Here is a 144,179-nt window from a genome sequence, read left to right on the forward strand (position 1 = left end):
CAGCTCATAAAGGAAACCCCATATGCACAAATGCACTGATACTTTTTTTTTTTTTTTTTTACCATTCAGTCTTTCAGCAATCTAGAAAAGCAGAATGAGGCAGCTGAACAAATAAAAAACATTACTGACTCTAAAAATGTCACATATGCTTTACCCCCACTGCTAGTTTGCTTTGTATCTCTCATTAAGACTTTTGTCCAAAGGGTGTGCCTCGCATCAAGCCCTGTTAAATTGAGTGAAATGACTGTTCAGTGACAATTACAATATTTACTGATATTTCCCCAAAAGAGAAGGTGCTATCATAACACGTGTGCAGAGCTTGCAGATACACTGATGAAAAGAGAGCATATGATCAACTGGGGCAACATTAACAGTGTTAAGAGGCACTATATCTTTCATTAACGATTTGCAGGTGCATATTCCAATAAACGAAGCCAAGAAGGCAGTATCTTGACTTGATTTCACTATTTGAATGGAATATGTAGATAGAAAGATGACAGATGATTTCGGAAAAGAGCAATTGAATCAATATTGAAAGAAGAGAACGTTGATAGAAGAACAAAGAATTGCATGGAAATTAATCATCCCAAGGTTGTAAAATCAGCTGTAAACTCTTTGCAGTGAAAGATTAAATGAGGAAGTCAATGTTTTAAATAAATTTAAATTCTCAAATAGAGAACTTGATAGTTTCACCAGACTTTAGCCTCTAAGTATATTTACTACAGTTCTAGGCAAGACTACTCACACATGATGAAAAAGTCATCAAATTAAAAAAAAAATAATAATGTTAAGCCTCATTATGCAAAAGGTTAAAGGTACCAAATAGAAAAAACAAAAAACAAAACACCACAAAAAGAACAGAAATTCATAACCCTAAAACCAGAGATCTTTCTTTATAGCTATTGCTGTTGCTGGTATGGATCATGCTGCTTTATAATAATCAAATAAACAGTGGCTCTCTTATATTCATTAGCAGATCTCCAGTATTTGAAATCACGAAGTACCAGAAAGCATATGATGGATGCATTCATGCATTCAATATCTGCAAATTTTTTACCTTTTTTTTCCCCCCCATGATTATGCCTGAAAGCTCTGGGAGTCATAACTTTTGAAGATGCACTTTTCATTTTTCCAAGGAAGCTTGAGCTATAATTTAGCTATCCTACATTTCTCAGGCATGATACATCAGGTCTCAACAGACCTTTGTAGGCACACATGCTCTGAAGGGCTTTTTCTACAGAATCTGGTACTGGCCACTGCTGTAAGAAGGATAACAAATTAAATGGCTCATTGATCTGTTCCAGCACAGAAAAATCCTAGGTTTCTCTGTATTTTTTGTACCTGGTACTCCTTAATACCTAAAGGCTTAATTTAACACCCTCAACAATTTCACATGAGGACCTGAAAGAATCCTTTGAAATGAGGACATTCCTTTAAGAGGGTAACGTCTGCCAGAGTCATGCATTGTATTTGATTTCTGAAATTCAAACTTACAGAAATTCTTGTTCATGTTTGTACTAATACTCAAGGTTTCAAAATTAGTTCTAGGGTTGGTTCAGAACTGATGGCCCCAGCACAAATAAAATGCTTTATATACACATTTACATCAATACTATGGCATAACCTCAATTTAGTATTAGACTCAGTTTTACTACTTGATTGGAATATGCAGATAGAAAGATGACAGACGAGTTTGGAAAAAAGCAATTGAATCAATATTGAAAGAAGAGAACGCTGATAGAAGAACAAAGAATTGCATGGAAGTAAGATTAACAGTGCATCAAATCAGATCTTTCAAGTGGGATACTAGAGGAGAATCTCGTATTCCACTTAAATTCCATTTCCATCTTCCAGTTTTAGCAAACTTACACTTCAGTCTCATCTTAGTTCTCTGTGTGAGATAAACATGAACACAATTTGTTGCTAATGTCTCATTCTGTGTCATCTGCATAAAAGTCTCTACTTGGTTAGTGTGAGCTTATTAAAGCAGAGGCTTTATGTGGAAAAATAAAGGACCATGACAAATTTTTAAAGCAGAATTCCCAAAAGAATATATGCTGATAATTGTTTTCAAGAATCAAGCAAATCTCCACTGCTAAAACAGTAAAAACTATTACAGATTAAAGCCATATCCTTTACCCAGTTACTAGATTGAATGGGGCAGCAGTGGACATGAACAGTATATCTGGCATTTCACTGACTGCAAAATTATGCTTGACATAAAACTCTATTGACTAAGAAAACTCCTTAAACCCTGCAAATACAGTTGAAGAAAAACAGTCACTAACTAGTTAACTGTTAACAATGTTCAAAAAAATCCTGATTTTTCTGTAGAATACATAATGGTAGAGATTTTAGTATTTATCATTCTATGATATATAAGCATTAATAGTGAATACAATCTCAATTTTAGGATTCATATGCCCAGTTTAAAATTAATCTTTCTCTGAGTAGTTGCGTATATTTAAATGAAAAGAATCTAACCTATGAAAAATCTGAACTCTTCTCCTGACAGAGTCTAAGACATGTACTGAAAAATCTCAACAGACTATGTAAGAGGTAGTGAATCCTTCTTCAGCTGGTACCTTTAATCATACTATATCCTCTGTTGAAAAGGATCCATAAGAATCATCACATCCAACTCCTGGCTCCACAAAGGACCACCCAAAAATCAGACCATATGACTGAGCATACCGTCCAGATGCTTCTTGAACTCCACATCAAGCTCAGTGTTGTGACCACTTCCCCAGGTAGCTTCTTCAAGGGCCTAACCGCCCTCTCAGTGAAGAAGCTTCTCCTTGATGTCCAACCAGAACACAGTGCGTGGCCACTGGTTATTCATCTGCTTTAGTATGACCTTTATGATCTAAGGTATTGCTTTCTTCAAAACTGTTTCTTATATCACCAATAATATCACCACTAACACAGAAGCTGTATGTTTTGCAGAACGGTAATTGGAATATTTAGTCTGAATTAAATGTTCCCACTGGGATAGCTTTGCCTCTGGTGTAACCATGCAGAAATCAACAGAATAAAATTTAAAATAAATAAATAAATAAATAAATAAATTGTTCTGTTGACCTTATTAATTAAATTTTATACATATAAATCACAAGTAGTATTCTACTGTTGAATACACAGATTCAACATATTACACCTACCGAAACCCAATGATGCACATCCATTACCAGAATATGGCTCAAAAAATTGTAACTCATTATCTTAATGTAACCATAATTGTCCCTGGTGTATAAACACAGCAGTGTCCTGAACACTAATCTTGGAAAGAACCACTGACCCTTTGTTTTTGAGTTCAGTAACTCACTTGGTCTCCTGTGCTTCAGTAAAACCCTGCCAAAATCTGTGAGCATGGAATCTACAGGAAAAAGAACAGATCACTATCAGTAAATGCATCTTTTCTTTATAAATAATGCTTACTACTGGTATAAATATATCACATTATACCTGAATTATACCTGAAGTGGAGCTACAGAGAGAACTGAGAAGATGCTAAAAATAGCTGACATTTCCAGGCAGGTGCATTAAGAAAAGGTTTGAGGTATATACTCATATTTGTTTGCTTCTAATGTGATAATACAAAGGAGAGCTTGGCAGTTTAGGGGCTATTAACATCTGGTCTTCTGTTACATGCTGCTTAGGTTATTCTGATGAATTCTAGAGATCATTCCTGACAAAGTAAGTTCTCTGCAAAGAAACAAAGCATCTTCCATAGCTCAGAGAGACAAAAATCTCAGACAAAAAAAAAAAAAAAAAATTATCCTCTGGAGAAACATAAAATGTCTAAAAACATGAACTACAAAGAAAAGAATGATTAGGCTGCTTGTTATTGAGGTGCAAAGCTAATAAAATCAAGGTATTTTGGGAAGGAATCTTCCAAATAGTTCTAGCATATAGAAAACACATAGAAAATAAAGACGAACAGAGACCTTCCCCTGAGACTGAACGCATACAAGTAGATGGGGTCAGACAACACACATTTCAAGGTCCTGAAGAAATTGACTGATACGGTTGCCAAATAACTCTCCATCATATTTGATGGGAAACATCACTCCCATTATTAAGAAAAAGAGGAAGAAAGGAAGACTTGAAGAACTACAGGCTGGTAAGTCTCACCTCTGAGATGATCGTGGAACATAGCTTCAGGAAGAATCTGTTATGGCCCTTGCAAGATAAGGAGGTTATCTGAGACAGCCAGTATGGCTTCACCAAGGGAAGATCATGCCTGACCAATCCAGCAGCTTTCTATGTTGGAATGATAGCACTGGTGAATGAATGAAGGGCAATTGATGATGTTTACAGGATTTGTGCCTGGCCTTTGACATGGTGCCACATCACATTCGTATCACTAAATTGGAGAGTGATGAATTTGAAGGCTGGACTATTTGGTGGACACATAACTGGTTGGACGGTCACAACCAGAGGCTTATGGTCAATGGCTCAGTGTCTGCAGACACCAGTCATGATTGGCATCTCCAGGAGTCAGTTTCTGGACTGGTGGTCTTCATTATTATCAATATCATTTGTTGACAACACAAAACCGAGTGGTGCAGTCAGTACAATAAGAAGGGAGAGATGCCATCCAAAGGGACCTGGACAAGCTTGAGAAGTGGGCCCATGGGAATCTAAAGAGATTCAATAAGGCTAAGTACAAGGTGTTGCATTCGGGTCAGTGCAGTCCCAGATATGCACATGGGCTGGAAGAAGTAATCACTATGAACTGCTCTACAGAGAAGTACTGGGGGGATGAAAAGTTTGATGCAAGCCATCTGCGTGTGTTCACAGCTCAAAAGTCAACCGTATCCTGGGCTGCCTCAAAAGAAACATGGCCAGCAGAGAGAGGGAGGACCTCATTTGCCCTGCTGGTCATGCTTCTTTTGACAGAGTCAGGTTATAGTTGGCTTTCTGGGTTGCAGGAGCACAGTGCTGGGTCACGATGAATTTTTCCATCAATCAACAACCCTAAGTCCTTCTCTTCAGGTTGCTCTGAATCCATTCATCTTTGAGCCTGTGTTTGTTCCTGGGACCTTTTGTGCTTGAGATTTCCCAGACTAAGGAAAGTGCATGACCTTGCACTTGGTTGTGAACTCCATGAAATGCCTGCCCTTATTGAAGAAACTCAGAAAAAAACACTTGATATTGAGCTAAGGAAACAGCAGTATTGGTGTAACATTCGTTATCATCTCAAGTGTTAAATCTACTTCTCTGGAAGCAATAGAAATAATAAATCTTCAAGCCTCAGTGAAAGGTCAGATTCCTAAGAATCATTGTTAAATGCAACCAAAATGGTCAGTCTATTTTTATAATACAAGAAATAACCACACCAGGATTAAGTACTTAAGTGTACTCCTCACATGCATATCCTGACATTTCTCATAATATTGCTCTCTATTCAGAGCAGATGTGAATTCTTTCCAACTTGAGAACTGAACTGCCTAGCTTCTCTCTTCCTCCAAAGAATATAGGTTGGAAGTTACAGTCTCAAGGGGAAGGCACTTGGTGATTTCTGGTACTTGGAATCACCCATATATCTCCTATTTGCATTAATGGGAGCTTCCCACAGGAACATAAGGAACAGTGTATGACATAGACTTTAATATCAAAAGTTGCGTGAGCTGAATACTAGCAACGGAAATAACACAGTTTATGACCTGGTTCTTAATACTCTGTGCTTTACATTCTTTAAATGCTGTCAGTACCTTACTAAACTGAAGTCACATCTAGACAAATATAGGAGTCTTGCTTAGTCCTACAATCTACTGCAACATTCACTACAACTGTCCACAACCGTGACTGAACCTAACACATATGAACTGTTGTGTTTTGCTATATTAAAACATTAACATAGGAGAATTTTTCTCTTCAGTAGATCTGCATAAGTTGAATTCATGTTTTTCTGTTTAATATTCTTACATTCCTTCCTTCACTGAACCATATCCCATAACAAAGAGATGCATACCGTAAAAAAGGGAATGATATATTATTTTTTATGAAACAAAACTGCTTGCAGAATTCTTGCTGATTCCTATCTTCAAGAACCCAATAACAAGGAACTGAATAAGCATTTTTAAAGATTCTCTTTAATGAAGTGATGAATGTTGTAAAGAAGAGCACAGAATTCCTTAGTGAGTGTTGTGAAAGTAAATAAGAAAGAAAATATCAACTTCAAACCAAAACAAAAATAACTCTAGAGACGAAAAGAAATTAATTTCAAGAACAACATAATGCCATGCAGGCCTGCTCTTACAGCAAACCATCAAGTTAATTTAATTCCACAAACCCCACTGCTCCAACAAAGTGTTGTTTAAATCAATTCACTCTTTCATTATGCTGCTTAAGAGCACCATGAAGTGATGAGAAATTACTGAGATGGCTTTCATGTATCAGAATCCCCTCAGTTTCACTTCATTTTCCATCCTGACATGCGATTAATGTGCTACATTTGCATGCAAAAATAGTATATTTAATTGTAAAAGTGGTGGTGTTAAATTACCTTGCAATGAGTTTATTTTAAACGGTTCATTAAAGTTTTTTAAATAGCTTGCTGCACGATTGCATCTCTGCTCTGCTTTGATGTATTACATTTTCAACCAATTGCCACAATGTAGAAAATCTTTACTTGCTACGCTATTTGCCCTTTCAACAACAGACTTTGAGCTAAATGCAGTTGCAGGCTCACAGGATCACATCCTGCTGATTACAGCATTTGAATGGAAGTTCAGCCCTCTCAAGAACTGCACAGAGGTTAAGGAAATCTACTGCATATGTAAGTATCCTATCACTAGGAATGAAAGTCATCTATGATGCTCTTATGTGACTCTCCATCCACACAATCAAGTCACTAGTGCAACATGTGATCTTATTAATATTACTCATACATAGTTCTTCCTTTCTTTCTTTGGAAAGATTAAAGTACATGCACATATTTTTGCAGGAAATATAGCATTCTGGGATTCTTCAGTTTGCCAATTGGCACAGAACTGGTTGGAGAGTATTTTTCTCCTCTTAGAATGCAACTTAATAATATTTATCCTTGGTCACAATTGTGTGTGTGTGTTTGTGCATGTGTGTGAAAGAGAAAGGGAATAATTCAATTGCATCTCTTCACTACCACTGATATTTTCTATCTTTGTTTCTCTTTAAAAGATACACATACGTAGGTATATATAATTATATTCACAGAACCACAGAATCATGTAGAACCTCTTGAAATAGTCTCATCCAACGCTCCGCTACATCATGCAGGATCAGTAACAGGAGGTTGCTCAGGATCCTGTTCCATCAGATTTTCTCAAAGGACAGAGACTCCACAGGCTTTCTAGGTGATTCATGCAAGGTTTTGACCACATGTAATAAATAAAAAATAAATAAATAAATAAATAAATAAAAAGCATTTCCATGCATTCATATGTAATGCCCCTGTTTTAAAGCTTCTGCCTGCTGACTCTTGTTTTGTCACTGGCACAGGTTGCCCAGAGAGGCAGAGGATGCCCCACCCCCTGGAGATGTTCAAGGTCAGGTTGGACCAGGCTGTGAACACCTGATCTAACAGTAGGTGTCCCTGTTCACTGCAGGGAGGTTGGCATGGATGACCTTTAAGTATCTCTCACAATTCAAATGATTCTACGATAATAGCCCTATTTTAAATCCTTGCTGTGTCTTTTTAAGAAGTATTTCAGAAATGTGAATGAACAGTTGTCTACCTATATGCTACATGGTCAGCTATATGCACACACACTGAAATGTTCTTCCCTATCACCATTACAGAAAAGCAACATAATCCCTTAGGGAGGAATACTGTATCACCAAACCAATCCCATGCTATCACATCTCTGTTACTGGTTCTGCATATATGCATTTTAAAATTAAAAACAACACATAGAAATGATACATGTTTAAACAATCAGTATTTTCAGTGCTAATATCTACTTATATTGGTATCCACTGTACACTTGTTCCAAGCCATTTCTTGGGATATGCTGAATAACATGCACCAAGTACAGAGAAGAAAGGAAATCTTCCCTGGTCTGTACCAAAATTCAGGATCACTGGTAATGGATCTGGGTTATCTAGCAAGACTTAGTGTTACACTTGAGGTACTCTCTCAGGTCCCATGCATATGTGTATGGTCCACATTCAGGTTACACTCTTCTGCTGCATGTTTTACATTTGTGAGCAAACAGATCTGTGTACTACTATTTAGCAGATGAAGGAAAATACAAAACATATGCAAAAAAACCCTCATTTGCTAGACTTGTATAATAACAGAGACGATCTCAGAGTTCAACTTAGGCTTTCACTCTTTTGTACTTTGGGTTGCAATAAATACTTCTGTTATTAAAGCTAACATCAATAAGAAGTGTTTAGACTCCTTTTAACTCATTCTTTGTATTCTACATTTCCGAGATGCACATTTGAAGTCAGACAACAAGAACTACCTTAGTTTTGCAAATGATGATTCCAGCTTTAAGTCATACATAAGCTCTATATAGCTACTTGAATGAGAAAGCTGAACTATGCTATTAATATCTGCACACAGATACTTATCAGCAAAAAGATATTGTTTCATTTTAATCTGTTGATCTTGAAATTATCCTGTAGGTGTTTTCTTTTTCAGTTTTACTCAAAAGCAGGCACAAGTCTCAAGTTTGTCATCAGTTTATATAGGCTTAACTGCAGAGTCTTCCAGCAGTCAGAGAAGACAAGTCACTTATGCTCCAACAAGTTGAAAGGCCTTCTTTTAATATAACTTGAGACTTCAGAATGAAGTCATCATAAACAGCACAAAATATTTAACAGACTTTTCCATTTGTTTTCAAGTACAGGTTTAGTTGCTTATTTCTGTGATAGCTGGCAAGTAAAGTCTTAAATTGTATATATGCACATCATAAATGTTCTTTTTTTTCCTTGCTGCAGCAGCTCTCAAGTATCACTGTCTGATATATAAAATATACACCAGTCTTCAGAAACAGTAACTGTGGACAAGTGAAGGTAAACAGAGAATGCCTCTCCTAACATTTTCCTAATGTTTTCCTTTCCGAAGGCTATAAACCAAAATCCATTTCCCCTAGGTAAAAATAATATCAGACTTCTTTCAGCTCTGCTGCTTAAATTATTTGTTGCAGTTATGATTAGACTGCAAATCTATGGTTTTCATTCTGTATTCCTGGTGGCTACAGCATCCTTTGCTCTAGCCCGTGCCTTGAGAAAAACCACTAAATGAACTGATGCAAGTCTCCCTCTCGGTGGAACACAAATCACACCAATGCCACATTTTAACTCCTAGTCATGAGAATATCATTTTCAAATGTTTATTTCCTGGTAAAAATAAGCAGTTCACTCTCCATTAAACAGGGCTGGAATTAACCTATAAAATTCTATAGACTGTTTCAATCCAGCTAGGAATGTGTCATGGCATTATGCTGATACACAGCTTCAGATTCATTCTATTCCTAGACTACAACACTCTGTTTCACTAGTAATTGGAGGATAAGCTTCCTGGGCAGCTATTTTTTTCCCAGTGGAGACTCACCAATTGTGCTATTTTAATTGCACTTACTAGTAGTCCTCAAGCTACTAACCACTGTGAATGCCACAACTCCCTTGCATCCTTCTGCATCACCTTTACATTTAGATCAGTGTAGAACAGGTTAGTTTTAGAAGCTTTATTACATCCCTGAGACTTGGTAGAAGAACAGCTATCTTCATCTTACATTAGATCTTGAGACCAGGGATGGGACTGGACAGCCACAGCTTTCTACCTCCTACTAGGCAGCTGAGAATACCAGAAATGGGATTTCAGGAATAAAAATAAAAATAAATTAAAAAAAAAAAAAAAAAAAAGAAGAAGAAGAAATAAAAGAGCAGAAAAAAAGCCAAAACAAAAAGAAGAGAACTTTTTATAGAATATTCTTAAATGTGAAAAATTAGAATCGATAACACAGAAAAGATGGAGCCTCTTGCAACCTGGCCAGAGAGAAAGCAAATGCTGAGTTGACAGGAATGCCCTCCCTCCCCCAAACACAAACCAGACAACCTATTGAAACTAAATCTCCCAAATTTGCTGTCAGCCTCTTCAGCTAGAGCTAGCTTATTTCTCCGCTCCTTCTGTTAACCAGCAACACATACTCACAGGTTTCTCTTATGAGCCCTTCATCTCTAGAAGACTTAAGAATTGGGATCATTCTGTTCCCAAAGCCCACTCTACCCCTTGAGCCTTTTCACAGAGAGCCCAGGCTGCTCACTTTTATCTCTTGCAAATGGTGGGCTCCCAGTGCTTACTCCCACCAGCACAGTTCTTCTGCCTTCATAATCTCTCCCCAGCTCCATACAACTCAACAGCCATTCCAGCAATTTCACAGACTAAATTCCTGCCACATGAGATGTTTGTTCCTTCCTTGCTCATTCTTCCCACCTTGGGAGGTGAACTAATTGCAGCACAGCTGCAGCTCAACAGCATCCCTTAACAAAATAGATCTATTTTGCAAAATAAGTTTTCTTAATAATGCAGCCAAAGCTGTCCACAAACATTTCTGCTTGCTATTTACCAGACTGACAGTGTCTGGGACTCTGGCATTTGCCAGTAGAGCCACAGAGTCAGGGTGATTTATTCCAACAAAAACACAGTAACTCTTTGGCTCAGCTTTTCTGGTCAGTTGTTCCTGCTCCCTTTCCCCTCACTGCTCCCACCTTGCTGGGGCATGAAGACAAAAACAAAAAAAAACCAAAACACTTCTAAGGCACAATAAATATTATGTAATTCCAAAAGTCTTGTTTCATGGTATTAATATCAAAACTTGACAGATGGCAGGCAGTGAGACTGTCAGTAACTGTTAGGGATACAGCACAGAGCTGTTCTTTCTATTAATTCACTGATTTGACAACAGTGCTTCAAATCATTACAGGAATGTCACTGTAACTATACAGTATCAAAGTAAATAGGCCATGGCATCTTTTACACATATTTGTGGTTCTCTAAAGAATCACCACTTAGCAAATGGCTTGTTTGGACAGCTTTACAAGGTACTAGAAACGTTCTCTTGAAGTTCACAGTCAGATTCATGACAGCATCTATGAATAGCTTAGTCAGGTTCAATTTGGCTTGGTAAAGTTCCTGCACACATTCAGTGTTTGTCAAATGAGAAGCAAAACCCCGCCTTGTAATTCCACATACTTCAGACTGCAAAAGCATTCCCATGTCCAAGATATCCTTGGAAGCAAACTTTAGCCCTCTAACTTAAGGAGGATGAGAGGAGAAATCTGCTTGTTCAAATTTGGGGTGAAAATAAAGATAATGCTGAAGTACATATAGAGAAATAGAGAGAGATGGTTCACTGCTCCCATCTCAGCTGACTCAAGCTGCATTTTGTAGAGGCTTTCAGTACAGAAAATCCTAGACAACAGGGTTTATGTTTTGTTACACTGAAGCCATCCAGTATTTCAAAGTTTTTCCCTGTGAAAGCAAAATAAAATTTGCAATGTAAATGGTTTTTTCCCCCAACACACGAACATTTAACAACTGAATTAATTTTCCCCTATTAAATTAATCAGGTCTGTGTTAGAATCACAGCTGTTCTGCTTGTGTTATATGTGCACAGCTACTTAAACAAGCTTTCACATTTTGCGTCATCTCAGACTACAGAGATGGATGATGTGGAACCTATGGTATACCACTGCCATCAGTGACTTGAGCAATGATACACAAACAATTGCAAATACTTGAAAAATGTTTTCTCATTTCTGGGTTTGAAGAATCCCTTGTATTCTTATGTTATTGTTTTTTAAACTTTCTGCCTCATATCCCCACAGCACAAGAAATGGACAGAATTGCTTTTGGGCCAAAACACTTATTATCATGCAGTGAAAGAAAGGAAGGGGAGAGGGATGCAGAGAATGGACCATATGGCTTACGTACGCGGGCGGCACTGAGAATGACAGCTTAGTTAACTACATTCTCAGGATGATTACTATTTTTTGCTGCAGAAAGACAGCCTTGCAACTGAGAATGGATGCAAAGAGGAAGCTCGAGGTTTTCCTGCCCACCCACAGTTGCCCACCAACTAATAGCAGCAGCTTCCTCTCCAGGTCATGTGCAGGGATACAAATCAAATGAAGGGAGGCTTTCCTAGGATGAAAGATTTCTATCATCTGGGATTTAGCTGGTAGGCTGTAAAGTGCTTTCAGATCCTTTAGATCTATATACATGAAGGTGGATATCAGTAAAGTTGAACTGCACAAACACCATCAAGAGCACAGATAAGTCACAAAGCTGATGAATTTAGGAGGAACCTTTCGTACTAGAGTCTATGAATTAGAGACAGGAAGAAAAGATTTTTAAAAAGCAAAAGAAAGTTAAAGCAGTGGGAGGAAGTGAGGACAGGGAGCTTGCATTTCTCACTTAGTATTTTATACCTTGGAAGTTCAAACATATGAATTTCATTTAATATGGAACTCCAGTACATGGCACCAAAGGGAGAGATATGGGGAATCATCCAATGCAAATGCAGAGCTTTACAGAAGGCAGTAAGCACACATCAACTTCTTGTCTTGTTCAACTAGAAGTAGATTGCATTCATATCTGATTAACAACATAATCTGGGCTAACACAACAGAAGTTGCAATATTTTCTCCTGGGTTGTGATTTTGGTTCTGATTTCTCTTCTGTGACTACATGAATTAAGTAACATCGCACAGTTACAGTTATGAAGACACTGTAGTTATAACTGGAGAAAAAACAGGTTTTTTTGTTTGTTTGTTTGTTTTAATTTCACCATAGCCCATACCAGCATAAGCTCTGTTCCTTGCTTTTACCCGAGTGTGCTTGTGTTTTGATTATATCTCCAAAATGGAAAAAAGAGCTATCCCTGAGCAACTTCCAAGAACAAAGCAGGCAAGCCTTGTGATTACATGTAGCAGAAAAAAAATCCCATATATAAAATCAGTTATTGCCTTTGTTAAGAATAACAGATACAACAACAGATACACGATGAACACATCTATTACGCACCTACCGAATCACCAAAAACACCTTCTAGCTTGCTGAGCAGGCAATAGATTAATTTTTTTGTCCTACTTATTCAAGCTAGACCAGGAGCAGACTCCTCTGGGTGAAAGGTTCAGACTCCACTACTCTTTTACCCCCACACAGACTCTTCTAGGGCAGTAATGAGTCTAGTCTTGAGGCTGACCACAAGCTACATTTGATGAAAAATAGCTTAAAGTGTTGAGGTTTACTGAAATCAGATGGGAACACCAGCAGCAGAACAACTCTGAAAGTCATCTCTAGTGATAGACAACATCACAGTAAATGACAATATATATTCGTTAGAGTCAGGCATCCATCTGTTCATTATGAAAAACACTTCTCGTGAATGAGTGTTTTTGGCATTTCCACAGATAAATCTGTGGTCTGCTGTCTTTTCTCATATGGAAAGTTGAGGTAGTGTTTAGCTGTCACTTCCATGATGCTGTGTTATGTTATACCACCCACAAGATGATGTAAGAACCTAAAAAGTCACCATAAGGAAAAGGCAGCGAGAAAGGCAAAGTCAAAGCGTAATGTTAAAGAACATACTTCTCCCCACTGGATGATACTGGGTGATGATCGATGTCTTTGCTACACAGCTAGCATAGAAGATTTGATCATTTATAGTATTCCTTTTGAAAAATCTGATCTGCATCCTCAGCTGACTTACCTGGAGCTAGAAAAATCCTAACTGCAGTAACCAGGCTTCTGACAATACTCAAGAGTAACAATGCTGACAACCAGAACTTAAGAAATCCTCAGCTTCTATACCCAGCAGTTCTGGTGCCTGGTACCCACTGCTGGTTGTGCAATGCTTGGCACACTGCGCACACAGTGCAGCAGAGGCAATCTCCAAATCAACCCCAGCACTTAAACAAGACTTTCCTCTGCTGCATGTATTTCTCTGTGTGTCTCAGTTCCTTCATACAGATTGATGTGGAAACGCTATTCCTAGAACTGCTTCTAAAAATAAAGCTTTGTGTATTATTACAGATCCTGTAAACCGCATGGCTAATGCCAAACCCAGGCAATCTCTTCCTCACACTTGCAGCAGGTTCTGTCTTCCAAGTGGCACCTAGAGATGCTGCAGAGTTGACACAGAGCACAACATTCAGTTTCCCACTCTGATCACCAGCAATGCAACTACGTGATACATCTGACCTATCTAATATGTAAAGCTGTGATTAGAGAACACAAATCCCACAAAGAAATGCAGACTGTGTTTATCTGTTATTCTCTCAGGACTTCGAGGCACTACTCCACAGAATAATTTTTACTTTACATATCTTATTTTCTCAAAGGATGACAAAGACTGAGACATATAGCACTTATCCCAGAATGAAGATTCTGGAACAGAGATAATCACATGGAGTTTACTGTTGATCTGGAGATATTGCCTCAGTCTCTGACTTGGACAAAACCCTGACAATTTTAGCAAAATCTGTGAAGTAAAAACTTGCCTATCAAATCCTAGGAGGATAGAAGCAAGGAAATAAAATCATTTCTTAGTTCTCAATGGTTATTAGATTAAAGTATTTTACAGCTGCCACTGCATGGAATTAGACCAGCTTTCTGAAAGGACTAGAGTTAGAAGCCTCTGCTTGCATCACAAATTTTGTTAAGTCGTTTACCCTTAAGAGCAGCAATGGATTTGCTTTCTCAGATATATGGACTCTTGGATAATTAGCACAGCCCTGGATAATTAGCTTAGCTTGGAGAAAAACATGATTTATTGATGGTTTGTGTATACATAAGTGTCTTACTCAATTGACATATTTCTCTTGCAGTCAGGTTTCATACAGAAATAACGCAATGCCTTTTGTAGTTTCTACTTTGGGAATGTCTGCTTTCCTGAGCTTTAAAAACTAACACTGAAAAAAAAAATCCAGTCTAGCTTCGCAGAACAGCACAAGCTTGTTGTAGGGTAAATTACCATTTGTCCCTTTTATATACAGTATGCTCTAACCCAAAAAATTTGTATGTTAAAATTGAGAAATGGGCAAAAATAAGATGATTTCTCTTTACTGACAGAAAGGCATTAGCATGTACAGCCATTTTCAGTACAGAAATTTGTTCTTTAAAGAAAGGGTAATTGCAAAACAGCTCACCAGAAAGAAAAATACGTTCTAAAATTTCACATCTGATTGATGTACTTGACAAGCGGGAAATAAAATTAGGGTCTACTCAGAATGATTTGAAATAACTGATTTGGTTTAAGACTGACCAAAACATGCAAAAATGGAACATTCTTTCATAGTGTCACTGTAACTATTCATACTCCTGAGAAAATATGAAAGGGAAAAAATGGCTATTAGAGTTTTGTTATGAAAATAGCTAATTATAGATTCTGAATAGGATATTTGAAAAAACACAGTGTCCACAGGCTCTGTGCAGTGCATATCAAATACATGCACTGCTAGTGACTAGCAGACCTAATTGTGCATAGAGTTTTACCCAAGCCTCTGACTTTAAACTCTGCAGCCATAGTAGCTACAAATGACGCGACTGAAATGCTCAATTTCCTCTCCTACGCTTCTCCAAAGCAGCTGGGACCAAATGATATGCTTGATTTGACAATTTATAGGTTCTGTGCCTAGAGGAAGATTGTAATCAGCAGAAAAGGTCCTTAACTCCATGGTTCACATCTTGTAAGTTAAGAGCAAAATTAGTTGACTGGCAAAACCAGACAGGGCTGACCATCCTCAGCTGAGGATTTCATGCTCTCAACAGGGCACAAACACTGCCTGCTACCCTGACACAGCATATAAGTCACTTCAAGCCTCCTCAGGAGTGATAAGACAGGGAGCAGCCCAGGGAATGCCTACGCAATACTCACCTTGTACGAATATACAAGTCTATAAGCACAAAACAGCCTGAAGAGGAGCATAATTAACCTCTTAGCAGCAAGGCTTAGTGACAGCATGCAGCAGGGTTTGAAGGCATTGTTGGACACAGAGGAGTATAAGTGTTTCTTGCAGTGAAAAAACAGCATAAGAATCAGAAAATGTGAACACCTGAGTTTAGTCAGCTAATTTAAAATGCTGCTTTGGGGCCTGGAGCAAATCATTAGCTGCAGCCCAAAGCCTTCCCAGTAAGTCTCAGGAACAAATGAATGATTTCATATTATAAAAAGCTTGCTACAATAAGTGAGCATTTTAAGTGCCAGGAAAATTTAAAGAACTCTACCTTGTAGCAAAATCCTGCAAGGACATGCAATTCCTATGAAGTGCTGTTGTGACCACTTCTGCATGTACTCAGTTGCTTAATGCTATATTGTATGCTTATTATCTCAGCAGGAGAGCTCAATTTGCTGGAGAAGCATTTGCTTAATTAGGTAAAGTAAGAGCTAGAGAAACACCAAGATGTTTTTAGGATATGTTGGAAGTGATAAAATGTGGGAAAAAATACAATCTGTAAGTCTTATTTATTCTGCAAGACAAAAGGCAGAGCTTTGGAAATCCTCTCCTACCTCCCTGCCACAAGTAGCTTGGGCAAAAAGAATTCTATGAACTATTTTTTGTGGAAGCTGTTAACAGGATAATTTATTCTGCATAAACGTTTGGATAGAATCAGATCTACTGAAATATAGCACTGCTCCAGAAGAGTGCATTGTTTTGTTTCAATTAATTGAAAAACAAAACAAACAAACAAAAACACCAATAAACAGCTATTTCGATACATCATCTTTCAACCAGGAACTTGCCAGGTGTTCATTAAATAACAGTTTTATTTATTTATTATCCTTCACAGGTTAAAAATTAGTTCCTCTGAAGAAACCTTAAAACTGGGTTTATAAACACAAGCAGCATAAGCCAATTATTCCTTCAGAAAGCTCAGTTAATTTGCATAAAGAATTGAAGAATGCTGGAAAACATGAGATATTTTGGTATGGACTCAATTGCCACTCTTTACTTTGGCATAATGGCTAACAACTTTGTTGAAATGCCTCTAAATAAAAACTGGAAGGTACTGAGTTGTGAGTCAACAAGAAATGCAAGTTTCTCAACAGGTCACCACATTTTCTCTTTCCAAGTTCAAGTACGTTTGATTCTGAAGCATCTGTCCCTTATCAGGTAAAGATACTGTAAGACTCTTCACAAAAAGGAAATACCTCCAATAAAATGTTTTGGCTCTCCACTGCTTTGGGCTTAGTTGTGTTCTCAAATAGATCCTCACAAGGATTTATATCCTCTCCCCAGCCTGCATCTCTAATCTCCTAAATCCAATACAGACATTTAAAATCCTGGGTCAGCACCTCATCTTTTTGGAGTGTGCAGCAAAGGAATACAGGACTTCTCCCAGCACCTGGTCTTAGCCATACCAGGTCCAGAGGAAACAAACTGAGGAAGAACAAGGTGAAGCAACAGCTCCGTCCCTGCCATTTCCTGTGCCATCTGCCACCAAAGGGCAGTCAAACCTTAAGGCATTCTCTCCCCTTCTGCTTTATGCTTCTGATGGCCTGTGCTCAGGCTGGGCATCCTGCTCCCAGATGGCCAGCTTCCCTTAGGAGTTGAACAAGATCCTTGTTTGCCTTTCTGGATTCCCTTGAGGCAGCAGGATGGCTACAAGTCAGGCAGTCCTTCCACCTTTCCCACTGAAAACCACAGTAATTTAAAATTTTCATACATTTAAAAAAAAAGTCACCCAGAACCAAGAAATAAAGGAACTTATCTTTTCTGCTGTTACATATAAGTTTTGTCTTGTTGCTTGCTCCCTGAGGAGAGTGAAATACCTGAGTGTTCAAAGGGTTTAAGTTACTTTCTGTTTATTAAAAGTATAGTCATGGAGCAGAGGCTTTTCTGAGTGTTGTTAAGGCTCTGATCCAGAAATACAGGAGCTTAACTTTACACATGTACATAGTCAGTTCAGTTGATGGCCACAAAACAAATTGTATCTCTAAATGTGCTGATGCGCTTTTCTGGCTTTCAGTGTAAATCCCTGATTGAACAGCTGTGGCAGTCTATCTTATCAGATGAAGGAAAAGACTCTTGAAGAATTTAGTTGCATACAGAACCAACAGACATTCAGAGGAAAAAGAACTTGCCACAAAGAATTCACTGTGCAGATGCCAGGCACCGTGTTCTGACCTTAACATCTATTCACACACAGCAGATTAATGATTTTATTAGCTCACTATTCTTTCTAAAAGACAGAAAAAGTATTCTACAAACCATGCTAATCTTTCAACTTAATTAAACCATTAGAACAGTAAGTGTTCACTCTGAGCTCTTCTTATAGAGAACTGTTGAAAGAATTCACATCATGTTTCCTCTGGAATTTACAACACCATGAAGTTATCTTTTGGAGCATGCTTCTTATGGCACATTTTTGCTCACAGAGACAAATGCACCCAGTTACTTTATACAAGACAGACACACTGTCCACAAGGATTCATTCTACTCATACTGAAAAAAGCAAAACTCTGACTCAGATGGTAACAGGATCTGCTAAGGAGCTGCACAAGAATTTCAGAAGCTTGTTCCCAATCATGTGGTTGCAGATTTAATAAAATGGTGCCGTGAAGCCGATAGACTATGGCTGGGTGGGTGGGAACAACCTTCAGCAAGTAGTTAATGGTTGGTTTTGTTCATGTAAAATAAATGGAATTCTGGTCCATGATGACACTTTGATTAAAAGCTGTTTACAGTTATGCAGAAATATGGATATCAGCACATTTTCTTTGAAAACTGAGGGTATAAGAAACAGCAGGAGCACAGCAAGAAGATTAGAAAAACTGAAGTGGACTATTTAATAGTTAATTAGAGTCAAATGAGCACTTTTGGTTTGCATAACTGGAGGCATTATGCCATTGAACAGGAGTGTGCATGGAATATCTCATTAGCTCCTGGGAATCCCAGTGCTGGAAAGTTATTGACAAATACATTAAAAGGCTCAACAAAAATTACTGGCGGTCAGGGATCAACTCCACAGAGTAGACAGATGTACACAAAAACCCCACAAATGTCTTGGCTAAACATTAATTAAAATAGAGATGTTACTAGTCTAGCAGTTAGAAATGAAGTTAAACTGCCTAATTTTGCATACAATGCTGAAATCAAAATTTCTATTTAAACTAATTTGTCCTCCCTCTTCTAAGTTTTATTTTCATAATCTTAGTTAAGTAGTTCTTCTATCCTTAGCAAACTCAGGAGTCCTTTAATTGCAAATCCACAAATAGACATTGCTTCTAAACATCTGAGCTAGACAAATCAGAGTAATCATTTATTTCCTTCTTGAAGTAGAGCAACATATTAAAGCTAGATCTAGGCTCTAAGTTTTCTGTGGATGTAAAAATCTACAAAAGATGGAACACCCTTCCAAAGGTTATTATTGCAAATATAAAAAACCAAAAAGAATAATTCATCTGAACTTTTCCAGCCTCAGTGAAAGCCTTTCATTACTTAGGGCAGAAAGCTCTATGGTATTCATTTTTACCTCCCACAAGGTATACTGTCATCAACTCTTTAAGAATTACTCTTTCCAGACTATCAATGCAGTTCTGTAGCAAGACCACTGCTGTCAGCACAGAAATGAACCCCACTACCAGCAAGTCCAGGAATTAGAGTAGCCCTTCCACTTCCAGCCACAGCATCTCAGAGAAGTTTGTCTTCCAGCCAATTACCTCCTGGAGGCCTGCCCTGCTTCTCATTGTCACTGCTGCCCAGAACAGTCTATACTGCATTTTCCTTTTGTTGTTGTTTGTTTAATCCTGGACACACATTTAGGTTTGACCATGTTGAAGAATTGCATATTTGCCAGTCCCTAGCTTAACAAGCCATCCATATCTTCATATTTGAGAGATCTGCTGTGTTATTTATAGACTTTATCAATCATCACCTCTTCCCTCAGGAGATTGTCCACAGTGACAAATTGCATATGGGCAAAAACAAAAAACAACAACAAAAACTAAACTGAGTGTCAGAAGCTTACTTCATTTTGCAGTTATTAAGGAAGATTTTATGTACACATAGAGTTTTTAAACCATCCAGTTTTCCTCTTCAGATACCCATTCAGATCTCTTTCATGTATCTACCAAGCTCTCCTCTTAAATGCACCTACAGTATGGCTTCATTAATTCTTTAAGGAAAACAGAAAAACAAAGCGTGCAGCATAACAGAAGACAGATACCATTCACCTACACTGCACAGGAAACTTGATTTAACATTACTTGAATGCTGAGCAGAACTCTGGAAATCTCTTCTGATTTTCACTATAACCTTTCCATGAGCCAGATTGGGAATAATGGCCCCAAGCCAGATGCACTGAGTGCACTGCTCACTATATTTTCAATTATTATTCATTGGGATTTCAGTAGTAATGAGGGGTAAACTGAGCAAGGCTTAGATTATGACCTGGTGCTGCCAGTCTAACGCTTTTCATCAGCAATAAATTAACTTAAACCATCAACAATAGTGCCCCTTTAAATATAAGTTATAACAATACTTTCTGGTGTTACATTCTGACAGCAAGGCAGATTACAATAATAAAATGACAAAAATACAATTTCTGCCTTTCAAGCACGAGGAAAGCATTGATCAAATATAATACACACAGCAGCACAAAGTGCAAGGTTCCTTTAAAAAAAATAAAGATCAGATAAAAACATTTAAAAGGCTTTACACGCAGAATACCCCTACAGGGTGGGCTTTCTGAATAACGATTCAAAACATTACCATAGAAGAATGCAATCCATTATTTTTATTTAGATGACTTCTCACACAGCCCTCCAATTGAGTTTAACCTTGGGAGCTAAGCCTCCCACAAGTTAGTTTGTGCTATTTGGACCTCAGAATCTGAAGTCTGAACAATGAAGTCTGGATAAAGGCATGGTTAAATCTAGGCCTGCTTTGCTCCTGACAGCTCTGTTGATGTTGCCACTCAGAGTGCCAGGCAAACAATTTTAAGTATCTTTCCAAATCTTTTGCAAGTTACCCTTCATATTACCTGAGAGGTTAGACCTGAACATGGAGAAATCAGGCTAAATATTAAATTAAAGAAGATTTGAGGTCTCTTAATTATTGAATTATCTATGATTACACAATTTTGTATTATTTGCAATTAAATTTACCAATGAAATACTTTAAGATTTCTTTTTCCTAAAGACTGTCAACTCTAATACCCAATAAAGCTCTAAATCTGTTCTTTGGTTAGGAACCACAGTTAAAAGCTTTGAGAGTATTTTTTGGGTCTGTGGCATCACCTGAACATCAAATGAAGCTAGTTCCATCAACTAGGAAAATAACCACACTGCAAAATAGTACTGGGGCTACTGACAATGCCTGATTAGTAACAGACAGTTGGCAGTCACTAGATCTATACGCTGAACCCAAGGATTTTCATGCACAGTGAGGATTCAAGTGAGAAGTAACACCCAGGTAATGATCAAACATTACTTGCAGTGAAAACAAGCCTCTGTCTCATTCTCTTGATCCATGCCACTGAGATGAAAATCTTGGAAGACAGACATCTCAGATCTGATGGACATTGTCCACTTGGTTTTGCAGTCCCCTCTCCTAATTTTCATACTGTAGTTTCTAGCAGGATCTGTAAAGCAAAGGCTAGGAGAAAACACTTTGTGTGGGTAGAAATAACCTAAGGAATTTTCTCCTGCTTCATCCCTTCTCAAGTTATTGCATGGCTAACTCTTCAGGCACAACCTCACTGGAAAGTCCAGCAGAGTGACCCAATGTTCTGTATACACATTTTCAAATTCTATGTTTTTCCTCATTAGGAAAACATTTTCTGTACTAAGCTGTAAAATAATGCTAGCAAATGCATACAGATAGAAAGAACATTCCTTATTTATAGATGTATATTGTAACCTTTCTTCATAACCCAGCTCTAAGGAATAAGGAAAGAAACTCATACCAGCGATAGTTCTTATAGGACAAAGTTGGTCTGTATTAAGGCTTACAGTGGAAGACTCATTTTCTCTTATATAAAAATTCTCAGTCTTTACAGTTTTCAGCTCTCTGGTGTATTATTGCTCTTGCCTTTTTGTGTTTGTTTCTCTCTAAACTACATGCAACTTATGGGCTTACAGGGACAGAAGAGGACAGCACTGTCATTCAAGGTTTTAGTTCTCCTGACTCGCATTAATAATGTGTGAAAATACCAGCACTGAACCTTAAGTGTAAGCATGAAGTATATAGCTCTCTGCACACCTTAGGGTAGAGATACAGCGTTCTTGTAGGAGCTCAGCTATGTGCACAAATCACAGTACAGAGACATTGTTCTGGAGAAATTATTCAAGGAAAACCTTGCAGGGACAGAAAGACAAAGGGAAATTTCTCTTGTATCCTATACAACTCTGAGCTTTGTGCATGCCATGAATTCTGCAAAAGGGAAAATACTTTCTTTACAGCGTTGTTTAATCTTCTCCAACCAAGGAATGGTGTAATGTGTGCAACCTAATTGCAACAGTTCTCAAATCCAGCTATAAACCAACTATGAAATCACCACATCTAACCTGAGACAGATACACTGTATAGGAAAAGACAAATGCAAAAGTATACTTTCCAGAGACTACACAACAAAAAGTACCTAGACAGACTGAGTGGTATATATGCAGGAAAAACACTATAGATGCAATTTTACACCGACCAAAATCCTCAATTTCTGCACTATTCAGCAGATGATTCCTTGGTTTATAATACTATACTGCAGGTCCTTCCTTTCTTTGCCAAGGACTCAGTTCTTCAAGAGTTTTGCATAACCCATCTGCAGGAGCAAGGCAGGGGCTGGGCTCAGTGCCCACTTGCAGTAATTCCCATCTCCCGAAGCTGGGAAATGAAGTGCTCAACAGTGATGGTTTTTCATAGTAGCCTAGGAACTAAACTTCAGTGACTGCACAGGGAGCTCACATCACTCATTTCAGACAGATGGTCATACAGTTGTCAAAATGCAATTCTCATAACTGAGTAGGACTAGGTTTGAAATGGTGAAGGTCACATTCCCTTAATAAATTTGTATTATTTGAGCTCTGAGTATGCATGTGATTCACTGTTGTAACTAGTATTTACATCCTTGCATCGAGCAAAGGCTGGAGTAATATTGATTCAGGTTACAAATCTTATCAGCAAGTAAACAAATGCATTGTTTGTGAAAGGCAATTTACAAGAGAAAAAGTTATATTTAAGAGGCTTAGCCACACAGTCATACTCTCTCATTTCAGATCAGAATTAACATTTCTGATCTGTCAGCACAGCAAGCTCATTCATTTTGGTAGTTATAAATCAAGCTGTACTCTTCCTTTGTCATTATCAGGTTATCATCCACTACAGAGGATGCAGGATCATAACCCAATTGACAATTTAAGTTCTGATTCGTGAGTCTCAGGGGATTCCAGCTTGCTCTTCTGCAATGATATTGATTCTGAAGTGCTGACGGTAATAAAGTTTGGTTTAGTCAGTGCACTGCAGCATACAAGATTTGGAAGACAAAAAGAGCAGAGAGCACAGTATCAAGATACCATAAAAACATTAAGCTAGATTTTATTTTATTTTTTTTTAATGCACCTACCTGTAATTCTAACCAAGGACATGCCCAAGTCCTTAGTGGGCCTCTTTTGAACTTTCTCCATTGGTCATGTAGGCATGAGGAAGTGATCCAAGACAATTCCATGTCTGAGGCACTTAACTCCGGGGCTAGCGATCTCCCCCTGCTAGGACCACTGCAACACAGACACCTATTTGGGGATGCAGCAAATGGCGTTTATTGCAGCGCAATTAGCACCTTAAATACTCTAATTACTTCATCTACGCCCCTTGAGCATACATGTGAACTGTGCACCTAATTGACATCACAGAGCAGGGGACGGAGTCCCCCCACTAACGCCTACAACAGGGAGAGAATCTTCATCTCCCTCCAGCTGTTACAAGACAAATTCCAAGCTGAGACATCCTTTTTATCTTTTAATATTTCAGAAGTTCTTGCAACCCCTAACTTTGAGGTATACCAAGCATGCCCAAAACACAGGGACTTCAGTAACAACACACATTTCAGTCATCTTCTCATTCAAGCGAATAGTATTTATTGCAGCCGATTTTTTTCCTTTTGATTATCCCAGCAGAACCATGTAATACTCAGGAATGAATACTGAAGGAGGCAATGAAGAAAATACTGAAACACCAGACTGAGTCTGAAGAATTGAGTGCTGTTCTTTTCCTCTTATGTATTTTAAGCAGCTCTTAAAATCTACACGAGCATACCAGATTCCACAAGTTGTGAACCAAGTGGTTTAAGCCTTGCAATAGGAAGCAACGCAGATGCACCAGCACGGCATTGTGCCCAAGCCAACAAGCATAGCTAGATAACTAACACAGCAGTACTACTTAAGGATCCCAACAAAGTTTAACTCTCACATCCATATAGCAGCAGACAGCACTCCTGAAAAGGGAAACAAAGGAGTAATATATTCAAATCATTAACTCATTCTTTAAAGTTAATGAGAACTTGTGTGCCACCAACCAGTGCCAATTCATTGCTTCACAAATTATATTCAGCCTACAGTTTTTCTCTGCTCCACCTAGCCCAAGCCCAGCTTTAGTGCTGTTGAAGAGGTCATCAAGACTCCTGCTTCAGTAAACCCAGAACTCAAGGAGTTGACAGCTGCTTTCTACACTTTGTTGCTTAAGAACAATTATTTAAACAGATATTTCCTGAAATACCTAACAGTCTCCAGAATCTGTGAGGAATTAGGAAATTAAAGCAATTAGAATACATTTTCTGAACCCAGAACCATTAAGCCAAGTCATGACTACTTAAGATTTCTATCAATAAACCACAATAATCAGATTTCTCAAGTCATAGCCCAGCTTTCTGTGTGTTTTACTGCAATAAAAGGGACACCATAATAAATGAAAATGCAATAAAATTTGAGCTTGAACACAGACAATCAGAGGATGAGGTCACAGCTTCTTTCTGTACAATTATTGTGAACCTTACTCTGATGCTCACACATTTCTTGCTTTACCCAGCAGAAATGGCTGCAAGTGGCATATAGAAGCTTGTTAAAGTTCCCCTGCTGGGCAGACCTTCCCAGAACTACTTCTGCCAAGGAGGATGAGAGCACCACAGCAGTGCTTCCTTTCTGCTTCAAGCTCTACCTTGGAGTTTGGGGGTAGGGAGAAGTTTTACTCACATTAGACCAGTGTCTCCCTTTACAAAACAACTCCAGATGTATTTAGCTGAAATTGTATGCGTCATTTGAGAGAAGAAAGGGCCAATGTGGTCTAGTAGGTTCAGCTACAGAAGCAAGAGATGAAAGGAAAGAACTCGCACACTAAGTAATCCTAACAGGCATGCTCAGTGATAAATCATTAAAAAGGGATCCCTATATACCCTGCTGGCACTGCTTCATACAGACTCATTGCCTTACTTCCTTGCAAGTGGAATAAGATAGTAATGCCTGCAATAAGAGATTATTAATATCTGTTGAATTTTCTGTTAGTCACTGCTCTTGGGTGTGTTGTCATGGCTCTTGCCCTGAAATATCCTGTAGGGATTATCTTGTTCAGTTATGATTGCGGAGAATCAAATCCATTGCAAATCTTTTTTGAAACAGGCATTTTCTACTGGTAAAGACACTAGAACCCTCCCCTAAGGAAATGAACTTGGAAATAGCAATATATTTTAAGAGCCGAAGCCTGAAGTCCCATGAAACCTGTGTTAACAGGATTTCTCATATTCTTCTAACAGTTCAGCTTTGGCCTTTTGCCAGAGGGACTGCCTAATGTTTGGTTTATGTTGAGTTTATTATTATTATTATTATTATTATTTTTAAATAAAGGATTAAGATCTGGCTAGGAAAGCTTATGGCCTCATCGTGTCTGAAGAGACATCATTTTTCAAGTTCTGTACTTTGGGTTCCAATATCTTCCTTTCTGTCACTATTAAAACAAACTGTTCTGACTCATCACCAGTGTTTCCTGTTCACCAATAATAAATGTAAAAAACAACTAGATAAAGAATCCTAATATTTGTCAGAGAAGTGTTTAGTCTGTTGAATATATACTCCTAATATGCATGCTGTTGATTTCATTTCTGTTTTACTTGTGTAATTACTCAGAGACATTAAGGACCTGAAAGTTACTTGGAGAGGTAAAGCTGGAACCTCCATTGAAGCTGCCAAGTATTATTTTGGATGACTGCATCCTAACTATACACTATTAGTGGAAAAACATACTAACAAGAATTTACAATGAAATAAACTCCGTAAGAAAAACAAGTAACAGCAATAGCCATACAGTAGTCACTGATGGCTTTGCTAAATCACAGCCTTATGGATAGGGTAACAGCATTTGGGAGTTCACATCAGTACAGTTCCTATAGTTAAAAGCACAAATATTTTCACACAGTAAGGTTTTAGTTTAAAAACAGCTTTTTTCTTCTAAGAAGCCAATCCTGTAAGACTCACAGTAGACACGTAATAAACAGCAGCTGCTTGGTCTTCTAATTCTGACCTGCCTCTTACCTGCTGCTTCCAACCACAGACCCAAGTTGACAAGCATCATGGTTGATAAGTAGACTAAGTTATGGAAGGTTCTGAAAACATATCAGTATTTATTAGTAACAAAAACGACAGACTGTGATACTGTCATGCCAGAAGACAAATGAATCAAGGATTCATTCTGTAAGATACATTATAAGCATACAAAACCATGTAAGTAAAAGGGATGCCTTATGGGAAACACAGACTGTTAAATTTGGAAAAAAGTCAGTTGGTTTTCAACATATGATCATGACAACCACATCACTGCATCTAATTTAGCCCCAGTACCTATGACCTTTATCAAACATGAGTAAAGCTGAAAATAGGAGATGTTTGTTTACTGACTCTGCTCACACAATACTAGGCATTAAATTCTCAAGCTATTTCATAATTTTATGGACACTTATAAAATATATTCAATTATTCATAAAATTAAAGCATAGTTATGTTAAGTAATAACTTGTTCCAATGTTTGCTCTAGCAATAGGTCATGCAGCAACAGCAGAACGATATTGATGAGGAACAATTAATACTTCAATGTAAAAATGTATGATGTGAATCCATGCACTGAAATACAAAAGATTAATCATTTAGCTATCTGGAAAAAAATGTCCAGACAAATTAATTACTAGAATCTGAAAGTCAGGAGACTAATCCAATTAAACATGTAAACGTGGTACCTATGGTGTTCATTTGCAGTGTCCTTCAAGCTAATAATTAAATGATGGATTTTAAAACTAATCATTAAGAAAAGTATCAGCTATTTGCCAAAAAATTCAGAGTACATTTAAACTTGTGCTGCCACATTAATCCTTGAGAAAGCAATCTCACCTCCCAGCCCTCACCTATATCCATCTCAGGGTACTTGGAGAAAAACCCTGTTTTCTAGTGTCAAAGTATAGAAGGTTAGATTCATTTGGGGACATATATTGTCACAAACATGTTCAAAACCCTGAACATCTGGCAACCTAATCACATGAAGGGCGCTGAATATAGCCTTCATATGTCACTGTCCAGAGTGGTTTTACGCAAACCACCTCACCTGAAGAGCTGTCACAATCCAAGAAGAGATGAACAGTTCCTACTGCCATCTCTAATTTTTACTGCCACAGACAGGAGCAGTCATGATGAGCACAAAGGCACACAGTGACCACTAGCCACATTCTTCTATTATCTTATGACAAATGAATATTATTTGTATTGTTAACTTAGATAGTTCTGGAGAAGAGCATCAACATACACAAATTGTATCAACATCAATACACAAATACTACTTCACTGAAGCCAAGGAACAGCTGCTCATCTAAAGCTGTTTTCCTCCAACAGCACTTCTGGTCAAGTGTGTCTATCACATAATCTAAAGCTGTTTTCTTCCAACAGCACTTCTGGTCAAGTGTGCCTATCACATATGCACACTGGAAAGAATAAGAAAAGCCAATGAGACTCATACAACATAAGATGAAGAGGTGATCAAGCAGCTTTTCTACCAGAGGTGATACAAACAAGAAGGAAAACAGGAAAGCACCCTTTTCTAAATTTCAACTTTGCCAAAGGTGTAACATTTGAATAAAATATTGCTTAAATTTTTAACTCATATCTTACAAAGTGTATGAAAGATTTATAACGCAGAATGAGTAGTTTTATCTTTTGACATCAAGAATCTAGAATCAAGATCTATTAATCATTTATGATCAGCCTTCAAACAGTCCACATCTTGCATTGGAGACGAATGCTGTCCACAGGATTTTCTTCCATATGCATGGTATCCTAATCCACCCAACATGGAAATCTTCCTAGCCTTCACTTTTGTTTTTCCAATACATCAAAATGATACTACAACATGGGAATATTGTTGGTGCCCAATCTCATGGTTATTTTGTGTGGGTTTAACTCCATTGACTAGATAGAATCTGACACAAGTCAGTCTAAATATAGAGCAACAACAGTATCTGAAAGCACTTATAACAGTGACAACTAGGAGAGCAACCCAGAAGTCTGTATAGTGCGTTCACAAGCAGTTATTTTCCAGATGAGTAAGTATTGCCTAGGAAACAGTGTGAAACAGCCTTGTAAGTCACTGTCTCAGCTAGCAATTGCTTGTGGTCTTAGATAGTTACTTGCAGAATCAAGGCAGTTTGCAGTATTCTGATTGTCTTTACTTCAAGTTTACGTTCAGCATTTGCTCCCCCTGTTTTTTTGTGGTCAGATTCATATTTGATACACAATTGTGACAAAAAATCAAAATGAGCAGGATTTAACCAGAAACAGGACTCTGTTTCTCAGTGACCTAAAATATCACCACTAGCTGTTGCATTATCCAGGCTCCTGGCACCTACAACTCTTAACCTCAGGTTTGGAATATTCATTAAGTTAACATTCTTGGACTATAAAAGCATTTACAGAACTCTATTTCAGATTCTGAAGTATGAAAAACAGAGTGTATGCAAGACAAGTTTCCGCAATTCATATCTTCTGTAGTCTGTTTTATTATAGAAATACTTTGAGTTTTATTCTTCTTACCCTGTGTCTGAAGGTGCATATAACCATACAATAAAGAAATTATATCACAGCACTCTCAGTACATCCAAGGAAAGCACTGCTATAAATACATTTCATTGAAAACAGTGCAGCTAGAACATCTGACATCAGTAGGGTATTTAGAAGGCAATGCAAAGCTTGGCTGTACAGGGTCAAGAAGGTGGAGAGCAGCAGTTGCCTGGACTAGAAACTATCCTCAAAATTATATCAAAAACTATTATGATGTTTGATCTAAATTAAGTGTTTCCACTTCACAAGCCTTAGCATGTTTGGAAGGAGGGATATGGTTAATACTTCAACAGGGAATAAGAACTAGTACTACTGAAATAGGTGCTGATATTCTGAAGAATACCAGACCCTGCAAAAAAGTAGAAAGAAAGCTATTTTGTCTGTGAAGACACACAATTGATACAGTTTGTGTAGCCAACATCCACAGACAGACATTTCCTATTCATTTAAATAAGGACCCTACAACCATCCAGACCTAATCCAATTTGACATTATTTAAACAGCCCTGGCTTTCAGTAAAGGACTTCTGCATTAGCTTTGTAGTGCAAGCATCTGTAAGGAAAACTGCTTGGCACTACAGTTAATAGCTCCAGTGATTCAAATTCTATTCTGACATCTTCCAAATAGTATTTGCAAATGCTTGCATAATTAGAGCAATACTTTCTCTTCTAGTAACAACAAACAAATCTCAACTGTTTCCTTCCATGTCAAAGTCCTGGCTTTTATGCTGCTCTAGCTTGCACGCAAACCACATCATGAAAAACACTGCCCAGACTGCTGTCTCCCCTATATCTCTCTTTTTTTTTTTTTTTTTTTTTACTAAAAGCTAAGTCTATAAAGTGTGCTCAGAACTCTTCACTTTCCCAACTGTTTTTTTGGCCAAGCAACTTGAAGTTGTCTGAATACCGCTCCTGAGTGCTACTGGACTGAACTTGTAAACTTCTTCCCTCTAGTTGTATGAACAAATCTGGTGCTTTTTAAAGAAAAATTAAATCAGTTCCGTAGTCTAGCAATCTGTCAATACCATTGACTTTTCTTCATGGTTTTCCTCCCCTCAAAAGGACAATATTGCCACAGAAATGATATCTCTTGAAACCTTTTGTGCTTCAATTGCCAGGACTCAACACCAGCAAATAACATTGAGCACTGCATCTATACATATAGTTTCAATCAATTCTTTGCAAGGTTAGCCTTTTTTTCTATGTCTGCATTAAGGCCTTATGAGGCAAAGTTAACAGATGTGGAGTTCAAATGATATCTGGCAATGTTTTCATTTTTCACAGGTACTACAGAACAAAAAGCAAATGTTCTATTCAAATAAAACCCAGTCTTATGAGATTCATCCAATTCTGGAAATAAATTGAAAGAACAATTCTACAGCTACATTTATACATACACACTGTAGGTATCCACACAGCTTGTGGGCTAAAGCCTAGTCCACTGCCTTCCGCAGCTTAGCACACTTGCAGTGCCAGAATAAGGCAGCCTGCAGTTTAGTACAGCTTCTGGATGTAGGTGTTTCAATTCAGGCTGCTTTGCAGATAGGGTCCTCTTCATTACACTGCAGCAATGTTTGGTAGGATGGAATAACATGGCAGAACACATCCACACAGCCATTTAGCATAGCTTCAAGTGTGGCTTATAAAAAAAACCTAATGCAAAACTGTTTTCCTTCAGCATTCCCCAAAAGCTGGTATCATTCAAGCACAATGATGCTGTTTGGACACAGAAAAGCTGGCCTTTCACATAAGTAATATTCTACTACTTTTCAAAACATACTACCTAAAAACTATGGGGATATTTAATGAAATTGACACCATAATCTGATCTGTTCATATGCCTACTACCATAACTACTCAACACAGTTAGGAAAACCACAAGTCTAGCTAGGTCACTTAGAGATCAGTTACAGGTATCCCAATGCTTTTTGCTAAATACCCAATGTAAACAGCAGAATTGCTACTGTCATGAATTCTCAGCAGAACACTTCAGTTGAGTTGTTCTCAAAAAACACCACTTTAGTGTCTTAAACAGCACAGAGAAGCTAAGAGAGCTGCAATCAAGCCATACATTCCTGAGACTAGTCCTGAATATATGCTATAGCTGAAGTATAGCAGAGCACCTTTGGTGTGCTGTATTTTGTAATCCGCAGCATACTATGCTCAACATTGCATGTCTATAATTCAAAATTAAGAGAAACAAGTATCATTCTCCCCTCTCCAAATTTCTCAACTAAAGAGCCAGAAGCAAGTGCCTTGCTGAGCTGGCTGATCTTCTCACAGAATGGTTTAAGACAATCTGCACGATCCCAACAGGGGCAGTGAGCATCAAAGAACTCTGCACTTGTCTCAGCCTTTCAGTTCCCCTGTTCACCTGCTGACTTAATGGCCATCCCTTGCATTATACTGGGCAAATACTGAGTGACTGATGCTGATCTTCCCATGCCCTATAGACTCTTTGATGGGCAGGCGTTACCCTTATGCTTTTTTATTCACTTGTTGTTTGACACTGCTTGCCTGTTTGCACTTTCTTCCTTACTTATTTTCTTGTTTGAAATTCAGCCTCCAAATCCACTCTTATGTTGATTTGAAAATAAAGCTGATTTTTCTTCTCCAAGCTGCTCCTTGGAAAAAACTGAAGGTTTTAAGTGGGTGGACATTATCACAACACATTAGCTGATGACTTGTATAACTTGAAATACAGTGGCAAACTAGCATTGCTGAGATCTACACCCAGCTCTTGTTCTGTCACTTGAAACAGTTATTTTTCTTCCCCAAGTTTTTTACTTTTATAATATACTTACATATTCCATTGATTATTACACGTTTTAATTAATTCCATTTATAAACAACTAGGGGATGACTTAGTAAGATGCATTCAGTAAATTAGAGAACTATTAGAAAAGCTATCTGAAAGCTGTGGGCTAGACTTCAAGCCTGGCTTCTTTTTCAAGTTGCTGCAAACAAAAAAAAAAGTAATCCCTCAGAGAAAGACAAGTCCCAAACAGTCATTATGGATGTATTCCTAGGGGGTTTGTTTGTCCTGGGCAGAACATTACTTCAAGTTTTCCTAATGTACTACCACTTACCATTGGTAAGAATCAATTTGAACAAAGCTAAGACAGCTGAAACAGGTTTGTAATGTATGAATTCCTACAGTCACTCCCTCCTGTGCCCAGAGCACCAGCACACAGCAGAAGACAGCCTGCCCTCCATTTTCCCTATATCCTCCCAGTGCAGGCAGCATGGGCTGCTGCCCTACCTCAGATCTAGCCTGGACCCCTAAAGAGCCCCCCAGTCTTTTCAGGCAGGAACTCACTTGCCTTTATCTACCACCCCGTCAACAGATGGATCTACCAAAAAGACACTGCTTTGAAATGTGGTGCTCCAGCTGGATTTAATTAAACTATACTTCAGCACTATACATCTCATAGATAACCATTCCTGCCTCCGTTACACAGTTCTTAGGGGAAGGATATTTTCAGGGACAGAAGAATAGCTGGAGAGCACCACAGATTAAATCACATGTTCAAGGTGAAGGAAAAATACATCCTAGCTGCTATTTATATTCCCACACTAAGTCTACATTCAAGTGCCCTAGCCTCATTGTCAAGAATGAACGAATGGTGGAACTTTTCGCCATGTATAAAAACACTTTTCCACAGTCTGTAGGAGTAAGTCCCATGGGTTAAAATGTATCTAGCATTTTCTGAAGCTAAAAACCAACTATGAGATGAAAAAAACATTCTATATGTACTCTGCTTGAAAAGACTCCCTTTATAGTCAAAACTAGCATTTCACAAAAACTTTTGCAGTCATATTTAACCACACAAAAGATTGAAAATTTACAGCAAATAATGAACAAACCCCTCTTAAAAATCATAGTGGGACAGAAACCAAAGGGGAGGAGCAGGGCAGGCCTCACCAGTAGGTAATACTTCTAAGCAAATTTACTCAGCTGAGCAAATTGCACTTTAAACAATCATTCTTCTGGGAAAGCAAACCTACTAAAGTTTCAGAAAAATAAAGCGCCTTAGGATTATAATTAAACTGGAAATCGTGGAAGATGACCATTTAAGAAAAAACACCGCACCCCAGTATCCACAGTAAATACTTTAAAAACACTCTCAAAACTGAGACAAGCCATACAAAAAATACTTTTAAAATCTTTGCAACAGGACTTTAAACAAACTAAATTAAGGCTATATCAACAAACTGCTGAAAAAAATCTGATGTTAATCTGAAGCTTAAGAACAGTCACATTCCCAGTTAACCGCAGCAGCAACAGAAACAAGTGATAACACCTACCTCACAGTCCCTCAGGTCTCCACACACTTGGGCCCCCAGGGAGCCCAAACCAGTCCCATTCCCTTCCTTCATATGTAGCATCACCAGAATCAAACCAAAAAAAACTTCTCTGGATCTTGTAGATGACTTCTTACCTGCCTGTGCCTTGCTCCCTTCTGTATGGTGCCACCTCTGCTGATACTGCTGCACTAAAGGGAGAAGTGAAGGTCTGAGCTGAGCTTAAATGGCCTGCAGGTGCAGAGCCCAGCTGGGGCTGCACAGGGTCATCAAGGCAATCTGTGGTCTCGGTTTGACAAATGGCCTCCATCACTTTCTGCTGTTCTCGGCCTGAAGTTCCTCTCTCTTCTCGTGTTTCTCCTTAAATACAAATTCTAGACCAGAGCAAAATCTAATCAGGAATGACTGAGGCCACAGCAAAATCTACTTTTAGCTGGGTATGTCCAGTGTGGTGATCACAATTCCTTCTCACTGTAGAATAAATCTGGAGTGCTTATCAGTAATGTCTGGAAACACCTGAGTCCCACCAGCCCTATTGGTTAGTCCCTGCAGCCTGTCTGACGAGGTCAGCTGAGAACAGCTTCTCAGTGAGCTGGAGGTACAGCTGTGTTGCTGCATGTAGTTGCTGCTGGAAAAGGGTGTAGTGCCTCCCAGCAGTAACCATGAGGTGTAATCAAAGGTTTGTGAGGTAACTTGCACTGAGAAATGTCACCGGAAGTGTGCTGCAACATGACAGAAGGAAACCCTTAGGTCAAACCTGGGAGCTTTTGGCTGGACTCTGGAAATTTGTGGGTTTGACTGAAGAACAAGATGAGGAAGAAATCAGAAACCAATGGCCAAAAGAGAAAATTATGAAGAGAAACTTTGCTTGCTAGCAGGCCCACCCAGGTCCCTGCTTTGCTGTGGGGTTAATTGTGTGGTGAGACCTACTGCAGGAGGAGACCTCTGCCTGCACCATGGCCACTAGGCCCTGTGCTGCTTCACCTGCACAGGGTGAGCTTTTCTTCCTGCCCTGCCTGACTCTGGCAAGGTGACAAGGTGGCACTTTCACTTCCAGTTTGTGCATAAGTGGTTGCTGGAGGAGGACCTGACCTGGGCATTACTCCTCTTGGGACACCTGAAGCCATCATCCGGGTGCCAGCAACAACCCCTTGTGACAGTACTGCTACGGGCAAATAGTGGATACAAATCACCATTTCCCCACCATTCGTTATCCATTCTTGCCTTTATTTTGAGCTTGCTAGCTTTGGTGGAAGCACCAACTTTTCTCAGAGAGCTCAATCAGGAATTTAGACAAAATAAACCCTCCTTTCTCCTGAGGAGAGTTGTGTGATTGAATGAACCTACCGGCAAATATCCATATTCAATTGGAAAAGAGTAGTTGCATTTGATTGAGGCTATCTCGTGAAACACTCATTTTTAAAATTCAGTGTTTGTTAATTTTCTTCTCGTGCATCAAAATCGATACAAGTACAGAAATCTTGTAGTTTGTCTATCACTAAACTACACACGTTTCCATTTATACTTCAAAGACTCATTGAACTGTTTAGTGTTCCAGATGGTTGGGGGTATGTTTGCCTCTTTGATTTTTTGGACATACCTGTTTAATCAAAACTGTTAAAAAAAACCACACCTCAAAAGTCAGTATATGACCAACATTCCTTTATGTGGATTGCATTAACTGTCCTTAGATATCTGCTATGCCAGTGAAGAGACTCAGTCACATGTCAGATGATATCAGTAAGATCATCTGTCAGAAAAGTCTGGATGCTCAATTAAAGTTAGAATAAAATAGCCCTGATTTTCCATACTGTGAATTTCCACGAGGGTATACCTTCCCTCAAGGGTACTCCAGGCATGGAATATCTATGGCATCCAAACATGGAGGTGCCTGCTGCTTCTGAAACACAGAACTTTTGAAATTCATTGCTCCTCGGTGTTTTATTCAAGTCTTCCTTATCTGGTTGAGGGAGTTGGTTGTAGTGTTGAGGTGTCTGCTAAGCTGCAGTAATGCTTCTGCTCTGCTCGCAGATTTCAAACAGAAGTAAATAAATATTAATTGTAATTTGTTTTGCCTCCCTGTGCTTTGTAAAGTACATGCATGCAAAGATTAATTTTGTTAAACTGAACAGGCAGGAAGCTGGATCCCTTAAGTGCCAAATCCAAGCTCCTTGACTGTGTGTCAAAAGAATACACTTGGCTTTCAGACATCTCTCCATTAAAGAGCCCGTGCACTGAAAGAAATGTCAGCTTGCAGATTTTGTTTCCTAATCTCAGAAAAATGTGAAGTGGTGCCTTCATAAGCCCTGGCAAGTCAGACACTTTGGACACCTACTTGCACCAGCTCTGGCAGTGTATGTCCTTAAGGTGGCAGCAACTGTCAAAAAAGTGTTCTGCATTTTTTTTCCCCATGTAGGTAAAGTGGGAGAGGATACACTAAAGAAGGAGCCTTGAAATAGGAAAGAACGAGAGAAATTTTTCTACAGAGCTTCTTCTTTAATCTTCAATTTTCTGCTCAGCAGAATCATATTCATATCCAGATAGTTCATTATTAAGAGCTTATTTCAGATCAAAACCTGTATGTCAGTGGATTAGGACACTGAGGAAGATTAGCTTCTCACTGTAGGTGGTGGGAGTAAGTTCTTTATCTTATCATTAGCATGGACTTTCATGGGTTTTGATCATAATTATTAATTCTGCCAGAAGACTTTCAAACAAGGATTAAAATGCAGATAGATGTCATTTAAATAGCATAATCGAACTGGAAGTTAGGTTTTGTGGCAGGCAAATCCTCAGTTTTATGACAGTCAGTTTCATTTTTCGGATTTTCTAAAACTATTTTGTTGCTTAAAAAATGGGTTTGTTTACTTTCATGCGCTTGTAATAGGTTTTTATTAGCTATTTCTCTTCCTGAAGAAAGACACTGTTAGTATTCGGGTGAACTTCAATTCTGATTAGTATAAATGGCATGTAAAATTCTTAAGGAATGTTTCTGCACATCCTTGCATTGTTGTAAGAAGAAGCCAAGCATATAGATGAAGAATTACTGAATGGATTCAAATTAAACATCTCCCTCCCCTTTTCTCTCTCTCACTCTATTTTCTTTCTTTTTTTTTTTTTTTTTTTTTTTTTTTTTTTTTTTTTTTTTTTTTTTTTAATTTTTGTAATGTTTTTGGTCTTTATTCTCTCCATGAATACGGATTAGTGTCATGGCTCTGAATATATAAGAACGTAAGACCTTGTCGTACCGTCAAGGTGAACATTCTTAGAACATCAGGAGTTTAAGCCTGCCACATTTCTAAATGTTATGAGCAAAGCAGCAAAGAAAGAGAAGACCGTATTTCATTGGAAAAAACCTCTCGGTTAGAATCAAAATCAAAATCGCAGCAAAGTATGTGTCTGTATCATTTGCTAATTTATGCAAATATTTGTTTGCATAATGAATCTGAATGGTAATGTTGTGTATCATTCTGTTCACAGAACTCTTATTTTGGAAAATGTAAAATGCAGGAGGATAAGGAACAGACAAAACACTGCAAAGTATATGTAGCAGCAGCTTTTACACACAACTGCAGTGAATGTGGTTAGCTGGCAGCTGTTTCTGTTCTAAATTTAATCATGAAGCTGGTATGATAAACCACTTACAACACAGGTAGTGATTACACTTTTACCTGGAGATTTATTTCCTGTCACTTCTTTTTCTTTTTGCTTATACCTTGTATTTCACCTCACATCGCATGTTCTCTGGGGAATATTTGGGTTTTTGTCACATTTTTGTACAGCATTTAGCCTGGCAGGTCAGGCTTTTTTGGATAGCTCTGCAATTAACTGTGGAGATGCATATTTAAGCTGCATATGAAAGGAGGCAGAGCTGAATGTTTGGTCCCTTGCCTCTAGTTATGCAAGGATTTTGAAGGTGACAGTGTTCTGGATCCTACGGTACAACAGTATTGATTAAGTGCTGCTATACAAATGGACAAAATATCATCAGTGGAAGTATTTTAAAATGTTAATTTGGGTAAACACTAACAAATCCATGCAGTTTGTCCAGTGTCAATCAGGAAGTTGTTATTACAAGGAGGGCCTAGAGTCCTCCAGGCACAGGTTTCTAATACTGAAATAAGAACTGGAGAATAACCTGGAGGCATCTACCCATTTTTTCATATTTGTCTAATTCAGATTGTAAAAATCATAAGTACTTCCCAATTCTCTTTGCATATTTAAATACATAGCAATGCTCACACTGTACCCTCCTTTTTGCTCCACATCTCCTGAAAGCCATTGCTCGGCATTTTTTTGCTGACATAAAGAATACTGCCTTGGGCAAACAGCACATGCAGGGCTCATAGAGCCATCAGGGAGCACCTGACATGTTTTTCTCCCATCAATTGAGAACATGCTGCTTGGCAGGTGCATGCAGACCAGGAGACTTTTGTACCAGGAAGAAAAAAACAATGCAAAAAAACCCCAGATTAGTTAATTAATTAGTTAATGTAAGATTAGTTGAGTTTATTTTCATTAATGTCTATACCTGATGAGTATAAAAATGCCCCCCCCCACACCACCACCACCACCTCTGTTTATGTAATAGCAACTATTAAAATTTACATCATCCTTTAATACAACCTTATCTGAGGCATGTTGAGACTCTAGACAAGAAGCGCATCATGGACTGAAGTATGTTGAAAACAAAATTTCTTGCTGTTTTCCAGTTAGCTTAGAATTAATTGAAAATCAGTGCAGTTACTCTTTTGTCTATTTTCAGCAGCAAAATAATTTGAGATTTTTCTTCTGTGACAAGGCAGCAGCAAATCAATTCTGATCAGTAGATTTACCTTCTTGCTCAGGAGGGTACCATAAAACCTCATGATTTAAGAGCACTAGCTGCTGTCGTGCATGCGTGAGAAATCCAGCTGTATCTCCAAGGTCTGCTATGCTGAAAATTTTTCTGTGCTGATCACTCATCTCAAGATTCAGGACATATCTTATCCCTCTGTTAACAATATGATTTTATGGTGACAAATTCAAGATGAATTAAAACTTGCTTGCACTCACTGGAACCAAAGTCTGCTGCCATTTATAACTGATTGAGTTCAGAATGATTCTTGGAAATCTTCCACGTGTGTCAACAGAAGCATAATTTTTTCAAAGGGAACTCAGTCTGAGCCAGAGACTAAGGGAGGGCTTTTGGAAGCTAGACCTTATCACGTGCTATTCAACTGCAGCTCTGCAGCATGTCCTTAAAAAAAATAACAAATATGCAAAAAGGAGACCTAGCTCCATTCTTGTGCCTGTTCTGCTGTCTGAGAAGAATAACACTCTGTGGAGCTGACAGGATTGTGTTTGATCTCGGTCACTGAAATTGCAGAAGGATACTGCTTGACAATAAATTGCTTGGAGCAAAAAATTGCAAAAAATTGCTTGGAGAAGGTAAAATTCAGTGCCATATGAGGTGATCAGTAGAAGGCTTGGAAATAAGAGTGAGGAAAGACAAAAACCTATTAGCTTTGATAGAAATGAGAGGAGTGAAGGAAGGTGAAGGAACAGCGGGAACATGGGGAGAAAAGGGAGCTGAGAAAGTCGAGGATTTGGAACTTAATAGGACAGAAAAAAGCAGAGTCTGTGTGATTTTACTGAGGATGATCTTAAAACGGACTTTCAGCAGATACAAGGTAGAAAGCAAGGAGAAGGATGTGGCTAACATCATAGTAATGTATAGTAAATTTAAAAACCTTTCACTTTGAAAAGTTAATTCATTTTTAACTATTTACTTGATGCAAGTCTACAAATGCTTTACTATTTACTATTCTATATGTTGTGATAATTTATTTTTTTTTTCCCCTTAAATGCTTCCCTTGGGCTGGAGTGTGCATTCAGGATATTTTCAGAGCTTCCCATCTGTTTATGGAACGATTTTCAATTGAAACTTAGAAGTAAAAGATAATTAGCATTAATATTACTATGTGTGCATTCTGTCCTCACCCTTTCCATATGCAGCAAGTAAGCTATTGCAGAGAAGGAGGCCTGGCTAAGATTGCAAATTCAGACTGTGAACATATGCATACAGATGAGCAAACACATGCCGTTACTTAAATATACACATAGGAAAATAATATATACTCACTAATATACTCCTATATGTTCCTCAGTTTATAAGGAAATGGATACAATATGAGCACATAAAGAGAAAAATAATGATAATTTTTGTCCCTGAGACATCCAAATTGGTGTATCTGTTTGCAGAGGTACAAGTAACTGACTATAAAGTACTTTTACCAGGCAGTTTAACCGAGTTTTTTAAGCTCCCCTGTGATCTTACAGTAGCCCATAGAAACTGACTGGATACAATGAGCAAGACTTTCTTCCGAGTCACGGCAACAGTCTACCAAAGAACAAGTTATTAGCTTTTTATTGTTCGATGATTATTTCATGCTGGGATAATTTGGCAGGTTGATTAGTCTGGTTTCCTGCACCCTTCTTGACATCAGTCCTCTGGAAAATGCGTAGAACGGAGGCCAGGTCTCTGTTATGTGTAGGAGTCCCCCTGAATTCATTGACATCTCAGAGGATGAGTTTTGGGCAGGTAGCCAACTAAGGTTTATTTGTACATCCAATATGCTTTTGTCATTTGTTCCTTAATTAACCTATCTCCATGGTTATATGAGTTTTGACTATCTCTGAACAGTTTTAAATTATAAGGAAGGCTCACCAAAGAGAAATGAAGTGACAAAAATGAGCTATTTTGCTGCAGCAAAAGGCAAAAAAAATGCCTTTAAAGAGAAGGAATCCACATAGACAACAAATGAATGAGTACATAGGCAGTACAAAATAGATCTCAATTTTCTTTCACCTGAGGTGTTATAATCTTGTAATCTGGTGAGGTAAGGTCAAGGGATCTGTCTATAAGAATCAGCATTCCAGAAGATTGGAGCCTCAGTGTTATTGTTGACACTGTGACAGAGAAATGGATGAGACTGTCATGAAGATGAAAAAGATCTTAACCTGAAGAGGCAGGGCATAGAAGAAATAAGAAATCTAAAATCAGAGCTAAAGGAAAGAAAAAAAAATTAAAAGTCAAATAATTAATATTTTATTCCAGGCATGAGTAAGGACTTGAAGATAAGGGCATCATGCGGTTGTAACAACATTGGACCTTCCACTCTCTGTGTGAAAAGGCAAACCTATACACAGACAGACGGAAAATATGCTTTTTAGGCATTTTTTTCTTATTTAAGAAATTAATATCTGAGGTACTCCTTAATCCTCTAAGGCTGCTCAGGAAGTAAGAAAACGTCTATCAGTGATTTAATAAAATGATATGTTTTTCATTTTCATTAACATGATTGTCAAGATTGTCAACACTGTTCAGTCAGAGCACTCGGTAAAGATTTAACAGCGATTACTGCAAAATGAAGGTGAAAAATCCCAACCCTCAAACAGAACTTCAGTGAAATAAGAAATATTTTCTCTATGGTAGCTGAGATGTGAATAAATAAATAAATAAATCCCTCTTGCCCTCACTGCTCTCCTCAAAAACTTTGAAGCTTCCCATAAATGGGTAGGAATCAAAATGGTATCAATTACGTTAATTTCATTAGCAAAGGATCAAGGTCACAACAACAGTAATTACCTGCAATTTCCCATCCCTGCAATTATATTATTATGAAAATGAACACTTGCTAACTACAGTAAAGCTTTCAGGGGCACTAAAGTGAATTCTTTTTCATTTCAGCATGTTTGCTAATTGTGTCAGGACTTTAGTGTTATGTGATTACCATCACTTTGGTCTCATCAGAACAAAAAAAAGCCAGTAAGGTGGTAGCGCTTGATTCTTCTAGGCCTTATCTACAGATACAATTCATACCAGTATAACCATTTAGATTAGGAATTCTGTATTTTACTGAAATACTTACATCACAACAAACCCTATTAGAATGAACCTTGTGGGAACGAACTGTATTAGCATAGATGTGCTAAACCAATATAATTGGGTCCAAAATAAGCAGTTGTACAGTGCTGCAGAACTGTATAACAAGATAGGGAAAAATATCCTGTTTCAGATTCACCTGTGTTGGTGGAGGAAATTACCACATCTTGCTGCTAGTCACTGGGATCCGCAAGGAAAGTGTATTTCAGGGGAAGCCCCTGGATTGCTTCAGGCAAAATCAGGCAGCACTTGTCAGTACAAGACTATACAAGAAGTGAAGTGGCCTGGCTGATTTTGCCTGAGATAGGCCAGGGGGTGCCCATGCTTTTCTGCCTGCTCAGTGGGGGTGAGAGCTTCAACACAGGCGCTTGAAGGTTGCCAGAAACAGTTGCCTCTTAGGCAAGGATGAATTTGTCCTTATCCTTACAGCTGTGTGGCACTGCAGCGTAGATTAAGCTTTACCCATACTGGTTTTTGCTAACAGACACACAAATGCATGTGGATTCCCCACTATGGATAGGCACGGTCTCAAAAGCCATCCAAAACATTTTCCAATTTTATCTGACAGCAAAATACTTCTGCCACTATCAGTAAAGTTATTTTATAGAGTAAAACTCTATTCCAGAGTTTTACTCTTCTACTGGCTAGAAATGTTCTTGCTTGTTTTTGTTTTATCCAAGCCAATCTAGTCAGAATCATAAGCTCTCCAGCCATCTCTTCCCTCTCCTAGTCTTTCGTGATTTGCTTCAGATTGAGATTGTCTTTTTTAACTTCAGTGTCCAAATCTACATTTAATAAATGCGACTCTTGGTGCTTTTACTGCAAAAAATTTCTGTGCTCCTACTGGAAATACTTGTCCTAAAGCAGTCTTGATAGCTTTTACTTTTATTATGGATGAATCAGTTTTGTGTCTCATTGTCACTCAATTATCTATAGACAACGCATTACTAGCATATAGCAGAAAGCATATAGCAGAAATCCTTTTTTTTGTTTCTACATGCATGACTTTGTACTGTCCTTTTATCTCATACTTGGGTCCCATAGGTCTTCCAGTTCTTTTGCAATATTCCAATTTTTCTCTGTATTGACATTATCTCCCAAGCAGTACTGGCAGTGAATTTAATTAGCACATTTTTTGTTCTAATATAATTAATGAAAATATTCTTTTAAAATGGTTATGACTTATACTTGTCCCTTTTCTCCAGAATGATTACTTGTTATCTCTTTATTAGACAGTTCTGAACAGAAACGTTTTTTAGCTTAAATTTTGGCAATCTACTGTGATATTACAAGCACTGCTCAAAAAGTAGTGCCTCCTACTTTATCATGCTGGCCCACATCAGAGGTGGATGTCAGTGGTATAGCAGTATAGGTTGAACCTCACCAATACTCCATTACATTCTTTTGCTGTGCAACACATGGCAGCGGAGGGGCAGTCTGACAAAATGGTATGTATGAAGCTAAAGGTGTAGAAATGAATACCTTCATGTAAAAAAAAAATAAATAAATAAAAAATGGACACACTGACATTCATCGACAGTTGCTGAATGTTTACAGATACCAAGGAGTGGATGTGAGCACAGTGAGGCAGTGGGCGGCGCATTTCAGAATTGGTGACAGGGACATGAAAGAGAAGCTACATTCCTCATGGTAATGCACAGCTGTCACATCATGAAATGATGAGCAGTTTGATCAGCTTATCTTCAAGAATTGAGAAATTATGACAAGGGAACTGTGTACAGAGCTGAATATTAGCTTCAATGAGTTGGAAATAATGGCTGCAGCATTGGAATATCATATTGTGCCAGGTAGGTCCTACAGACATACAGACAGGAACAGAAAGAATACTGTATGCAAGTGTGTCATGACCTACTGAACAATTATGAGGCTGAAAGTTTCATGGATCACATCATTACTGGTGACAAAATGTGTTGTTACCACTGGGAGCTGGAATCACAATGGCTGTCTATGGAGAGGCGACATGTGAATTCCGAATCAAAGAAAACGTTCAAGACATAGCCCTCAGTAGGTAAAGAGATGTACACTGCCTTTGAGATAGGAAAGATGTGATCCTGTTGGATTTGCTGGAACCCGAACCAAATCTTTAGCTCTGGTCACTACATTGTAACACTGACTAAATTGAAGGCTCAAACTTCCAGAGTTGTGCCATAGAAGAAGAGACATTTTCTCTTACAACACAATAACTCCAGACCCCAAAACAGTTTGAAGACCATGGAGGACATTGCCAGTCTTGACTGGACTGTCCCACCACACCCACCACATAGTCTGGATGTGACGCCATCTGACTTTCATCTGTTTGAGCTGATGAAAGATAGATAGCACGAGCACCATTTTCCTTGCATTGATGCCAACTTAACAGCTCCAAAACTGTGCATCACCTCTGCTAGTGCAGATTTTTATGAGTGCGGCATGTGGGCTGGTGAAATTGCATAGCTAATGATGGTGACAAATATAACTGAGATTAGCTCTATCAAGCAGCATTATTGTGCTCTTTGTGTCTCCTGTAGTTTCCATGAAAACAAAACTACTTCCAGGGCAACTGAAGTAGTTTACACTAACTATAGGGGTGATGAACACTGTAGGAGAAGAGTAAGGAAAAAAACCTGAATTGTTTCAAATAGTATGTCCTCTGATTGTAGGGTTACTAAATGCATAAAATGGCTTTGGTCCCAGATAATTTATGTATTACCTTTGATACTTAATGACATCTGAATGTTGAGTTGCAACTCTTCTGTACTATATTAGACAAATGTATACGTTATTTTTTTCCTGAACAGTTTTTTTTTTCTTTTTTTCGTTTTTCTCCACTAGTTCTTTCATATCATTACGTATTTTCTTTTGAAAAGAGAAGGGAAAGATATGAGAAAAGATACTATGATGTTGCTTTTAATTATCATGGCAACACAGCATTAGAGAATTTTTCGGTTACTGAGTTAGAGAGGTTACAGGCATTAGAAAGATTTTAGAAAAATATGATTCCAATTATTTTCACATTTGTGGTAGGACAGGTTGATCATCCATTTGAGATGTTTAATGATATTCATCATGGCCTAGTAACAGCAACAGCAACAACAGCTAAAGCCCTGTCTCTGCAGGAGAAAAGTAAAAACTTACCTTTGCATCAAACTTTTTACATGTTTTCCTACATCAAAATAGTGAACTATAAAAATCCTGGCTGAAGGAAGGAACTGTAGTTTCTTACACTGATATAGGTGCTCAAAGGCTACTAAAAGTAAAAGGTACCTATGTTTTGTTTCCAATTGGTTTCTATATCAAGATAATTATCTCAGTGCTAGAAACACATCTTTATTGTAGGAAAGATGAATCCCAAGAGGGGCTGAATGGTTTAAGAGGTTTTTAAAGTGTGGTTGCAAGTCAAAATCTCATCATTCTTCAAAACTACCTTCCAGTGAAACTGTCAGTGGGTAGGCTATGACTCATGGCAGCACTGCCTTTGATTATGGAAGAAGAGAATAGTTTCAGTCTATGTACACTGACTGGAGTCAGTTTGTAGCCCACTTGGAGTTTGCTCAATAGAAAGGTTTCCAAATGCAATTGGTACAAATCTTTGCACCAGAAAAAAGCAATTAATAACGACCACTTGTTTGTCTATGGCAATTTTCATCTGAAATCTCCTTTTTATGTCTGTCTGCAGACATCATTTCAACTCCCTTTAAGGCATACTCTTATTTGAGCACTGAAGAACCTGGGGAATGGTTAGTCAGGTAGACCTAATTATAAGTGTAGGTACAAAGCCCCTTATGTTGTAATTAATATTTTGCTCAAGAATTTTGGACATTTGAATTTCCTGTCAGGTAGCTTAGTTGAATTTAATAATGTAAACTTTCCACCAAGTCTGGACTCAGTGAGGAAAATTTACTGTGACCGTGGTGGAGAGCTTGTTAAGCGTGAGGCAGTTTGGATTTCCCACTATCAAATTAATTCAAAAATTTAAATTTAACTGACAAGAACCGCATTTTATGAATTACAGAATCTTCATAAATATTTAATATTACAGCTGTGAGCGGACATGGGTGCCATGTGGATTTGTGGCTGGAAGGAAATCCCTCCATTGTAAGAATATTCAAATCAGAGAATCATTTTGGTAATAAATTCTATTATAAATCCTAACACAATGAAAATCACATTTAAATCCTTAAAAATCCTGTAATTTTCACCCTCATCTTGTGCACACAACTTGAGGGAAATAGTCTTGAACCAAACACATGGTAAAATACAACAATTCTGTAAATTATCTGTATGCCAAATTACCTCTGTACTGGCCCTTCATGACCATCTGTGGTGACTTCATGTGTGGCTTTGATTACCACTGCACGTAAACTGTATCAGAAATCTGTAATGCTTTTCAATTCTGGATTTGTTAAAGGAGACTTAGACTCATTTTCTTCACTGCAGTAACCTGAAAGCTAAAAACTAGGAAACACATATTGCCTCCAGTAAACTGTGCTGTGAAATAAAGTACTGTCTTTGCTGTGGCTCAAAAGATGTTTTTAAGGGCATTTTTGCTAGTATTGATAGTATAAAAGTTAAATAGAAATGATGTTTTACACTGAAAAGTGTTAATGGTTAATGCCTGGGCTGCTGATTTATAAGCATTCAGACCTTGGTGGAAGATGCTGCTCAGATTAAAGCATTCTTCTTGTTCTGGCATCTAAAGTTTCAAGGTTTCTTTGTGTTGTAAAGAAACAGAGCAGAAGGTGAATGGTCACCTTTTTTTAAAGAACACGGTGTTTCAAAGGGAAGTACTGAGAACTAAAGCTGAAAGCTTGAAGCTACAAGGCAGTACCAAGAATGTTAGACCAGTCTGAAATTAGAGTGAAGGGAAGTAATGCCCCAAATGAGATAAAGGTCCTTGGCCAGGTTGGTGCCATATGGCCCTGCTGCGCTCCTTTTTGTTTTCTCTTTTGCAGATGGGAATGGGTTAGTACACAGAAAAGACCTATAATTAAACACCTAGCTGACTGACACTATTTCTGTTGGATAGCAAACCTAAATGCTAGGCAGCTTCTAAACTCCTAGCAAGGAGATAGTTTAAAGTCTGGAGGGGCAAAAGCACTTACAGTGTTTCCCAAATTACAGCTTATAATTTGCTAGTTTATCAAGAAAACCAAGATGTACAGAAATAGTAGCCCAAAAGAGGGGATGATGATAGAAAGGATATAAGGAAGTCTTCAGGTTTCTTAGAATATAATTATTCTTTTACAATTTACATAAGTGAATCCGCAAAAGTAATCTGGCTCAAAAATATACACACAATCAGGTGCTGTATGTGCTACAGGTAGAAGAAATCACATGCAGAAATGCCTTTCATCCCTTGTAATTTATTGCTAGCTAGGTAACACACTGTACAGTGGTATCCTTTCTTATACCTTTAAAGGCCATCTACCCCCAGCACTGCTGCTGATAAAGTCACATCAGCGTAAAAAGAGACATCAGCATGCATGATGAGTAAATTTGGATAAATAACCCTTTTAGGTTGAAAGCTTTTTTTCCTGCAATGTTGAGTTATCATTGTTTTCAGTTTGCAACACTAATCAACACTAGATAGACAGGAAATCAAACTGCTTAGTGCTCAGGGGGTAAACATGAGGATTTGTATCAAACTGCAGCACTTACTTCCTAGCAAAGCCAGATTGTCCCCCTTGAGCTATTTTCAAAAAGCATCAGCAAGAAAGAGGTTATGTAAAAAGGCCTTAAACCATATGTTACCAGGTTGTACCCACTCACATCAAATACATTAAGACTGATTGTAGATGTCTGTACGCTGCGCACAACACTTGCATTAAATGAATTTTTACCAAATAGGGCAGGATAACCTGTCACTACCTACTAATAACAAAAGCTAATCTATAATGTATGCTGCCTTTGCATTTTGCTAATTGAATTATCAGGAAAAAGAATACCTGTACAACAGGAGAACAACAGTTCAGCGAAATTTCCCCAAATATATTCAGTAGACAGCATATAGAGAAATGAAAAAACTAATTTCCAGGATCAAATATTAATCCAAATGACAAAATCAGTGTTTAGCAGGGCAAGCAAGGACAAGGTTGTGCAGTGCTGGAGGTCAAACTATCTGCTATTTATTTCCTCTTGGTAATTAATATAAGACATTAGCTAAGGAGTGATAGTTTCTGTTTTGGCTGTAGTCACCAATGATCAAATTGAAATGGACATAGTTTACTCATACTGCTGGTAAATGTTCTATAGTATTCAGCCAAGCCAAGCTTACTTTTATAACCTTCATGTCATTCTGAGCATCCTTATTTCTGCTACGTGACACTGAATTTTCAGCTGTACCTTAACGTTATTTTTCTAAAGTTTCAGTTGATATATTTTTTTTAGTAAATTACATGAGTTTGATTTTTTTTTTTTTTTCCTAATCTATTCTAACAGGAAACACTAACTTCCACAGCTTAGCTGTTTTGGGATAAAATAGTGCCAAATTGCATATTACATGTGTAGTACAGATTGCCATGACACAAAGGCAATCCATTCCTAAGGTACCACCTTTGTTTCTGTGGTCTTACAGGCAGAGAGAAAAAGTGAGCAGCTTTCCCCAGTCTTTTTTTTTTTCTTTTACTGTCTCTCTTCACGTTATTCATTTTTGAGTGCTGTCCTTCAAGTGAACTGTAGTTATTGCCCAGACACATTTCAAAACTTGCAGCATATTATAAGCCTTGGAGTGTGTGTGAAACAAAGCATCTTTGGTTTTATTTGGAGCAAATCCATTCCATTCAATTTGCATTAAGTCTGTGATTGCATTAGTGTGCTGAAATGGCATGTGTTTTGCAGCTTGTACATTATGCAGTAGTACCTGTAAGGTCAACAGATGTCTGCTTAGCCGCTGTGAGCAGAACACCTTTTGGCCTTCATTTCAGACAGATATGTGGTCTCTTCTTAATTAATTAAAATGTAGCATCTTTGTCTAGCCAATAAGCTAATTAGGTAATGGTATAATTAAAGGGTGGACATTGCATTATTCATCATAAAAATAATTGAATCATATTAAATGGGAGATAAAATAAATCATAAATTGGATTAAAGGGAAAAAACATGGGGTTATTATATTTAGGCTAGATTCTGGTACATTTTATATGTAACCTCTGTCTGCATACAGACAGTCCATCACAGGCTTCAGAATGGCTGATGGTGAAAAGAAAGACAACAGGCAATACGAGGCTGTTGCATACAGTTAGATACAGAGGTATCCAATACCCTTGAAAGCCATTTGTGTTGTCTGGATTGAACTTGACACCTAAAAGCCACTGAAAAAACAGAGTGCTGCTTGGCACAAAGACTTCCCTACACCTCCCAAAAATCACCTCTGCTGTCAAAAGTGGGGAAAAACCCAATAGAAGATATATCTATTTTCCAAAGGGAAACGACAGTCATAAGGGAGGTAAAATATAGACTTGCAGGAATTAATGTTTGGAATTAAGTTTCATTTTAGTTTTGGGTTTTGTGTTTTAATTCAGATGAAGACTACTTACAAGACTGTATTTTCTAGCGGGTTTTGCAATGAAACTTTTTCAGAAATGAAGAGAGGAAGTTTTTTTGCTGGAAGTGGTGGCTACTGCACACCATGCTAGTATAACACACAGGACTGCTCAATGTTACCGACTGTGTCAGTTTTGCTGTCAGAAAGAATATGCACATGACATGAAAATTCCTGTCTGACATGAACTGACCTTCCAGCCTCTAGACTCATCTTTGGAGACAGTTTTAATGAGATTCAGTGGTGATTAGCAGAAGGTTTTTAATTGGCTGCTCAGCGGAGACATTCAAGCCCCCATGGAATATATGGATATTCTTTGAAAGGGTTTCTCAAATCTGGAATTAATTCTGATGCTTAACTGAATGTAACGTGGAGCTTTCGATGATCAGCACATGAGGCCAAATATTTCTGCTAATGCCTTCATGAGATGGATTGAATGCAGGCTGATTTAAGATAGAAACTGTAGCAGGAGGGAGAAAACTCTGGTGGGAGCAGTGGACAATCTTAACTAGTGAATTCACCTTCATTCTTATGGGAAAGAGATGACACTTTTTGAGTCATTTACCTCATCAAAATAAAATCTGCCTGTCTATCATTCTAGAGCCTGGGAAAGATAATCATGAACTGGAATATGCTAGTTTCAGGTCTATCACAGAACAAAAAGCTGGAAAGATGCTTGTTAACAGGACCAAGGATGATTCTACATGTGGAGCAAAAAACTGATAAAAAAAAGAAATGCCAACAATATGTAAAATGTGTCAACTTTCTTTAACAGCAGCTTAAAAGGTAGCATTTACATTCTGGAATGCATTGAAAATAATTTATTGAGCCAAGTAATAGACAACTCCACTAGGGGAGACACGATGCTGGATTTGTTGCTCACCAGCGTGAGCGATCTGATTAGTGCCAACAGGATTGAAGGCTGCTTAGGCTGCAGAGATCATACAAAGGTGGAGTGCCTGTGAGATACCAAACAGATAGAGAGTAAAATCAGAGTGCTAAATTTTAAGAAAGCCAAATTTCAGCTCTTCAGGGCGTCAGTCAACAAAAACCCCTGGGAAATTATTCTCAGGGCTGAGGGAGTGGAGCAGAGCTGGGAGATCTGTAAAAAACCTTTCCTTAGGGCATAAGAGCTCTCCATCTCCAGGTATAGCTAATCAGGAAAGAAAGGCAAGACTTTGTTCCAGACTAATATCTGAATGGGGATCTTCTGGTCAAACAGAAGACCAAGAAGAAAATTAATGGACAGTGGAAGCAGGAACAGGTGCCCTATAAGAAATATAGGGATGCTGCTAGGCTATGTAGGGATGGATTCAGGAAGGCAAAGGCCCAACTGGAACTGGCAATAGCAAGGGGTGCAAAAAAGAACAAGAAAGGCTTCTAAAAGTACATCAACTGGAAAAATCCAGGAGGGCGTACCCTTCTAGTGAGCAATATAGACAGGCTATTAACAATATGGCAATATAGACAAGAGGAAGGCTGAGGTACTCAACAACTTTTTGCCTCAAACTTCACTAGTAACAGCTCTTCATACATCCTTTGAGAGAATGGGTGAGAAGGTGGGGACTGGGGGGATCAATGTCCCTTTTACTACAAATGAAAATCAGGCTTGAGACCACCTGAGGAACCTGAACATCAGTAAGTCTGTGGATCCTGTAGATAAGCATCCCAGAGTCCTGAGGGAACTGGCCGATGTAGTTACCAAGCCACTCTCAATATTTGTCTTTCTTATTCTATTACATATATTTGACAGTTGCTATAGTACCCTCTGTTTTGGAAATGTACCCCACATGCAAAGGAACTATAGAATAATGAGAACCAAACCACTCATAATCTTGCTTTCTGATATAAACTGTGTTGCACAAACCCTGGCTGAAATAAACTTGCATTCAACATTCCTTTTTCTATAGTAGGTGACTTTTCATACAGTAGTCTTCTTAAATGGCCAGATGTGGTTGTAACTTATCATGCAGAATGGCAGGTAAATTTTACAGTAAGAAAATAAAAAATAAAAATCAATTTCCTTCCTTCAGTATTTTTCTAATAATTTTGAACATCATATATCTTTAGCAAGAAATGTTCTCAGCCATCGTGATTAACATGCAAAGCTGTTTCTTAACAGTATTCATTCTTATTTTAAAAATGACACCGAGAGCTTAAGACCCTTGTTCTTAATTTTTAAACCTACTAATTTCATTGTGTCTGACACAAAGCAGAACATCTTTGCCATAATTACTGTATAACTTATTTTTTTTCCACAAAGTTGTAATTTTCCTAAAATAAGCTGGACTGCTTCAATTATGTAAATCAAATATCTAGAGAATATAATGACTGCATTGGAGAAATACAATAGAACTTAACAGGAAGCTAGCAGAGAGGGAGAGAGTGATGGGGAAGGCAAAAGCCCAAATGAGGCTGTTTTTTTCAATTAGAACTGCAGCAAATTCTCTGCCCTGCTGGTAAACTGGCTCCTACAGCTTCTTGCTCTGCCAGGTTTGCTCTTCCCTTGATGCCAGAGTGCGGCCATTAAGATTGGCAGGAAGTATAGGCTAAAATGAAAGCTAGAGTGCAGAGACCAAGAGTGGCTGAGAAAAACCTATGGTTTGCTTCTGTTGCTATTAGTGTGCACTTTTATTCAAGTTAATATAAAGGCAGTTGCGGCTAAAACAGGCAAAAAACTTTCAATTCAAAATTTCACATGACACAATCAACATACAGGGAAATAATAACTAGGAGATAGAAAAGGGCCATAATAATGGCTAAAAGTGTGTAAATACTGAAAGCTGGGAACATGTGTAGTGTGGCTAGGTCTAGGTGGCCTTAATTATGAAAGTCTTGAGAACAACCAACTCTTTCATGCATAATCCTCCTATGTGACTGCTCCTATAAATCTATATAAATCCTATAAATCTCCTATAAAATTTACTAATTCAAGACCTTCTCAGTGACTTAAATCACACTATTTGTTCTTGGGATGCACCTATTTTTAAGTTTTTGCTCCAGGTAGAATAATCAGACACAGTGAAGTCACTGCTGCTTTATTTTCAGTCCTAATCCTTTTATTTTAAATTAGTATTATTGGTGTTGTTATTTTTTTAGCAGCACAATCAGCAGAGACTCACTATTCTTCACTGATCCCTTTTTTTTCTAAGTAGACGTAGTTAATGTAGAAACTATTCAAGTTCAAGATGCATTCCGACAGTCCTTTCCAAAATGTTTCTTTTTCTATTGATTGGCACTGACTTTTGATGTGGCATAGAGGTTGACTATGTTCTCCTGATCATTTAATGTGTTGATTAGAGTTCAACTGAAGTTCTCACAATTTTTTATAGTTCTTGTCTAACATAAGTGTAAAAAATATTGTGTATGTTAAACATTGTTGTAGTGTGAACTTTCCATTGTTAAAAATCAGTTGTGTTATTCTAATTATAACAATTTTCTGTGTCATATTGATTCTTCACTTGTCATCCTCAAACTATTTTGTTTTGTAATTTCTAGGCAGAATGCATCTGATCTGATTTAGCACTGGTGATTTTTGTGTTGAAGTCACTCCATGTCTTACAAAGGACTTAATAAAAGACTACAGTGAATTCCAAATAAATGCTATTACTTGATTTACTTGTAGCCACTTTTGTTGTTGTTGACATACTCGCTGAAGTAATGTACAGCTTTACCTTTAGCTGACATTTCAACTAACTAAACTGGTGTAATTTAATTGCTTTCTTCTGTGTAGCTTCCCCTACAACCCCATTTGCCCGCTGGGCAAGTTGTGTAAATATCCCTGTATTCTAATGTAGATCTGACTGATTCATATACTCTTATACATCTTGATAACAGTTTCCTCAAGCTTAGGTTTCCTTTAGTTCCCAGTCCTGAGATTTTATTGTTTTCAAAGTCTTTTCTCCTGTAGTGACGCTTTTGTCCCAGTCTCTGATACAACTGAGACACAAAATCCTCAAAGCATCTATGTCCCAAAATGTAATTAAAAGAAATCAACCCTGACCACCACTAGAGTGCTTTTTTTTTTTTTTTTTTCTTTTCCTTGGTCTAGCAATCCTACTTTTGCTCATTTTTTTCTTTTGTCACAAAATCACATAATTCTAATTTATTTTTAATACCATTGCTTCTCTAATTACCACTTGCAAAACAACACTGTTATTTACTAAAGCACAACATACTTTCACTCTGGCCAAAACAGCCAAAGAAAGAAAGCACAATACTTCTCGCAGGGAGATGCAGTACCTAAGTCTGGATTAGAGGCTTTTCCATATAAAAGCAAATATTTTGTAGACAAAGAACTGTGAGATGGTATTATTTGCCTTAGACATGCTTGTGGGTCAAATGTGTTCCACTTGATCTGGTTTTGGAAGAAATTTTAGATGTTTTGACTTGAAATATTCCTCAAACATTCTCTTACCTTGGAGACTGTGCTGAAATACTGAATTGCTTATCACACCTACTGAAATCAAACACATTTATGTCATTTCTGGTTCTAGCAACACAGTGGAGAATAAGATTCAGAATCAGATTGTAATTGCTGACAAAGTCATCATTCTTACCTTACCATTGTAAACCATTACAGGTTGGTGGCAGATCACTTTTATGGAGATTGAAATGGAAGGCATAGTTGAAGTTGTACATAACAGAAGTCTGAAAGAAAGAAAAGGATGAAGGTTAATAAATTAAACAAAATAAATACTTATGCTTTATGTGCATACATGAAGCACTCTCTCAAGTTGTGGAGAGAATAGCATTAATGTATATCACAGAGTTGTAGGGGTTAAAAAGAACCTCTAGAGATCATCAAATGCAACCCCCCTGACAAAGCAGACTTCCTACAGCAGGCTGCACAGGTAGGCATCCAGGCAGATCTTGAATATCTCCAGAGAAGGAGACTTTACCTCACTGGGCAGCCCATTCCAGTGCTATGTCACCCTTACCATGGCAAAGTTCCTTTGCATATTGGTGTGGAATTTCCTGTGCTCAAGTTTTTGGCCATTTCCCCTTCTCCTGTCCTCACAGACCTCTGAAAAGAGGTTGGCCACATCCCTTTCACTCCCACACTTAAGATATATATAAACATTAATAAGATCCCCAAACATAATTACATGTTTATTCATTTTATTTTTATATTGTCCAAAGGTGTTAACCTAATGGGAAGATACTATCACTTTCTAATCCACAACACATTTTCTGGGGTTTGCTTCTAAGATGACATTATTTTATCACTAGTTTAAAACTGTACAAGAAAGTGTTCTAGGGAAATGCATTAGTAATAACACAAGAACATAAAAGAAAAGTAGTGATGTTCATAATGACACTCAGCAGAATGTTTTGCAGCTATTTTTTGGGAGGAAGTGTCAACAAAGATGAGTTATTGTCATTAGAGGAAATATTAGTCCCAAGTTTTCTCAATGTGTAGTAGAATACTGTATGCACAAACCCTATCTGAAATAATAGGTATAATTCTTGAGGAAAAAATAGACTGAGTTTTGCCTTTACTATTGCTGCAGGACAACTACTAGATAAAAAGAACTATTTTTTTTTCTTTGCTATCAAATGAAGCCTTAGAAAATATATTATTGCCTTTGAACTCCTTTAAACTCTATCAAAACAAGACTGAGCTAAGCAGACCATAATTACTTCATTTACCACACACAGTTTCATCTGATTTGCTATGAACATCTGTAGGGGGACCTTCAATTACAGCACAGATAACAAGGTTCAATGTATTATAACCGAATCTAAGTACCAAAGGACATCTAATAAAAATCGAGGAAAATTCAGAAGAAGATGCTGTCTGCTGATTTATTTACCTTAGTACATCTTGTCTCTGCTGTGTTTTGCTGCTAACCAGGCTTCAAATCATTAGAAAAGTGAGAAAACATGTTTTTAAAGACCTATCTTTAATGTAAGAATGGTAAAAATTGATTTTTTTTTAATTTTTTTTATATATATTTTTTTTTAATAATACCATGACAGAAATGGAAGTGAACGAATCAGCACAAAGTAACAGAGAAATGAGAAATTATGATGCAAAACTCTGGATGTTCAGAACTGCAAACGCCATTGCTCATTTCAAGAGGAGCCATGAATTACAAATAAGGAAATAATATTTCAGCTCAGAGAGAACTTGGGAAAAGATAACTCAGGTTTATTGAGCCTGGTATAATGACAAAAGATGAGTGGAAATGTGGCATCATTTGCAATTTTTCTTGTTATCACTTGGGAAATTAAAAAAATTGAGTTTACAGGATTAAGTGAGCTCATAGTAGCAGTCCACTTTATGAGGAAACAGGCAAAACCTCTCAGTGGTATTTGGTGTAACTGAATGGAATTTTATGCACTGTTAAACAGCACAGAATGTTTTCAGAAAGCTGTGAAAGTAATTTATCCACCATAAGTGACACTTTAAACATCTGTAGGTAGCTTTAGTGGTTGGTTTAAAAAGCCTGAAGAGTGAGGGCTCAAAAACATTGGTCTGGGGACTGAGAAGTAACACAGTGGAAAACATGCTGGACTCAAATATATACATATTTAATTTCATTGTGAAAGTCTGAAAAGAAGATGTGGCTTAGCCCTGTCTTTTCACACTTATTCTGCCTTTTCTGCAGGCTGGGCTTTTAGACATGACAGAATTACAAGGGGTTACTGCTAATCCTTCTTGTTTCTTCAAATCTGTATAAAAAGTATTCCCAATTGTTCCACCTGCTAGAAATATTAAGACTGGCAGCTAGAGCAAAGTGCGAGTCATGTAATCACAATTAAGCCATCTTTCTAGTTCCATTTGTTTCAAGTTTACAGTTGTACTTAAAGTCTACATTCCCCATACTTTTCTACAGCTCTCATATTCTCAGGTTTGTAGTTTACATGGCGTAATGGGATTCCTACACAAAGGATTCTTAATTTGCACTAAGGAACAAAGTTGGACAATAAAATAAACTTCTGCAGAACATTTTCTATAATATCTACCCATTTTTCCCTTATTTTCATACGTGTGCACGCAGAAATAAAAAGAGCTGTTACTTTTTTTGCTATATAGACTTCTTCTCTAGAATAAATTCAGAAAGAGAGAATATGGTTTTATCTGGATCCTGCAGAGAGATCTTCCAAAAATGAAAACAAAACAAAACAAAACAAAACAAAAAAACCCGGCACAGATATTTAATCCATTTTACATTCTTTGGGCTTCTATCAATGCTAAATACTGATGAAAATTTGTGTTTACTGTCATAGCCTAAGGAGATGTGCATATTGTTTCCAAGAATATCCTGTGGGACAGCTACCATATAAGCCCATATAAGCATCCTTCAGTGCAGTGTAAACAATGTAATGCAAGAGTTTTATTACAGAACAGCAACATTAAACTGTTGTGGTTCGAATCTTTTATACAGTTCCGAGGTTTTCCAAGGCCACATGTCACACAACGTTTAATGTTGTTTGCAATAAAATGTGGAGCCAGGGACTATCCAAGCCACACTACTATTTTCTGTATATTAAAATGCCAGTGCTTTCAAACAGATGCTGCTCTCAGATGAGGTGTTTCTTAAATGTGAGTGTGGAATCAAAAAGTTTTCTTTTAGGTAGGCAGTGGAGGTCGCTTAAGTCAGAGGGACGTTCCTTGCGTGGCATAGTAAGCATGTGCTGGTGGGACACAGCTGTGCTCCTGCAGCCAGCGCAGTGGGCATGTATGTAGGGCTTATTCCAGGAAAAGGTGGGACACATTTTAGCATCTATCCCTTCTTTTTAGTGTAATACTGAGAAAGAAATTATGACAAAAAGGAGAAATGAAACGTGCTTTCTTCCTTCTCCTTGAACAAGTGATTAATACGTTCATACTTCACAGAGGACCTCTCTCCTTCAGCTCACAGATATGAACAGCTTCAGAGTCAAATGTCCCTGTCTGGAGATACTTTATAATAGTCCATAAAGAACTTGAGAATCTGTGAAAACTGTGTCCTTCTGAAGCCTCTTTCTCCCTGTGGCATGGGTTCCTCTGATGCTTTAGCCCTTTACTCTGTCGCTTATGCACAGAAGATAATAAAAAATCAAGTTGCCTTTCTAGAAAAGTCATGGCTCACTGATCTCCTTAGGAACATACCCTATTCTTTCTCAGCAGATCCTTTGGCTCTGACATTTGAAGTTGTTTGAAATTCTCTGGCAGCTCAGGAGGGAGGCTGAATAGCGCGATATTTGTTCGCTCCTCATTGCCAGTCTGACAAGTGAACAGCAGTTCACCAGAGTTCAAACATCTGGCAAACAGCTCACTGCAGCTCTAAGCTGTCACACATTAATAAAGACCAATTGTTCCGTCAAGAACATGTTGAGAAGTTTAAAGGAGAAGAGACAAGGGGAAATGGGCTAATTAAAAGTATCTATATGGAGTTGTAATGAATAATAGATGATTAATTTAAATTTCTTAAAGGTAAATCTTTGTTACAGGATCAGACAGGAACTTCGTTTATGCTAATTGAAGAGAAGAGGTGTCTGCCACCCTTAAATGACACTTATTTGCTGGATAGTTCCATTGGATACCACTCAACACTGAGATGTGATTCTGCTGCTGATGGAAGGGCACATTTTCACATCAATTCCTCTTATAATTTTAAAATACACCGAAGTGCTTCTGTAAGGGGACAGAAATGTTTAGATTCTCTTTGTTCATGTGTTCAAACTCTTGTTGATTATTATCTGTCAATGCAATATGCATTATACATTACATATAGCATTGGTTTTAAAATATGCCATGAAAACATGAGTGGAGAAGGTAATGAGAAAAGTGTTATTTGTATTTCACGGACCATTCATACATTTTCTATGTCAAGCTATGTAACATTTGCCCCACAACTTGCAAATATTAGTTTCTCTGCTATTTTCAAATATATGGTTCTTGTATGCAATGCAACATAAATTTTTAAAGAAAAATCCATAGCTTTTATAGAAGCAGACACAGTATTTTAGCTTTTAATTCCATGTCTCCAAACACTTCTCTCCATAATAGCTAGTAAAAGAAGAAAAGTCACCAAAAGAAACATTCTTCTGTCTTTCCTTCAAAGAGGATGAATTCAGAAACATATTTTCATTCTGAATAATCTTGTACAACATGCTCTTAGGAGCACTACTAGGCACAACCCACTCAAAAATTTCCTTGACTTTTGCCTTTTGAGAATGAAGGACAGTGTCTCTCACCCAGAGTGTGACTGGACAGGAGGGAGAAGACCTTATTTTACTGCTTTTGTGGAAAAGATGTGAGAAGCAGAGAAATAGCTTCTGTGTGGCCAACTGTAACGCTCACCCAACATGTCCCTAGATATGTCTTGTCAGGAGTAGGTGCTGGCAGGGATCTGGCAAAAGACAATGGGATCAGGATCATTTTGTACCCTGCTGGGCTGGGTGAGTGCCTACGGCCCTGCACAAAGAGCTAGTATAGGTGTTGGAAACAACTCTCGATCAATATGGTTGAATAATTGGAAGATTTCTTGTGGAAAATGAATGCCTTTTGGACACGAGAAATATGGAATATATCTCTAATCCTTTGGATCATGATCTCAGTTTGTAACAACTGAAAGGAACTGACATTTTAACAGTTAATGGTATATCTGCAAACAGTTTTTTTGGGGAGAAATTTGCTAATCTTACAAGTATCATCATAAGTCAGTGCTACAGACAACTAGAAAAGGCTAGAAAAACATGCATTAATGAAAGACTTAGAAATCTCTTAAGAAGCATAATATGGAAACTTACATAGAATGCCTTAGTTTAGAGCTGACCTTAAAGATGATCTAGTTCCAACCTCCCTGCTGACGGCAGGGTTGCCATCACCACATCAGACTGCCCAGAGTGCCATCCAACCCAGCCACCTTTAGGGATGGGGCATCCGTAGCTCCTCTGGTCAGCTGTGCCAGGGCCTCACCATCCTTTCAGTTCGTCTTAGTGCTGATAATACAGATCATCTTCAATATCATTTCCAAAGATTTTTTAAAATAGTAATTTTATATAAATACGCAGAATAACTTTTGCAATATTTTTAATGCATTTGAATGTATTTTTCTCTGTCTAATCTAAGCCATGCCATTCTGCCTTATGAGTGCTTTTTAAAATCCTTATCCAGATTCCTTTATGCTGTGTTTCATGCTACATAACAGCTCACAGAATCATGTCTTGTAAGCATAAGGGCAGTATGAATATAAGGAATCTGCCTTTGAAACTGCCAACGAAATAGATGCTAAATGCTTAGCAGAATTCTGCCGTTCTTCTAGCATTTTATTTATTTATTTATTTTTTAATCTTCATGCCATTTTTTTTAAGGCTGATGAGGTCTGTTAGTAGAAGCATTAGTGTTAAAATGATATAGGATATGCACACAAGAAGTAGTTTGTGTTGTTGTGGACCATGTTGGACTGGACTCCCTTTTTCAGACCTAAAACAACTCAGGCACCAGGATCTCAGTGCTGGCTAGAAATGAGCATGGAAAGCTGTATCAGGTCAGAGCACTGGCACTGCAGAGTTGCACTGCAGCTTTTATTCTTGAATCTTAGTTACGGGCTGACGTTACTTGGACAAGACTTTATGCTGCCACTGACAAAAACAATCATTGGCAATGCACAATAGCAATGCATCATTACTGTACACCTTCATAGCTGAATGGCGTCTTTGCCATCAGAGAAAAAGTCTTTTGACAAAACACAACTGTGCTGCCCCAGCTTCAGTTCTGCATGGTTCTGTAGAGGATGACACAATGTGGTCTTATCTTCCAAAATTTGGTGATGTGATGAGGTCAGTCAGAGCCCAGACACTGCTGTGGAAGTTGCCAGACCGAAGCCCTTGCACTGACAAGTCTGGGTTCTGATGGGCTGAAAATGCAGCATAGAAGGCATGCAAACAAATGCAGTGCTTAGAATTGGAGAGGACAGAAGCCTGGTGGTGCTGACTCTATAAGTGGTGGGAAATCCAGTTCTCATCACTAATATAAGCAGAATTCAGAGGCCTTGAGAACCACAGGCTTGTTTGTGATCAGATCTAATCTCCTCCAACACTGTGAGCAGCCACACATTTTACAGCTGTTCACCTGCCAAGAAATTACTGCAGCCAAGACTCAACAGAGGTGACTCTTGGCACTGTGTTCATCATCCTTGGCCTTGTGGAAATTAATCCACCTGGTGATGGCTGCAGCTGACCATTTACATTCATTTAACAGATCTTTGCTGAATTCCTGGTTGAAGATGAAGTGCTGATGTGTGGAAAGAAGGATGCAGCACTTATTAGCCTTTTGATGGCTAATACCATGTACCTGCATTATCATCTATGACAGCTACATGTGGAATATTAACCATTATCTTTTGAAGGTGTTTTAGAGGGTGTTGGGGTGAGATGATGCACAGTTGTTTCAAGATCATTTGGGAGATAGAAACTGCGTGTTTCTGGTAGGGAGAGCCCAAAACCTGAAGAACCCATGCTGTTTGTGAATGTCCTGCTGAGGTACTGAAGTGCTGCTTCCAGAGCAAGATAGTGTGAATATTTAGTCAGTGCATTCCTGTGGTCATTCTGAAAGACTCTGTCACAGAACAGTGTAGGTGCAACCTTAGGTCTCTGTCTATCAAATGGGAGAAGCATAAACTTGCCAACACTGTGAGAAAAAGTAGCTAAATATATCAATTAATATTAAAAACTCCACTATGAAAAGAGATGTCTTCTTTGTACATAATCTTCATAAATATTTAAAACAGCATAGCTCAGATATTTATAATAGTGCTGCCTTTTCACTTCAGAATAGAAGTATTATTTTATAACAGCACGTAAATGTGAAATATCATTTAAAAATAGGAATTGGAATTATTACAAGTTGCAATTTACTGTTAAAGACATCAGATTTATTATTTCTGAGTGACCTCTTTCTCCTCATTTGAAGTTGTAAATTGTTATCTTGAGTTTCATCTCCCCCACAGCAGTTGTAGTGTGGGTGACTTAGCTGCTGTGATCTTTGTTGTATATAAATGCATTAATGAAAGTGGATCAAATTATTTTTAATATGGCAGACTCACCAAAATTGGCACAATACTAATGACATTCAAAAGCAATACTGCTAGGAGATCAATGGCAGATGTTTCTTTTCTCCAAGACTTTTTTATAGTAGCTGTTCTCGTACAGCTGAAATTCTCTGGTAAATTACAATTCATCATGGTTTTATAGAACTATTTTCCCCCTGGGTATCCCTGAGTTCTTATGGAGTCTCACTAAGTATCTTAGTTATTTACAGTGTTCATCAATGCAAGTGATAGCAAAATAGCATTCCAACACATGATTCACAATGTTATTGCTCTAAAAATAATGTTTTTGCAGTTTCTGATGAGCTTATTTTCCTCTGTACATCTAAATGAAGGTGTATCAAAACATTGCAGATGAAATTTACTCAAAAACTACATTCTCTGGAAACCTTAGAAGCCCATTTCTTTCCCTAGGAATAAGAATGCTGTTGATGTTGTAAAATTCTTCTGCTGTATTTATAAGGTGATTATATTCAAATTCCTCAACAAATCTTTAGCATACTGTGCATTTAGCTGTGCTTAATTCTCAGCTTTTGGAGTCTTAGAAAATATACTTAAGGAAGCAGCAACAAAAGTTAATACTTAAGACATAGAGAGACTATAATAAAAACTGGGACAATAAAGCATGTGAAAAGATGAAATATGCTATCTGTCATAAATAAGTGAGCCTACAGAGCACCTTATAAGAAATCAGTACTGTGGAGGCAGCCTCTTGGTTTTATTATGAAATTATTCATATCTATCTCCATTCTTGAGACTTAATTTTGCTGTACACTTTAAGGTTCTACTATCCATCATGAATTATTTTAACGCAGGACTTTGCTCTATAAATTTAGAAGAGGAAAAAAAAAATACTGTGTGTTCTACATTGTATGTTTGATTCCACCTTGAAATTTATAGGTGAAACATGGGAAGCAATTAGTAACTGGTAATAAATTAAAAGGATCACTGTAGTTTTAAAGAATGCAGATTTGGCAGAATGTGTATTATTACTGTCACAAAGTTAGAAGGAAAATCTGTGAACAGATCCAAACTTTTTTCATGCGTGTATCAGGGTTTAAAAGCTGCATCTGTGGTTTAGGGGAGGATGAAGATTTTGTTCACGATTTCCAGTGTGTAACTCTTTATTTCTCTGATATATCATTGCACAGAAAAGCATGTCTCCGTAGATCTGGGATTGTACAGAGAGAGATCTCCTGTTAATATCTTAAATCAGGGAGTCAGATCTTCATCAGGTAAATTTGTGCACCTCTGGCTATTTCTGAGTCTTTTGCAGCCTAAGAAGGTAGTAGGAAAATAAAAGGTTAAAACTTTCGGATTTGTAGTTACTCTTCTAATTGTGATTTTCTCTGGCAGTATAGAAATATTTGTAAGTAGTAACTGTACTAAAATACTTGCCCATTCACTCTCAGATAATGGAAGCTGATAACGGGGTTTTTTTTTGGATGTTTCTAAATCAAAGGTATCAAAAAGAACATCAGGTAAAGAGAAAATGGAGTATGAAGCAGAGATAAGAAACTAACTAATTTCAGATCTACTAATATGTTCTGATTCTAGTAAGACAAACTCTGCTGATAAAAAGTAAACTAGAAACAAAATTTTGCAGGTAGGGACTTGGTTATGTTGTTACATTCCAAGTTAATCATAGAATCATAGAACCAATCATAGAATCAATAAATGTTTTGGGTATGAAGAAACCTTAAGTATCTTCAGTACCGTCCAATTCCAAGCCCCCTACCTGGCCTTGAATGCCTCATAAAGTTAAATTTTAAACCGACTGTGCAAGTCATCCTCATTTAACCTCCTGACAGAGACAGAAGGAGAATACAGACTCTTGACCATTACTTTTTCTAAGATTTTCTTGGCTCTACTCACAATAAACATCAGCCAGATTTTGTACCCATCATTTTGGTGAATACATGCGTAATGCTTCTCTTCAATGAAATCATGTGAACCATTCTTCTAGAGATGAGCTGGCAGCCAGCTCTTGCCAGCAGTCAATGCCAGGGGCTCAGTGCCTTCTTCAGTCCCAGGGGAGGAGCTACAGAAGCAGCTGTGTTGTGACTCCAGCTGAATGGGTTGATGGCCACTGATGTTTTCTAATATGCTTTGAAAAGGGTGATTTTAGGTAACTAATGGTCAGTTAGTGCAATAAAAATAGCACAAGATTAAAACATTCTTCTCCTCCAATGTAAAAAAAAGTATGAATATTTTAAACTGAGTGTTCAGTGTCAAAATACAAACCATTAGGGGGACCCCCAGTGATACAGAAATGGTTATAAAGCAGAAACACTGCAGTATTCTTATATTACTTTTGATATAACTATATCCAGAGCAGTATATCTTACATTTTTGATCAATTTTCCATTTCATATTTTTATTTTTGGAAGCAGAGCTGCAGCCATCACTCCGGTGCTGTTGAGTGACCTCTAGCATTTTCTTTTCCGTAACAAAAATCATAACTATTAAATGTGTCATATTATTTGCTACTGACTGATATCTAGCTGTTAAGCATGTTTTTATATAGATGAAAATCTTGATGTTGTATCACATAGTAAGCATATATATAGAAATAGCTCCCCTTGCCTGAGTAACATGTGTTGTTTGCTGGAGATCGAGCCAAACATTCTGCAGTGTCAGTGTGGTCCCTCGGCTCACACCAACACAACATGCTCAGCCCAGCCCAGGCTAGCACCAGGGCCAGGAATCAGTACCAGTGGCTAAGAATTAGCAAGTCCAAGGATTAAATTCATATATACTGGGAAAAGGGAATTCAGACCAAAGAACTTCTAACTTCCTAGAAAGCAAAGCTACTTGAAAGGCCAATCATGCAGTCTAGGCAGTTCAGCCCAGAACCTGCAAGAAGGTCATTCTTTGAAGGACACAAACATTTCCATTGCTTGCCAGCTGCTTTTCTTCCTCCTAGTAGGTGCAAAACTGATACTTGTCAGGGTTGCTGTTAGGACTAGGCATGCAAGCCACCTTTAAGTAGAGATTATAATGTATAATACTGTCAGTTCTAGTTATATGGCTAAACTATTATTTGGATATTCACATTTTGCTGTTGATTTAAATTTCCTCTGGTGCTTCTTCTGGAAATTCTGAGCTAAACCTAATTGTCTACTTCATTAGATCAATACTTCATAGATAGAAATTCACTGAAATGAGTGGCATCCAACAGAGTTGATGGATGTAGATTATCACTTTCTACCTATCCTTTCTGTTCTGATGTCACTTAAACTATTAATGAGCTACTAAAAAACTGTAGTGTCTCCATAACTTTGTTGATACTTCACGTTTTATTGGATATTCTTATTTTAATTCACTACTAGAGAGAGGCATCAAACTTTCATGTTTGTTTTTAGAAGCATTATAACCTCATAAATCAAAACATCAGACAGAATTCCAGTTACTAAAAACACAAGATGTTCAATAGGCAAAAAGATCATGAATGGGGGACTAACTCAAAAGTTTTTCTATATGCACCAGCAGCAAGAAGAGGAGTAGCTAGATTTACTAATATTGATAACTAAACAACATAATGATTTTGTGTGTGTGGTATATTTTTAAGATGTAACTCACTATAAAGCCCACAGAAAATGTCTACATTCACTTTAACTGTTGAGATATTTTGGCAGAAGATTTTTACATAGACATCTAATAAAGGTATTATCAAATGCTTTCATTCTGAAAAATGCTTGGCAGCTCTCCATCTGTAGTAAGGCAAGAAACTCACAGATTTAACTTGTCTAACATCACAAAATGAGTGGATTTGAGATACAGGTATTAGCTACAACTAATAACTAATTACTAACTAACTGTAACGGGAAAACACTGTTGTAGGGAAAGCACTGTCTAAGCTACAAAATGATGCTGATAGAGGAAAAAAATGATTGTAAAATTAGGTATGATGAACTTTGGATGTGAGAAGGTTTCTAACCATTAAAGTAAAGATGCTTTCTAGCAGAGTAGAAAAGGAAAAAAACAGAACTGATTCAAGGAGGAGCACAAACAGCAAGGATTCCTAGAGAGCTTAGCCCAGCCAGGCTAGGCCTTGACATCCCAGTGGTAGCTGAAAGCAGCTGGAGGTGGCTGGGAAAGGATAATGTCCTTTTATATGACATGGTTACACTCAGGAGTGGTGATGGCAGGCAGAGCTCAACCCCACTCAACCATGTGTTCTGAAGAGCACTCATTTTCTCACAGGTGTTAGAGGACATTTGAGTATATTCACAATGTCTTTGGAATGTTCTCAAAGGCTTCAGTAGAAGTCAGGTACCTAATGAGAATTACGATGGAAAATCAGTGAGTACTCCAGAGCACATTTTCATAGAATCATAAAATCACAGAATAATTTAGGTTGGAAGGGAGCTTTAAGATCATCTAGTTCCAACCCTCCTGCTATAGGCAAGGACACCTATATGCAGAGACACCCTGTTCCTTAAGTTACCTTTCCCCCTTAGCTTACTCCTAGCTCTGAGGAATCTGAGAGTAGTTTCATAAAGTGGTGGTTGCATTTTACATCCATTTTATATACATGGAGATGACTGTGCTGTGTACTACCTTCTCTTTGTACTCATTTAGACTACTCCATTTTGAAGCTTATTTTTGAAAATTCTTTTCCTCCTTCCCACCTCCCAAAGGAAGTATATTTAGTATATTTGAATAGCTTACTATTAAAAACATAGGTTTGAAAAAAATAAAAATAAAAATGGGGGACAAATCACCTCTACAAAACACAGTGATGGTTATTACTTTTGTTGTAAATCCATTTCCCAACTGTTTTGAAATTACAAAACCAATGCCAGTTGCAGTGAAAGGAGTGACTTGAAGGTGTGAGATATCAATGCACTGCCAATGGTTTTTTTTTTTCATATTGCTGTGCTGGCATGGACTCAGCAGGTACATAAAATACAATGTTCCAACCCATTTCACCTTCCATGCTGGACTGAGGTATGTACATTTTCACTCTCTACACTTGCTGCCTGTTCTCAGTGAGAGAGTCAGAGCTCATGTTGCTGTGCAATCTTGAGCTTCTTTTATGAGCTTAGCTGGAACACTGCTGGGTACCTTTCTTCATTGCATCTATTTGAAACTTGGCTTGCAAAATCAGAAGCTTTTTCCTGGCTGCACAGATGATTACCTTACTTTAGGTAAACTCTCGAATACCCTGATGTATCTTGCATAGGTTCTCTCAATATCCCTTGATAATTAAAATTAAAATTTATTTTATTTTATTTTATTTTATTTTATTTTATTTTATTTTATTTTATTTTATTTTATTCTTTTCACCACATTTGCCCTTTTAGTTCTGTACATTGGCTAATGGTAGATTAGTTTTTATGACTGGACAGTGGCTAGTCTGTCTTTATTTCAGTTTCTTTTTGTATTTGTCTTTGCTGCCGCTAAAGAACCACAAGAAGAGAGATAAAGATACTTGCACAATTCAGATCCCGAGAAGAGACTGTGCTATCAAGAGAGAAAAATAGAGAGCAAATTCCAACAAATATAATAGCAAATATAAATTATGGATGAAGGAGCAGTTTGCTTTGCTGCACTGAGCCACAGTGGTTTCTTGGAACATCTAGTAAAGTCTTTTAGAAGACTGAAAGATCTTCACCTTCTTGTTTTAACCCCTTAGAAACAGAAATTAGAAACAGACCATAAAAGAATCAATCCTGAATGGAGCAGAAAATCTAAATTTTGTTACAGACGTCTATACTGATTATTGATCTAAACGAAGTCTCAAATTTAACCTGCTTAGCTTTCATTGACTGAATCTAATTCTGAGTGAGCCTTTGGATTGACTCTTCATTATTTTGTATCTCTCTGCTCTTTTTAGAAGACATTAGGTTTAATGGATAACAGCATACTAAATAGCCTATGTTCTTATAGAAACTGAATGCCTTGAAGACTTGAATAAATTTGCTCTTCACAGGTGTCTTCCACTATTATCTTACACATATGAAAAAGAAGTACGTAATGATTGAACAAATTTCTCAAGGTCACGTGGAATTTTGAAATTGAACCGCTTTTCTTAATCCCATTTCAGATTGTTGATGACATTATTGATCTTTCTGTTTTTTTCTGGTAAGACGCTTAGAAACAATTTCTTAAAAAGCTAGGATGAAATTTTAAAAAATAATTTTCAAAGGTTTTGTTTTTTATTAAGTATCATCAGGATGTTCCGTTTCCTCAGCAGCCCAAAACAGTTTATCATTTCATTGCAGCCTGATCAATAGTACCCTACTAAACCAAAACTACTTGTAATTAGAAGGAAGTAGGGGATTTAATATCTGTCTTACAAGTACAGACATAACATTTTTCAGTCTCTGATGGTTTTGACTGTCATTTTTAATGTAGAAGCCACACTGACCTCACATATATTCGGTGTTTCAAACACAAGTAACCTCCAAGATATATCACTAGTGTGCACTTATTTATTAGTAGGTTTTAGTTTTTAATATTCTTTTTGCTGACTTTTAAAGCTTACAGATATACATTATTGAAAAGGAATTTTTATTCCTTCTTAATGTATTCTTTTGTTTGGTTTAGGAATTCAAATTTTTTGCATTCAATACTAACTGATATTAGAGAATTGGATTTTGCTGTTTTCCCAAATGAACCAGATCATCATATGAGTTTCTTTCATGTGGCTAGCTAATAAATGAACTCTTCTATTTGTGTTAATTGAGAGAAGAGGCGGGGATAATGGAAGAATTATGGCAAAGAGCACTGCAGATACGTCATGGTAAAAATGACAAGCATTACGTTAAGATTTAGAGAAGAAGTAAGATATGACACAAATGACCTAAAGAAAGTTAAGTACTCAAGATCAGTAGTTGCTTATATTTACAACAGCAGACTAGAGTTTGGTAGAAGTCCCTTAAATCAAGTGAAGTCAATTTCCTTTTGAGTTCAGTGACTTTTGGATCATGTCCTAAAATGTTTTGTTTGCTGAGTTGCAATCCAAAAATTTCCATCTTTGTGCTGGAAATGCCTGTACTGCACTGATGATGTTGATAAATCACTTGTCAAAATAAGATGTGGTAAAGTTTCCAAGGCTCATAAGAGTACTTCATCCAAAAAGTCTATTGGGATAGGCTGTCAGTGTCGATCCAACCAAATTCCACGAACTATCCTTCACTTCTGTATTTGATGGAAAGGGAATCGCAACAATCTTTCCACTTTCCTTCATGCCATTGTGGTATGAGCTGTTCATTCGTTTACTTGTGATGGCTGAGGTTGTATTAATCTTCACAACTTATCACATATTGTGGTGTGTTGTCCTTGGCTATCAGCCAAACATCCACCCAGACTCTCACTCACTCCCAACACCTGCGCAATGGATGGGGAGAACAAATAAAGCATGCAAGAAGACCTGCACATCGAGATACTGGTAGATCTATGAGTAAAGGAAAGGCAGTGCCCCACCAATGAAGCAAAAAGAGGAATTCATTCACTGCTTCCCATCTGCAGGCAGATGTCCAGCCACCACCTGGAAAGCAAGGCCTCAGCATACTTAACAATCACATGTAAGACAAATGCAGTTATCATCACTGTTTCTTATCATCTTTTCATTTTTATTGCTGAGCATGGCATTGAACAATATGGAATATTTATTTATTAAGTAGTCATCTCAGTCTCCCTACCCTTTGATTACTCCCAGTCTACTTCCAGAGGAGGGATGGAGGACAGAACATGAAATAGTCTCAGTTCTGTGCTAACACTGTTCAATCATGGCCAAAACAAAGTGGCACTGGGGAGTCCTCAATGTGCTTTAGACTATAACTAACAGCACATCATACAGGCTGCTAGGAAGAAAGGCAACTCCATTCCAGCTACAACTAGCAGATGTGCTTATTTCGTTCAGAAGTGTGCTAATAACTTTTCTGAACATCTTCCATAAAACCTTTTTTCTTCCAAATTTCAGTATTGTATTGATCACTTGAAAATAGACTTGAGGATTTTGAATTCTAAGGATGAGAGGTAGTGGCCTTAAGTTGCCAGGGAATGTTCAGTTTGGATATTAGCAAAATTTCTTCTCAGAATGAGTGATAATGCATTGGAACAGGCTACTCAGGGAGGTCTATGGAGGTTTTCATGAAAGGTGAAATGTGGCACTGAGTGACATGGACTAGTGGGTATGGTGGTGATAGATTAATGGCTGAGTACAAGACCCTAGAGGTCTTTTCCAATCTCAGTGAATCTATGATTCTATGATTTTATATTCAGTATCATTGGCAAATGCCAACTAATCTTATACAATTATTTCCTAGATCCTAGGTTAAAACTACTCTTCCTTGAATATCATTATTGCTTAATAAATTGCCTACTTTCCTTTTGAACAATATTAAATAATTACCCTTCAGAACTGCAATAGAGGGACTATTCACGTTACATGTAATGCCTTATGAAATAATAATTGATGGTTTTGTGCAGTGTCTCAATGGAATAATTGCTTGTATTGTGCAACACTTTCACTGAACAAATGCTTATTCTTTACATTTTTTATTTGGAAAATAATTATCCTTCCATGGTAATATTTTCAGAAAGATTTCTGTTTAGCAGTAGTTGGACTGTGATCTATAAGATCTATAAGATTTACTTGCTGAACCATGAGCAGCATGGCCACCATTTCTACTTCTTGGGGCTTTGTGAAAATCACTTTTTTGAATTCCCTTTTTAGATGGTTCCTGCTTGCTGTTTTTCTGCTGTTAAGATTTGCCACATTCTATCCAACCTATGTCATCAAACTGAATGTACTGTCTTTTTTACTCCAAGGTTTGGAGGAAGACAGAACAATGCCAGGCAGGCAATGAGGAAAAACTGTTTTCATATTTTATTATCATAAAGAATTGTGATTGGATTGTTGCTACTTGGAAGTAGTTAATTTGAAATTTAAGTAGTGCCTGCATGCATAGAATATCTATGTCAATTTGTTTTCCTGTAGAGACCTGATTGTTGAACAGTTTGTGTTATAGTGGGATTTTTGTCCATGTGCCAGGGTGAGCACCTGGATGAGGGCATTGCGTGCACCCTCAGTAAGTTTGCAGATGACACCAAGTTGGCTGGAAGTGTTGATCTGCCTGGGGGTAGCGAGGCCCTACAGAGGGATGTGGACAGGCTGGAGAGCTGGGCTCAAGCCAATGGGGTGAATTTCAACAAGACCAAATCCCAGGTCCTGCACTTTGGCCACAACTACCCCAGGCAACACTACAGGCTTGGGGCAGAGTGGCTGGAAGACTGTGTAGAGGAAATGGACCTGGGGTTATTGATCGATGCTTGACTGAACATAAGCCAGCAGTGTGCCCAGGTGGCAAAGAAGGCCAGTGGCATCCTGGCTTGCATCAGAAACAGTGCTGCCAGCCAGAAGAGGGAAGTAATTATCCCCCTGTACTCAGCTCTGGTGAGGCTGCACATCGAGTACTGTGTCCAGTTTTCAGCCCCTCACTGAAAGAAAGACATTGAGGCCCTGGAGCGTGTTCAAAGAAGGGCAACAAAGATGGTGAGGGGTCTGGAGCACAAGTCTTATGAGGAGTGGCTGAAGGAGCTGGGATTGTCCAGTCTGGAGAAGAGGAGGCTAGGGGGAATCCTTATTGCTCTCTACAACTACTTGAAGGGAGGTTGTAGTGTGATGGGGTTGGCCTCTTCTCTTGTGTAAGTGGTGATAGGACTAGAGGGAGTGGCTTCAAGCTGCTCCAGAGGAGGGTCAGGCTGGGTGTTAGGAAATACTACTCTGAAGGAGTGGTCAGGCACTGAAATGGTCTGCCCAGGAAGGTGGTGGAGTCACTGACCCTGGAGGTGTTCAAGGAACACTGGAATGCTGTGTTGAGGGACATGGTTTAGTGAGAACTATTGGTGATGGGTGGATGGTTGGACTGGGTGATCCTGTGGGTCTTTTCCAACCTCGGTGATTCTATGATTCTATGAAGTCATGTTCCAGATGGCCATGCAGGTTTTTATGAGCCTGTTATTCAGGCTCTTGTTCATTTTTGGCAAAAATGCAGAGCTAATAGTGGTAACTATTGTAAAAAACACTGTTTTATAGCTAAGACTTTGCTCTAATGAGTAGTGTTATTGTGCTCTTTGTAGCTGTTATAGTTTCCATGGAAATAAATAGGAGGTGTTACTTGCAGAGCCTTCTATATGCTAATAGAAACTTAAATGTTAGCATGACGTTTTGTATGACTGTTTTGCAAGTGAAGGGAGCATACAACCAGACTTCCATTCTGGTTTTTGGTAGATTATTGCTTACCCATTTCAAATGGTACCATTTCAAATTTGTTACCATTCTGAAATGGGGCTTCCCCTTTACAAATAATGTTGAGACATCCAGATTAACAGAATGTGTCATTTGTTGTCTTCAGTAAAGCTACTAACTCAGAATTTACCCAGATCCCATTTCCAGTCCATCTTAACTGACGTGAGCCATTTAGTATTCATCTCAAATCAAATTTAATTATTTTGAACGTCTTTATTGTGACACTCTTCTATTTTTTATTTATTTTTTTGTTCAGAATTGTTTAAAATTTTTAATTGCATTATCAACCAACAGATGGTATTCTGTGCTCAAAGCCATGGTGTTATTTTAAAAAATACTACTACTAATATTTTTATCATTATTTCAGTATTCTTTCTTTGTCCATCATTTCTTTATCCATAAATCAGGCTTGACAAATTTTTTGTCTGATTAAAATTTAAACAAGGGTTTCAAATAGGAAGATAAATTAGTGCAGCAAATGCCAGATTTCTGCAGACACCATGAAAGTACACTTTGCTGCTAATTACTTCATCTCTCTTCCATGCAGGTGCTTAGCCCTGGGAAGAACTAAAGGGTGAATGAGCCCTGAAAACAGGGCATAGTCAGATGGGAGAGCACAATTAAAAGAATGTCTGAAACTTTTTAAAGAACTCCAGCATGGATTTGCTCAAACAAATGGGAATGTAAGCTCTTCAGGAGTAGGAAGCAAGACACCCACTGTCTGAAAACATATTGTAAGGGAAACTATGTGATGATGTTTGTCCTTGCCCTCAGGAGAAAAGATGAACCACCACAGAACTTTCTGAAAAAGTCTTCAATGGTTCTCAGCATTTTTGTATTATTTGTACTCTCTTTATCTGGTGCTTCAGGTCATGAAAGAAGAAGAAACATTTACTGTTGTCCCAGTGAATTTGCTGGTGTGGCTCTGTAATGAGTTATGGCCCAGCTCAGCTGCCATTAGAGTCACTGGTAAGAGTATTGTTGCCTTGATAGCAAGTTAATCAAGCTCTGAGTGCTTGGGGAAGTGGAACAGAGTAGACCTGAACAGACTATTCTGTCTTATAAAGTGACATTTTTGTTCCAAGAGAGAGAAAAAATTGTATAAGGAAGATCAGGGGCAGATTACATTTTAGGATAAAGAGATAAAATATGAAAGATGGCCAAAAGAACAATAATCCCAAGCACTTTTCAGCCTGGAAAAAGAATGTGACATGTGGCATTTTCTTGAGGTATACACATGGCTAGGAAAATGTCATTAGAAATTGCTATTTTCTATCTTAACAACTCCATCGTCTAAAGAGGATTATGAGATTACAATTTTAAAACAACTAGAAGAATGGGTTCAGTCTTAGCCTCTTCCTGTTCTCATTACAAGCATCATCACAAGGCGAGATTAAAGTTGTGCCATTTGCTGTTCCCATTAACCCCTTAATCTGAGAACTGAGGGCCAAATTAATGTTCCAGGGACAGGCTTGGTCACTGACCTCTGAATTATTTGTCCTTTATCTTACAAATTAGATAGTTTTGCTACTTTTTGCCCTCTTCCATGTACCTAAATATGTATCATAGGAATATGGTGTCTCTACCAACACTTAATGTTCATGTTCTTTAAAGACTACCAAGTCTACACAGGCATGGAGTGGCAGATATAAGAGTGGCTATTCTGTGCCCAACACATGAGGTCATCACTAAGAGCAAGAATTTCCCATGGGTGACTGGCCACAGATGATCATCCTGCTGTCATCAAACCCCTACTGAGTCACAGCGCTATCCTGGCAATGTGAAATGCTGTATGCTTCAGGGGCTGACTTTTGCTTACACCAAACACATCATAGATAATAATGAAAGGAGAGGAAAATAAAATTTATTGCCACACGTCTCCTACAATAGGTAAATGTGTTTTCTTTCCACTGACAAGAGTTGCAAGGGGAACTCAAATTCTACCTCTACCCCTCAACCAAGTGATTCCATCTTTAGGGAGAACAGAATATAACATCATTTTCTCTAGCACTCATTCCAAACTGTAATCCTATAGCCCTCCTTGGCTGCTGTGCCTGCTTGCTGTGGAGCAGAACTGAAAATCTTGGCAGAAACTGAAAGATAAATGTATTCAGAAGGCTGGGTGGAAACAGTTTTTCATGCAAAAGTATAATATAAATGTGGCACAATTTAATAAGTTACTGAGACAAAACCTCTGGAGGGAATTCAAATAACCGGCAAGGTGACATCCTAAGGGAAAGGAAGTATTTAGAAGAGTGATGGGAGGAAAATGTTTTACAAAGTCCTTTTAAAAAATCTTGCTATTAAAGGACAGCAATACCTCACTCACAAATCAATCAAAGTTTTCTGGAGCCAGATCTGAGGATATACTGTGGAAAAATGAGTGATGTAGCAGAAAAGAGCTTTATGTTTTAAGGAAAAAGCTACTTTTTTTTTTTTTTTTTTTTTTTTTTTTTTTTTTTTCCATGAAGAATTCTTCCTCTTCTTTTCCAGAACAATATGAAATATTTTATCTGAGAATGCAGAGGTAGTAACAGCACCAGCAATGCCATTTTTGTCTCTTTCTAAAGACAGCAAAATGGAGGAGATGTCAGTCTTTCATTTGGGGAAACAGAATGGTGAGAATGTTACTCAGGTTGCTTTGAGGTGCACCTACGGCCACTGAGGGGGTTACAGGCACATACAGTCGCCCTTAGCATCTTCTGACACTGAGCTTCCAAATGCATTTGTCCTTGTAATGAATTAAAACTACTATCTGCTTTAATTTACATCCGGTGCCTAGAGATTACAGAGCAGCTAAATGGGGAAACACCAAGCTCAAGAGAGAAGTAGGTGGTTGGGTTTTTTTTTGTTTTTCTGTCAGTATATCTTGAGTTAATCCTTACTTCTCTACATTGTAGATCACAGAGCACAGTCAGTTCTTTAGTTGAATTGCTATCAGAATTTGAAAGTGCAAGAAGGAAAACAAAGTGGGAAACAACAACAACAACAACAACAAAACAAACAAACAAACAAACAAAAAACAAACAAACTGTGTTTAGAGCACAACTAGTCCCACCAGAAGGAAAAGTGCAAAGTCAACATATAATGTTCACGAATATCTATATGCACACAAGATAACTAAATACATATAAGCACATCTTTATAGATTTTTTTTTTTTTTTCTCTTCAAGGGGAGAGAAGAAATAAGCATGAAGTGAAGTGTTATATTGATACTGTCAATGATGCCTGATAGGAAATATCTGTATGGGCAAAAGCAAATTCTTTAAACAGCAGGAAGGTATTTGCAAGGGCTTGGTGGAACCAAGAGTGGCAACAGTTACTGATTTAACAGATGTTTTACTGCACTTTTGATACTGACTATGACAATGTCAAAAGGCTGAAAAAACTCAGCTATTCTGAGTCTATTGCAGTGTGCAGATCATACTCTTGAGGCAATCCCTTTTGCTAATTTATCGCTGGTGTTTCATGAATGGTTATTATACTACTTACGTATATTAATCCCTTGTCCTTTTGGAACAGAAATCCTACCTGAGACATGCTCATTCTGAACAAAACCTTCTATGCCACTTGCTTCTTTGGGCTTAAGTTCGTTATCAGTTGCAAGTTCAAAGTGCACATATGAAATTTTCACAGCAATGTGAAAGACAAGCTATGTCCCGTGTGGCCATGCGTGTTTTCATGTGTGTGGCATGCTGTTTGTCACTGGTGAGAATGCATAGCTAGTGGTGGTGAACATCTTTAAAAATATTGTTTGGTAGCTGAGAATTTGCTCTATCAAGTAGTGATATTGTGCTCATTATAGCTGTTGTAGTTTCCATGGAAATAAATAGGAGGCATTACTTTCAGACCTAGTTGAGTACTTACATCAGTTTCATATTCACACAGTTTTGTTGTGTGTCCTCACTAGTTTTATACTAAACATACGATTAATTTTAATAACATAGCATTAAAAATTGCATTTTTAAGTTAATAACAAAACAATCTTTTGCCAACATTTTTTTGTTTCCTAGTTCTGTGTAAGCCCCCAGAAACTGCTTTATTCACTCCAGTCACTGGAGAACGATGGAGCTTATTTCAAGCTATTTTCTCAGCTTGACACAATGTACTGACCCATGATTCCCAAAGCTGATTCAGCAAAATGCTTTCATCTGCATTGATATAAACTCTGAAAATATACAGCTACTGCAACTTGAAAGTAATTTTAAGTGATGGGCAGAAATGCCAGAAGGTTGAAAAGGGTTTTGTTGCTCTTGTGTGAGTGAATGAGGAGCCAGAGAGGATGTCGCAACATTGCAAGAATGAACGGCAACTGAAGTCACAGAGGATACTGAAAGAGCTGAGGCATTAAATGAATACATTACAAGCAAGAACACTAAAAGATGCGCCAGCTGAAACTGACTGTTGTATCCACTATCACGGTTGACTTCAGAGCTAGTGAGGCACAGATATTGAATAAGTTAAGAGAAGTCGAAATCAACAAATCATCCATGCTATGTGCAACCTTGAGGCTGTAAAAGGAGACTGGAATAGTACACTGCTCAGGTATGCTGGTCTTTACTTTGCAGCTACAAATGCCACATTCACAAACAGTACAGAAACAAAGATGCTACCAGCTGAATACCATAAAATCTTAATTATATCCTCATCGCTGCAGGAAGTACTCAAATGAACAAGTTTAGACATGTATATTCCTTTAGTAAATAGAGAGTTTTAATTATGTATTTAGTTCACCATGTCCCACTTGCATGAAACATGTGTGTGCATATTCATACACATTTTAAGATTTAAACAAGCCTTTAAGTACCAAAAGCATTAGATATGCTTTGTGACACATGCTGTTTGATATTCGATCGGTCAGCTGTATCACTCCTAGTTTACAGAAGAAGAAATTGGATCAAGCAATGGGACAATGACACTTGTTGTGTTGTGTTTTCTTCTTTCTATTTTTTAAACTTTATTTTTTTTTTGTGAGAAGGGAGAGAGGAGGAAATAAAGTAGTCTGCCTGAGAAGTTGTCAGGCCACTTCTTTGGAAGGGGAAGCACACTTCCTGTGAATGATCCTTTTCACCCAAGCACATATTTCCCTTTGTGGTTCCCTGTTTCCCTACAGTCTTGCTTAGCAGAAACAAGCGCCAACTCTGTAAGGCACATGACTCCATCCTGTTGTAGCTGGCCCTCGTGCCTAGCAGATTAACCTCTTGCTCCTTTTTCTGCTTCATCCATCTGTATGCAGTAATAAATCATCCTTCATTCAAATGCCCAAAGTAAAATAAGATGTCAGCTAAGGGGTTTATATTTTAATAAATCTGAAAAGATCACTTCCCTGGTTGGTTTAATATACACTAAGATGAGTACAAATGAATATGTAGCTATATAAGTAGCAGATGCTGACTGAAATACAAACACAATGGGAATGAGGGGATTGGGTAATACAAAGGAAAGAGAACTGATGCTACATGCCTTAATCCCAATTGTTATCTGCATCATTGGGATAACTCTTGTCAGTATGATCTACAAGCTAAGATCTGTAGTGATTGGTATTTCAGGTTCAAGCTCACATGTGTGAGGGAAGCATGATTTATTTTGGTTTTAAATTTGCGTATAAAAATAGACAATTTTCGCACAATAAAACAGTTTAATAAATCATCGCTTAGGTTCTTAGGCATATGATATCCATGCATTCTCTTTTAGGATAGACAGTGATAAAGTAGAATACTGATTTAATACCAAAATGATTTGTAAAACAACCTGCGATATCATGCTGAAATTTCAACAAAACTTCTGTTTGAAATGGTTACCAATCACTGCATAAGATTTAGATTCACTTACGCTAAAAAATATTTTAGTGAAGTTACATATTTTTCACATATCCAACCAAAACTGAAATTTCCACAGGAGATATATTTTAGTTTCCAAAAGCTGTCATTCCTTTCCTAGGTATGTTAATTAACATATTTTCACAGCTCTAATAATGGAAACTTTGTGAGTGCTATTCTGAAATATTTCTGCCTATTTTTCTTATCTTTGCAAATTTAGAGGAGAAAAACTCAAAATAAAAGCACATATACATCATATTTATGTATGTATTGTTGTATTCAGTGAAATAATTCTTGGACCCTCATAAGTTCTTTTCTGCATCTCATCATCTTGTAGAGAAATTATCTGGAAGAGGACATACTGTTCCCAGGTCCACTGTACCAACTCAGCTCCATTATCTAATGCTATTGCCTTCAAATGCACCCTCACAATGGTAACAGTGCTGAATGGTTCTGCATAATAGTATTTAGCAATCAAAACCCATCACAGAGGATTGGTAAGGGCAGAATGAAGTTTCATCCAGAAGGGATTATGCTAGTCTTTAATCTGGTTTGCTCTCTAGATTTAAAGAAATTTCATATATAGAGACTAACTCAATCCATTTATAGTATTTCCAAAGCAGTGCAGGCCTTTTTGCTGCTCTCAGCTCTCATTTGGCTGTAGGCTCAGCTGCTGAATCCTATAAGTCTGTAAAACGCCAGCTGCCTGGCCCTTTACAGCCTACTTCCCAGGAATGGATTTCATACACATAGGATTTAGCTCACAAACTACCTTGTAAAGCTCTGAAAACAATAGCATTTTCCACTATCTCTTTAAAACATATGACCACATGAAGAGTGATACGAAGGTTTTATCTATATAATTCTGGGGCGAATCACTTTTAGAGGTGTTACTGGCATGATAAGCATATAATAATGTACATTACTTGTAAGTAACAATGTTACAATGGAGGTGTGCATTTTTCTGCCCAAACTAGTGATAAGCCTATTATATACTCTCTAACTATGAGCATCTATTGGAAGTGTGACCGTCCTTATAGATTTCAGTAGAGATGGCCATGTAGAACAAGCACAGATTAACTGCTAGTGTAGGTAGAGTTTATTTTCTAAATTAGTGAGGCTCAGAAAGAGAATAGGAGGGTTATCATCTTCATTTTAAAGACTGAGTAGGCCATGACTGTGAGAGATGGTGTGCCTTCTCTAGTCTTTGCACAACATAAATATCAGAGCCACAGTTTTGTCCAGCAGCTTGCGCTGCACAAAACGCACAAAAGCTCCTCAACAAAATGTAAGAGTCTTCCATTAGTTTCACATTTATATGCATGTCTATGAAGAAAGGCAGTGATTCACCAGCACAGCATAGCACGCAATACAGCATAATAATATGAGAGAAGTTTCAGAATCTGCTAATGAGATACCCAAGTGTCTGTTCACAGAATATCCTAAGCTGGAAGGAATTCAAAAGAGCCATCCAGTCCAACTCCTGAATCCACACAGGACCACCCCAAATTCAACCCCTATGTCTGAAGGTGCTGTGCAAACACTATGTGAACCTCTGTAGCTTTAACATCATGACCTATCATGTCTTCAGAAATATTTTTGCTCATTCTTCTGCTTAGAGAATTAATTGCTTATTTCAGAATAATGACTGGAAAGTGAAATATTAACATTCATGGGAAAAGCAGACAGGATGCAAAACAAGGATTTTCAAAAAGTGTAGGGAAACTGCACATTTCCCAGACATACGGAACAAGACATCTCATCTTGTCACATATGGACAAACAGAAATAGTTTGTAAATACATAGAAAGCAATCAGAAATCTATGGAAAGTATTCTGTCTTGTTTGCTTTGCATATATAAATGTACTTGCTCATGTATAATGTAATGCACAAAACAGCCATTCAGTTTCTTTTCCACAAGAATAGTACATGTGATCATTTTGCACTGCTAAGTTTAGTACCAGATGGGACTGAATTCTCCACCTGAGAATTGCACAGTGATGTAAATCACTTTGGAAATAAAATGCTGCAGCAGTTAAAGATGTCATTTCCTCTTATCACCATATGCTGAGAGACACTGTGTCTATTTTGGAGCTGAAGAGCTTTTCCTAATTCACTACACCACATAATCAAAATGATGAAGTTAAAACACTATCAAACAAACTAACCTAAATAGTTGTTTCTGTGAAGAAACAAAGAAGGAGTGTGCACACACTATCAGTCCTAGGACTGAATTGTGGAAATCAAAGCTGAGAGCAGCAGTGCCTTCAGGAGCATCTGCTAAACTTAGCTCTGGAGAGACATAGGCTGTCTCTAGATCCCATTATAAAGCTCCTTTTTGAGAACAATGAAAAAGAATGCACTTGTTTGACTATGGTAGTATTTTTAACTTGAAGGATAATCTCACATAAAAAAATAAGAATAGATTCCTTAGATCTTGTTTAATAAGTTGAGCTGAGTTTTGGAGTGTAGGGTTGGAGTTTGTTTAAGCACTAAATTAAAAATAAGACTGTGGCAACAGACAGTAGGAAAGAAACAAAATGCTGACTAATTAGTTAATTTTAAAATCAACAGCACAGCATTTTGAAGGCCTAAAGGAATAGAAATGTTTTTTCTTTCCATACACAGTAATAGACTTTGAGGTCAAGAAATGATATATTACTATAATATCTACTCCTCTTTTAAAATGGCATTTGAAATAAATAGCATATATTCCTATTATAATTTCTTTATCAGTTACACAAATCTCACCATCTGTGTTTATCATCATAGATGGCAGATGAAAAATTCCCATCTGCCAATGAACGCACCAGTTAAGTTACACCAGGGAGGTACGTGACTTTTGTGCATATAGAGAGCTCAGCCATTGGTTCCTTTATTGTCATACAATAGCAGTAATAAGCTTCTTTGCTTGAGAGGTGGCCTCCGACTTTCCTGGGTTTCTCTGAGTGGAGTATTACATTTCACAGGTGAGGGAATACATCAAAATTAAGGAACATTTACTTTCTGCATGATTTTGGCATAGTCCTGAGGACTGGCAATGTACCTTATCCCACAATCAATTTCTTTTCCATCTTGATTGAAGGAAATGTATGACTTAGCTGCAAGCTCTATTGAATTCCCTATCATGATCTCTGTAGATATGCAAATGAACATTAGCTGCAGAATATCAGATTATGGAAATTCTTAAAGAACATTACGGCTTCAGGAAGAGAAAAAAATAGTCTCTTGCCAGCAAGACATTTTCTCTTTGAGGGAAACACTTGAGTGACACGGAGTTGAGACTAAAATATAAATTAAATATGAAAAGCTGAGTGAGAGGTAATTACTAAAATGATTTGGATTAGATAGAGAAATTCAAGGACTATTTCAACAGAAAGCTTGCATGCCTGTATAAAGAAATATGTGAATTCATTGTCAAGCAGTGACTTTCAATGAATTGCTACAAAAGAAATAATAGCTTCTACAAATGGAGCACGGAAAGACAGGAATTCAAATGAACATAAGGAGTTTACTTCACTGCTGGATAAGTGAGCTGATATCCAGTGACAGATGGAGCAAGGGTATGAATCGCTTGTTATTGCCCCAAGACTGTGGTATTTCATACTAGATGACTACACAAAAGTACCTACTGCTGCCCAAGTTGCCTTGTGATGTCCAGTATCACCACTCCAGTCCCTGTCCATGCAAATTCTGTGGGCATCCCAATGTCTTATAGGCACCCGTACTGGACTGAGCACCAGATGCCACATCTAAAGTACTGGAAACCATTTAGCTTCCAAAGACTTACTGTTTTATAGCAGAACAATCATTTACTACTCTATAGTGATGTGTATATTATGATGTTAGCTGATTTAAAACCACAAAACAGTCGCTGGTTTCAAGTATTTTACATTACTTGCTGAGATTTTGTTTACATTAGTTTTATCCAGTAGTTCTTTCTGGAAAAGGCTGTCTCTTTGTTCCTATATATGTGCAGATTTCAAAAGTTTTCTTCCATCATCTAGATGTGGTGTGCGTTTTATTCATAGAACTTTCCATTTTTTTTCAACTTCATTTTTTATCACTGCACAAAAACAATCAAAAGAAGAACTAAAAGCCAAGTAGGATATGTTGAAAGGACATGTTCAATACATTTTATTCACTGTTTTTTCATTTAGGCTCAAAATGATGGTGACAAATAGAGTTTCTGTACTAAAAACAGAAGATAGCAACCTGGATCACTGTCGAAATCTATATATAAATTTAGACTCTGTGACAGATAGACTCTGACAAGTTTATGTTAGCATTTTTATGAACGTGACCAGATTCTGGGTCTACAAGTCTGTAGGAAGACATCTGCGTATTCTAATAGGGATCATGATTCTACTGCACATACGCCTGTGTGGAAGGAAATACAAGGAGAATTATTTTCCTATTCCCCACTGGAATCCCATCTGGCACTACTAATCGACCAATTACCTTCAACAGCTAATGGATAAAATGATAAAGAAACTGTGCTGAAGGATTATATATTAGATGACTAATCTTGAACAGAAAAATTGTTAACTACAGTTTCTGTCTTTCTGGGAAATAAACTCTGTTATAGATAAGTTCCAGTAATTGGTTTTCCTAACTGAAGGAAAACAAATAAGTTGAAAAGGAAATTTCAGATTCTAGTGGGCTTTCTAACTTGGCTTCTTCCTTTGATTCTGATCTTATTTTAATTACTTTGCCACTGTCTCTTGTCTGCTAATGAATCTGTCCTTAATGGTCCAAGGCTCTCCACACTGAAGGCATATGCTCTCACAATTGTGATTCATTGAGCCAATAGATGTCTAAATCCAGTCTTTTCTTGTTTTAAATGTTACAATACATTCAGGAAATGAATCAACAGAGACATTCAGGATACCTATCTCAGCTTTTTATAAACTATTACATACACTTTCTTCATACAATTCCTTTTTGTTCCCGTGATTGTTCTGAATAAGCTATATCCACCTGCAATTTAAATGCTGTGATCTAACCTGTGAGTTTACATAAAGCCCATTAAGTGCAGCAGTCTTGGCTGTATTCTGAGACTGAAAAGGACTCCTATTTTAAATTATTCATGTCATTGTATTTGAAATAGACACATGAAAAGAACATACCTTGGAGCAAACATTATGAACAATATATTTTAAAATGCTATTTGATCAACTTGGATAAGATGTAAGAAAATATTTGCTTCTAACTTTTGAAATAAGCATCCAGTTCACACCTCCTCATAAGCAAGTGCTTCAAAGTTTTTTTGTTTTCCAGTTTTTTGGGTCTTTAGGGAGGTTTCTTTTCTCAAGTAAGTATTCAATAAGAGGGGATGCTGATGCTTTTGAAAGGAAGGTATTCAGCATTTTTTTTTCTCCTCAGTTAGTCTGATCTAGATGTATGGACAGATAAAAATCTGCTCAGTTTAACCCCTCAGAGTAACACCAGTGGTTGAATGGAACAAGCCTTTAAAACTGAGTTTGTGTTGGCCTGCTTATATCTTTTGTATCTTAACCAGAGCACCTCGCTCATTTCAGAGTGTGGCATTAGGTCAGTAGTAGGGCTGGCTTGTTGTTGTGCAGTCTATTTTCTGAACAGAAAAGCACTATTGGTCTGAATGTTTAACAATTTTGGTTAAGATTACCACCTTCTCACCTTGATTTTGTATGATACTGGGAAAAGAAGCTTTCTGTATTGACAAGTCAGGAATGCACTCTGGTTGATACTTGGAACTGGGAGCAGTGTTATGATTTATTACATTAGCTGCTGTTTTAGAAAATGCTGTGCTTCTTTCCCATTTTTCCTGTGAAATCAGTCAAACTGCTCTCCCCTCATTATTTCCCTTACATGTTTCTGAGCAACCTATATTCACCATATATTCACTAAAGAGCCTCAACCAAGTACATATACTTGCACAAAGAAGATGCTAATTTGTACCGAAGGAAAAAATGAATGGTAATTACAGATGAATAAAGCATCCTTAAAATTTCATATTCTCAGAAAAATGGAGAGGAAGCAGAGGATGCTTAGAAGCACCATGACTGACAGAGTGAGAAGTTATACTTGTTTCTTGCTGTCTTTTCTCTAGCAGTAAAGCCTGAGTAGTGCTGCATTTTCTCCCTCTTTTTGTAAAAAGACCAGCTTACGAGCTGGCACTTGTGGGCATTCCCATAGGTTATAACCTGAATAAGACTACACTTAGTTATTTGTTTCATTAAACCTCCTTTAACTGATTAACACAGTCCCTTTCCCAAAGATGAATCTCATATTTAACACTGTGTCACTAAAACCAAATTTTAGTTCTGTGTTCTCCCTGACATTTTTATGTGGGATTAATACTGGAAAGGAGACGTAGAAAGATAGAGGATTTAAAAAAGAGGAAGAGACTCTTTTACCTTCCCCTGAGCAATTTCTGACTTCTTTGCCTTGGAGAGGTAGTTCACTTATCAGACCTTACAGCAGAAGGAAAATAATACCATGGAAATTTAATTCTTAAAAACAAACTGTAAAATTTTTGTCAGATAGAATTTAATTTAATTTTTGAAATAGTGTAGAATGTAAATGTAGGTTACTATGTGGGTAAGAATTTAAGTCTGAGTGGCATAAATACGGACTAATGAACAATGCAGTAGAGCATTTCTTCTCACAGAGGATTTTTACATCTTATCTGCCAATTATGTTGAATAGCAGTAAGAACTGTTTGAAGCACTCAAAGCCAGGCTGGAGGTGTCCTTGCCTAATGCGGGAGGTTGGAACTAGATGATCTTAAAGGTCCCTTCCAACCCACATCATTCTATGATTCTGTGATTACAAAAGATTGCTATATTCCTGAAGTATTGGAAGATATTAATTAAGCATTCAGAGGTTATTAGCCACAACTTGCTGAAACTCTCCAGTCACAGCCTGACAAAAAATCCTTTCTGATGGGTTACCTCTCTTGTTAGCTGTTCAGTACTTGTTAGCAGTTCAGGACTAATGAAACAACACAGAACAGTTTATTTCTATCTGGGGCAAGGTACTGCTAGCTCACTAGCACAGTATTGGAATAATACTCTGGATTTCATTCTCTTTGGAAATGAGGCTTCACTATGGATCACATTTAATTTCAAACTGACAGTTGTCCTCCATTTTAATGTGGACACATTTGTTGTCTTCTGAGGGTATGAAAAAACTGCTGGTGAGCCAAAATGAGAACCACAGATTTTAAGCTTTTCTCTGAAATTATAGTTTGCATACAATCTACCTCAAACCAGATCAGCTCTTCATCAAGGTCCTGCCTGTTTTATTATATGTGGTTAATACATGTATGTCCATGCGTGTCTTAACTCTAGCAAGTCCTTATAATGTTTTCACTTCCACTAAGTGGCAAAAGAGTGGGAAAGCTTCCACAGCATTCACAAAGCTTTCAATTAAGCAGATACTAAATCAAAAATTGTTTTTTATTGACCACTGGAGTAAGGAAAGTGCGCCAGAAATTTCTTTCTAGCCTCAGCTGTTCAGTGCTTATTGGTTACTAATCTCAAAAGAGAGTGCAGAGGAAATTACTTTCTTGATTCTACAACTGAGGATATAAATACATGGCATGAGTGGCATAGAGCATCTCACATTTTATTGGCTTTGGATATAAGAGATCTTTTGGGGTGTCACAAGCTATAAAATTATCCTGTTTGTTTTGCGGAACTTTGCTTGCATGGGGCACAGAAAGCAGACCATGTATTAAGAGCTTATATGTATTGCAGAGCTTAGCCTAGAGATGAAAATCTGAAGACACTGAGATGACACAGTCTATGGGCATGGAAATGTAGTGAAAGGAAATGCACTGAAATCCTACACTCTCTCTGTAAGTATTGCACGTGATGTTTTTCAGCTCACCTGCAACACCAGGCCATAAAGCTAAAAGTTGTGTGTGCCAAGTACAAATATTCTATGCCCTGTTTCTTTGGTTGATGGCTTTTTTTGTCTGAATATAAAATGTTTCCCTAATACCTATACTTCAAAGAAAAGAATTCCAGTGCACAAATCTGTTATTTTCTTTCCACTGTAGAAATGGGGCATATTATAATGATTAAAAAGAAAAACGGTTTTCAAAAGAAATGCTAGAGGATTTGAAATCCAAAATGTGACAAATGCTGGCTAGCAAGCAGTGAATGGCATCTGCTGTGTGGAGGGGGACCACATGAGGAGGCAGAAGGGTTTCCAGAATCCTAACATAGTTCTAAATTTCTGCATCTATCATAGACTGAACAAAAACCATCAGCCTGTACACTGTAATTTAAACTGGAGGTCTAAAGTTTTCATGTTCAGACCTACCTCTTCTTCAGTGACGAATTATACTCTGATTTTATTAGGCTGAGGATTCTGGATTTACACTATGCCATAAACACCTGAAAAGGGGGAGCTGGAAATCTACGAGAGAAGCACTAAGAGCCCCTTATCTACAGTGACAAAATTGCCACCACCATAATCTCTATTAAGTGCAACAAAATTACAGTGTAACAGCTCTGAAATTATATGTGACATCTGCATGAATACCAAATCGATTCATAACATTCAGCCCTATTACAAAAAGCACTTACTGAATTTGTACTGATTACAACCCTCACAAATTAACAGTTACCCAAGCAAACTTACTTCTGAGTGCACATGTATTATTTAAAGATCACAGTTTAGTCAAATGGAGGTAGCAGTACAAATAAGGCTACCACTTAGCATGGCATATCATATCTGAGAAAAATACACCAATACTTTTAATTCTTTTAAAACACTGGATTTTTTGTAATGACCATTTTTCCTCTTGTCTTTCTCTTTTTTAATTTATTTTATTTTTGATGAAGAATGCCATGCTATTCTTTCCTCCAGTCTCTCAAAAATGAAGTCTAAAGAAGGAAAATCAAGAAAGAATATGATAAATGTTCACATTATGCAGAATTTGCCTTTTTCAAATCCCATTCCCCATTGTGCAAGCCAGAATTTTATAGAGATATAAATCACAAAGAAATAAGAAGCCAGTAATGAGATAGAAGTATATTTGAAATATGGATGCAAATCCTCACCACCTGCTGAGCAAAAGTAGTCTGCTGAGACTGTCCTGAAAACTGAACTGCCATTAACATCTTGTAAGCACTAAATTTGTAGCAGAAGAATGTTGGAATTATATGTCTGTGAAATGCCAAAGGCTTCTTTGATTTATCTCTAAGCAGAATGTTTCGGCAATATGTATATAAATATTTTAACAGGAATTTAATTTTTATTTTAGTCACACGATAAATCTCTTTATTGCACAACACCATCTTGTCCCTAAATAAGTTACTATTTTCATATGAGCGAGAAGACTTGTGTTCATTCCTCTTTTTGGTTTGATGAATACTGTTTGAATATACAGTATATCAGTGTGCTTATTTACATAAAAACCTTGCCACAGGCTGTTTAATTTCCTCTGTAGCATCTATTCATTTAGACATAAATTATCCAATGACTACCAATTGACTTACATTTAACTCCACCTCTGGACCTCTCAAGAGTACACCAGAAGAGAACAACAGTTAAAAATAACTAAAGGAAACCTATCTGGAAGCTGAGAGTAGGTGTTCTGGCTACCACACATACGCTGCCAAAGGAAAAATATCGGAAGCTTTACTGTTTATCTTCTTCTTGGTGCATTTTATACAGAGCAGTATGAACTCCGGCAGCTCCTGTCTGACTGAATCTTACTTACTGTGCATTTTGGATGTCATTGCTTTTAAAGTTTGATTGTGTAGTGTTAGATGTGGCAGAAATGTTTATCCTGTAACTCATAATGTCTCCAGAGGACAATAAAAGGGGCATGGATTATTTTTTCTACTTGGCAGGATGCTGAAAATAAGCTCCTATAGTGGAAAGTTTGCCGTGAGCAGGGCAGGCTAGTGCAGAGCTACTTGCTGTTCCCAGTCAGTCTGGAAACATGGAGCATAAGCTGCAGAACAGGGAGTGCTGACAGTGTGGATGGACAGGTGCATTGGTACGTAGCCTTTATGCTGTTCTCTTTGCAAGCTCTTCACTTGCTTTCTTGACAAAAGAAATTTGCAATGGAGCTACAGTAAACCTCTGTTCAGGCACGTGGGTTCATTCTGCACAAATCATACTGCCCTGCCTGCAAATTGATTATCATATTTGATTTATTTAATCTCAAATTCATAGCATAGAACATTTGCTCTAGCATTCAGAAGGGAACAGACACAAGTGTAAATAACAACTGGCAGTTGGAATGAGGCTATTAAGAAAGAGATTTTCAAAGGCTTAAATAGAAGCTGATATCAAGCAGTTCTTTCACGGTGTGCTAGATACCTGCCACTCATTTCTGCCTTTAAAGATCTTCCCTGAAACCCTTTATATTGAATACATCTTCGGAATCAGAGCATAAGTATATGCACTTACATATCTGCTGACTTATTTCTTGTAAATGTGATTCTGAATTGTTCTCTGCAGAAGTTTTAGACTGCAAGCCAAATTGACATAAACAAGTTCAGATATGTTATTATAGCTTTCCTCAAGGCAGTAGTCTGCTCTACAGATAATTGAGGGGACAGCAGACTTTAAAGTTGTCTAATCAGTCCCATTTTGCATAACTAAGCTGATCATAAAACAAATTTAGAAGTAGGCAAATGGATATTATAAAAATATATATATATACATATTAAAAAAGGCTTTTCTTTAAACCTCAGATTACTGTACTACTCATATCATACAACCTTGTAGACAAGCTTAGGAAGCATGGGATAGACATGTGGACAGTGTGGTGGACTGAGAACGGCCTTGAGAAGTCAGAGAGAGGGTTGCAGTCAGTGGCACAGAGTCTAGTTGGAGCCCTGTAGCTGGCCGTGTTCCCCAGTCTACAGAAGACAGTGTTTCCTCTTGGGCAAGATTTTAAATGAGTGTTGAGGCAGAGTCCAGGGACGGAGTTTCCCTTCAGCTACCATAACCATCCCAAACCTTCTCTTTTCCTTCTTAAGTGAAGAATGGAGAAAGGAAAAGCACAACAAATGGACTGTTGTACTTCACGCACCTTAGCAAGAAATTATTTGACCTACTTAGGAACAGTGACATATTCTCTGAGACTTTGTACTGTATTTAATTAATCCAGCCAATGGATACCTGGTTGAATGAGGTCTTTGGAGATCATCTGGTCCAAACTCCAGTTTGAACATGGCTCTGAACCAGATCAGAAAAGCCTATTTTTTGTTGATGTTGTTGTTTGTTTGTTTGTTTTGTTTTTTTGTTTTTTTCCTATTTGCATTTCTGGTCTGCTATAGTGCTACACAGATGTCTTCCCCCAAGTGATCTGGTGCTACACATTCTTAGATTCTTAGCAAGCTGCCACCAGCTCATCAAACCTTCATATTAGGTTTGATGGAATGGGCTGCCCAGAGGAGTGGTTGTGTCACTATCCCTGGAAGTGTTCAAGAAACACTTAGATGTTGTAGTAAGGGACGTGGTTTAGTGGGGAAATATTGGTGTTAGGAGGATGGCTGGGCTGGATGATCTTGGAGGTCTTCTGTGATTCTATGATTCTGTTATTTCAGACAGACAATACTTAGCTCTTGTTATTCCCAAGTTTATTTATCTTCAGTGAATTTACAACCCCACCTTAAATAAAGTGTCTTCTTACCACTGAGTTGATAATACACACTCTAAGAGATTGTGCAAATGCTACACATTTTCCTCTTGAATCCATTTAAAGTTGTTTAGTGCAAGTATTTCCATAACTTTAGCACATTGGGAAATTTCAACACTCAGTGGCCCTTTTGCTTGGTCTTAGTAGTTAGTAGTTAGTGTAGTTAACTACACTAGACTCCGTCACAAAGCCTATGAGAATACAGGCTAATTCCAGGCCCTCATTCTCTCTGTTCTTCTTTAGTCAAGTGAATGAGGCTGTTCACTTTCTCTCTGTAAAATTCACTCCCAGCCACTTGATGTGTAGTGACTCTTCTACACTGCCAAGCTACAGCAAAAATTCCAGACAGATTCATCATGGCGAAGGTAAAGAATTAAACCCACATTTCCTCAAGCCCAAAGCAGAAGTAGCGTGGAATGAAAATGTTCACTTAGCTGCAAAGTGGTAATTGGGTGGCAGCTGATTGCCAATACTCAGAAGCCAAGTAACTGAAATTTTCAAAGGAGAGGGCAATGTCTCCTAGAAAACAGTACAATATTTTAGAGCTATATGAAATTTACCCCACGTGGAAATTTTTCCATTTTATTCACACCCTAGTTAAAGGATCTGCAAGAAACAGATCACACAGTTAATTCATGGATCAGCCTGCTTTGTTTGCTGGTTATCAGCTAAGTATAATAAACAGACCATTCCTGAGAATCAACAAGTAAGGGTGATAGATTTTTCTGTGAGACTTCAAAGGAATCCCAAGAATACATACACATACAATGAGACTACAGAAAGATTGTGTTTTAACTTAACAAAAGATACAATAACTTTTTTTTTTTTTTTTTTTTAACTGGGACCTGGAACCAGTTTCATTTGCAGTGTAGACCGTGTACAAGTTTCAAGCTAGCTTGGCCCTCACAGTTAAAGCATGCCGTAAACTTAATCTTAGCACTCTCTTTTGATGATTTCTTTCAGTTATTGTGTAGCTTTGTCCCCAGCTTAAACTTCAAAGGTCACTTTTCTGTCTGTATAGTATACTTCATGGCTTATTCCCATTGTGTTTTTGATAATACATGATCTAAGAGTCAGAATAAAATGAGTTTCAGTCTTAATTGCACTGTTCCTGTGCAGCTTTCTGTTCTTTAATAGAACCCATACGACTGAATCCATAAATTGGATCCCCACAGAGACTGGGCACATATAGAACACCATAGAGAAAATGGACCAAGTGAAAATGGAGCTTTCTCCTATCAGTAGAAATGGCAGAACAAATAGTAAATCTGTTTAAAAAATAGCAAAATCACTGAACTTCAGAAGTAGTAGGAAAGATGAGCAGAATAATATTTTCTCTGGCACAAATAAATACTATTTTTTCACACCATGGACACTGTAATAGGGAAAAACTTTTGCCTAAACAGCATGATGGACATTGGTAAAATGCAAGATCATCAATGGCAAAATGGCTGGCTGCCTTCCTCAGTATACTTTAAATTCTACTTGCTGTTGTTTTGGATTCTGGACTTAGGAAGATAAAACAGTAACTTGCTATTCCTTTTGCAAACCACATGGCTGGCATCCTTTTTGGTGACCTTCGATAATTCAGTTCCCACAAGAAGACTGCGGAACCCCTAGAGTAACAAAAGTTCTGAAATGTAATGTTTTCTTCAAGGTCAAAATAATGAGGTTTTTACATTTCCTGTGCAACTCTCCAGTAGAAACAAATAGTGTGAAAGGCAGGAAGGAGAGTGAAAAATATCCCTGGGATATATTTCATGTGCTAAAATATAGGTGAAAAATGAAATATTAGGTGCCCGTGTAGCTCAGGATCTCTGCTCATCAGAACAATTGTACAGATTGTCTCTGGCTAATGACTATAAATGGCCTGAATCTCTGTATTACCTGGACAGTTTAAAATCTGATTTTAATACATTGCAGTTTCATTTCTGAATAATATAAAACACATTTTGTTTTAAAGAAGACTTTGTTGTGGAAAGTGAAGTGCAGGAGGTATAGCTCAGAATGCTACCAATCACAGAAGATCTTAGAAGAATATGGAAATGAATTTTGAAAGCTGCCTGTTTAACAAAGCAACAATATGCATTTTTAATTGTTATTATCACCCTGTGGAGCCATACAGTCTGATAAGACAAGAAATCCCATGCAGCAATTTTTCAGGTAACTTCCTCTATTCTTTTCTTTAGAAAAATATTCAAACAAAGCTCAGTAGAGCTAATTAGCTCCCACTAGTTCAGATACCACCACATTTACTGTCTTGGTGGTTTCTGTGTGAAGAAATTTTTTGGCTTTCTCATGGTCACATTTATACCTTTTAAAGTCTGTAACATATACGATCTCTTTGCTCCTGCATGTGCAGCACAGAAAACCTTTCAGAGCTCAGGCCTTAGATCTGACCTGTCAGGTATTTTGCAGTAGCTGCATCAACTATTCATATATTTATTACATAGAAGAGTATGTGTGAGTTTTTTGCAGATTTCACAGAAGAAGGAGGCCTGGTGCTGGTCTCAGAACCCGCACTAACCTCACAGCTAAAATCATCTCTGAAGAAAATGTTGTATCACTGAACATTTACACACAGCTGCAGCCCAGAGGCACTGAACAGACTCAGTTCTGCAGATATTTTAAAGAAGTTCTCAATCCTATCTCAGATATTTTTGAATCTGAGGCTGCAAGGGATATATAAAGTAAAGAAGAAAGGAGAAAGCAGAGGTGCTTTTCATGTATGAATACGCTGATACAAAAAACCTCCTCCTCAGATATTTTCTTAAGAGGTAGACTTCATGTAGGCATCACTACCTTGAAAAGCTAAACTTCTTCAGTAAAGAGCTAAGGATTAATTTCTGAAATATCTGGCGTTTAACATAATTTAGAAATACTCCAAAGAAATGAAGAGATCCTGGAAAGGCAACTATAAAGGTTCTAAGTACGGTGGGAACAGAACACCCACTGAAGAACACCTGCAGAACAGCAACACCATCCTTTCCATAAACAGGGCACAAAAACTTCTACACAAAGAAAATCTGAAAAACACATCTGGGCAAGAACATATTTTCTATTCTGTGAATCATACATGACATTGTTACTAGAATATCAAACTGGAAATACTGCTGCTGCCATAAAACACTTTGAAGTACTTCACAAAAACAACCCACATATTCAACTAATTCATAATCTATCCTGTACTTCACAGTCAGTGCTTTGTAAGACCATTTTATTTCCCCCGTCCTTTGGTCTCACAAGAAGACCAAATTCTTCACAGAATCTGCTTAAAAAGCAGTGTCAAAGTGTCAGTGTGCTTTCTAAGGAGGCTATGACTATCCGTATACTTCAGATAAATCAGGGCTCTCCTTCTCAGGTCAGTCTATAAAAGCCAAAGGATTTGGCAACAACAAAGAAGCCTCAACAGCAACATAATCATGTGTATTATATTAAACTAGACCAGCTGAAGGATTAGCTGAAGCCCTAGAAAATGAATGGATGTTGCTGAACTTTAGTATTCACAGAAGAGAAATGTACAGTGAACTAATTACAATTTCTGTTCTGTGTACTGTCATGCATATTGCAGCTTCCCTGAGTAACAGTCCCTCTGTGATTGTGCAGCAGCAAACTGTCCCCAAAGGTCATGTGTAAAGTCATTATATAGAACCTGATGAGCATTGTTTCTGGCCTCTAATTGGAAACTACATCATTCTGACTTGTCACAGCCTGACTGTGTGTACACCTATCAGTTGTTCCCCTTGCAGTCTTAAAGTCCTTACAGCACTGAAGGAGCTTGCTGAATCAGGATATTTCAGATTGGATGGTCATTCACTTGTTGCTGACTAATGAGGAAAAAACACCAAATAAATCCAGTGCGTGAGAACTTACTCTATCATTTGTCTGACAATGCCAAAGCTATTTAAAAACTATCTTTAATTAGTACCCCATGGTTAAAACAAACATAATTATCCTCATTTTATCAAGTGATAAAAATAAGATTAAAGGTCTGCTCCAATGTCATAGTGAATAAATGAAAGATTCTTCCAGGAACACATTGTTCATTAAGTCTATATACAGCTCTAGGCTCTGGCAAAATGCAGCAATAGCTTTATCTGATAGGATTTGCCTAATACTTCTGCTTTTGAGCCTCAGAAGAACATAACCTTTTACTTAATAAAAGAGTTTGATGAAAGTTTATGCAGAGCACTAAGACACTGCTACTGCTGGAAAGTAATCACTTGAGAATTACATTATCCAGCCATCTCGCTAATGCATGCTCCTCTGGTGGATGAAAGAGGCTGCAGTGTATACAGTGCTAGTAACAGTGCTTTGTGTAGGCACCTCATGTCCTGGTACTGCCATTATGAAAGAAAAAGTACATTGCTGCCTCTCACTGCAGTGACATTTCCTTTTGGTTGCTCCACTCAAGCACCAAACAAGCACTTAACGTGGAACCGAGTTAATTTCATTTGAGAAACTGAGATGGTTATTTTTCCCCCTTCTTTTCTACTGTATCTAATGGCCAGTGATCTCAAAAAGATTTGTGAAAGAAAAGGTCTTTTTTGCATGAGGATTTTAGTAATACCCACCTGCCAAGGAAGGTACTTCTGAAAAATGTGTGGAGAAAGCAGCTCCTTCTGAAGCTTTTAAAATAACCCTTAAAGTCTGAGCTCATAGAAAACAGTCTGATCTCTGCTGTTAGTAAAGAGAAATGAGGAAAAAGGAATAAAAGAGGAAAAAGACCATCTCTGCAATATGACAAACTCGGGGAATGTATCAAAGGGACATGCATGCAGATGGCTCAACAGTGATTTGAAAAAGGCTTCAAACACTTGTACCTCAGGATGTCATTATCTGCCAGATATCTAACAGAACTGAAGTTTGTATTAAATCAGCTGGTTTCAGTACATGCCTAGTATATAGTAAATCTTTGTACAATGTTCAGCAGAGCTATTATATCACAGTTTCACAGCCTTCCTCCTAGCTGCTCAGCACTCTTTTTCTCTGTACCAGATCCCTATCACCGGTTCCTCCCTGCTTCATCAGAAGATGCTGCTTAGCCCTTTTTGTGGCAGAGTACTTTTTACCAATATGAATTTCTCAGCATGGCTGTTGCACTGGCCTTCCCCCCCATCCTTCCCTTGGCACCACAGTCCAGCCACCCACTCACTCAAACAAGATTTAATTTCTTCCAACGGATATTAACTCCAAATCCCACCTGTGTGCTTATCTACTCTGCCTGTTATTTCAGCCTAGTTCTTGCCTGTACTGTGGCTTTAATTATCAGGCCAGACAGAGTCAGGGCTACACATCTCTATTTCAATGGGAACAGACAGCAAAGGGCACAAAATCCCTGTGCCAGCACCATACTATACCACACCACACCACATCCTACCCAAAAGGACAGGGGCTCAAAAGCAGAGGGGTGAAGGTGAGAGAGAAAGAGGATGTGACTTTGTCACAGATGAGTCTGAGTTTTTATTTACTGAGTCTAATGAGTTCTGCTGTAGAACAGGCGAGAGTTTTCTGATTACAAAACAAACGCAGGAGGGTGGAGGAGGCTGTGAGCTGAATAGCTCTGGATATGAGTGGAGCTGTGAGCTGCCAGGCAACTGCTGCCCATTCCCATGGCACCAGTATCAGCACCACCATTGGCGCAGGTAGCACAGGATCAGATCTTGTGGCAGGGCTCCAGAATCTCTGCTTCTCTCCCACAGTAGCATTTGGACAAAAGAGGTGAAGTGGTGCAGTGGGAGGTTCTGCTTTTGTTTTCTACTGACTGTGAGATGCCAGAGACATGGTGAGCAGTGGTACCCAGACTACTAATGTAACAGCAAGGGGGGTTGCTGGATGAATGATTTTGGCACTTTTTCATCATGTCTTGCAGTCAGGGAATCATCCTGTTTCTGCATCCTTCAGAAAAGCTAAAGAGCAGTTACAGCTACAATAAGATGATGCACACTCCTCTCCATGAAGAGATGTGCTTGCTCTTCAGTTAGATTTCCTTTATTAGGCCTGATGGTTTTCCAACACAGGTGAAAGTATTTCAGTATTTGCTTGAGGACTGGTATAAAACCTGGTGTTGGGGGCAGTACAGTGGATGTATGCATCAGCATATTTTCAATACAGGAGTTTGGCTTGGGTAGAATCACAGATGTCACCAGAGGCAATGGTTTGGGATCCTCCTGCAGGCATTTGGGCTCCTGAACATGGTCCAAGCTTAGCTCAACAGCTGTGCACCATCTGTGTTTGCCTTTAGAAGGGTAGCAGTGGTGGGGAAAGCATAGATACAAGTTTGCAGATAAATGATGTAGTGGGTGGATTTTCTGTTTTGGTGGAGATTTTAGAAAATTTCTGAATAGCCAGCACCTAAAAATGCAGCAGTAGTGTACTTGTTTTGGTAATAGGTTCAAAAAGCAAAATCTCTGCAAAGAGATTAAAAGAGATTTTTGTCAAGAGATAAGACCGAGGCCCATGGACAATTAACACAACTGGCCCATATGGTATTGCTGAGTTCAGTTGTGAGTGGATGAGCTGCTTTTAATAGGATCTCACTCTTCTCTTGAGTTGGGTCTATTCTGTTCTGCATCAATTAGCCACTATAGGCAATGAACCACATATGTGTATCTTGTGTCCCAAATGATGTCTGAGCACAGAGACTGGTGGTATTATCTCTCCCTGCACTTCTAGCATCTGAGCAGACAAGTGGAAACCTGTCTTACATCTCCCTTTGGCAGCTCCACAAAACAGGCAGCAGACATGCTGGTGCTAGTATACATCAGGGCTGTGCTCTTATCACCAGCTGACTGAAAAAAGAGCTAGTGTCCCCTTGCTGCTGTCTGGGTATCACTTAAATATATTGCCAGACATGTAGAGCATGGTTTTCATGGGGGAGGAGAGGAGCTTGCTCTTATGTGTGGGATTCTGCTGGCTACAAGAATGTGCTGCTATGTCATGTAATCGTCTTGTTTACTTGGAGCTCCATGTAAAGCAGCCTTTCATTCATGAGTCTGAATAAACAGTACCACTTAAATATGACAAGATTTATCAGTTACTTCCTGAATTTTCAAGGTTCATTTTGGTGCTAACATTCACCAGAGAAAAGAAATGATGTTTACAGAACTATATTTTGAAAATTTCATTCATTGTCTCAGATAATTGCTCACAAAATTCTTACAGATCTAGACCACTGGGTATACTTTGTTCATCAGTACAGTTTGTACCATGTAGAGACAGGGCTTTCCTTCAGGTATTCAACAAAGCAATTAAGAACCCCCTCTACGCAAACAACAGCCTTATGTGATGGATGTTCACATTTGTTTCTCCTCTCATTCTGTCACCATTCTGAATTGCGTATATTCATTTTCCTTTACACTCTCCTGAGAGATTTGTTTTGTAACACTGTCTTCTGAGCACAAACCAGGCAGATGTAGAAGGGAGCACAGGAAGAGCAGGAGAGTGCCAGCTGTACTGTAGAAAGCCATCCTAAGCACTATAATTCTACCTCAGGTCCATGAAGATGTCCTCTAATATCATATTTGGTCTCCTTTACACAACAACCTTTTCCACAATGACTGAGGTACTTAAGATAATTGCTATAGAAGACTGAATACAACATATTGGCTTCTGCAGGAAAAGAGGTGCTTAGTCTCAGATCAGTAGGAGAAAGGGCCATTTCCTAACCCCCCTTTCAGCTGTTTGAGACTATGCAAAACCCTGAGGAGGGATTATTTGTCCCCTACCTTTGAAGGACAGACAGATCCACTAAGAGCTTCAAGTCTGACAAAAAAGACACACTATCGATGCAACTGGCAGAAAAAAAAATCAATATCCAAATAGGAGGAATTGACTGTGGGCTGTTGGATATTGCCTCTTCTATGTGCCAGTGCTTATCACAATGTGGTTACAGTCATTGGCAAAGTATTGGCAAACCTTCGAAGTGTGACAAAGGAGTTAATATATTTTTATATATATACATACACACACACACACACACATATATATATCCTGAAATACCACATCAAATGAGTACAGATGAAAAGGTGGTCTGTGGTGTGGCCGACCTGGGGCCATGCCAGCTGGCTGAGTTCTGAAACAATAGAAAGAGGTCACCTTACTTCTTACTGTTTCCTTGTCTTCTTAAAACCTCCAGCAGACTGGCCTGCACTAATGCAGCCCCCAAAGCTAGCTCACATCACTGTCTCAATCTTAATAAGATAAGAATCTAGTAATTCAGATCAGTTTTGAGAAACAATGTATGCTGAAAATCTGTCTGTAAAGTCCATTTCGATGAGGTTTTTCAGTACCTCTCAGTCTGCAATTGGAAACACTGAGAGAACTCTCATTACAATTTTATGTGACAATTTTTCTCGAGAAAAGGTTTTGAAATGGTTATTCTCCTATTAGGACTGAAGATTTTAAATCTATATGGTTTTGCTTTTTTAGAGCTGGTCTATAATCTCAAAAATCTGGGAACTCCCATATTGGTCACATTGGACATCTGTTTTCTTTAATCATATCTCAAAAAAAAGAAGATATTAGAAGAAAAAAAAAAAAAAAACAAAAAGAAAAGAAAAAAACAAAAACAAAAAAAAAAAAAAGGAAAGGAGGAATAATTGAAAAAAAAGAAAGAAAAGCAAAAGAAAAGGATCACGTCACAATAGAAACATGGGACATTTGATCCCTAAATAAAGGGTACGACTAGAGTCAGTCTCTGCAGAATTCATGGCTCTTTTCATGGGAAGCAATGTATAATCTCCAAGCTTGATGATAGCTAATGATTTAGAAACAATGTTTTCCCTTCAGTCATTTCCAGTGTAGATACTTGGGCCTTTTTTCACACTTCATTATTCAGTGAATATCCTCCCTTGTTTAATACATTGTACTCTTGTGAGCAAAGAAAAGATTTAGGAAAAACATACACCTGAAAAAATCACCTGTGCAGTTTTATAGCATGCAGATTAAAATACAGAGGGCAAAAAAGAAGAGGGATGACTTTACTACAAACTGAATTTTCCACAGGCCAAATATTTAAAGCGAAGAGCAGTTTCTTAGAGAATAAGACAAAACCTTCACTTATCAGGAAACTAAAAATTATAACAAAATAAGCATTATGCAAAACAACAACAACAAAAAGCAAACAAAATTTGCTTCTCCATACTACAAGGAAAAGTGTACATGCCAAAATTTTTCTGCATCGCTATTTCTGCCCTTAATTATATATTATTTCTTTTAGCGACTAATCCTTTTCATCATTCTCTGTTTTCCCCCAGAAAATATTCTGCTCTAGCTTTAGCTCTCCGCCTAAAGCACAAGCTAGAAGAGATTAGAAAAAAAAAATAAAAAAATTGCTAAATGGCAGAACAAAGAATATGAACTGCCTATTTCCCCACAGCTCTCCAGTTTTTCCCATCTTCTTTCCTTCCTCCCTCCCTTCCTCCTTTCCTTCCTGTAAAGCACTTGCAGTTTAAAATTAGACTGAAAAACTAGTATTCTTACTGCCCTTAGAAAGTATTAATGGCAGACTCTTGCTGCTACTTGTTCAACCTTAAGAAAAAAAAGTAATTTACTTAGTTTTCAATGTCTTTCTGGTAAATGGAACGTAAAGCCCTGTTTTGTTATATGAAACTATATTCTCCTTTATTATCCAACTTATGGAAAAAATAAAAGTTCCCATTGCCTATTATAATCAGAAAACCTCTTTCTTTTTTTCTTCTCTCTTGTATAAAAAGATAAAAGAAATAGAAGAGCAAATGTAGATCCAATTTAACATATTCGTCATGATCCTGCAGGACAGGGAACTGATTCAAAGAAATAAATAACTAATGGATATTACTGCAGTATCTCCATAGAAATGCCATATGCTATGAGCCATAGGTAGCGCTCTTGTACCTCGTGTGGGAGATAACTTACACGACATTTGCAGAGATGCAACAGCTCCAGACAGGGAACTGCGATGGGTGCCAGCAGTTAAAAGCTGAGATTAGAGAATTTTAGAGAGAGCAACAGGACTGAGCTTTACTTTGGTAGTTCAACTCACTCAAGACAATACTAAGAACAGCTACCCAGTGAATTAGTTGGTACTGGAACACACAGAAGACTGTCTGCCACAGCCTTATTAGTGTGATGATTTTGCAGTCCTTTGGGCAGCTCTGGATGGACTTACAAAAGTGAAGATGATACAGCTGTTATGTCTCACCTTTCACCTTGGCTAGGGAACTTTCGGAAGGAGCAGATGGTCCTGAGTTTCAAACCATGAATCACTGTCACAAAGTGTATGCTACGCAGGGCTGACAAAGCTCAGGAGGTAACATTTTCATTACTACCAGTGTCACTCTGATCAAGCACCTTTGCTGCCGTGATGATCTTTATAACTGCAGCACTAAAGCACAAAAAGTAAATACCAGGAGTCAGAAAATCATACTGATTCAATGCCTCCAACTGATAGAGGAAGACCAGGAGTCCTTGAATTCAATTGTATTAACATAGTGTGTCAGCTCTTTTGCTTGTATTTGAAGGAAGTGTATCAACACAATGTGAAATGCAATTGCTCTTGATCTTTGATATCATTTTCTCTATTAGAGGATACACCCAATCAAGGATCATTTAATCTGGATTGGAAAAAAAAAAAAAAAAAAAAAAAAAAAAAAAAAAAAAAAGCGAATGCAAGATAATGAAAAAGAGTGGGGAAAATGAAAACTTGATGAATTCTGTGGTAGCCTTCAAGCATAGCAGAAAAAATGCTGTTGGAAAGCTCAAGGAAATACAATATTTGAGATCATTTATAGGCACTGAACTAGATGAAAGTGAACATTAGGAACATCAATAGTTGTATGATTTGAAAAGTCTTGAAGTAATTAAAAACATTTTCTATTCATAACAATTACAGCTCTCAAAAAGACATTTCAGCTTCATCTGTCTTTTAATTGATAGGTACGAGCCACAGATACGGTTATGTGATAGAGCAGAGGTCCCTGAAAGCTGAGGAATTCACTTATCTGTCTTGTTATTCCCTTCATTCCTTTTCTTCCCTACTCTATTCCTACACACTTTTGCACAAATTAACACTGATTAACCTATCTCATTACTGAGTCTGACAATTGTGTATACTACTGAAATGGAGAGCTGCTTGGACTGCATGGTAAATCTTAGGAACTCTGCTGCTGGAAGCAGCATCTTCCTGGGCTGGGCACATGCTCCTGCTTGTTCTCATCCCCCCGACCTCGAGATCTGTGTTGGGCAGCATTGTGACCACCCCCTGTATGTCTTTGTCGTAAATTATAACTCTTGAAGTTGGTCTGATTGTTGATCTCCCCTATATTTTTAGTGGAAGAGGACACTTCATGCCATAGAAAAAGGTCTGGCTCAGGCTTGGGGCTAGTCAGTTGTTTCGACTGTCCCGTGATCTGATTCCTGCCAAGACTACTTTTCCCCAAAGAATTCAGAGGCAAAGTGTAGCTTGGTTCAAGGGGCACACACACTAGCCTAAGAGGAAAATAAAATAATTTTCAGTTTTTTTGCATCACATAAAAATCCAAACCTGGATTTAATTTCACTAAAACAATATGATCTGCAAAGACATTGAGAAGAGCTGGACTGTATAACGAAAACCAAATCAGAAAACATGAAACTTCAAGTTAGTAGAAATCAGGCAAAGTTTCTGAATAAGCACTGCTCAGATTAGTCATGCAACCATGTTTGCTAATGTAGCAATGAGGCTGCATGCTTGCATACTCAGTGCTGATTGGCACATGGTGCAGCATGAGAAAATTGTACCTTCAGGCAGAACAGAAGATCAGCTGGCTAAAACCAAATCCCCTAACATGGGTCTGTTTCAGCTACTCGAGAATGAGTGGGGAAAAGGGTGCCAGTGTCAGGTGGAAAATGTTTAACAAATGCTGGAGAAATAGACTCCCTGGTATGCTGAAAAGTACAGTGTCATATGTGCACAGTCTCTTGCCTTCTTGATAAAAAAGTGTATATCTGAGTTATCTGAGATGTTATATATTTAGCAGAAATGACGTATATTTTCTTCTTAAAACAACTATTAATTTGTCTCAATTAAATATCTTTTCCTTCCAGTATACATAATGGCTGTTTGTAAAATGTTCATACATGGGCACATGGGCATCTGCACACACCGGCTTTCACTTGCAACATCATTTTATAGGAAGTAGAAAAAAGCTTTGACCTCACAAGACATCTGAAACTGCATTATAAATGCATGAAGCCAGGCACTGAAAATCAAAGAGCTGGATTTTCAAAGTTTCTTTTGATAATCTAGAGTGGAAACAATTCACCTAATTGCTTCTTCTTGTGTTTTAAATTCTGTTAATTGTTTTCCACTGCATCTTTTCTCTAGTGTGACATAGATTACTTTTAACATGAAGCAGTAGCAGAAGATGAAAGGAAGAGAAGACAGATGAACATAATGCTACCCTTGCAAATGACTACATTTGCAAGCAGAGTCACAGTGTATGAAGGAACACGAGCAGATTTCTTTTGTACACTCTGTCTGTTTCCAGATGCACAATGCATTTTTCAGTGGGTTAAATTAACCCCTGTGCAGAAGGCCAGCCCTAGACCAGTGTTCCATTTAAATGCCTCTTAAACCGTTTCCACCTCTGCCCTTTCCTACAGTCTGCCGTGTAAGCGTTAGTCTAGCTCAAGAGGGAACAGCAAGCCTCATTATTAGGAGAAACAAACAGAAAGGACAAAACAAGGTTGGGGATGAATAACTAAGGACTGAAATCTGACTGTGCAATTTGAAAATAGAGCTTGCTTTTTTTTTTATTATTATTATTTTTTTTTAATCTGTAAAAGAAATCCTTAACTTGCAGCAATGATGAGTTTCTTCTGCTTTAAGAGTGTAAAAATACTATTAGGTAATGACAATTTAATTCAAAGATTTTGATATTATATCTTTTCCATAAAGCATAAATAAAAATAAGACAAGTACAGGTAACCATGTGTAATGGCCCCTTTAAATAATTTTGACATGTTTTCTTGATGTTTTTTCATGGTGATAATTCAAGAGATCTATCAGATAATTACTTAAATATATGAGATGTGCTATTCATCTAAGGAAAAGGTTAGTGCCATCATAGGCCATCTAAATCTTATTTTATGAAAAGGAACGCAAATGAAATGATCACCTAATTCAAGGTTTTATAAAATATTGACTAGGATTATGTTTGCTTTGGGAGTAATTTTATTTTAATCCCTCATTTGAGATTCTATTCCTATTTACATTAGACAATCAATCAAGAAATGTCATTGAATGGCAGTTGGGAATAAGGTCAAAACTGCAATATGCTTACCTTAGGAATTATTGAATATCTCTTTTATAGACATGCAAATAGTGGCATGGATCTTTATTTTCCAATGATCTGCCTCATAGATCCAACTGTGTGGGAAATGGAGAATACGCTGCTCCCAGTGGATGCTAAGATTGATTCCAGACTCCACGTTACCAATATCTGATATAATACTTTCTTTCATACTAGACCAGAGCTTTTATTTCTTAGCAGATCATATTTTTAGGTAGCTCTTTTTAATTTGTTGTTGTTGCTGTTTTATACTAAGGGGTTCACACAAAACCTATACTTTTACTTTGATGTCCTTTTCAAGTAAGGCCTTCCAAGAAGTCTGACTTCTTTCTACTTAGATCCTAAATGTACTTAAATGAACTAGCTTTGGTGGCTGATGCATGTCTGCACGCTACTGAATGCAAAATGTTTCATGATGACATTTCATTTGGAAATGAAATGCAAAGTCCTCTCTGTTCTAGAGCTATGAAACAAAAGTGGTCATTGCCCTTTTGCTTTTCTGTTTCTTTTAGAGAAAAGAATTGCTAAAAGAAACTCAAATGATTTATTATTCAATCCAAAGTAACTCTGATTTGATATTTGAGGTGTGGATTTGGGGTGGTGGTTCTGGTTGTTTCTTAATTCCTGCATAGGTCTGGTCCACCCATAGGAGTAATGCAAACACATAATAACTAAATGTACTGCCACCTCCATTAATGTGCTTTGGAAACTAAGACACCAGACTTTGTACACAAGTATAGCACTAATTGTAGTACCAGAACATGATGCGAGAGCAAATTACTAGCCCAGTCCTCACCTCTCAGTGTTAATATGAATATCTAGATATAAACTTGTATACTGTAGTTCATGTCTGCAAGATCGACATTTGGGTTTAGAAGTTCTAAACTCTAAAATTATTTAAGTGTTGAATTCCCCAAATTTCAATACTTTCTACAGCAAATTTCCAAGCAAACTTTCAAAGAAAAAAGGGATTTCTGCAGAAATGTATTCATAAGTTTAGCAAACCAGGTCTCATGGCTTAACCAGAGCCCAACTGATAGACAGCAACTAGGATGTTTCAGTACTTAGTTCACAATAAAATCTTTGGATATGTGACTTTATTGTGTTGCACCTCATATTTTTATTCTGAAAAAAAAAATGTAGCTAATAATACTTAAAAGTCTTTTGAAAATTAACTGAAAAATGCTTAGCAGTGCTTTGAAAACCTTCACATCCCGTGTCACTGCCAAGTGCTACTATTGTTATTGTGTCTTGAACAATAGCATCAGCAAGAGATCGGTCCAATCCAGGACTAAAAAATATCCAGGCATAAAGACTTCCAGAAGCTTCAAAAGGAGCAGTCACCAAAGCTTATTTTGAAAGGAGAGAGTGCTGGCAGAGTACTAGGAGAACTTAGCAAAGAATCTGTGCCTTTTCCAGTTAATGGCTTCACATAGACTGCTCATCACGATTCCTTCTGAACAAAACAAAACCCCCTCCCCCTCCCGAAAAATCAGTGATAAAAATAAATCTCGTAGATCTTCTTCACAAAAGCATACAAAAGAGGTTTTCTTATATCTACCTGCATTTTATTCCTACCTGCAATCATTCCACAAATTCTTTTAACTTTTCTATCTGACATAGTTTTATAATTACTGTCTGTCATATTGCTTTTCGTACATCAAGTGCTCCTTTGTTAGAAAACGAAGGCACTAAGTTTTAATGAATGACCTAAATTTGACAAAGCTACGGATTACAATCAATAACGCTCTAAATAATGTGACAAGGTTTTTTTGTTTGTTTGTTTTTGTTTTTCTGTTGTTTTTTTTTTTTTTTTTTTTTTTTTTTGTTGTTGTTGTTGTTGTTTTTTGGTCTGCAATGACAGTGAGAAGGTAAATGCAGCACTACCAGATCAATTCTAAAATCTAGCTGGTGTCACACTTCAGTGGGATACACATACTGCTTTCTGTTCTGCAGCTAGCAGTATTTCTGTTGTCTTGATCTCCTTTATATCATGCTCCAACACAGTAATTTTTTCCCCCCCTTCACATGACTGAAAGCTGAGTTGCATAAGTGTGAGACATTTATTTTTTATCCTTACATACCTGCATTTGAAAATGAGCTAAAGAGACACTTTAAAGCATTCAGACTGGTGGTGGATATTTACTAATAAAATAGACACCTGGTTAAGGACAGGTTACATAGAGGGATGCCTTGTGTTTTTACCCTTAAACATGTGCAAAGGGGCAAATATAGTTGGCTAAAGAATTCATCATTAATATATCTACTCAAACCTTCTAAGATACTCCTTTTCCCCCTAAGAAATTACAAGCAGTGTGTGATAATTTGACAATGATTTTGCACAGTTCAGCCATAAGCAATAATTCACAACAGGCATTCCTAACATAAGGGGGATTCTGAGCAGTTAATTCTGTCAAGACTTGAAGATAATTTTGAAGAATGACATTTTTATTGAGATTTTAAAATAAAAGTGTTAAGCCCTTAGAAATATCTTCTCGTACCTCCTGAATATCCTTGAAAGCTTCTTTTGCCTCCTTCCTTCAAAACACTTCCAAGCAAGCTCATGTAGTCTTTGAAGCTTTGAAACTAGTTTAAGGTTTAATCTCATGTACAGCATGTTGAAATATTCTCATTTCACCATGTCTAAATAATGAATTAAATGAAATGGATTCTAAAGCAACTTGTTAAATATTCCTATTTAGATATATGCATGGAAGACCCTGTCCTGGTTGTGCTTTTCATATTTTTGCCCTTTCTTAAGTGATCCAACTGTATTTGTAGACTCTGAGTACAACTAACCGAGGAAGCTTAATAAGACATAATGGTTTTTTTTTTCTTTCTTAGTCCTTACTTGAAAATACTGTCATTACAGTGCCTAAATATTTATGCTGGGATATTTAGCACAGAAATCCACAAAATATATATAATTACCATGCAGCTACACTGGAACCCCTTTCTGAATCCTCTGGGTCACCAGCTCATGTTATTTGCCTTAGCTTAATCCCTGCTTTGAAGGAAGTCTGTGGGTCCCCGTAGGGACATTCAGCTCTGTAGCACACTGTGCTTCTTGTTTCTTGTAGGGACATGCTGACTTGGCAGTTTGTTAGGTTAGTACAATGATGAACTGGTGAAGTTAGAGGTACAGAGCTGAGGATGGGAGGGAAAGAGTGTCATGAGATTAAAGAACATTAGGAGTAAGAAATTTACAAGCATGGCTGAAGGCTCCTCTAAATCACCAAGAACTGTGATATTGCGGACTACTGAAGAGAGTGAAGTAGCTCAAAAGCTGATGGAAAAAAGTTTTTTCAGTCCCTGTGGTGGAAACCACTGGGAAAACTCATAATCTAAGGATGCTTTTTTAATGGAAATAGCATGGTCCTGACAGACTGAAGTCTCAGAGGGGGAAGTTATAGAGTTCAACAACTAGGACAACTGTATATTTATCTAAGAGGCCTGAAGCAAGGAATGTGTGAAGTAGAAGAGTTAATGAAAAGGGATTTATCCTTAGAATGTTGACTGTGCTTGAAATGGTAAGGCCACTTCTTTAGTTCTTTGAAACAGGACACAGGTAAAAACCTGTGAATTACACGTTTACAGATTGTAAATGGGGAATGCCCTAAAAAGCCTAAATGAAGAATAAGGTAGGCAAGTGTAACCTGATAAGTCTTGCCACTTTAGCTTCTTTGTGGAAAATAGTGATTCCTTAATCTTGCAGAGTTGTTAGAAATAGTTAGCCAGGTGGATAAATAAAGGTGGATATAGGAGTTTACCAGAATATACTCTTAAAAATGTTACAATTATTATTATTATTATTTTTAAATGTGCATAGGGTCAATCACAATGAATTAAATAGCTTTGAAACCAACTAAAATGTAACCCCCACGTGCTCTTAATTGTGTATCTATGCAGATGGCACTACATGTTCTGGGACTCCTACGTGCCTTGCTGTTTGTTTGTCCCTGGAGGGACACACTAGGTTTTGTAACACTTTGTTGTCATCACTGTGAAATGCTGCTTAAATTCTTTGGGCTGGTGCTCCTCAGAGTCACAGCATTAGCAGGTTCCTTTTGGGGAAATGCTCTTAGGCTTACTTCCACCCTAGGACTCTGGGGTACGCCTTTTGTTTGGGAATCCTGAGGAAAGCTGGATAGTATAGAGGGTCAGGTGAAATTGGCATGTGGCTACTGTTGCACAGGTAGGGCTACCTGCCAACATGAGTATCTTACTGAAAATTAGGAAGTGACTTGCCAACATATACCCTGTATTAAGTGCTAACGAGACATACCCAAAATTTTTCAGGTGTTCCAGAATTATACTTAGCAGTGATATTTTTCAGCAAGCTGGTTGTTCCCAAAAAAGCCACAAAGTACCTAAATGCTTATGTACTGCTGGTCAAGTTATCCAGGGCTAGGAGGTTTGTTAGCGAAATGATATATTACAAGTAATTTAGAACTTCCTGCAGTGTCCATGGCCTTTCTATTTCTGTTTCTTTCATCTTTTTATTTTTTCTTTCTTTGCCTGTTACCATCAGTATCACGATCACAGACACAGACCACTAAGTATATTAGAGAAAGCAATGTAATGTATATATGGAAGATTCAGAGGTCCGTTGCTCTGGGAATACATTAGAGGCATTAGAGGTACAAGAAAGTTTTCTAAAGTGTAAGGCTGAAGGATGGGTATTGTGTTAGAGGATCACCCATGCATGTTATAGTGTCAATATGAAAAAGGAATGTGGAACTTACACTTTGTATGTGGACAATTGCTTTGCCAAACGTCAAGGGTGATCTCATAGAGATGACTGTTGTAGACAGTGACCTTAAAAAACAAAGCCAGAAATCTTACATTTCCTGATAAAAAATTCCAGAACTTCTCTATTTCAGCATCAAAATTCCAGAAATTTCTTTTCACAAATATAAAGAAAAAGCCTTTTAACATTTTAAAATGTTATGAATAGAAAAGGACCAGAAACAAATTAAGGAATTTGATCTCCCTGAGCTTATTCCTTAAGACCACTATTTACTCCTACATAACTTAAACCAGAAGACTCACTTTAAATTAACATGTCCATCCAGTCTGAGAAAGAAATACTGATCCATCTTAAGAAAATCAGCTGTTGAGCTTGTGATCAACATAAGCGAAAGTAAACAGAATAACTGTATTTTCAGGTCTTTATGCCTAAATATTATGAGATTCCTTTGTCCTCAGCCCTTTCATCTGTTTATCTGTAATACCAAGCAGGGCAGGATGTGTTTTTTTCTTAGTGGGACAGCCGATAGCAAGATTCTTGGCTCTGACCAGCTCTTTTCAAGAGTTATCAGACCTTAGGTGCAGCAAGCCAGCTGGGCATAACCTTGAGGGATCTCAGCAGCAGGGAGCCAGTAGAAGGCTCACAAGTATGAAAGGAAAAAAATGTAATAATGGAGATAGGCATCCATCTGGTATTACTCATGTATTGCCCATTTTTTTCTTGCCTGTCACAGAGTCAAGGCTGTCTTGCGAGACACTGCCAGAGAAAGGAATAGTGTTGCAGCAAATATGAAGAAAAGCTAATAGTAAACTGTGAGATGAAAACCAGAAAAGAGCTGTATGGTATTGAGAAATGTGGTAATGCAAATGGGAACAAATGTAATAGTATAAAAGTACAAGAACATGTACTGAGGAGAAAAGGAATTTCTGCAATGAGCCGGGATCTGATCAGCCTGAAGTGACAGAGTAGAAGAAAGATGTGGGTGTAGGAATCAGTCACAGAACGACTCAGAGCAAACAGCGTGTTGTGGCTGTAGAAAAAGATTAATTCCATGCTTGGAAATATCAGAAAGAACGTGTCTGGCACAGAAATGTTTGTTATGTATTTTGTACAAGACTCTGGTAAAGATCTATATGTGTAATTCCGGCTGACTTTAATCAGAAAAGGGGAGTGAGGAAGAAGGGGTTTAAATAAAAGAACAATGGCACTGTTACCAGGGGTCTGGCTTCAGTGACTCCATATCTATTCCTACCTATGTTTCTGATTGAAAAGCTTTCTTGCCTTGGTATAAGTTTACATATAATTTTATTTTATTTTATTTTATTTTATTTTATTTTATTTTATTTTATTTTATTTTATTTTATTTTATTTTTTTCTGTGTGTGTACATAAACCATGATATTTCAAGTATTTATATATTACTTTCTCAGGATTTATTATACATGTCTTAATAAAGCCTTATAATTAAAATAATTTGTTAAATTTTAGATAATGTAGATAAAACTAAAGCAAACGCCAGAATACACACCTTCCTTACCAGATGATGATATTGTTCAGTGGCACATTTTCTTGGGACCAAAGAAAATACAGTCATTAAGCACTTTCATGTTTAAGGATGGGTGTTCTTCCCTGAACAACTTCTATTTAGAACAAAAAGCTTTTATTTATCACCCTTTTTCCTTTCCACATTGTGTTTAGGTTTTGAATCAGGAAGATTCAAGGAAATATAGAAAAGGGTTAAACTCAAAGTATGTGTCCATAAAGTCATTTACCACAGAACTCACTAATTTCAGTCTTGCAGGGCTATTTAAACAAATTCCCATAGTTAACATGATTTCAACAAATCCTGAGGATAAGGCGATTTCATCAGTCTTTGATATTTACCAGTCTTTTTTTTCCCCTGCTGATCTGTCAGTCCATGACCTTGAAATAATTATTACTCAGAGCCTAGCAAACTCTAGCTCATTACTGTTTCTCTTCTCCACAGGCAGCATATAGATATATTTTTTTAAAGTTTTAAATGTTGAAGCTTATAATTAATATAATTTAAATTACAAGGGACCTGATTTTAGTAACTAGAACTGCTTTTTTTTTTTTTTTTTCTTTGTGCCCTGAAGCTGGGAATGTCTGGGTTTCATAAAAGACTTGGTTTTCTAATCATCTGACTCTGGTGGCCAAATACCTTAACTAGTACAGTCACATAACAATCTGTTAAGGCTGGATGAAAACATGTCACAAACAAAAACAAGTGATTAAGAAATAATTGCAGACACATTCTTTGGTATGTCTAAATTCCTGATCAGAATAAGTTGCCTTGCCAGTATTCTAATCCATGGTAAGAGGATGGTCACTTGGGAAAGTGAATGTGAAATGTTGCCACATAATCGCTCACAAACTTTACTACTGATAGGGTCAAGTATAACCCTGGAATAGAAAGATGATCGCCCAAGTTCAAGGATTTTTTTGTATCAGTCGGTAGATGCAAAGTACACATCAAGAATGTGGTTCTACAGAGATGAAAAGAGAAACAAATTCTGCAATAGTACACAGCAACAAGATCTTGTCTGATACTCTCACTGCAGAGCCCCAGCCTACATTGGCAATTGCATGTAGTACAGTTTTGATAGAAGACTGTGTTATATCCTCTGGGCAGATGGCACCCCAGTAGGCAAAATCAAACAGATCTTACAATACTCTAGAACTTCCACCATTTTTGACAGTTTACAAAGGAGAAGAATTGAAGATTTATTTGATTTATTTGATTTATTTATTTTTTGTTTTGTTTTGTTTTTTTGTGGATAAGGAACAGTGTTTAGACAGCTTGATGGTATGGCACAGCATGAAGTGAGGAGTTTTATTTGTAACTTGAATCAATGAACTCCACACTGTAATATATATTTTTCCCCCCCTCAAGAAAAGATGTCTGATTTTGTTTTGCTTTTTAATGGATGGATTTTGATAAAAAATTATGAGAGTGCATTCTGGAATTGGTGTTTAGAAAGTCATATACCTCCTACGCTTTCACCTCTGTGTTCTAACCTCCAGATGGTCAGGGCTAAAGCTCTGAAGAAGTTGCTGAATAATGCATTTGTCTGATAATAATCCATACAATGTTTTCACCGACTGTTCAGTTGTCTATTCTGAGCTAGCCCTCTCACCGTGGTACATAACCATCATTCCACTTACCCATCGCTGCCTTATTGCCCAGCAAGGGCCTGCTTTTTTCAGACTTTTTAATTTTTATGTATGAAATGTTTATGAATTTGGATGATAAAAATGTTTATGAGTAATTTAGCAGGCATGCCGGAGTGTTTAAAATGGCTTGTTGTGTCTGGCTGCACCATCTGCAGAGAAAGTCACTAGACTTTTCAACAGTTCTCGTGGGAAAGGGTTCTTTTAAGCCTAGTTTGTTTTAATCAGTGCATTTGCCAATGTCACACAAACTGCAATTTGAAAATAAATTTAAAAAATGTTCTTAAATATGTATCTTTTAACTACTGCTAAGGAGTTAAGTGCTTGGATTAATGGTACACTAATTAATACTGAAAATATGTGCCCTTCTGTAGCAAGTACAATGTTAATGACATTAGCCCAAAGGGCCCAAAGGGAATTTACAAATTCTGTCAGAATAAGCACAAGAAATGCCAGAAGCTCTTGCCTTGGATTTCAGTTACGTGAAAGCATCTTGGTAACATCTTTGACTGTCAGATAAGTAACTATGCAGAATGGTGTTATGTAGCTTTCCATATTTGTCCTTGTTCTGCGTAAGTTACAGACAACCTCCAATCAGTTTACACTTCACAATTTTTTCACCGCTATATCTTTTAAGAGGGCTCTGAAATCACAGCTATAAACACTGAGTATAATTAGATCCACCAGATTCTGCAGAAAGTCAACACAGGGAGCATAAAGTACATGGGCTACTCTGAAATTAATGCTTCCTGTTTTATGATGTCAACCTACAGCATCAGAGGCAGTTGTATGTGTTATGGCGTTATCACTAACCTGCTATTTTTTGTGTCATTAGCAATACATCATGTTTTGAAAACATTAATACCTTAAAAAAAAAAAGTGATTGAAAATGTAATTTATAAAGACACAGGATATATGGCTTCTGCCATTTTTTTGTATCTTAAAAATGAAAGTATTAATGCTTCCCTTGCATGCTACCTCTGAGAAAGGGAGACTGAGTTTTAATTAGACAAAGTTTCTTTAACGCTACTGTTACATATCTAATAATAATAAAGAGGAACAGATTTTAATTCTATAGAGGACACGTTTACAAATCCTGGAGTGGTTATCACTTATTCTGTAAGATAGAGACTCCCTCTGCAAACAGCTATACCACCTACAGTGTTCCTATGAACTGTTTTTATTGCCCTCAGCTCTACTGAAAAAAAAAAAAAAAAAAAAAAAAAAAAGAACATTTTAGGCAGCCAGACAGGTTAGAATAAACACCATATGAAAGTGGTTTGGGCTAACTTGAGTGACTGTGCCTCGAGGACAAAATCAATTTATAGAGAGTGATGAATAACTTGGGGTGCTGGAAAAGTATGCAATATCTCTAGCTGGCACAGCAAGAGTCAGAACAGAGAGTATGCCTACAGCCTAAGTCATACAAGCTGCAATAAAAGGATGTTAGGAATGAGTCTTTCTTTCACTAGTGTGTACATTACATCTATGGAAAGAAGTATAAAAATACAAGCAAATAAGTCTTCTCTACTGATAATTATTGTAAGTCAGCTCTTATCTTAAATTATGCATTGAAAGTTACCTAACTGGAGATTTAGACCCACATTTCCTCTCATTTAATATAACAGGAGAATTATTTTGGAGATTATAGGGAATGTTTCAGATCTCAGCTAAATTGTTTAATATGCTCAATGATAAGATATGCAACACCTTGTTTACATAGCAAATTTAGGTCATGCTATGCATTAGGACTAATCTCATAGAGCAGCTAATGACTGATGTACTTCCCTGCTCTCCTGTCAATGATATTTAAAAATATATACATATGAAAGATAAATGAGAGATGAAAATGCATCCAAACAATGAAATGTAGTGTTACATTAAAGTAATACTAATCTGTGTAAAGTTGAATGGAAAGGAAAATGTTTTCCAGATTCCTTGGAGAGTGTCTGTGAACTGAGTATGCTATAGAAAATATTTCATATAGAAGGTATATAAAATGGGTACATTTAAACAATTTTGACCTGCATATAGAGGAATGATAGCTGGTTTGGATTGGACCATAATGCTTTATTCATATAACTGCCTTCAAATAGAAGTTGGAAAAGGAACATTTCTTTTGCATGGTTGAGCATCTGCTGTGGGGTACAAATTTTGACAAATTGATATATTTTGGTCTGTAATATTTTGTGGAAAAGAAAGAAATCCTCCTGGGTACTAAATACTTCATACAGTAACTGAAAAGAAATATGTTGAAAATAAGTTGTGCATATTTTAAATTCAGAGCTATCAACCAAGGAATATACAAATTGGTGAAGATCAGGGTAGTTAATTGTTTTTATGTGAAGTTTACTGTAAGGATGCAAACCAGTTTCTTTTAGAGAAGTGTCATGGAAGCAGCAGCATCATAAGCATTAAAGGGGACAGCTTCTGGTCTTGTTGTCACTGATCACAGAAAAAACAGGGCAATATTTCTTTTTGCCTGACAGCTTTCTGGGTTTGAAGGATGTAGTGATGTCAAGCGATTCTAAAGATTTCTAATTTGAATACAGTAGAAATATTTAATTTACATAAAGTATACAAGGCTCTTTCAAACTCTGGAACACCTTACAGAAAACATGTTAGTTCATCTTTCTTGCTGAGCTACCATCTTGAATAACTGAGTCTGCTGCTAGGTGCAGAAGATAGGACAGATCACAGCTAGCTTCATGCCTTCAAAATTAAGAAGAGATATTCCATCAGGTGTGTCACAATGATAAAACAGAACAAAACAAAACAAAATCTCATTAACTTATCTTCCCCCAAATCTTGAAGAAACAAACAGAAAAAATTATGTAGAAATAAATGACCAGCTGGCTTGGGCTGTTCACAGACAGAGAAAACTGAAGTACCTTTTCCAAAGGAAAGCAGCTCAACAAGAGCCTAGAATGTCTTCACCTGTCAGGATAACTTCTCCTGTCAGGTTGCAATCACAGGGTCATGTTAGATTCATTACTGTTCCAAGACAGATGAAAATAATAGTAAGAAATATTCTTTTTCATCACTGGCTTACAAAGACTCATTAATTTTTTTCAACTGGAATAAACTCCACTAGCTACAATTCATGTCATCAAAAGGTTGATTAGTACTGGTCTAATGCTGAAAACAGTGGGGGAAAAAGCAATAGTCCATCTGCATTAATACATGCATTCTTTAGAAAGAAAAACTAAAACACGTGTGTGGGTTGTATAGACAAAGGTCGTCTAGATAAGAGTAATGCCAAAGGATTACTACTCATTTTGGACAATGTAGACTGTTGACCTATAAATCCCCCTATATGAGGAAAAGGACTGGCCTTTAATCCTTGCCTTATAGGTATCTGCATTAAACTCTTGCCTAAGTAAGTGGTACTTTATCATTAAGGCTACAGAGCCCACTAGATTACAAAGCACCAAATGTTCTTAAGAACTGTGTTCTGTGAACATAAAATGAAAATGGCACCAAGTCTTTTCTTGCTGCATTAAGTGCATTGTGTCCCTGAAGGCACTAATTAGCCAAATGTCACTATAAGCAGTTTTATGTTTTGTGCTTAAACTTGTCAGTCACTTAAGTTGTGGCATAAAAAATGCTGAAACAATCTGAGAACTTTATTTCAGGAGAACAGAAATCACTTTAGGAAGATATGTGCCTTTTTGCAACACTAATAACCTGTGATGAGCAACAAAGTACAAAAAAAGAAAAAAGAGAGATTAGGTGAAATTCTGAACCTTTACTAAGGCCTGAAGTTCTGTCTTTACCATGTATGAGTATGAACAACATTCTGTTTGTGTGTCTATCATTCAATAAATGTATATTTGACAGGAATGAGAGCAAGAAGCATTGAAGTAAGAAAAATACTTGAAGAAGTTGTGCAGAAGACATTCACATCAGTTCTATAAAAAGTGTTGTACCTCTTCACACTGATTTCCAATGCAGACATGATCTTCAACCCTGGCTGAGCCTCCTCCCTCTGTTTTTAATATCACCTCAGTAAATCATTAGAAATATGTTTTAACCTCTCCTGCCAAGAATGCCTTTACTTCTATCTAAAATATTTACTACCAGAAGTTGTACGCACAGTACTCAGTGGTACTTGAGCAAGATTAGCTGCTAGGAGTATTTGTATGACTTTGTGAAGCCAGATGAAATTTAAGAAGCTCCTATTCCACAGCCACTTTATATTCCTTCTCCACTGAAATATAACAATTTCAAAAAAGATTCCTGGACAATAAATTCATCAAGAGCTATTGAAATAACGTAAGGAAAACCCCTCTGGTCTGGGCAGTCTTTGAGTGTAGATATAAGTTGCAAATCGTGATAACAGCACATACTTGGGTTTATAATATGGGTGATTTGAAATGCCCTCCAAATACACCTATTTCTTTTAAAGTACTTAATGCAAAGAAGCTTGGAAATTCCCCTAAACAGTGCTTAGGTGTCTTCCAGCTTTTCAAGAGAAAGTGTTGCATCAATGATAAAAGAAGGACCTAAACTAGACAAATCATCTTCTGTTTTAGTTCTACCAGATCATGGAGTACTTATTTGTTTAATTCATATTATTTTACCTAGCTTTAGTAAGTAATGCACGAAAAATTATTTTATGTCTTTAGATCATGTCTTTAAATATTTCCCCTTCTGTGCATAGGAATAACTTTCTCCCTTCTGCTCTTTGCTATTTGGTCTTACATACAAGTTGTGTGAAAATAAAGAATTTAGGAATATGGTTCATATGAAGGTCACTATTTCAGAGTTAGGGTTCTTCTCTGTTTACTTTTTTTGCTGCATCACATTAACAATCAATCAATCAATCAAATTAGATTCTAGATGCTGAATTTGGAAGTAAAACAGTCACTTGCACTTTAATAGCATTTTCTTTTAAAATGCTACATCATAAAAGAGAGTATTCTTTACTATTACTGCTTAGACAGATGCTATTCTTTTTTTCTTTTTTTCTTTTTCTCTTACTATTATTTTTTTCTTTCTTTTATTTTTCCTAATAAAAGAGTGAGTGGCTTCCCAGATTTCATTTTAACCAGGGATGGAACCTAATCAGACAGTAGTAAGTATCATTAACAGAACATAATAATTTCTCATCTATTGATGACCTTTAAAGGGAATTGTAGTTATTACCTTAGAATATTCTCTCATTTATTACCTGTCTCATCACTGAATTCTAATGCCTTTATGTAGCAGAAATATAGATGATTGACTTCAGAAAAGAGAAATATGATTTAACTATTATAACAGCTGCAGGTGTTGAAATATAATCAAATTCTTTTCACATTATGTGGAATTTTTGAAGATGATGGTGGTTACTGGACCAGGCATATTGTTGAAGAGAGCAGAATGAATGAGTTTTTATCTTAGCTCTAAATTAGTCATAAAAGAGTATTTTCACAGGTCTGAGAGAAGTTCAAAAACTGGTTAGGTGTACTTCCTGGATATCAGTCTAAGTTGTTATTATTGGTAAAGTCCTTCACACTGTAAGCAAAAGAGACACTGAGATGTGAAAAACTTATTTGAACATTACCCATCTATAGAAGCAAAAGTTAACCAAGTCTGTCTGCAGTAGAGCAAAACTCAGTGGAAGAATTAGTCTTTTCATTTTTTATCCCAAGTACTTCCATTTCTCTTTTATCTCACCTTCTTTATCCCAGTGATCTTGAAGTACATGCATAAATTTAGAATTCTATATTTCATATTATGGTTAAATCCTTGATGGGTTTGTTCTCTTGCCTTTCCTCTACTTGAGTATTTTCTATAGTAGAGAATTTTCCTTGGCGTTCAAGGAAATATTACTCCACATTTTTTTCAGTTCAACTTTGACATAATAGCAAGTGTTACTATTCCTAACTGGACAAAAATAGCAACACAAAAGGGAAGGCAAGATATATCCTTTAGGGCATGACTTGTGGGTCATGTCTCAGCAGCAGCTCTGGTGGCTACTGTCAGGAAGGAATAAGACTGAGTGGTACCAAGCACATTCCTTAAGTTCTTAAGAACATTTTCCTCATATTGCTCATTTGTTTTTACTTGTTATGGGCTTTTCTCTTCAAATTTACACTTAGTTCATTAAACTCCTTTGTATGAATGTCTTTAACTTAGTGTTGCCATGTCTCCTAAAGGAGTGATAATTCATTTACACAGAAACTTCTAGATTTAATTGTAATATTATTACAAATTCTTCTATTCATAAGAAAGATAAGTAGATATTACCATTGTGAATTTTTGAACATATGTAATTTGGTTTACTCACAGAAACAGTGTAGAAATTTTAATGATGTATACCAGGAAAATCCATATCTAATGTTCTGTTAAGGGAAAAGGTAGTTATGCTATTGACACAGGGTTCTCAGAGGTAAAATGTTTTCCAGACACCATTGTGGTATTAGAAGCGAATCTCCCCTCTGCAAACTTTTCTTCTCAAATAAAGAGTAGCGTGTACAATGGAAATGATTTTCCGGATGTTCAACCGAGTGATTTAAACCAAAGGCTCCTGGTTAAACTTGATCAGCACTATTTAAAATCACCCAAAAGCTAATCTGCCCAAGACATTATAACCTCAGAGTTAATGAGGCTTGTTTTGATTCTAATGAGAATTTTCTTTTTGGAGCCAGCATAATCTCAACAAATCATGTTAAAAACTATTTGAAATACCACACTCATGGATTTCTGCCCTGTCTCCTTTAATCAAGCTTTGCAGAAATACTGAAACAGGTAAAGTATGGACCAGCATTGTCATTTTGTTCATTACTTCTTCACCAATTATCCATATTTATTTAGCAATTTGGAACACACTAAAGAAACAGTGCTGATATTTCTGTAGACTCTTCAAGCTTCACAGTCATGAACCACAATGAAAACCATGTGAAGTAAAGAGGATCAGAGATGTCATAGTTAGGGTGAGGTTGCCACAGAGCATAAATGGCATCTTCACCTCAACTCTTGAGTTCTGAAGGGGAGGAGTAAACTCATGGGGGTCTCACTGGCTACAGAAGCCTCATGTTCGAATTCCATGCATTATTTCTGTTCACGAGGCACTATATTTAGGATAGCACCCATTCCACACTCTGTGGCACAAATCAGGGAATGTAACCTCCTTACTTTTTTCTTATGATCCTATGTTCCCATGTCAGAGATAGCATGAATTACAGGAAAACACACAGAAGTGTGATGACTAATCTCGCTCATGACATATAATTATTTCTTCAGATACATTTACATTCTCTAAGTATAATTGGGTTTCTCAGCTGTAAATTACTGTCCTAAACTGTTGTATATTGATGAAAGTAACACTTTCACATGCCCCAGATGGAAGAAAGATGGCACATAAATGTAGTGCATTACTCTGGACTGTAAAAGGACTACTTCTCTATTGTGCAAATATTGATGTATGTTTGGTAGAAAGGCCTGCAGTTAAGCCTGATACTAACCATTATAAAATGCAATCTTTAGAGCCAAAATAATTTGACAACTTGATATTTAATAACTTGACCAAGCTTAAAAAGAATCTGGACTGAAATGTTCCATGCTAGGCAGTTTTGCTGAGGATGCTTTAGCACTGATGGATCTGCTATTTTCAAACAATTTAGGAAAAATTCTTAAAACTGTTTCTTTGATAAACCCCATCATCTCTCAGATCTTGAAACCAATATTTAATGCTTTACTGGACACATTAAAAAATTCTTTCATGATGTTTCCTGTTGCCTTCTCCATAAAATTACACTTAGATTTGTTCTTTGAAAAGTTTCAGATCTCTGTGTTTTTTTGCTTGTCTCTAGACCATTCCTTTCTTAGTGCTTCTATTTTCCAACCTAACTGGCATAATTCACATAGCAACACATCTCTCATGTGACAGTGAGTCACTGACTAAAGAACAATCTGTCCACCTGTAAATCTTACCAAAGCTTTCACAGAAAGTAGAGAAAAATTACATCAACATTAAAGTTATATCTGGATTGTTAAACTCAAATGCTTCAAATGCCCTAATGTTTGAACACTTTGCTTTCTAAAAGGAGTATTATCTTCTCCTTTTTTCTCAAAATCAGAACATAGGTCCAGTTCTCTCCCTGTATTTGTACAGGAAGGTTATCCTGACCCAGTGGATTGCATAAGAGATACAGAAAATGTGTTTGATGACTTAAAAGCACTTAGTTGACACAAAGATGTCATCAATTTCCCCGGCTGAGGATGGACTACGAGGTGCAAAATTCACTTAAAGATATATACTAAGCATTTTACCACATCAGAGGGGGTACCTCAATAGTTGTTTTTACAATCTTTTTTCCTTAGTGTCATCTACAAATACTTACCATAATGGCAAGTGTAATAATATGAAAAAATGGATCTGCAGTATTACTGTGGCATATTTATGATATTCTTAGAGGTACATTTTCTGGATTGATTCTGAAATAATTGTTAACTTTGAGAAGAAATTTACACTTCCTTTTCTCCTCTGACTGCATATATATGTGTCTGAAAATCACAAGTGAGTTAACCATAAAAGCCCAATTCTGCTATCCGTAAGAAGCAACTGGGAAAAGATCTTATTTCCATAGTTACGACATGGATGCATATAACGCACATATACACATATACACATTGTATGTTTTAAGATATAACAATTCTTTTAACATCCCTTCATGTAACTAAATGGTTGCATCATTTGTAGGTGATTTGAAAGACAAAAATTTGAAATACTGAAAATGTCATTGGTAGCAGGTATAACCATGTATAAATTGCACATCCATTATTTGATGTTTATATAGAAAAGGGTTATTCACTATTATCACTTTTCTTTTTATTTTTATAAGGCTTCATTGTATTCCCACAAAGAGATTAATATGAAGCGGAAACAGGACTAGATTCATAGCCTTTTCATATTAGTGAACCTTAAAGCTCTCTGCCTCCTTTAAGAAAAGAAAGATAAATATTTCCACCAGTTATTACAAGTAAGTTAAATAAGAATTGATTTTCTAAAACAAATACATGGTCCCTTATCAGACACAAAATTAGTGGATACACTTACTTACACAAATATAATTCAGCATTCAATTGTGTTTCACACAATGAAAAGCCTATTAAATCCATGTTGAATCTTTTTTTTTTTTTTAATACGTTTTATTTAATATATCACTATATTTATTCTTTCTATAGAAACTAATTTTATGCATTCTACTTTTAAGACTTTAAATAAGAGTCACTGTGCACACAGCTCACAGATGAAATAACCTGAAGGAAATTTATTGCATAGCAGACTTTCCAAAATGGCAGCTGAATTTTTGTAAAATATTTATGGTGACATCTTCTTTCTGATTTTTTCAGAACTAGAATCTGTAGCCTTATCTCAGACTTGGATGCAGAAGAATCACACAATCACAGAAATGCGGGGATTGGAAGGGACCTCAAGAGATGCTATAATGGATTCCATATAGCAAGCTGCACAGCTAGTTTAGAGATATTTTTTGGCAGTTGTTTATATGTGGATTCTTGTCTTCTCTTCATGCGACATCACTATGTATGTCCCCATTAAGATTTACAAGAACTGAACTAAAAATAGGATTGTCTTCGTAGTGAGGAAAACCACTTGTAAATAAAATTTTCTTTCTAAACTTTTATTTTAGAATTCTCATTTATGGAGCTGTTGGCAGGAGTCAAAGTCTCAAGTTAAGTGCACAATGATGAAGCAAACTCTGATGCTCAAGAAGATCAAGGAGGTTCTACATGGTGACTTTCCCCACAAATCACATTCTCGTGTTTTGCATTTTGAGACTCTTTTCACTGGTCAGTGGAGCTGGATGTTCTAGATGAATGCTCTAGGTGAATGCGTCCTTATATCTAAATGCACTTTTAAGTTTATATTCAGCTACTGAATATACCAGTTTAATGTACATATTAATAGGATTTCACTTGATATAATTTCAACTGCAGAAATCCTTTTACCTAAAATGTGCCATAGAGTCATAAAGTCATTTGAGTTGGAAGGGAAACTAGAGGTTATCGAGTAAAACTCTCCTGCAATGAACAGGGACATCTACACTAGATCAGATTGCTTAGACCCTAGTCAAGCCTGACCTTGGGTGTCTTCAGGGATGGTATCCACCACATCTCTGGACAACCTGGGCTGGGGCCTCACCACCCTTATTGTATAAAACCAAATCTACCCACTTTAAGTTTGAAACCATTTCCCCTTGTTCAGGCACCACAAGTGGTAATAAAGAGTTTGTCCCCTTTTTTCCTACTGCTCCCCTTTAGATACTGAAAAGTCACTATCAGGTCTCCCAAGAACCTTCTCTTCTTCAGGCTGAACAGCCTCAAGTGTACCTTTCTACCATTCTTAAAAACAGGTCAGTCAATATGTCTGAAGTTGTAGCTGGCTCCCAGTAGTAGCACCCAGACACAAAAGTGCCCAAACATACGTGCTGCACTATGAAAGGTTATATGTCCAAACAAAACAGGTCTCTATCTACTGGATCTCTTGTGTTCTGATTCACCCACATTTTGAACTTGGTTCTGTCACACGATTTTGCTTATTTAGACTTAAAAAAAAATTACCCAAATTGTGATTGTTTTACATGCATATAGAGTTTCCTTGCCTGTTCTAGAATGTTCTTTTTTTCACTGAGAATGTTCGGCCTGATGCCAGTATTTTGAAGCTGCACTAGGGACAGTAGGTTAAGGAAAAAAATAACAATTAATTCTTACTATTTCAAAGAAGCAGGATTTTCACATCAATTGGATTAAGTTTAATAAGTATTCAAACTTTTCTAAGTTTTCATATCAGTTAACAACTTCTAAATGCTTAGTTAGGTTCACACATTTAAAAGTTTTTCAGAGCTTTTTCATTTTGCCTTCTCTGTATTCTGAAGAGAATTAAGAGGTGGCAAGCCAGGAAAATATGTCTAAAGTGTTATACTTACTGGGCCCTTTGAAAGGAGGAAAGAAAGAACATCAGTCCTAAGTGATCTGAGCATATTACTCATTAAACTTGACAGAAGCAAAAAGGTCAAAGCATCAAAGAATGGCATTGCCACAGGGAACTTAAAATTGTACAGAATCAATTTGCTCATTCCTATGTCGGGTGAGCCCTTCCAAGTTTTGCTGCTTTGTTACAGTTTTAGGTGACTGCTTTCTGTGTTATCATGACATCAAATGCCATGTCTCTGTGCCTGAGCTACACCTTACAATGTATTTCCTGAATTACTCAGGCAGGTTTTGTAAATCAGAAAAGACTGTGAGCCCCACACACTTCCTAGTATCTCCACCACTGAGATCTGAGAGGTCAGAGGGAGCGGAGATATCTGAGTGGAGCAGGAGAGAATAGCAGGGATGGGAAGGGGCCTTCAAGGATGGTTTTATGGGGGAAGATCACACTTAGGCTAATGTATGTCAGCGAAGGCAAGGTAGCTTTTGTAATATGTTAAAGATGAAACATCCAGGAATATCAGGAATGATTAACTATGGCATAAAAGCATATGAAAGAGAATAAAAACAAGTTGGTTAAAAAGATCAGAGTAAGTTTAAAATAATCCTAATTTTGAAGTGATTGCTTGATGATTGGTCTACTCAGAGTTTATTGCAGAATTACAGTGAGTGTAATGTGGCAAGATTTGGACAGTTACAAGAGCACAGTTGTTGAGAGTATTTGGAGCAAGACTGTGTAGCCTGAAGAGTCTCTTCACACATAGTAAATTGAATGTAATCACAAACCACCTCTGTGTTCATACTATATCCAGACTATTTCTTAAAATCATTAGATATTTTCTTTTTTAAAAAGAGGGTTTTTAGTTAGAATTCTGGCTGCATCTTTTCATTACAAGACTCATTGGGCAATAGAAGATAAATAATGATCAATACTAATAGTAAGAATAATACAAGAGTGCTGTGGCTGATGTGATAAATAAAATAAACCTAGTAACAGTGTACATTTCTACAGTGATTTTCATCAAAGGATCCCCAAGTATTTTGGTGCTTAAACGTGCTGCTGATAAAATGCAGAAGTTATTCTGGGCCAGCATTACTGCTAGCAGATTTTAAGAGGGGAAGTAATTAATAACTTCTTTAATTGAAACTGCAGGAAACATTAGGGAAAGAGAATATAATTAGACAACTTGGAATTTTGCCAATGAGTTAGCATTAATATGCCCTCACTGCTATGAAAATGCTATGGGACTGACTACAGCCTCACTCCAGTTTCATTTCTTATGACAAAATTTACAGTGTTCTCCTGTGACTTTTAGGAAAATATTGGAAGATTTTAAGTTCAGGCCAGGTCAGAAACTCACTTGCTTTGGTGGTAAGACACGTTCTGTGAAATAGATAATAATGTCTAAAAGACTAGAAGCATTGGGTCAAGCAAAAATAAACTTGTCAGATATATTCATCCTTTTAGTAATTCATTTTAGTATCTGTCAAAACCAAAAGGTTTCTCTTAGAAATCCTTTGTGGATTTGAGTGGAATTCCCTTCTAATTTTTTTTTTTTTTTTTTTTTTTTGTTTGCTCTTAATGCACACCACGATGTTTAAATGAAAGTACAACAACAACTGTGACATATTCTCTCCATTTTGTCTTTCCCTTTGTAATACATAGTTTTCAGTCATCTCCGTCTTCAAGAACATTTTTGATATTTTGATTGCCTCAGAAATAGTGTTGCACATCATCGTCAGACATCAGGCCCTGCATTGTTTGCCTGCCAGTTGACTTTTTAATGCGACATTCTGAATCTGAATTGTTTTGCTTTTCAGAAGACCAAAAAGTGAAATGTTTGGCTGGTTGTGAAAGGCTGAAAGGCACATTTCTCCCAAAATGGTGAGACAGATGTTTTCACAGGTTGTTGTGTTTTGTCTTTCTTGCTTCACTGTCAGAAATGCTGTGATCTTTGATCCCATCCATATGGATGGTGGAGAAGCTTGTTCCCAGTGTCTGTGGCAACTTGTATTTATGTATGTCATCAAAGTGAGAATAAAAAATACAAACTCCAGGTCCCCACAACAAGTTGTAAATTAATAAGAACTATTTATGAACAAATCAAATCTGAGCGCTTCACAAGGGAGTAGGATGACAACAGGGCAAGGGATCCTCTGTGCCAGTGCGTGTCTCCAGTGTACAATACAGAAGCTGACACTTTGTGTCAGTGCCTGAGGTACACCTTCTTGCTTGATGTGAGTAAATGTGGGAAAGGGTCCCACTGCATTGCAGTAAGCAGCTTGGCTTCTTTTGCCTGGCAGTAGCAGATGGGCAATCCAGAAGAGAAGCAGCATGAGCCCTGCTTTTTGGCTGAAGAAGAACAACAGGAAAATTTAGTCAGCTACTGCTGCATATCTGGGGCACAGGCCTGTAGCCAAACCTCCCAGCTTATCCAACTGGGGTGCCAGCCGAGAGGTGCTGGTGGGGGGTGACTGAATCAGTTCTGCTTCATTCCAGCAGAGGTTTTGTCTAACTACTTTGAGGAAGGCAGAGCAAAACACCTCTCCCTTAACATATGTGTCTCAGCTGGCACTCCCTTATGGGTACTGCTGGCTTTCAGAGCTGGAGTAAATAAGGTCCCTTCATTTTCCTTGATTCTTGGAATGAAACAGATGAGCAATCATCATCTAGATTGCAAGGAACATTCCTACTATGGTCCTATTTGAGTCACGGCATGAAAGTCTATGACTGAGATCAATTAAGATCAATGCCCTTCGTGTTCTGAGGACTAAAAATGATGAAAGGTGTTTGTGTGGTTCAGTGCCATTCTCAGCTGGAAGAAAATGCTATTCTTTGTCACATCCTATCTGAGTCAAGAGACAAGTTTTTCTAGTCTTTCTTCTCTGCTGAAGGCTACAAAGGCTGTTAACAGAAATGGCAAATTAGACAAGCTCGGCTGTGACTTGCTATTCTCTGTCATTTACCATAAGATGGACTGGAAGGCCAAAAAGGAAGACAACTGTGGTCTGGACCTACAACTCAGGACAGCAGGCAAGCAGTTGGGAATATCACGAACACATCTTTCAGGTAAATGTGTAGATAGATACATACATAGGTCACTCTGGAAGTAATACTTATTGGTTTCCATGGAAACTACAACAGGTACAAAGAGCATCATAACATTATTTAATAGGGTAAACTCTCGGCAGCAGAACATTATTTTTCAGCATAGTCACCACCATTAGCTATTCATTTTTGCCAGCCATGAACAACAGTCTGCATGTCGTGCTTGTAAAAATCTGCACCAGTGGAGGCAACACACTGTTGCTGTAACCACTGCTAAAATCCACCACCCACTGCCTCACTGTGCACACATCCACTGTTTGGTCTTTTATCTATCACTTGTAGATGTATAAGTACACAAACAGATACATAACTGCATGAGTGGCTGTGTGGATGGATAGCTGGACAGATAGAGGAGGACTGTTAGAATAAATGACAGTACCACAAACAATGTATTTTATCGTGCTGTTGTATAATATATCTATGTTATCAGAGACTGACTAATGTAGGACTATAGACTTTCAAAGTATACCTTATTATTAGAGAACTCTGGCAACAGAAGTAAAGAATATATATTTTCTGTAGTACTGAAAGGAGTTATCCTGACAAAACATTTGACCCAACAAAGGTCTAGAGGGATTAGAAACATATATCTGACATTTTAGATTAATTCTTCACACAGAGATTGAAGACCACTGTTTTTTTAAAATTACTTTTTCATTGGCTGTATTTATCTCATTACAGAGGACAGCAATTCCTTTTTCATTCCCATGTAATAGCATCAGTAACCCCTGAACATCATTTCTGGGGATGAAACCTTGTGTGTAATACACTTGTTCATAAGAAAAGCAGAACTTCCAACAATTTCCATGAATTATATATATATATATATATATATGAATTATATTATATATATATATTATATGTATCATTATATTATATTTTATATATATATAATATAATATATATATTATATTATATATTATATATATATAATATATGTAGAAGAAAATTTGTAAATGCAAAACAGTGTCTCTTTTTTTCAGTACCTCTTTTGAGATATCTCACTTTTCATATGCTTTTCTTGAGCTTGCATGTACTATAAGTTCTGCAATCATCACATAATTTTCAAGGAAAAAAGATGGTACTTTATGAGAAATGATGCTATTCTGTTTAAATTCCAAATCATTAGCAGAAAATGGAGTAAAATGGAGAAGACAGGTGGAGAACAAACCCCTTGACTTATCCCTGTCTACAGGATACATGTGACTTTCAAGCATCTATACATAAAGTTTGGAATTTGAAGACCTTGGTGCATTCTTAGAAATAATATTCATATCTTTTTCCTTTCAAACTATAATTTATAAAGACTATCAGCTACAGTTATAATTTATAATTTATAAAGACTATCTTACTACAGAAAGATTCATCTTGCAGTGGCCTGTAAGGTCCGAAGAGAATGAGATTTCTACCCTGATCTCAAAGATTACTTAACCAAACCTCAAGAACTCAAACCCCATGATAATTTCCTAGGTACTCTGTGTTTGCATTTGTATTTTCACAGGATTACCTTCATCTTAACAGTACCTAGCTCCCTTATATTCATTATCACAGTCTCTAATGACCATTCTATTCCCAAAATAACATGGAAAGAGAAGCAATTCCTTACACCAAAGATGTCAGTGGATTTTACTAACAGTGAAAATACTCTGAATTAGAATGAAAACATTCTGTCTTTTAAAGGAAGATATTTTACAGGACAACATCTTATAACTATTGATCTGAAACCACCATCAGGATAACTATCAAAGCCTGTGAAGTTTCACTTGGTATGAATTAGGCCTCGGTGCTTGGTAAAATCTTTCTGTTAATTTCACTTTTAAAATAGATTTAGCAATAAACTACTTGTTTGCAACACACACAGTTTCTTCGATGGATTGTAAGAGCTGTTCACTCTCAGCCCAAAGGGTTCTTCAATGCATTAACATATTTGCACTGGTAAACACGTGTCTAGCTAATTTAAATCACATGCTATGTGTGAAATGACAGATTAATATATCTTCTTGACAAGAACACAGAAAACCAAACCACTTTTTCTTCAGTCCAGAAACTGGTTATCAGTCAAATCAAAGAAATAAATTGCTTTTTACCATCTGCTGTGTACACACGCATGTGGAGAAAGTTCTTCCCTTTCGTCAGGAAATGTCTGATGCTTTCTTTATAAATCTAATAGGAGTCAATTAATTCAAAACTGTGGAAATATAAAGCTTTATGCCAACACAAAGAGCTCACTATATATCACTGGAGCTTCTGTGAGCAATCACTTAGTGCCAGGCATAAGCAGAGGAAAGGCCCACTGTCTCCCTGTACTTTGGAGAGCCTCCTTTGAGGCTCTTGCAGAAGACGTGTTGGTCCCACTGTCCCAAACACACAGCTCACATCCATGGCATCTTCCAGACACAGCAACAACTGCACAGTATTCAGTGGCCTTTCAACACCGGAGCTATTCTCTTATGAATTAAAGTTTATGAAAGGGGAAATATCCTAACATTTCAGATTGTTTCCAAAGGCTTGCCCTGCAGCAAAATCTTGAGTGTATGTGTATCCTTTCTAGCCCACACTTTACAGTTCAAAATACTGAACTTTTCATTTTCCAATCTCAGTTTTGGGCAAGTTCTCAACTGCACCAGTGAAATGCAATTGTAAGAATGGATTAATTCATTTGAAAACTCAGATGAACAATGCAGGACTTCTAAACTTGTATAAAAAGCAAAGGAGTTAGTTTGCCTTCTGATTTGCAAGGCATCATCTTAAAAAGTAAAACAAAATCTATCCCAGAGGACAATGCCTGTAAATGTGTCACAGAGAGACTACTAGTTTATTACCAAAATTTTCATCAACTTTCATGATTTTGTTCTAAGTAAGCTTCTTAAATCTACTCCAAGAATGTTAGCTTGAACAAAGCTTTTCCCTGTTTTACAGTACAACCAGTCAGATTGAAACTTTGTTTATTTTCCCCTTTATTCCTGTTCTTTACAAAACTTTTGGGGCATGTCACCTCTGTCCCTTAAGCAACTCTTGGTCTAGGAAGTTTTGAATGATTTGCAACACACAGTCCAGAGCTCTGACTTTATGAGTGACAGAAGGGCTACAGCTTGACTAGTCCTGCCAGGTGTTTGACTGCATTCTGCTCCTAAACCAAGCACTGCAAGTGGAAAATTTTCAGACTAATCCCACAAAACATGAAACACTCAAGGTGAAGGCCTTCAACTTTTCTTAAAACACTGATATTTGAGACAGAGTTTAAGCAAGATCACTAGGAGTCTCTTTCTTCCCACACCTTCTAATCTATGCATGGTGATACTTACCTCCCTATTGTTGCCTATTTGAAAGACCATGTCCAGTAATCATAAGCATTTAATTCATGGAGTGCTGCAGTAGTTGTATGCATGTGGCTACAATCTTGTTTTATGTATCGTGTCCTATTATTTCAAAGAAGATTAAAAAAAAAAAAATCAAATAGCTATTTCCTCTATCTCACTCCTTATCCCTTGGGCATTTAAAGAGATAATGGATTTTGAGAAACAGGATGATCAGCCTTTATATCATCTTTTGACAACAAACTGAGAAAGAACAACCTTTTTATCATCTGCAATCATCAAATTCTCCCCATTAATGCAGTCTTGGAAAGAGCTCTAAATGGGCTGTCATTGGAGCCGTACTATTTGAAATGCCACACACAATGTTTTCCTTGTGCTTTCTCAGCTATACCATTGTGGCAAGTAAGTAGCTCAGGTAGTATGTTTTACAAGGAACAAAGATCTAATATCGAGGAGTTTGTAGGCACCTTTCAAATCTTAAATGTCACTTCAGATATGAACTTTTCATAAAGAAGAATGTCATTGGTATTCCTTATCCGTTGTCTCAATTTCATCTGAAAAATATTTTGAAAAACAGTAAGGAATAACCTGAGCAAGGAAGACACTAGTTTTAATTTGTGAGGATTAATGTTAGTGGATGTCAGGTTCTCTAGCGAGTTCTGAAAAGTGAGGTGGCAAGACAGACTTTGCGTATAATCTTTCTTCAGATTATGCCAGACACATGGCTATTCAGTGAATAATGTTCTCTGCCTCTTCCTGGTTATATAGAGTATGTCGGTATGTTCACAGAGTCAGAGAGAAAAATAATTTCCAACATTGCTGCCATAGACAACAAAGCAGAGTGGAAACAAAAAGAATCTACTGCTGAAAATATCCCTGATACAAAATAACTATGAGCATTCCAGATAATGGAAATGAACAAACTGAAATTCATGAAGAACTAGTTAAAATATTAATAATAGTGTTGAAGTCAGTGATATTTAATGTGTGAGTTCTGGTTGGCTTTTCATCAGGTTAGAAGACCAGACATACTACAGAGTGCCTGGAACTGAAATATCCAGACATAAGAATACTTAACAACTGGCTCAGATTACTATTCTGGGATACTGTGAGTGGTCACTGACACCAAAAGCATAGCACTGAGTGACTGAATATCATGGCATTTGCAGCCCTATTACAGTTAGGCACTTAGAAAATAACGATTCCACCTACTTTGTCCAAATGAAAGATATGCGTCTTAACTTTTTTAAACCTTTCATACAGTAAACCTCATCAAAATTTGCAATTGAGAGAGGGAGCTGGCCCAAGCTTGGGTATGAAATTGGAAAAAAGAAATCACTATGGGTCCAGACTGAGGCACGTGAGAAAAACTGTGCATGGCAGACCTAAAGATCAAATGCAAGAACTAAGCTTATTTGCCTTTGTGCTTTTAAGTACTGTGTTTTCACCAGCAGAACATTTCCTGACCTATAGACATACATTAAAAATCCATACAATTTCTCCTATCTTCTCATTAAAAAACAGAAATAAGTCAAGTTACTCCTGCCTGTGTGAGACAAAAACTGAGCATATTGTACTAAAAAGAAATTTTTAAAAAGATAAAGTTTTACACGATATTACATCCTTATGGAACACATTAGCTCAGACAGCTGCATTTCGCAGAGTGACAGGAGGGGGATCTTGCCTTTTGCTGCCAGGTAAGGACAGGTTATTGATTTAGTCCATATATTCCTAATAAAACACTCCTCTACTCTTTACATGCAGAAGTAAATAACACAGTAACATTTCGCACCCCCATGAGACAAAAACTCATTACATACCATTGCAGGCATTTCACTCTGAAGAAACTGAGAAAAGTGAGTTCAGACTTTTTCCAAGAGTCATTCTGACTTCTTATTGCTTAAATGCACTTTACCTTTCACTAGCAAAATTAATAAATAAAGCTGCAGACTGTAAAATACTTATAGAAAATATTCCCTCAAGGGAAGAACTGTGTATGCAAGTTGGATGCTTAGATGAGGATCGTAAATTGCCTCTGTTGGAATGGGAGTTGCTTCTGTGTTGGCTTCAGAAGCCCAAGCAGTAATAACACTTTGAGCTCACACAAAAGGGCACCTTTCATTAGACAGTCTTTGGAGCTTGAGAAACTTAGAGAAATCCCCACCAACCCTGCAAGGCAAGTTAGTAACAACATTAAATGTGTCTTCAGTATTAATTGGAATGACATGTTTTTATTATACTCTAAATTTCTGTAATTTGATTTTCTCTTCATTCCACACTGCTAAGAGAAGTCAATATCTAAGAAGATTATTAAAAAGTTTACGAGACACAAGAAATATTACAAGAAAATGCTATTCTGGAAGTGTCAAAAAGATTTTACTGACATGTTTAATTGGCTGCTTTTTTTTGCTTCTGATTTTTCCATACACTTTGGATAACAAACAAAGCAAATAAATTAAAATGCTAAAAGAAAAAAAATAAATAAATAAATTTAAAAACAAAACAAAACAAAACAAAACAGCGCTCTAACAAAGTTGAAATAAAATATATTACCATTACATAATTAAAATGATTCCCTGCCCTGTAAATCAACATATATAACAAGTTCTGACAAAACAATTTGATTCCAACTTCCAAAATGTATAAATGTGGCCTCAAGTTGTGCCAGGGAAGGTTTAGGTTTAATATCAGGAAAAGCTGCTTTACTGAAAGGGTAGTTAAGTACTGGAATAGGGTCGCCAGGGAGGTGGTTGAGTCACTGTCCCTGGATGTGTTTAAAAACAGTTTGGATGTGGTGCTCATGATTTAGTAGAGGGTTGTTAGAGTTAGGGTACTATGATTAGGTTGTGGTTGAACTCGATGAACTCTAAGGTCTTCTCTAACCTGAGCAATTCTATGATTCTATGAAATGTTCATACATATCCACATCTATGTATCCACAGCTGTATCAAAACATGTATAGCTATATTCTCTATACCTATACCGATATAATCCATGCCTCTATGTCAGTATTTGTATTTGGCATTTACTTTTAAAGAGGATGACCTTGGTGTTATCTATACACCCCTTGCTCTAGCAGTGCAAACTTAAGTATCATGGAATTCAGTGAAAGCTTTATACTGACTTTGTCAGGTTGAGAATATGACTTTTAGAAAAAACAGGCTAACATTTAAATCCTTACCAAGCACATCTGCCATACCCTCTTATCACCTCTCTCTAACCCATATTCTGGGCTGTACTAGGCACTCAAAAAAGTAGGAGGTAAGTAAAAAAACATACATTGGCCCTGTGTTTCTTTACTACACGTAGAAGCCTAAAGGCTAAAGACATTCTTATTAGTCATATCTCCTTTAGGGCGAATGCTTCCTTTGAAGGATATTTCCTTTGCTTTTTGATTTAATTTACTTTAGCTGTCATGTGTATATATATATATTTAAATATCCCATCCTTTCACCACAATTTGATTAATAGCCAGCCAGTTAGATGTGATTGTAGTTCCACTTTTGTACATCTGGCAAACATAGATATTTAAGTAGGCAGTATGAGAAAACAAAAAGAGTAATCATATGTTCTCTAGGAAATGTTACGTGGCTTGTTTTAAGGAAAACTCTTACAAAAGAGTGATTGCTATGCTAGGTAACTGCAGAAAGGTAATCAAACATTTTAATATTTTATGTTTTAGATATATTTCTCTTATCAGCAGAATTTTTATTGCTGCTGCTCTGATTTTTTTTCCAGCTGTCATTCACCTAATTCACAGCAGTGGCTCCCCAAATTGCTCTAGTCAATATGGAAGTCAAATTACTTTACTTGCCGACGTTATACTTTTGTCTTCATTCTAAATATCATTCAGCTCTAAGAATATTGTCTCTGCAGGTGCAGATGTGAGCAGGAATGCCAACAGAAATTAAATGACATTTTATCACTTTTGAGAAAGGATATCGTTTGTTTTTAGGAGATGATTACAATTTCTACACACATTTCATCATCTAGTATCTCTATTACATCCTGATCCAGCATTCCCTGAAGTCAACATTAATTTTTCAGAGACTTCATACAGAGCTGGACTACACCCTGTATGATTGATAGGAAAAAGCAATACATTTAACAATTAGGTTGGCATTCATATTGCCCCAGTAATTCTTAGATTCCTAAGGAAACAGTAAGTATCTTAATAGATGAAAATACTGATCCAGCCATTCTAGCACCCTCTTCCATGATTGTGCCAACTTAGTCACAGCTTCTAGCTTACAATTCACTTCCTCACTGTAACGAATTCTTCCATATGTAATCCTAAAATTGAGAAGTTGGGCAAAATCAATAATCTAAGAATCATTAAATATGTTGAAATGCAGGGACTGAGTAGATTTTGTCTAAGCAGAATATGTCTTTCATTTACTTGTAGATTTTCTGCTTTGTGGATGTGCCTTTCTTCCAACCCTCATCCTCTCCCATGCAGAGTTAGTGTTGTAACCTGACAAAGCAGTTGTCAGGTAATGAATGGACCAAGCTTTTGTTTCAGTAGTGACAAGAACCCTTAAATGTTCATTCAAACACTGAGATTCCTGAAGGGCTAAGTGATAAACATAGCTTATTAAAATTATAATGTTAATTATAAAATTATAAATTTATTAAATTTATTAATTTAATTTACTTTAAATTTATTAATTTATAATTTATTAAAATTATAATTTTAATATATATATTAATATATATATATAATCTTAAATGCATATTTATTGATGCCTGCTTTTGTGAGTAAGTGCCAATAAATCTCAATGGATGAATGCTTGCCTAAAGCAATCATGCAAAATATCACATTCACAAATATGTCATGAATTCACGTAACTACTGAAACAAATATAGATAGAAAAATAGTTTTGCTATTAGCTCAGCTCATGCCTGAATTTTACAGAGGGCTTGTAAATGAAAATGTGGAAAGGAATAATCAAAAACACTTTCATTAGCTGCACATATCTTTGAAAGACTACTTTGGACTAAAATAGAAATATACTGAGAAATAGAAGGACAGTTCTGAGTATCATGCTTCCATTGTTTTCCACATCAAAATGTAGTGATAGTGAAATTCACTGAAAGAGTTTTTGCTACTTTTAAGTGAAGAGATCTTATTCTGATGGTTCCATTTATTTCAACAGGAACAGAAAGTTGCTTGAGGAGTTAAACATTATTCAGCATGAATAAAGTTGGCAGGCTATATTTTCTTTTTGGACAGAGAAACCATCCATAAATACGATACAATCCACAGTAATATTTGTTTCAAGTCTTGCGCAACTCTGAATGCCTATAAAGTAGAGGTATCTTACCCCAAAAGCCACAGTCCCAGGGACAAAACTCAGGACAGTACAAAAAGGTTTGCGGAAATAACCTACAATGTCAAACTGCTTATTTTTAAGTTAGATGCTCAGCTTCTAGGAAACAGTTGATCAGAAAATAAGTGATCATGTGGAAAAAGAAGGTGAGGATGGCCACTGTTAACAAAAACAAAACAAAACAGTTTTTATTTATTATTTGCAAATTATTTTTATGAAATTTAAAATCATCTACTCAAATTCACTGGTAACTGAATTCATAGAATCATGGAATGGCCTGGGTTGGTAGATAGAGGTTTTACCCTCAGCCATTTTGAAAAACAATATTGCAAGTAACTCTTAAGTACTAAGAATATGAACAATACCAAAACCCAAGAATTTTCAGTGTTGAAATATTTAAAATATTTTTTGTTCAAGCAGAGCAATTATAACCCAATTTAAGAGAACTGGGTTAGATCTGAGCATCCAGTTACTTTCTCAGAGCAGTGCAAACCACACATAACATAAGAAAGATCAGCGGAAGCAATTGTTCTATAAAATCATATTTCCTAAATTTTAAACTTCATTTAAGTGCTCACATTAGTGCACAATATCTTCAATTCAAAAAATTGTTTGTTCCTCGAGACTAACAGTCTACTGATTCTCTTTTTAAAACAGTTGTGCACTTCAGCTTTGATCTCAGGCATACTAATTCACAAGAAAGTACAGCACAGTGGTAAAATAACTTTAGTGTCATCCCTAGAGAAAAACAGAGAGAACGTAGATACAAAAAGTAATAAAACCACTCAGTCAGTCTTACAGAGCAAAGTAAAGGACAAAAATCCCCAGCAGGTGTTAAAATCAGTGTGGTTAAACTCAGTGCAATTAATCCATGCTGATTTACACCAGCTGAAGTTCAGGAGGTGAAAGTCAGAGGTGCAGAGGTAAACTACATAAGCTGCTCTAACATTTGAGGGCACTTCAGGTAAATGATGTATCACTTAGGCATTATGATTATACTCATATCTACCTCTTGTTGCCTAAACCAATCAGGTTAGCATAACAGCTGTTCTTCACTTATGTAACTAATAACACCAGTTTCTGGAGCTTTTTAAAATTCCAGTCCTTTTTCCAATGCATGCATATGCACTGTGACCTTCTAATGCCTTTCTAGATTTAACTAGCATCTAAAATGTGTCCTCTTCAAGCCTGTGCTGTATATTCCTATATTCCAAAGGTCACTATAAAGCTGAGGCTTTTGGGTTTAAGTACTCTAATATTTTTTTTTTTTTTTTTTTTTTTTCCACTTACTGCACTGAATCTTTGTGCAGTATTATTTGATTTTATTATTATTATTATCATTATTATTGTGATTCTTATTTTGCTATTTTGAGATTCTACAGTCTCTCTTACCTTGGCTTACAAGTTAAATGACTTAGTTAGTCACAATTTACTTTTAGTTTATTCAATCACAGTATGCTTCTGTATTTACTAAATTTAAAAGTGGCTTCCTCTGCTTTCATTTCTAACCTACAGAACATGTTCTCAAGGGCAGCTGAGCCTGAAAGCCTCATCACTACTTGCACACTTTAAGGCCTTCCTGCTTGCAGTGCTGCCTCTTCCTTCTGAAGTCCCTCTGAAGATTTTCTGGTGGCTTAACCATAGTAAATAGTTTGCAAATTACTTTGTGAAGCTCACTGTCTATAAATTTAGCAATAAAGAAACAGCAAGAATGATATTCATTATTGTTGTATGAGCACATACTGTGATACAAAGCTGCCTGGAAATTACAGCAAAGCCTTTAGAATGTAAAGAGAAGTTACCCTATATCAAATAAAACCGGCTGCTGCAATTATACAAGGTAGAATTCAGTTCACAAAGGCTGTTGAGCTTTGAAGTGCAAGCCAATTACCAGCAGGAATCAGAAACTATTACACCTGGAACAATTAATTGAACTATAGGGGAAGAGAACAGGGATTTCCTTCCAGAACCATTCTAAATGCTTACAATTTTGTGGAAACAGTTTCTTACCTAGTATTCATAGTCATTCAAAGGATAGGGCCCAAACTGCTATGGGCTTACCTAGCCAGTGTGGGCTGAGTCCCACAGATACTGGAAAAATAATCAGCTAGTGATGGTGTGAAACATCCCACAAGAACTTGGAAGAAACTTCGTGTCATGCAGAGATCTCAGGCTCCATTTTGCTCCATAGTTTCCAGTTAAGAAACCTGTCTTTGCATGTGGTTATGGTACTTGCATCACGACCTCAGCCTATGCTAAGTTTCTGTAGTTCCTATAGTAAAATGTGGGTTAGTTTTAAACCACCCATTTCTTTCTTGGAAGAATGCAAACACTGATACACATTGGTGACAATGGCAGAGGTGAGCCAGAGTCTAGATGTGAGCGGAGACCCAGGATGTCCCTCTCCTAGCTCCTGTCTTCCACAGTAATGAATTAGATGGGTTGGTGTTAGCTTTCTTTAATACTGTATGGGGGCAGTCTCTCCATGAGTATTGGTACAGCAAGCCCTGTTGCTGTTAAAGGAAGATCATTCTGTTCTATGCCACAACAAAGCACTGCTATCCTTTTCATGTGCTAAAGGGAAGTCTTTTTCATGATATACACACACATAGATACTTGTACCAAGATTTCTCTGCTTCCCTTAACCTTTATAATGCACTTCTTCAACTCCAGTAGCTGCCCTTCCCTCCTGCACAGCAGCTGCAGTCCCCTGTGCCTTTGCTATAACAGTCTAGCCTGTACATAATGGTACTGCCATAGTTCATCATTGGAAAATGACACTTGGCTCACCATAGGGGGGTTGGAATATTTGCCTGTGTGATTGTATATACTTCACCATCCTACAGCTGTATGGTACCACTTTCACTCAAAACATCTGCTCTTTAAAAGACTTTGTTGTACACCAGATCCAAAACCTTAGTCTGCCTGGAAGGCTTAATTTGACAGTCTTGTAACATGGCTTCTACTGTAACTACCCCATGGAGCCTAATATCAGTGGTAGTAATAAAGTTCTTGCTGTTTGAAAAATGCAAGTGGTGGCAGTCACCACAGGGTAAATGAAAACAAAGTACATCAAATCCTGGCACAGCTCAGAAGAATCAGTTTAGGGAAGACTGCAGAGATATACATTAGGACTGCAAAATTCAACACTTTGACTATACAGATCTGAGATGGAGATTATTTTTATATATATATATACTTAATTTTATTATTATTATTAGTGTATTTATGACTTTTGAAAGGCTCCCTGGTGATGGTCAACGAGATAGAAGTCTTTTATTCAGAAAAGAAGTTGCAGTGTCAGCATTTCAACACTAATATGCCTCAAGTATATCTCTTTCCTAAAGAAATTATCACAGTCTTTACCTTCTTTCATGAGTTCGCCGGGAGATTAACTGGCAGGCTGATGTGAGCCAGATGAGTATTTTCTTTTCATTAGGTGAAAACATAGTGTAAGATTTAGGTCGTTACATGTACTTATAGAGTAGTTACAGAAATGAAACAGTGGACATTTCTAGTCAATACAGACTTGAATGATATATTAAATTGCAGCTTTTACTTGAAAGTGCCACCTTTGATTAACTGAAGAGTCTCCTGTAAGTGTTCCAAGATATACGTGCTGTTTTTGACTCCAAGAACAAGATGAAGCTTGTCTTAAGGGCACTACCCAAAAAGAACACTACTAAAAATACTAATAAGAAAATAACATACAGAATCTCAGAACTGTAGGGACTGGATCTCTGGAGACAGTCTGCTTAGTTCATTTAAGAAGTTAATATTGCTAAACAACCCTGGAGAAATCAGTGACCTCCTACTGTGACAAATAAGCATGGACACAGGGTAGTATATCTATATCTAGTGGCATTGACAGCAGAGTTTCCCTTCTATCTTTTTTCTCTAAACCATCTGCCTGTGTAAGCACCCACAGTACAACCATGGTCACCTTTAAGACTTTCAGCACTGAGTCTGCCTAGACAGAAATTGGTACCAAACTTTGAAAGAAAAAAAATGTTTTCTCCAATCTTGTCTAAGGAACTGTCTGAAGCTTTTAGCAGCAGATGCTCCCTACCTCGTACTATTGTATAGGTGGAAATGCTGATACCATTTCTGTTTCATTTCCAAACTGCCTATAAGCATGGTGCACAGAGTATTATGATGGCCCAGAGATCCTTAGCTCGCAGCTCTTGAGCTAAATGCAGTTTCTGTAAGAGGTTCCTTGAAAAGTACAATGCAATCCATTTGCGTTCTCCATATGGATACTACAAGTTGGCATTTTGAGCTTAGAAAAATGAAGTGAAATTAAAATGAAATTAAATGAAACAGAATTAGTCCCTTCTGAAATTATACAAACTATTTTGTTCCTTTTTGTTGTATAATCTCTATTAAAAATAAAAAAAAGTAAAAAAAAAAAAAAAAAAAAAAAAAAAAAAGTTTTCCTATCTTAGAAAATAGAGAATCAGGAGAAAAGTTGTAACAATATCAAATGTAACTACCTTGTAAACCTTAACAGTAATTTTGGGCCCATTCTGCACAGAAATAATCATTTACTATTGACAAAAGCATTGCTGACTCTGACCTGGAATGCTGGTCATATCCAAACAAACTTCTAATTATAACTCCATACATACATATTTCTTTTCTCCTATGACTTTAAATTTTATCCCCACCTAACCATTATTACATGCAGTTTCCATCCCATCTGGATGGGATGACAAACGTGTGATTGGAAAATAGAGGCAGTAGTACCATGAACAACCACAGTAGAAGCAGAGAAGCTAGGTCAGATGAAACTGGCTGCCTAATGAACATGCAACAGGGTGCTACAAATAACACATGCATATAATGTAGAGTATAATTTTTTCTCCCAAAGTGAGTCATCATGGGGCTACTGGTTTCTTCTTACTGGTATGATTCTGGAGACAAGTGGGACTTTCCAGATGTAGGATTTAACCCCCTAGGGCTATAAACAGTGGGGCATAATTTAAAGAGCCCCAAGGCTTTTCTAAATTACACTGGAAACTGAAGAACAACAAAAAAGATTTATATCTACCTTGGGTTTTCCTCCTTTCCTCATGTCTTTCCTCATCTTACATTGGCTTCAGTTTAAGAATCTAAATTAGTTCTTTTTAAAGATTATTCTTTTTTTTCCCCCATGCAATTCATGACAAGCATAAAAGGCAATGTTTTCATGAGGTCATTTTTGCCTTTTAAATCTCCTGAAGAAAGAAAAAAATTAGTTTTGTAACTTTTATGATATTGCTACTCTATTTCTGGAAAATGTTGCTGATTGTAACTGCATTCATTATGATGGATGTTCAGCAATGACAACAGCATGTTTTCTCTTTTGAATAACCAGGTTTTTAAATCGTAACAAATATTGACGAGTCTTGGAGGCTTTGTCACAAAAAAGGCAATAACAATAATTTATAGTAAAGCCTCTTTCCTATATCGGAAATTAAGTCTGATTAGCTGAAATTGTATGACATGGTGGCAAATGGGGAATATCATAACACAACCTGAAACAATTTAAGACAAGTTCAACATGCATTATATAAAACTCGACACCATGAAACTAGATAGTCCTATCTAGTTTGCCATATACACAAAAAACTCCATGGAAAAATCTATACATCTGTTGTAAAGATAGAAAAATGATATATAGTGTGTGTAAATAAGGTAGCAAAGTTGCTAGACAAATAAGAATCCTGAAAAATGTTAAATATGCTACCTGAATGCAGTCCTTCAATCATTCTTCTCACTCTGATCCTGTGTTCTGAGCCTTTAGTGGCAGAAATAGCTTTCTTCATCATTGTATTCGCTTTTTGAAGTCTAGATGAATGTTCAGCTTATAAGAGAATGACTAGAGAATGACCCACTTCCACTCCCATTGAAACTGGTTGTATATGGATTGAAACTGGGTGACTCTACATACATAGGGGAGCATGTTCTTTAATGTAATAGCAGTGACTACTATTCTCTAAAGAATTTTCCAGTAGTGAAGACAGTTTGTTGGATTGTTGAGTTTATTTCCTTCTTAAATTTCTGCCTAATCTAAATGATTGTGTAGTGATTATTATTTAAGCAATCTCTCTGTTGCACCATCACACATATATTAAAATAACCTTAACTAAAACAAAATGGCAATTTGAAAAACAAAGATCTTAAAATCCTAAGGCATTAAATGGGAAAAATAAAGCTGCATGTTTGCCAAAGTCTTACTAACAAATTCAATGATAACATAAACTTAAAAAAGAAAAAAAAGGAAAAAAAAAAAAAAAAAAGTAATTCATGAGTTTATAGTAAGAAACTGGGATATTGCTCTCAAGTCTACCTTGGTAGTATGCAATTTCCTGAATGCTAGAGGTTCTTTTCCTATAAATTGCTAGCCGAATGAGAGCTATAGCTCATTCTATCTTGTGTTTTTCAAGTACTCTGACAGAGAGAAATGTCACAGAGAAGTCATTGTGAGTGAGTCAGTACATCCTACCACAGATACAGTTCCTTTGGGAAAACCACAATGCCCAGAAATGTCACCAGAGCCCTGAAGGACATCTCCGTGACAGACACAATCCAAGAGCAGTGCAATCATTGTCCTCATACAACCAGTGCTCCTCTGAAAACTTTGTAGGAAACCCTACTTAAATTATGCCTAAATTATATAAACACATCAGAGTAAATATTCTCTCCTATCACCCCTCTACTTGGAATTTGTCTGAATGGTTTCTGAACCTGGACATTTTAAAGGACTATTGTTCTTAAGAAACAATAGTAAGTCCCATTCAGGCTCAAAATATTCTGTGAAAACCAGCTAGTTTTTTAACTCTTTCTCACTTCATTTTATTAGACATTATTCATACATTTTCAGTGCACTGAGACCACTTCCCAGTAAATGTTTGTTAACTCGCAGCATTTTTAAGCAAGCCTAAATGTGATAACTGACCTCTTATTTATATCAGCATCTTACTGATATACTCACATAATTTACTCTCATATACTGATATACTCACATAATTTAATAAACTCTGTGAGTTTAAACTCACTTTCCCAGTTGGAAATCATTAATAATAATAATAATAATAATAAATAAAATTAAAAAAAAAAAAAAAAAAAAAAAAAAAAAAAAAAAAGGAAAGGAGCACGTCTCAAACACTATTCTAATCAAACAAAGTCACCTAGCTCAAAGGAAAACATCTCCAGAATATAAAAGCTTTATTTTCCAAATTGCATGCATCTCCTTAATTATTTTTGTGTAGTGCTTCCATAGTTCTCGGGACATGAATTATATGAGTCTCAGCTTTATGAATCAAGGCAAGGCTTAAATATGCAAATAAATAAATAAATAAAAATTTTAAAAAAAATTAAAAAAATCCATTTGCGTGTGGGAAAAAGTATGAAAAAACTATGACAGAGAGTATGAAGAACGTTCTCCAGAGTTTCAGTAGTTCAATGAGGGGAGAACTTGGGCAATGAAATGTTCAAGACCAATAGCAACATTTGTACTGAATAGCAGCAGCAAGACATTATATGCCTTGTACTTTGGGACACAAGATAGAAAGAAGTCAGTGACCCTGCTAGCCACACTGTGCTTTTTTCTTTGCCTCTATTCCAGATTTGGTTTTCTTATTCAAGTCTATTTATGGAGAGGGTCTGCAAGAAAGCTGCGCTCTCATGTAAGAAGTTGATATTTTATGCTGTAGTTTCTTTTTGGACAAAATTCTTTCCCTCTGTGGTAGAGCCTCAATAGTTCTTGCCTCATACAGAAAAGGGAATTGTGCAAATTGCTCAGTCCCTGATTTGAGAAAGAAAGAAAAAGGTGGTTCATTTAAGCTACTTGGATGTAAGACATTACTGAAGCCCAGGAGATTAAATATTCCTTGGCCTTTCCCCCTCCCCCCTACTTTCACACAGATAAAGAGACTAAACAATTATTTTCAATTAAGCCTTCCTAGTTATACCTTAGAAAAAGACTTTTGTTCGTTAAGGACGGGGGTAACACATAAAGCCTTGAAAAAATTGTCCCCAGAGAAGTAGGAGGAACTTGGAATAAATTTAGAAGAATTGACAGTCCATATGAGTACTGATATTTCAGCAGTCCCAAACCAAGACAGAGTGGCTTTGGAGAAGAGGATCCACTCTGCAAGCAGATCTGCATGAGGGCTGTACATCAGTGAAGTAATTTGTAGTCACTGGATCCAAGTTAAATTTCAGATTGAGTGTAATAAACAGGATACCCTTAAATGAATACATAGTATGAAAGTTAAATCAAATTAATTGAAATTAACACAAGAAATAAAAACCCAAAGATGTCTGGCTGCCTGAGATTTCCCTGGCAGTAAAACACACGGCCTTCTGCTTTCTTCCTCAGCCCACAGAAAGTCTGACAGTCAAAACATTATATCTAATCCTAGTTTCTGTTTTGGTAATTATATTCCACTAAACAATTATATTACCGATTAATAATCAGTAAGTTGATTTTAGAGGCTGTTTTAGGTTAATTACTTTGTTAAAAATAATGAAAAATATTAATCTGTTTGGAAGTCAATAGCTATTTTTGGTATTTCAAATATACACAGCACAAGTAACAGTGCTGAAAAGAGCCTATCTTCATCATAGTTTAATTAAGCTCCTGAGAAGTATCTAGCTGCTATAATCCCCGATTTTTATCTCTTTTAAAAGAATATTCTTTATTTATTGAATTAATAGTTCTCAAGTTTTGAATTTGCTGATAGTAATCTGGTAATACTGTTCATTGTCTTTTTAGTTTGTTTTGTGTTGTTTTATTTTTAACTGAATCATTAATGTCTTAAAACATTCTCATGCAATTTTAATTTTCCAATCTCAAATCTAGCTCTGTGCAAGATAATAGCAAAGGTCTCATTTATTTCAGTAGGATCAAGAGCATATGTTAGAGCATAGAAAATAACAAGCTTCGTAACTGAGAAAAGTATTCATATTTGGGACAAAATGTCTATATAACCTTTATGGTTTTTAAGCACAATCCCTTCTGAATGCACAGCATTGTTAAAGGAAACAGGAGATTTACTTTTCTTTCTGGGTTCAGTATTAGCAGACAAGATCAAGGAGTCAAATAAAACCTCCTGCACCAGCCATCAAAGGAATTATGACAGTGGTACCTGGGTTAGGAATTGAAAGGAGAAGGTACCTTTCATTTGCTTTCATCTGGGCTTGGTGGCTTTCCTTTCTCAAAGCATTAGGAATATGCCAAAGGAGGGCTGTAGGCTGTCAGAATTTAAGGAAAGAAGAAACACCAGAGAGGAACTGACAGCCAAGTTACAGACATGAAAGCTTTAAAGAACTCAAGTTGCTTCATTGTGACAAATCAGGAGATAGCTTGCCTGGGAGGAACTTGCAGTGATGTAAACAACAACCTGAATGCAGGCCTGAACGTAGTGTGCTTATGTGCTAGTTTACACAAGTAGAGCCTTTTAGGAGTGGATAAATCACAGTGAATTTTGAAGGAGCTACTTAGGCATCCCTTTAATTCACTTCTGTTGTGTGTCCACGAATGATATATCTATAGGATCTAACGTGCTGGACCTACTGAAATAGAACAACTGCTAATGATGCAGATGCAGTATTGGCAGTGGTTCAAGAGAAACCTAATCACAGATTTCAGTTCTGGGAGAGTTACAGGCATGAGATATGGCAGCTAAGAAGGAAAGAGGAGGGAGTGGATGTGACCTCAAGTCAACCACAGCTATGTGAGGAATCCAGAACTCCCCATATATTCCTTAAATCAACCAACCAATCTGTTTTAGTAGACTATAAAGTATGTTATTCAATGTTTAAATACAGGAAAATGAAAACAATGAAAAATGGGATTATTATCCAGTTTCTCCTTATTCACAGTGTCCTGCAGACAGACTATTGTCTCAGTCAGCTCTAAGTCTTCCTGACACGTGCCAAACTTCACACCATTGTACCTAAAAAGCCTCCCTCTCTGTGTCTGTGAAACTCCTCCCAAGGAACATTTTCCCTCATCCTCTATGAGGGGAGGGAATATATGAACGTCAACTCTCTATTTAAATTGAGTGCCTACTCTGAATTATAAAAACAACAGCAAAGAAAGAGTACTAGCTGTCACACAGCTGCTCAGACGGGAAAAAATTGTTCTCCTACTTCTGTTGCCATGACAATAACCATTTTTACAGGAAGGCACACTGTGGTTAAGAAACATTCTGTCTAGCTGTTTGAGAAAAGCATCAGCATCATAACAATTACCTTACCTTACTCTGACTAACAGGCTGCCAGTTGCAATATCCCTTTTATGACAGTGACTAGTACCAGATTCTTAAAGAGAAAGATGATAAAAGTCCATTTTTAAACAGTTATGGAATAATCTTTTCTTGGAGGACATTTCTAACTGCTTTTAGTTAGGTATGAGCTCATGGCATAATTCATACGAGTTTAAATTATTTTTTTCTGACCACGTAGCCTTTCCATGCAACACAACTGTACTTTTTCTTACTGGGTGTGTAGCACTCAATTTTGTTTAATCAGCTTCTAAAATCAAATACAAAGTTCTTCAATGGCTTTGAGCTAAAGTCAAGATCTTTATCTTGTTTTCTTGTTTAAAAATGTTCTTGTTTGTTTTTTTTTTCTAATCCATTTATCATAGATCCACTTTTTTTTTTTTTTTTTTTTTTAAACAATCATATTCCACTTTAGTCACTTTTTACTTGGCACATATCTATCATAGACTATCCCAAGTTGGAAGAGACTAACAAGGATCATTGAGTCCAATCCCTGTCTCCACACAGAACCACCCGAAATTCAAACCCTATGTCTGAGAGCAATGTCCAGATGCTCCTTGAACTCTGGCAGCTTGGAGCCATGACTGCTGCCCTGCAGAGTCTGGTCCGTGTGAACTATTCTCTGGTGGAGAACCTTCTCCTGACCCTCAGAGTGACACTTCCCTGACTGTGGATTGTGCTGTTTCCTTATGCCCTGAACTTCAATGCAATTACAAATATGAAATATTGAAGGAAATAAAAATGCTGATAATTACATCAGATATTGCATTTTTAAAAATACGGAAGAAATGTCCATGGCTGATCCATCATAAAAGAGAACAGCATTAAAACAAGCAAGAAAAATGCATGGACATAGTATGCACTCAGGAATCACCTAGGTCATGCAGACAAAAGTTGAAATATGGTATGAACCATCAAACAGGCTGGGACGGTATACATGAGAAGGCATATAGCAGTTTTGTGTGCATTTGGATTCTGGTAAATTGACAGCATCTTTCATGTGCAGTTGAACAACTACTTTAAATGACTGATTTGGTTTCTTTCTTTACTGTGTCAGACTTGTCCATTGAGACAGCGGCGAGAATAGATCTGGGGGGCACTTGAGACAAATATTGTGAAATTCATGTCCTTCCTACTCAGGGAAGAGAAAGGAAATGGTAGGAAAAAAAGGTATTTGAGCCCCTTTTTCTGGTTATTTCAAAAAGATACAAGATGGTTTAAACCAAACTAATTTTGCCTATTATGTTCAGTGCTAATAATGGAGAGTGAAGTTCAGAAATATGGGCAAAGTTCTATTTCCATCAAAAAACGATAGGCTACTA

Source organism: Excalfactoria chinensis, chromosome 5, assembly GCF_039878825.1.
Source record: "Excalfactoria chinensis isolate bCotChi1 chromosome 5, bCotChi1.hap2, whole genome shotgun sequence".
Taxonomy (NCBI): Eukaryota; Metazoa; Chordata; class Aves; order Galliformes; family Phasianidae; genus Excalfactoria; species Excalfactoria chinensis.